This window comes from Hemibagrus wyckioides, linkage group LG10, assembly GCF_019097595.1.
Source record: "Hemibagrus wyckioides isolate EC202008001 linkage group LG10, SWU_Hwy_1.0, whole genome shotgun sequence".
In the NCBI taxonomy this organism is placed as follows: Eukaryota; Metazoa; Chordata; class Actinopteri; order Siluriformes; family Bagridae; genus Hemibagrus; species Hemibagrus wyckioides.
In genome coordinates this window covers 10,183,669-10,327,847 of record NC_080719.1, presented here as the reverse complement: position 1 = coordinate 10,327,847, position 144,179 = coordinate 10,183,669, and the positions used below count along the sequence as shown (strand labels likewise).

General features: G+C 37.4%; 3 protein-coding genes across 9 annotated transcripts; 2 read left to right on the top strand and 1 right to left on the bottom strand.

Annotated features, from left to right (window-relative positions):
• Positions 1 to 73,198: 73,198 nt before the first annotated feature.
• Positions 73,199 to 97,782, top strand: LOC131360954 (transmembrane channel-like protein 3). 3 transcript variants are annotated; one of them, XM_058401825.1, is made up of 23 exons: positions 73,199 to 73,413; positions 74,170 to 74,316; positions 76,198 to 76,273; positions 79,100 to 79,181; positions 79,464 to 79,570; positions 81,163 to 81,261; positions 81,364 to 81,506; positions 82,324 to 82,471; positions 83,651 to 83,694; positions 85,097 to 85,244; positions 86,346 to 86,455; positions 86,542 to 86,620; positions 87,164 to 87,439; positions 88,392 to 88,520; positions 88,615 to 88,682; positions 89,036 to 89,164; positions 91,763 to 91,873; positions 93,671 to 93,796; positions 93,944 to 94,022; positions 94,139 to 94,181; positions 94,691 to 94,916; positions 95,007 to 95,078; positions 95,931 to 97,782. In XM_058401825.1, exons 1-23 carry the CDS (start codon positions 73,298 to 73,300, stop codon positions 96,769 to 96,771), a joined length of 3,399 nt encoding a protein of 1,132 aa, XP_058257808.1. In that variant the 5' UTR covers positions 73,199 to 73,297; the 3' UTR covers positions 96,772 to 97,782. The 3 variants fall into 3 exon arrangements, with proteins under 3 accessions (XP_058257808.1, XP_058257807.1, XP_058257810.1); XM_058401824.1 differs by having other exon boundaries at positions 94,688 to 94,916; XM_058401827.1 differs by lacking the exon at positions 91,763 to 91,873 and having other exon boundaries at positions 94,688 to 94,916.
• Positions 97,783 to 98,883: 1,101 nt separating this feature from the next.
• stard5 (StAR-related lipid transfer (START) domain containing 5) lies at positions 98,884 to 108,905 on the top strand. The gene is made up of 6 exons (XM_058400782.1): positions 98,884 to 99,212; positions 99,345 to 99,394; positions 100,885 to 101,017; positions 101,321 to 101,438; positions 102,160 to 102,253; positions 103,391 to 108,905. Exons 1-6 carry the CDS (start codon positions 99,123 to 99,125, stop codon positions 103,533 to 103,535), a joined length of 630 nt encoding a protein of 209 aa, XP_058256765.1. The 5' UTR covers positions 98,884 to 99,122; the 3' UTR covers positions 103,536 to 108,905.
• A 2,298-nt stretch (positions 108,906 to 111,203) lies between these two features.
• il16 (interleukin 16) lies at positions 111,204 to 138,616 on the bottom strand. Of its 5 annotated transcripts, none has more exons than XM_058400777.1 (23): positions 138,421 to 138,611; positions 130,567 to 130,949; positions 128,720 to 128,850; positions 128,339 to 128,465; positions 127,582 to 127,683; positions 126,552 to 126,645; positions 126,176 to 126,324; positions 124,341 to 124,451; positions 124,123 to 124,237; positions 123,839 to 123,912; positions 122,833 to 123,046; positions 122,612 to 122,729; positions 122,347 to 122,479; positions 121,665 to 121,752; positions 120,826 to 121,331; positions 119,943 to 119,999; positions 119,571 to 119,670; positions 117,808 to 119,197; positions 117,170 to 117,356; positions 115,703 to 115,801; positions 114,999 to 115,230; positions 114,707 to 114,832; positions 111,204 to 113,701 (listed from the first exon to the last, which is right to left on the bottom strand). In XM_058400777.1, the coding sequence occupies exons 1-23, from the start codon at positions 138,431 to 138,433 to the stop codon at positions 113,535 to 113,537; spliced, it is 4,716 nt and encodes a 1,571-aa protein (XP_058256760.1). In that variant the 5' UTR covers positions 138,434 to 138,611; the 3' UTR covers positions 111,204 to 113,534. The 5 variants fall into 5 exon arrangements, with proteins under 5 accessions (XP_058256760.1, XP_058256759.1, XP_058256764.1 ...); XM_058400776.1 differs by having other exon boundaries at positions 114,707 to 114,835; positions 138,421 to 138,610; XM_058400781.1 differs by lacking the exon at positions 119,943 to 119,999 and having other exon boundaries at positions 138,421 to 138,610.
• Between the last annotated feature and the right edge of the window lie 5,563 nt (positions 138,617 to 144,179).

Sequence of the window (144,179 nt, the reverse complement as noted above, 5' to 3'; positions counted from 1 at the left end):
GGTCATGTTAGATCTTTGAGGACTATGACCACTGCTGGTGCAGAGGTGTCCCTGGGCAGGTGTTTCATATATTTCAGGACCATCTAATGCAGCCGAATCTCCACTGGAGAAATACAACATCACTTTGTTTTAATGATTCCTAATGAGTATTAATGTCCAGCAGTATTCTGGCTAACAAGAAAAGGATGTGAGTGTAAGCATTAAAATATCCATTTATTGTCCATTCAGAATGAATATAATGAATATCAGCTGCTAGAGAATGCCATCTGCGTCTGCTGTGTGCACAAATAAAGCACATGTGGACCAGACCAATAATGAGTGTATGACTTTTACTGCGGATGTGATGGTGTGTTTAATTGCGGATGTGATGGTGTATGTGTTTGGGAGCTTGGGAGACAATGGGAAGTGTGTGTGTGTGTATGTGTGTGTGAGAGAGAGAGAGAGAGAGAGAGTGACTGAGAGAAAGGAAGAAAAGCACCATTTACATTAATGACCCCTACTGGATGTGGGAGGAACAGCTGCAGTATCTCTCTCCCTCTAACTCTCTCTCTCTCAGCCTCCTCTTTCCATGATTTTTTTTTTTGCCACACTTCAATATATCCTCACTTCTTTCTTAGCTACTTTTGTTGATTTTTCCTTGTACCCCTTATTTCCTCTTCTCCTCCCTATTTTCCTTTGCCTCCCATTGGATCTCATCTTTTTTTTTCCTTTGTCAAACCCTTGGTGTCAAACCCTTCCTGGTTCATTATATCCTCATTCCTACCTAAGTTCCATTCGTCCTCAGCTTTTCCCAGTTCTTCTTCTCCTCCTCTTTATAGTTTCTTTGCTCCTTCATTTCTTAGTTTCTCTAAGTTCCTCTTCCAACTTCCAACCTTTCTGTCCTCTTCTATTCTCCACTTCCACTCCTGTTACCATTATTTCTCTTCATCCTCCTATCCTACCTAGTTTTCCTTGTTATAAACTCTTCCTTATTTCCTTTGTACTCTTCTCCATTCTGTTTTTGCTTCCTTAATTCACCTCCATTTAATTCTTTTTGTCTGCTTCCCTCTCCTTTGCCCCATTGGTTCTCTTCTCCCCCCTATTTTCCTTTGTCCTCCTTTCCTCTTCTCCCTAGTTCTCTTTGTCCTTTCCCCCCTCCTCTTGTCCTTATTTTCTCTTCTCCCTAGTTTTAATTTGTCCTCTTCTCCTCTCCTGTCTGTTTACTCTCACCATCCTACCTTGTTCTCCCTAGTATCTTTTCTCCTCTTTTCCTCTCTTGTGCCTCCTCTTTGTCTTCCTCTTCTCCCGAATTTCCTCTGTCCTCATGTCCTCTCCTTTTTTGGCACCTTAGGCTATGACAGTAATGCTATAGACTGAATGTGTAACCATGTATGTGTGTGTGGGTGGGTGGATAGTATGTGCATCTCATGTAGCCTGAATCTTGCTAAGGATCACTGAACCCAACATGACAGCTTTTTGCCTTTAAGCAGCAACAGTTTAATACACCCGCCACTTCATTTATCAGCATAAAGAAAGATAGAGAGAGATAAAGAACAAGAGAGACAGAGGGATAGTGCAAGAAAGAAGCAGTATTACAGACAGAGAAGACAAATACTCCCCTGATGAGGGGGGAGAGAATAAGGGTATGGTAGAAAGAAAGATACACAAAGATGTAGTGAGAGACGCAGAAAATACAGAATGAGAGAAATAAAACAAATGGATTTTCAGTGAAGTCCTGCACAGAAAGAAGGGAGGGGCAGCTATTGCGTTTCTCAAGGCCACAGATCTGCCTCTGCAGCAGCAGCAGCAGACAAAAGCACTCCTCCTTTTTGCCCTCCCTTGTTCTCCTCTGACAAACCTCTCAGCATCCTAATAGAGTGCAACTGGCAATTAATGACTCGCAGCATCGCGGAGACACCGTGCAGTGGGAGAATGAATTATTTCTGAATATCTTGTCTTGTCTTGCATTTCAAAGACTGTGATCAGCAGGTTGTTGGAACACAGCCCGTGGAGCCAGAAAGTGTGAGACAGGAAGCCACACTGCACCTCTGAGCTTTCTTTTCTTTTCTTTTTTTCATGACTCATATCTGTAAGTGATGCATGGAGGACTCAAGTGACAGCAATTGTCATAATCATCATCACAATACAGCAAATTCTTATTATATACTAATGTTAATTTATATGATGATAATAATGATGATCAGTAATTTTGTAACTTCAGATATATTCAAAAGCAAAACTAGCAATGTTTTACAAGTAGTGTTTCACTTCACCTAAAGTATTGTATTTAATTATAGTGACTTATACTGAGTTTTAAGAGTTTTAATTTTTTCATCAAAAACCCATCCGATCAGAGAAACTGTATAGGCTTAACACAGTGGTAGAAAGAGCACAAATCACTTGGGTAAAAGTAGCTACAATTCATTACCAGAAAAGTACTCACGTAGGAGTAACTACTCCTACTCTTCTACTGAAAAACTACTTGAGGAATTACTGAGGAAGGAGTTCACTGAAAATGAAGTTATCTATCCATATGAGCTATGTTGAAGTGAACAACACCTTATTAACAGTATATTAAGAATGGTAATGTTGGTTAGCTAACTCATGTTAATTTGTAAATGTCTCAAATTTAGCTATCTAGCAGACATGCCACCTACACATTATCTTTACTAGTTCACATCATTTCCAGATCATTATCACACTGTTTCCTTTGAGGCGTTTAAAATTGAAGATGCCTGATGAATTGGACCTAGGATGCTCGTCAGTCTTCGCTGTCTCAGACATTGCTGCTGACTAGAGAGTTTGATGTGCAGAGATTTGGTAGGAAACTGCTTTTTTTTTTTTTCAAAATCTGTAAAATAAAATGTACCATAGTTTAATATTATTAACAAGAAAAACCCTCTGAATTAAAATACTGTGTACTTAAAGAAAGTATCTTTAGATTGAACCATGTATTTCAGTACTTTAACTAGAGAACATGTAATTCATTACTTTTCACTCCTGGCTTAAAGTAATAGTTCAAATAATTATTATTAGCTAAATTATTAATCTTTGAGTTCTAGTGCAAACTAAAGAAGCAAAACTTGGACTGTATCAATCCATTTTCTGTGCCACTTAACCTACATGGGTTTGGAGAAAACATGGAGCTTATCCAAGGCTATTCAGGGCGGGTACTCTACTTACACCCTGGGGTGCCAGCCCATCACACGAAACAATTGTACACTACATACAATACAGAGATGCCAATCAATCCACAACACATGTCTGGGGGAGAAAACAAGTAGCCCGAGGAAACCCATGAAGCAAGGTGAGAACATTCAAACTCTGCACAACTCAAACCCACAACCCTGGAGGTGGACAAGCATGTTAGCCAATATGCCAATGTGCCCCTATCCTGGGACACTATGTATTGACTAACTGGTTAATTTACTACTGATCTTGCAATAAATATAGTTTGTAATGTACATTAATTCAATAAATAGGAAACCAGGCCACATATGGTTGCAACAAATGTAGTACTGAAAGGCCATCTTTGTCCTTTCCTCTGTCCAACACGGTCAATATTAGACTTAACACAAACACAAGTCTGTGTACACAGTCACATACACAGGCACAAGTGCAGCGTATCAGATGCACAAATTGCATTATCGTGTCCTAGAAAGCTAGAAGAGTATCCTCCCGAGCCCCAGATTGACTCATAATGTCTTAGCAACTGCCGTAACTGCATTGTTTCAGGCTAGATTGGGAAGTTAAAAGCATAAAGGACAAAGAAACAAAATTACACCAACCCACATGCTGCTTATACGTGCCAGTTTCAAATCAATCTCAGTCTGTGGAATCGTATCTGAGGTACTGCAAGGCTTTGGGACTGATGATAAAGAAAAGAGATTTTCTGGAAAACATCAAACATGAACAGTGAGGTTTGATGCCTTAATGTGATTGGCATTAATCATAAAGCTCTTTAAAAGTCAATCATTAAATGTCCTTAAGACTCAGCTTTCGAGGCTTTGTATGGTTAAAAAAAGCAGAAGTAAGGCAAGTCAATAAACTACATACATAATATCAATACTATATATTGTCATTTAATTTCTCTATTGCAATTAATGAACTCAAGCAGTGTTTAACAAATAATATAAAATGGATAAACATTCAAGGAGTCCTCTAGCATTTCTCTAGATTCTATTAGCATTTCCACCTAATTACTATTCAGTAGCATATTGTTGCAAACTATTTACTGAAAACAAATTTTTATATATCAGGACAGTGGTGGCTCTGTGGTTAAGGCTCTGAGCTATTGATCCAAGAACCATGTTCCCAGTATGAAGCCCTTTGGACAAGTCGCTTAACGCTTGTCTGCTCTTGCCCTGGCTTCTTTCTAAATTGGAAAATACTGTAAAAGAAATTTTGTTTTAGACAAGTCTGAAGGCATTTGTTCTCTAAGGTTTTGTGGTATCTATGTGCAAACCTCCATCTCTGAAAAGACCGATTTACACCTACTTTTCACTACAGTGTTTATGATTTAGCATCAAAGAGTTTTTGAAGAATGCTTACTGACCTCCCCAACAACTGGCCTTAGAGTTCTATTATGTGAATTTATGGATTAAATTCATGAGCAATTATTTTTGGTATGGAAGATGACTGGGAAATAGCCTGCAGTCAGCCATCTCTTTACTGTTTATGTGCAGCTTGTTTTTCTTAGTGGTTTGTGACTGACAGGGATAAACTGCAGTAAGCTGAATACTTGTGTGCATGTAAGGGATCTATGGCAAATTGCATTATTAGTGTGGATTAAAAGGAAAAACTAATAATCCAGTCATTTCAATCATAGCTAACTCGTCCAAGTTTCTCATCTCACACAGACTCAAACATTCATACAGTTGGTGTTTAGGACTGATCTCATTCCTGCATTTTTCCATTTTGCACAAAGTCCTACTGCTTGGCTAATAAGTCTAAAATGTTTGAATGTATTAATGCTGCCTTCATGTGCTATCAGAAATATAAAGATATGGACAATGGATATAAATATTATAAAACATGGACAATAGCAGGTTCGTTCATACATATTTCTTTTCACTTTTACTTGTCACCATAACACAAATTACTTACATACATCTAGCTTGCTGACGATAATGGTATTTACTTGGTGTAAAAATGTACAACATGCATAGAATGGTTGCTAATATACATAAACAAATATGAACTAAATGACAAACAATAACAATTAGATACATTTTATTAATCATTCAGTATAGACACTGTTCTCCTACATGTTGAAAGTTTAGGACTCTTCCCATCTCAGAAACTTGGGTACCAGAGTAATTACAGGGTCATTCATGTGCAACTTTCCAGTGGGAAACTCATGTTTACAATAATTCTGATAGCACATGAAATCAGCTTAATTTACTACCAGCTGTGAAACAGTGTTGTGGATGTAACGTGAATTTTCTCTGCTAAGGATACTGTGCCATTTTATATAAAGGGTAATAAAGGTCATTTTCACACTTCTACACTAGGTCATTTGCCCTGAGAGTTCAGTCAATCTAGTGAAGTGTGAACATATTTTTGAGCCCAAAGTGGTCCTGATCCTTGGCCCTCTTGTAAATAATGATCCAAGCCTCGCTTCCACTGAACCATGCTGCAGTCTGTATCAGGTGAGGAAGCTTTCTGTTTGCAGTGTTGCATTCTGAGTTATGTTACTTCCTATTTCATGTGGCATGATGGAGGGGAAAAGGCTAGGATGGAATGCATGGATGAACCTGATGCCTACTATTTTACAAACCGATGTCCACTAAAATGATAAATTATGTATAGAATGGCACAGTCGATCCATGCTGTATATATATACAGTATATATATATATATATATATGTACATGTATACATACATACATATGTTGTAGGCTGTAGATCTCTCTCTCTCTCTCTCTCTCTCTCTCTCTCTCTCTGTTTCTCTCTCTCTGAATATACCAAAAGTATTTCAGATATAAACTGAGTTTTTTGTACAGCATATTTATTCAAGGCATTGTGCAACTATATGAGATTTACCTCACTTGTCTTTTCTGCTCAATGCTCAAAATGTTCACTGGTGATGTTTCTTTTGAACGCTCTCCAGTCAATGTCCATGTTTCTTAAGCTTTGTTTAACTGTGATAGATCTAGACCAACGCAATATTCACAGCGGTGTGTGTGAGTAATGGCCCAGTGGTGAATGGTTGGCCTCCATTTGGGTATCGGTTTCTTTTTCTCTTGCTCTGTGTGTGTGTACATTCAGCAGTATCCCTAATGCTCACAACGTTTCACGGTCAGTTAGTCAGAGATCCCAGCCGCCCTGCTGGTTCAGAGCTTCATTTCCATGAGCAAACTTGCTACCTTTCATTGATTCAGCAATGTCTGGAAATAAACGTCTTTTATTTTTCTGCTGTCATCCCTCTCTTTCTTTTTCAAAACAGCAATTTCCAGGTCTCATCATCTCTAAAAGCACACTTACACACACTTCCTCTCTGTTTCTTGCTGTATTTGTGGCCAGTGCATTGCTTGCTTGGTGAAAGGCCAACTTATTATTTGTGACATTTGAAGTCTTGGAAATGTTGTATGTTATATTTGAGGGGTGAGTGTCTAAAATGGTGAGATTTACAGACCATTCTAAAAGCTTTTGCCATTTCAGCTTCTTTTGAAGGCTTCCATCGAATCTCAGAGAGCGTTCTTTGCATCACATAAATGCACTACACATTTCTCACATAGTGTCTCGCATAAAGAAACTATACATCTTCTCACTGTTTTTGCTATGTTTTGTCAAATAACAGAGGGAAATATACATTATATTATATTACATTATATTATATTGATATATTTTGTTTTTTTCCTGACTAATTCACATTGTCACATTAAGTCACATTGATTCACATTACTCTCCCAAAATGTACGCACTGCACACCAGTTGACTACTTACCACAAACAAAAGGCCAGACACATTCCAGAATAAATTAATAATTTCAATTGTTTCATTTTAATAAATATAACTGTTGTTTTTATCTGTCCGCTCTATTTTATTGTTGTCTTGTTTACATTTTTTGTGATTTCTGATGTCCCAAATATTTGGCCATATTATGTCAGGATTTTTGGCAGGCTGTGAACAAGTCCCAAGGCGGTATGTCTGTTCAGTTATTGAGTGCTCCACAACAAAGAGACAGAGCACAAATTTCATATGCGAATAGACAATTTATTACTTTGAAAGATGACATGCAGCTTTGGTTGATAGCAGAAAAAAAACAGCACAAACAAACTGTGGAAATCCAGGGAGTAGAAATCAGAAACTGGAAAGGCATGAAGTACAAAAAAATAAATTGGGGATAAAAAAGGAAGTAAAACAAGATGTAAACAGCATGCTTGTTGGACAGGAAGAAATGTCTGTTATTTAGAGCAATATTGTTGAGAATGTAAAGTCGTGGGGATCCTTGAGGATGCTTTAAGGACCATCCGTCTACAGTACATTTTCACATGCAATTTATATTTACATTTATGGTATTTGCCAGATGCTGTTATCCACAGAGACTTACAGTAGAGCTTTGAAGTGCCTATTAATAAATACGTCCTGATACTGGTTCACTGGGTCATAGACTAAGAATACCATGTCTTTAAAGTTTCTTGGGAGGCAATATAGCTAGAAGAAAATGTTTGTTTTAAAGATGTTGTTTGTAGACGGAGCTGTTCGGACATCTATAGGACGCTCATTCCACCACCAAGGTGTCGGAACAGGGAAGAGTCTTGAGACTTTACACCTTTCTTGTACCCTAAGAGATGGTAAGATGTCTTCACCCATTTCTTAGTTTCGCATCTTTATCCTGTCAGCCTATGTACACATGAAATGGAGGATTCATGTTTTTCCCACAGGAAGAATGTTCTGGTAAGCAAAGTAATATTTATAATAACATTTATAACACCCAATGTTTCAGGTGGTTTAAGAATGCTTAGACTGTGTTCGCTAAATTATTAAAATATAAAGAATTATACGTTGCACATCCAACCCTGAACCTTGACATTATCACACACTTAAATTGAAGACCTTTTTATTTACAAGGTCAGATTTGGAAAATTTTGGCTTCCTATCAGATATTTAGCTATAGCTGAGATTTCAGAGCTGTGTCATTTCGACTTGTTTGCTTTGGAAGATATAGCAATGTTGAATCATAAAACCTCAACAGTCTTTGGCCCAGACCTGGCTCATAAACAACTTGCTAGCCACAAAAAAAAAATGTCTCTGTACATCTGTTTATAAATTATTCTCAGCACTGTGGGAGCTTGCCTAGATTTAGCCCAAAGTGATTGCATGGTCATATGTTATGACTTTCTTTCAGTCTTACACGAATCAGCAAGTGGATTAGTTATTGCACGGAGGACAGATCTTTCCATGCTTTTCTTCAGAGAGCCGTAAACCTCATTTCCCCTCTTTATTACACTGCTCCGCACTGCTTAGTGAGGAGGACTCCACTGAATAAAAGCATTCACAGCAAAATTATGTACAGGAATATCTTAAATTCATGCTTATTTTCAGTTTTGAGGTACGTTAGCCTGCCAGTGATGGATCTCAGATGGATACATGATTGAATGAAAAATAGAACTTTGTATTCTTTTTAAAGACTTCATCTTTAATGTTTTATGACTTTTCTGGACATTGAGTCAGTCTGAAGGTCCAGATGCAAACCTACAGTCAGAACAAAAAAATTGTCACTGCATTGTGTTTTTCTTACAGGTTATCATGTACCATGGCCTTTGTGAGCTCAGCATACATGATTAGAGCCATCTCATTTGTCAGCTTGGCTTCTAGCCAAAGATCCATACAAACAAGATGTATTACTCTATGTATATTCTTTACCCCAATTCTGATGCATATTATTTTTTCTCTGCGTTGGCTTCTGGTCAGATTTAGAATTGAAAAACCATACACATGTATACTTATCTGATATGCTGAGGTGACAAAATCCATGCAGATTGCATAGATCTGAGGATCTTGGGTTGCTGCTTTCTGTCCCCAGGTCCAGATTAAAGCATGGAGGCGATCAAGCTTTTGGCATAATCAGCCTTAAGCTCAGGAATAACCTTCCAGTATCCATCCAAGATGCGTGATCTCTTTCAGATTTTAAATCTATACTGAGAACTCATTTATTTTTACTTAAGTTTAACTTGCCATGAAGTGTGTGTGTGTGTGTGTTTGTTATATCTGCTATTGTCTGGTAACTTGTGTGAAGCTTGTATTCTATTATTGTTTCATTATTTGTTTTGCTTACTCTTGTAGCACTTTGGTCAACCAAATATGGCAATGAGATTGATTGATTGATTGATTGATTGATTGATTGATTTGCATGTTGCTGTGATAAAATAGCATTTTTTTGCTCTAATTAATCAGTTTGCTCTAATTAACCAGTTAGGCCTCCTATATCATCTAACAAGGGAGGGTAAACACTATCACATGACATGCTACCTCAGACACACAAAGCCATCCATCCACATCTTTTCAAGCTGCTGCTTGTGCGGTGTCACCGGGCAACATAACCCACTCAGAGGAAATCACTATCCACCCCCTTGTACATGCATGAGCTCACAGAACACCCGCAATTGTCTAATGTTGCTGTGATTGACAGGAGAGACAGTACATCATCCCTCCCATCCAGAGAGCACTGCCAATTTTGCTCTCTTGGACTCGGCGGCTGCGGATGGCTACAGCATCACTAGGATTCTAACATGCAATCTCTGAACAATAGAACGACGTAAACACTTTTTTTTCTCCGCAATCCTCTACAGTGACTCTCCCTACAGCATTAAAAAGAGCTGGCTATTGCATCAGGAAGATACAATCACTCAGATGCTTGTTTTGTTCCTATCTGGCCCCATGCGCAATTCTGACCCCAGCAACTGATCCAGAATGTAGCTGCATGACTTATTTTCACCTTCCCCAAGTTCTGCCACACCACTTCATTCCTGAGCTCCCTTCACTGATATCGGTATGCTTTCCTACAAAGTCGAAAAATGGACCAGCATCCACCTACCTTAAGGCATTTATCACACTATGCTCTGCACCATTTTCCTTCCAATCCTCTTGCTCTGGCTGTCTAAACAGCTGTGTCTAAACAGCTGGGTCAATGACTGTCTTCAAATTAAGACTAAAAACCTGCCTCTTCACTAAGAATGCTCATTTCAATTAACTATTATTTAAAAAAATCATCCTTTTCTTGTGTTTTCTTTTCATACCTTTCATACCAACAGGTTTATTTAACTGAACATACTCTGACACAGTAAACTCGTATCATGTTATTAAGGAAACAAACTACAAAGCACGGGTAAGGTGATCTGCTAAGAGCTGTAAATGTAAATGTTTCAGTAAAAGTCTATATGAATTGTTTTTTTCTTTTCCTAATCATACTGGAGAAAGCTTTTAGCTGTTTGCCAGGTAAGTAAACCTTCTACCAAAACATGGAATAGCACATAAGTAAGAGTAAAAGCACTAAATTGGATTAGTAAGGAATATCACATAACCCATCATGCTGTTATACAAAAAATCCATATTGGGGTGGGTGTAATACATTACCAGTGTAAAGTAGATTACTTATGTATAAGAGCACAGCCTGAAGTGTACTATTCCACTTATACCACAGCAATATGCCTAAGGATTATAGGTTACAATTTATAATGAACAATGCAGCATACTTTAATGTTATGCAATATCTGAGACTAACAGCAAGTTGCTTCCTGTTAACACTGACATTATAGCAGCTATAAACAGTAGCAGGTTCATTTCCAGCATGTAAAAAACATACTGCTTGTCATTTATCTGAGAAATAGGAAATCTCCAACTACTCTGTTCTGAAAACTCTCCTGCCTCAGGAAATTTAGTGATCTCAAAGTGCTGACACTTGAGACACCGTCCGCAATTGGTAATTAAACATCTCTTGGAAAACACTTCTCCACATCAACAATAATAAATTTAGGTTTTTTTTGTTTTTTTTTTAAATATATATATATATACCTTATATATATACCTTAGATAAACTGTGTATATAATAATAGTTAAGATAAAATATCTTTTATATATTCTGGAACAGATAGAAATATGACCTCATGATTTACTTTACCACATAAAACTCATCACATATTGTAAGCTCAGCATATATCACCGGTACTACACATTTTAGATGCTCAGACAATCAGATACAGTAACAAAATATATTAAGAAACTCTTGGCATGCACCAATTTTTGTGTTTTCTTCATCCACTGAGGAATTTCATCTCAAAGAAATGGGAATACTCTGGGAATAACGTCTGCTGTTTCTATAACCTTTACATCAGAGTTGATTCTGTTATAAACCTGGCTGATGTCCAGCTGGCCAAATGTTGGACTCCAGAGTGAAAAAAGCAACATGTGGAGAGAACAAACCCTCTATTCATTCATCCTCAAGTCGCTGCTCTCCTTGTTACCATGCTTGCCTGTTTGATTTGATCTAAAGCCTGTTCTTGACAGAACCATTTCCTATTTATTTTTCCAGTCTGAGTGTGTTCTCAATCAAACGGCCATTTATCTGCTTTTCTTATTCAGGGATGCTATCCAGAGATTAAAAAATGTAAAAAAAAAAAAAAAAAAAAGGTGGGAGGAAGCATGCAAACCTTCATGCTTCTAATTATTATTATTAAATCCAATGAAGTTGAAGAGTTGATTTAAATGAAGATAATAATAAAACAGATGCTTTTAAACATTTGATACTAGCTACAATCTTTCCATCTACAAGATGAAAGAAATTTAAGAAAAGATGAAAATCACAAAGATGGAAATGAGCATGCGATACTCGTTACCAGCCCACAGGACACATAGTTGCTTATTACTTGGAGTTTGCACAGGAGAACAAGCAGGCACTCGGTTCATGCCGAGGCTCGTATGACTCACTGATATTGCCCTTTTAAAACAAACATTTGGCCAATTAGTTTTAGTGCTGTATAGACACCACAATCTGAGATGGCTGCATGCATAGGGCAGTGGCTTCACCTTTTTAACTCATTTTACTGGTTAGGAAAATATTTGTCATACTTGAAAAACACTTGTACAGGATGTCTTTGTATGCTTAAGCATTTCACTGGAACTAAGGAGTACAAACCTGTTTCTCCATGACAATGCTCATGCACACAATGTGAGCTTCATGAAAACATGTACATAACTCTGACCTCAACCCCAGTGGACACATTTGAGATAAACTGGAACACTGACTGCAGCACAGACCTCTTCACACAATACCAGTATTTGACCTTACTAATGCTAATGCTCTTGTGGCTCAATGAACACATCCTCAAAGCCATGTTCCAAAATCTTTTGGAAAGCACAGAAGAATCTTAATCATAAATAAAATTGTATCATTAAAATATTTGCTTACCCATGTTTCCAAAGTTCCCAGCTCAATAAATAAATAAATAAATAAATGAACAAACTACTACTACTACTACTAATAATAATTTGATATTAATAAATTGATATTAATAAATTGATATTAATATGTATAATATTGTATAAATTTATTATGAAAAAATACAGTTCATAATAACTCACACACACACACACACACACACTAAAATGGTATTGGTATTGTACCAATGGTAAATGGTATGGTATTGTACAGTATAAAATTATGTCATCTTGCATATAAGCACTTTAGATATTGGGTCAACATATGACTTTATCAAGACATAAGACATGCCTTAAAGGATAAGCCTTTGTTACCTTCTATTGCTTCAGTGTATCAGTTGTTTATCAGTTGTGTCTCCTCACAATGTAGAAATCAAGAGGAGACTGGCTGAACATTTCAGTATCAGTGAATGTATGATCCATTTTGAACATCAACTGCTTCCACATCCTACAGCCTCAGATACACTTTGCCTGGACAGCTAGTGAAGGACTTTCATCAGAAACATCCTTTTTCTCTAGAAATTCTGTGTACTAGTATCCACTACATTGCTGAAGTACACTGCAGCTACTTCCTGGATTCTGGTTCACATATATTCTAAGAAATGGAAAATTCTTGAGTGACTGCACTTATGTAAGCATTAGTTTGCCAAATGTAAACTTGAGTATTATTATAAGAGAAAACTTGTCCTATTACATTTCTCAGAAAAAAATGTATTTTGACCTTCAACATACTCATTTCTCAGCATACTCAACATACTCAGATTTTCATTTATCTTTTAGTAGAGTTGTGTGTAAATGTTTACCAAATTAAAAACTTCCATTAGATTTACAATAATTTCATCGACAGTGATTTTCTTTGTACAGATATGTGTTGGTAAACTTTAAAAGTGCAAAGCGAGTTCATGACATAACTGATTTACATTTAGTGATTTTATGGCAATAAAAATTGCAGTGTAACAGCACCTGAAAAGGTCAACATCGAAAGACAAATTACAGAAAGGGTAAAAAAGATCTGCACTCTACCCAGGTGTTAATGGACAACAAGCACATCACATAGGGAAAGTGCTAACACGCTGGATCTAAAGTGCTGCACAGCATTTAACTGAAATGTGATGACAAATTTATAAGATTTATAAGCCAGATTTCATCCTTCTAAGACAAATGCATGTCTGTCTTTTAACATCGAAGCCATACATCCATCAGCTGAGCCATTTGTCTACAGCTTATGGCTATGCACAGACAGACCGGCCTGTCCTCAGTTTATATGGCACTATTTGTTTTTAATGACTAGTTTTGTTTGTTTTGTTGAATTGGTTTGTGTTGGCGGACATTCAAGATCATTCGAGATTTACTTTAGTTAGTGTGTAAATTTATGATTCATAAATAAACAAGTTCATATCCAGCTTTATAAACCAGGCCCAATGACTGTATACTATATAGCAAGAGAATGGGCTCAGTTTATCATCCAATCATTTCAGTTTAGCATCCAAACAAGTTCACTGATGTAGAAAAAAATATCAAGAATCAAATGAAATTGAAAGTGATAACAGGTGCACTAGCGAGGCAACAAAAGGAATGGATTTACAGGAGATGGCCAAAGACCATTGTCCATCCTGACAATTTTGTCTTTAGTTTTGTGTATTGTTATAGTGCTTGTCACTTCTTCTAGCATGAGGTAGTACCTGCAACCCAGATTGCACAGGTAGTCCTGCTCTCCAGGATAGCACATCCATATGTGACATCCCCAGGAGGTTTGGTGTGTTTCTCAGTAGTTTTGAGAGCATTGTGGAGATCCCGATAGATGGGGTGTTACACAAGGAAAGTTGAACAGGGTCATAGCAGGGCAACAACCTAAAGGTAGGACCAGTATCTGCTCCTTTGTGTGAGGAGGAACAGGAGATGCACTACCAGAGCCTTACACTATGACCTTCAGCAGGCTACTGTTGTGCATGTTTCTGGCCAAACTGTCTCTCCACAAGAGTGGCATCAGGGCCGTACATCCTCTAGTAGGACATGTGCATACAATCCAGAATCATGTAGCTCAACTGGCTTTTGCCAGAGAACACCAGAATTAGCAGGTCTGCCAGTGCCACCACTGGTTCATCTTCATAGTTGAGGGCAGGTTTATAGTGAGCACATGTGACAGATGTGAAACAGTCCAGAGATGCCATGGGGAATGTTATGGTGCCTGGAACATGATGCACCATGACAGGTTTGGCAAAGGGCCAGTGATGGTTTGGGGAGGAATATCATTGGGGGGTTGCACAGACCTGATATCCTCAGAGACAGTGTCAGACCTTACTCTGGTGCAGTGGGTCCTGAGTTCCTCCTGGTGCATGACAATGCCTGGCCCTATGTGGCCAGAGTGTGTACGCAGTTTCCAGATGACTGAGGCATTAATACCATTGACTGGCCCTCACATTTTGCAGACATGAATCCATTTGAAAACCACTGGGATGTTATGTATCAGAGAATCTGAAGCTGTCAATTAGCACCACAGACTGTCCAGAAGCTCACTGATGCCCTGATCCAGGTCTGGGAGGAGATCACACTATACACACTACTGACTTACATTATGAGTTGTCATGATGAAATTCATGCAAGTTGGATCAGACTGTAGTTTCAGTGTTTTACTTTGATTTATGGTGTGATTTTTTAATCCAGCCTCAGTGGGTTGATGATTTTGGACCATTGTCACATCATTTTGATCTCAACAAATTACACAATGTATAAGTAAAGATTTTCAACTTCATTCTCTCAAATCCACTGTTTGATTTAAGTGCTCACTACAGGGTTCGTACGCTCATTTGCCAACCACCCTTATCCAGAGCGACGTAAGAAACTGCTTTGAACTCTCTATCAATGAATACATCAACAGGTTTACTAGGTCACAGACAAAGAGTAAGTATTCATTTTCAAATTAAAAATTTATGCTAGTTTAATTTCATCAGTTAAAAACATGCACTGTACTTTTTCAATACGTTTGAAATAAGTATTGAAAATACTGTTAATACATTAAAAACCTTTTTTTTTTTACTTTTAGTTGACAATGTTTTGTCTGGATAGCACCAATTTTAATCGAGTAAGACTCTGACACATCGTCTACACATTCACATTAGTAATTTCTCAGTAGTGTTTCCACTTCTGGACATTGTGCTTTGGAATTTGTTTTTTAGGCTCACTGCAGAGTCTGCAACAGGTTAACCATGCCTTTCCATTTAGCTTAGGAATTCATTAGGAAAAGTTTTTTCCTAATGAATGCTTTCAATAGTTTTATGAATAGGTTTTAAGGAGATACTCTTGGCTAAAATGTTTAGTACCACTTAGGATGATTCTTAGACATAAAAAATTTTGTGACAGTTACAGGGCTTTCTTGATTTGAGAATGATATTAAATGTATAGTCTCCACTAAACTACATCCGCTAAATCGTCGGTTCTGGTTGACATTCAGTCAAATCTATATATTTACAAATCTGTACAACTCAATCATTCTTTCATTCTGTTCTTTGGAGTTTTGCCATTCTTGCATTTTGCAGTTCTAAGTGTTATTTCCTGATTTTGTCTGTCTTGCTTTCTGTTTCTGATCTAGTTTCTCTGTATTGTTCTGTTCTTCTTTAACTTCTCCCTCTTTTGAGCATTATTCTGCCTTCCGATTCAGCTTGTTACTCAAGATTAAGTGTTCTCTTATCTCCACCTGCCCCCAAAATTCTGAAAGTGATGTGCAATGGAATGATGTGCAATAGAATAGCATCCTATACAGTTTGTCTTCCAGTCTCATGTTCCCATGATAGGCTTTAGATCCACTGTAACCCGGGCCAGGATAAAGGTAATATTGAACATGGATACATGAATGACCCACAGTAGCGCCAACACTTATTCATTAAAGAAATAAAAATAAAAGAGATGCCAATATTTTAGCATATACACTAGTGAGTACTATTCACTAGTTATAGACATGGAATTGTGGTATAAGAAAGCCTTATTGTTCCAGTAAGAAAATCTGGTCTGCTCTTGGGACTCGATACCACATTAGAGCTGGAATTTATATTACTGACCTTTACTTGCAACACAAGCATCAGCAAGGAGCACACTGTGCATTGGGCAAACCACACCATATCTTCTACTAATCCCAGTCTATCTGAATGACTCATAAGTGTAAAGTTTTCTTGCTGAAGGACTTTGTGGGGTCAACTACATATATGTGAATCATCTACCATTGAAGACGTTATAAATACTTCTTGTTTATCCCAGGGACAAGCAATGATAGCACGCTGCTCCTGTTTAGTACTTTACTCTCCATTACCACACACCACTGAGCCCTGTTTTCTCCAGCCTCCACTCCAAAAATTCAATCGCAAGCCTAACCATGTGTGACAGCATCTCACAATTTCCCAAATTCTCTCCTCTACCCTGATCTGTTTCTTCTTTATGTTGTCTCGAAACACTTCTGCTTTCTCTCAGAACCTCCAAAGAAAACACAGACCAATTACCCAGATGTCTTTACCCTGCTCGTCCCTCTCCTCCACTCAGGCCCATTCAACACATGAACAACAAAGTCATGCCAATTCAGACTTCAGGGGTCAAAGTGTGCACTCCCTGACCCCTCATCACCCTGGCTTTGCCTCAGTGGCTTTTGGTGAATAGCCCTTATTGAGAAGAGAGGCTCATAAATCTTGTGTCTGCAGCATGTAGGAAAGGCATTGTGGCATGGCAAGGGAGATGTCAGTGTAGAATGAGCGTCTCTTTTTTTTTCATTCATTTTTTTGGGTCATCCTTCTCACCCACAGTCTTTAAGCAGGTTTTTTGTGCAGGTCTGTAATGGGTCATGTGATCGTCATCCCAATCAGAACAGCACACACACGCCATTATTAAATGCAGAGGACACAGAGAGTTTAGAAAAGTGTGGAAAAGGGTGTGTTTGCGGTTTCTGATGTGCTCAGTCATGCGCACATGGACATCAATGGCATCCAAAGAGGTTAGATGGGCTTAAGCTGCTTTGTGGGCTTTTGGACATTTTTCTCAAGGATGACCAGTCACTGGGCATGGGTTAGGGTTAGGATCCTCTTAAGGGCTTAAAACATTTTCACAAGTGTCTCACTTAGATGGCCATAACCATCTGAACAGTAATACACTACAGTGAACAACTCTAATACACTATAATTAACATTGCAAAATGATGAACTTATATTTAATCAGTAAAGGTGTATTTTGAATTTAATCAAACACCAATTTATACATCGGTTCATTTACTTTGTTAAGGTTGCTTTGGTTTATTAATGATGAAGTATTGTTTAGCAATGTAAAATAACGCATTATATGATGTTAGTTTGGGGAACCAAATAGGAATCAATTATTTACTGTTTGTGCAACATAAAGAATTGATGTTTCTTCTCAGGCAGTAGGTCAAACTGTACACTGAGCTGTTTCCAGTTCAGAAAGGCTGCTGTCAGTCACAAATGATCATTTTTACCACTAAAGCACAGCCCTGTAGTAATTCATTCAAGTTTCCAGATTAAAATATTTAAGTTTCTAAATATAATCATCATCAGGTAGACATGAAAAATAGAAGTCTACTACAAAGTGAAGTAGACCGATGCAAATGAATTTAATTAAGTAAAATACAAACAAAATAAGCAAAAATCAAAACAACAAGCTTGGAACCATAATACTAAAACCACACCATGCAACACACAACAGAAGCTTAGCAACTAAACGACCAGAACTATGAACTTCAATAAGGATGTTAATCAATGGGAAACATACAACAGGCGAGTGCAATCAAGACGGCATGTGACACAGGCATGTGATCTGTCATGATGGGGCTGATGGGTAATGAAGTCCAGGGTTGCTCCTTTGACATACTGCTTTTTATCCACTGCATAGTAGAAATATATAGAGGCAGCTTCTAGTTCTTTTGTTTATATTTGGCAGATACTCTTATCCACAGCAACATATATTTATCTCAATTTAAAGTTGAGGTCATGGTTGAAGGAACTGTTTTTTCTCGTTTAAGACTTCTCTGTGGTGTTTTTCAACAAGTGCAGTTTAACTACAAAGAACAATGTTTAATATCTATAACACTTAAACTTAAAAAGAGCCGACGCACTGCCTTCCATTATTGTGATACTGACAGCTCATCCGTGCCAGTCCCACTGCCTTATGGGATAGCAAAGTGTCTGCTTGCTTTATACTACAGAACCTCATTGGAAGCAGAAGGTCTTTAGGGGATTTCTCATCTACACTTTCATCTATACACCTTTTGCAAGTGCCTTTACTCCCACACACACAAGGAACTAGGGTTAGGGGTGCTCATGTGTCCAGTTTGTCAATTACCAATTGTGTCATGGTGTGTGAAACTTTTTTAATTATGAATTCAAAATTATGTATGCATTTTTATATCTGTTACCTGATATGATTTGTGCATAAAATATGCTCCATGCTATAAAAAAATGTTGATAATGTTGATGCCATGGATGAAAAAACACCATGATAAAATCAAATTTTCCATATCACCCACCTATTCCATCCATTTATTCTAAATGTGTTTTCAGGGCAGTACAGATGAGGGATTCCTTCAGGGAGTATTAGTCTGGTTTCTCATGTTGATCCCAGCTCTAGCTGTGTCTCTGCTTCTCTTTCAGGAACAGGTGACCTACTCTCAGTGTGTGTGTGTGTGTGTATGTGTGTCTGGTTGCTGGTGACTTTTTCCTATAGTGACATTTGTGTAATGTCATGGTGATGGATGATGGGAAGGGCTCGATTACTCAACCATGAGGGCTGAGCCTCCTCACCACACTCTTATGGATTCCAGATCACCAGTCTTATAACACACTTTGCCTGACCAGAGATGTTTACCCTTAGAACCGCAGGGTGATGAGTAAATTCAAATTATTTTAATGTTATTGGATGTTTTCAATTCAATTCAGGTTTATTTGTATAGCTCATTTAACAAAAGAAATTGCCAGAAAACAGCTCTACATGAATCTGGATGTAGATTTAGGTTAGATTAGATTCAACTTTGTCATTACACATGTACAAGTACAAGGCAACGAAATGCAGAAATGCAAGGAAACGAGATTTAGCTCCATATTGACCAGAGGAAACATTTAAAAGGAAAAATTCCATGAGACAACATGGGGAAGAAACCTCAAGCGGAACCAGACACCTCTTCTAGGTGTCACTGTGTAGTGGGATTAAAAATCATTATGGTATACTGCAAATAATGACATCTTAGCAAATGAAATATAGTCAAATTTAGCTATTATTTTCTTTTACAACATTCCAGTAAATCAAATAAGATTATTTCTATAATATACGTTTCTAATTTTTGCCATTTATTTCTAGAAAGAAGAAAAATTATTTGCCAATAGGACCAGAAAATGTAAAGCATTAAAGAAGTATTGCATTTGTCCACTAGGTTTGTCCACTACGTTTTACTCTACTTAATAGAATAACATCGGGAGACACACTAGATTTCTCTGTCCCTGGATTGTCCGTAATTAGGAACTAGTCGCTGTCCTGATACTGAGTCTGTCTCCCATAATCTCAGTTCACTGTCCCCTTTGTGATAAAAAATAAGAGCCAAAGTGCATATTTAATTTGATTCTGTAATTATGCTAATAACTAAATTGTATAAATGTAGCACTTTCAGAATAAAGCGGATAGAGTAACCAAAGCTTTGCGGGGAAGTAATACTGAGGCCATTGTTGTGTGGTGTGTGTGCATGTCGGCGCATTCATTTGTATAAGTAGTGTGCTATGTTTGGAACAAAGTGGAATTGCAACAGTGTCATTCAGGTGAAATTGCGAGTCAGTGCAGGAGCTGACATGCATATATAAGACTCAGATTTATGATCTGAGAAGTAAAGCAATAAGTTTGCCATTTGGAATACTTAGTTTGATTTAGAAAAATAAAGCATTACCTACCATCTAGGTGTAATTACGACTTGAGGGGAGATTCATGTGCAACATTATATTTATGATTGCAGCATTAAGATTTCAACCTCTATATTAATGCTTATGACTGAAGCACAACTGTGAGTACTACAAAAAAAAAATTAAGGAAATAAAGTTTCCTTTCTTTGTGTTTTTCAACATTCCATTTCAAGAAATTATAACAGCAAACAATGTGACTATAAACCATCCATCCATCCATCCAGTTCTGTGCCATTTATCCAGCACAGGGTCACAGGGAATCTGGAGCCTATTTCCCAAGGGACTCTGGGGACAATGCGGCATGTCACCCTGGATGCAAACACCCTAGATGTAGTGCCAAACCATCGATGTGCACACATACTTACACAGCCTTTCACACACTACAGACAATTTAGAAATGCCAATCAGCCTTCAATGCATGTCTTTGTACTTGGGAGGAACTGGAGCACCTGGGGAAAACCCTTAAATCATAGGGAGAACATGCAAATGCTGGGAATTCTGGAGGTGTGAGGCAAACATGATTAACGAGTTTACGAGTAGTGAATTAATTTTGATATATTAATTACTCTAAAAAAGATTACTCTACAAAATTCAAGAACAATTCACCATCTTGCAGGAGCATATATATTTTTTGTAAGGTAACAGAAATTGCACATAAGCTGTGCATTATTAATTCAACTTTGTGACAGTACTCCAGCAAAGCCCATTTTAAAGCCCTTTTAAATCCAGTTGTCGATGTATAAAACATGCTTTTAGACTCTTGGAATTTAAAACACGCTTTGATAATCACCTGTTAGATAAATGTAGGTTTAGAAAATGCCAGGGAGTAAAGCTTGACATTCTGTGAATATTAGAAATGCTCAGTACAAGGACGTAGTCTGCATAAAACCAACTAATAACCATCCAACATTGATGTTTAATCCAAAGGAAATGTGCCTGAGGTCCTAAAAAGTTCCTGGATTTCTTTAGTTAGAATATACCTTATAGTGGTACTAACAGTATCTTTTCTTTTTTGTACTTTCTAAGTCTTGCATGTGGTTGTGCTGCACTTTGAAGCTATATTTTCAGTGTTTTCCTTTACCCCATTTCCCTGTTGCTGCCGTTTTTTGTTTTTTTTTATTATTATTAACATTATGGATTTGACGGTGATTACAACATCTGCTTGTGTTTTAACCTTGGCTTTGGTTTTGGAATAAATTTATGAGAAACAACTAAATAAAATGTCTTTGTAACGATGTCCAATTGACATTTACTCTCAAATGTTGCAGTTTATCAAACTATGACCTACTACTAGTTAAAAATCATCTTAACTGACACTGTGTATAAAGTGACTGTGTCTAGTTCAGAAACCTGATCATGTTCATCGTAAGCCTGAACCAAAAGTCCCATGTCTGGTCTACTGGACAGGGCAAAGCTGAGACAACATAAATATCCTCTGTTTGCCTGCCTGACACAGGATCCGCCCTGGGGAATGGTGGCCTGAACACACTCCGTCTTTTAGTTTGTTTCCTCTGGGGAACAAGCGAGAGGCGAGTGAATAAAGCTGCTTCGATGTCTCGGGGAGGACATGCTTGCTCAGCAGCAGCATGAGTGAGCTCACTTCCTCTCTAGCCATTGGTCAACATAAGAAGGCGAGCAAAAATAAACGCAGGAGTAGGCAGTTCATCACTGTGTACTTGAAATCTCTAAACCCTTTGCTTTGATTAAGACTGAACTGCCTCTGCTGCTAACTAGAAAATGTTAGCAAGCAGAAGGGCAAAAAACAGAATTGTACCACAAAATCTGAAGTCGATGGACGGATTTTACTTATTTATTTATTACAGATATATGAAAACAACAAGACAACATTCTTCTATAGCTGCTACTAAGGACCTTTTATTAACCATCCAAAAGACCTAGAGTCCCATCTAGTTGATTTCGATTGGCTTACAGCACCAGGGTTTATGCAAACAAATGCAGTTCTGTTGTGTCCTGCTTCCTTTTCCTATTCAAATTAAATTGTTTGGTCTGATGCTAGGGCTACATCTTTAAACACGGGGTATACCTACTGGTTCATAGAAAGATATACCTGTACACACTTTTAAAAACAGCTTTTCTAAAGTGAACTGTGTTCCCTGAATCACAGTTCAGGAGGTGATCAAACTGCTAAACTGACCCATGAGCAGCAAACTCAGCCTAAGGGCAGAGATGAAGTGCTGAATATCTGAACTGAAGAAGGAACTAATTAAATAACAAATTAAGTAAGTGCTGGGTACAGTACAGTGATATAATTGCTGTAGGGTTTCCACCACATAGCTCCAGGGTCCTGAGCAGCTCGGGTTACAGTCTGTATAGTGTTTCCCAAGAACATAGAAAGAACACGCAAGTTTCCTTCTAAAAACATTCCAATAGATTGACACTCCGTGCTAAATTGCCCTTAGATGTGAAAATGTGTGTGTGCGGTGTCCTGTGATGGACTGGTGTCTCATTCAGGGTGTAATGTAATGTTTTCCTGTGATAGATTCCAGATCCAGTGTGACCCCGACGAGGATAAAGTGGTTAATGAGATGAATGAAGAAATGAATTCATGGATATAGTACACAGATAAAACATGTATTAAATAATATTTACTCTGACATTATTATTCAATTGTAAACTCTGGAGCTATGGGTTTTCCATGTTTGGTTGATTTCTGTCATTTTTACATCTGCTTGCCAAACTTTAATCTCTATATTTCTGACCAATAACTGAAAGAAATTTATGAGTACACTTTCAGTACCAGCCCCTCCTACACATGCTTTAGCTAATGATTTTGTAACTGCTTTTTGGGTGGTTTCATTATGCACAGTGTCAAACAACCCAAGATATTTATTAAGCTAATAGCTCTGCTTTCTGGCATTACCTTTTTCCTAATCTTGATGGCCACAGACTTCCTTTTCAAGTCGTTTTTGTAAGCAAGTAATTATGTAATATTTGTGCTTATGTAATCTGGTCATTTTTTCATGTCCATTGCCAACATTAGAACATTAGAATAAAAACTGCTTAAATTACAGTCACCTTCATGAAGGTGATATTTGGACAGAGCATATATTTTATGCTATATATATTTATATATTTTATTTTGTCTTCTTCACTTTTAATGAAAAAAAAAGTTAAGAATGTAAAAAATGAGTGTACAACATGTAGTGCTTATTACTGGGGATGCCAGTTTGTCTAAGAGAGAGATAGAGTTTGTGTGTGTGTGTGTGTGTGTGTGGTGATTTCTTCCAGGGTTTCCAGTGGTGGTCTTTACAGCTGATTCCTGGCATAGGTCTGGATTGAGTTACTCTGAGCCATGCTAGGATGCTGACGGAGTCACCCAGCTTCCTTTCCGCTATCATCCCCGAGTAAGAGTTCACCATCTAATGGACTCATTTCTCCACCAAGCGGATCTAAGGCTCACTGCTAATTGCAGGTATTAGGTCAAGAACAAATCACTGTATGACCTCAAATCAGTCATGCACCCATTTTTTTTTATAGCTTGCCACATGCATGCAATTACCATATTCACATTTCCAACTGATTTGTTCTCATGTATTTTCCTACCCTGGCTTTTAAAAAAATTACCCTTGTTACAATTTTATTCACTTTATCATCATGCAAACCCTTTTGCTTGATATATGCAGTACTTACAATGGATTCCAACTGTTTGATTCAGAGGGTTTAAATAAGTCCATATGGCTTGTTGCAATGTATCGTTCTTAAAAGTTATTTATGACTTTTGTTTAGTTTATTCTTCCCCTAAAGAATAATTCCCCCCAATAGATTCTCTGATAAACGCAAAGGAGTTTTACATCTTCGCCTAACAAAAGAAAGAGAGAGAGATTTTTTATTTTTTTTTGCTCTATTTATGACCAATTATTACCAAGGAACAGTTTTGCTTCTGTATTAACAAGCATTTCAATCCCCACAATCCCTCACAAGCATAAGAGGTGCATTAGAAATACATCAACTCAAGCCTGCATGCTGCCTATTATTTTTCTTTGTTTCTCTGTTTTTTAAGTAAAGCATAAAATCCATAGAAATCACATTTCCTATACACCATACACTTTTAGTCATAATATACAAACATACCATAACTGCGCAACCTGCAAATGTGTAGAAACGTGTATACATATATATATATATATATATATATATATATATATATATATATATATAAGGAAACAGAAAGGGACTTGTAACATTTTGTGCAACATTCAGGTCAATCATATGGGGCATTTGGAGAAGAGGCATCCAAGCACTCCGCTTTACTAATCGAAGAGCAAATCATTATGCTTTCAAATAAATGTCAATTAAACAAATCCCATTAGTCCAGTGTTTGTCAGTTATGGTCTTGGAGTACCGATGTTATGGACATGTTGATGCTTGGTCTCCTCACCCGTGTTCAGGCTTGTTAATGGGCTGAGTTGTTGAATGCTACTATAATGTAGGGTAATAGTACTTCAGTATTGCGAAAAACAGATTTACATTATGCAATTCTACTTTATATTGTCTTTAAGATGAAGCTACAGCAAATTAGCAACATATTCATCTTTATTTGCAGTGCTCCCGAATTTCCCTTATATCTCTGAATATCCCTTGGTCATATAAACACCAACATGATAACATATCTGGCAAAATTAAGTTTTGAATATATTTTTTCATATTATGAACTGGGCGTCTATCATGGAAGATGGGGTGCCAACCCATCACCAAGCACAATCACATCACACATACTCACACACTCTGGACAATTCAGAGATGCCAGTCAGCCTGCAACGCATGCCTTTAGGCTGGAGGAGGAAACTGGAGTACCCAGAGGAAACACCTGAAGCAGAGGTGAACATGCAAACTCCTCACACATACAAGATGGAGGGGGGACCTTAACACCCAACTCTGGAGGTGCAGGACAAACATGCTAACCACAAAGCCACCGTGTCACCAGTTTCAAAGATACTCCTGTTTTATGTTCATTACTTTCATTACATAAAGATCATTACTTCCTAAAAAATCTTTTGTTTTGTGATTAATACTTTCCTAGTCTAGTACTGGAATCTTGTATCTGGGGTATTGCTTTACAGTAGTAGGTATCTTGGAATAAACATGGGTTGTCAGTGTATTTTTGGCTATTCATCTTCCTGTACACTAAAATAGTTGGAGTTTATTCAATTCAATTTGTAGAATTTATGCAGTTATGTGACAGGCACTTTAGATAGCTTAATCAGGCTGATTGAAAATGTGACTGCCTCTTTATAGAGCAAGGGTAGGCTCTATTAGTAAGTAATATCTATCATAGCTGCCCTCAGTGATGGTCTTCACTGATGACCCTGAGGCTGTCTGTTCTCATCTGCATCACTGAGGGTTGAACTTGGCTCAAACATGGAACGTGTCCTGCAAAAAGCTTCTGTGAGAAAACTCTTCATTCTTTATATTGAGCTGGTTTCCTGAGCTATTGTCAAGTACTGTCAAGATTCGGCTGGTGTGGTGTATATCGAACATTGTTATGCTGTGTACATTTGTCAATCATTTCACCACATCACCACTCACACTACCTGGTTAAAAAAGAAACAGGTTGACAGTCAGATCAATTCAAAGCTCTTGAGACATTTCATGAAAACATACACGTTCACAATCATGTCTTGTTTACTGCTCACACAGCTAAGATTTTTATTGTTCTGGAATTGTCTGAAAGCATTTTATATTTGCATATAAACATGCGTATATGCTATAAATTGTTGCTGGATATTTTCATTGGAATATACTGTTTAATTATCATATTTTCATTTTAACAAAGTGTGTTTTTTTTTCAGTAAAGACATAGGATATACTTAATTCCAATATATTATTAAACAGTAGTCTTTGTTGTGGTATTGTGGATTTGGCAAACCCACCTTTCATCACTTGTACACGTTCTAGCTTAATCCCAGAGGGACACAGTTAGCACATGTTAAATATTAGAGACACTTAATATGTCTTAGTATAACGAAGACAAATAGCCTTATGCCTTTGTGTGAAAGAATGTCTAGTAATTGAATCTGAAAGACAATATCGATCAATCTGAAATATCTCTGGTTTGATAGAAGTGTCAGCTTGTTAACATTCTTGACTAAAAAGTACTGTGTAAGCAAAAACTGGCACACAGTGCTGGAGTTTAGCCATTAGCTTTGTGATGGATGGATAGCTGAGCTGTGTGAGTGATTTTCAGCTTTAGTATTAGTATCAGACCTCAAATGAGTCACATCAGCTGGCATGGCAGCTGCTCCTGAACGGGTCAGTGGTGACTATGAAGTCTATTAACCAGATATTAAGCCTTCCTTTAGATAAGCAGTCAAAAAAAAAAAAAAAGGCTTGAGCTATCAGTTTGCAGTCGCCAGACTATTAGCATTACATCTTGGAGGAATGAACGCAAGGTCAGTGGAGGGCACGGGGCAGGCCTGAGAATTTGTCTGGCCTGTTTCCTGATGTGACTCTGGCACTGAGAAGCACGTCTGACATCCTAAATAAACATTTGAATTGCCCCAAGAGACCTTCCTTTTTTCTGTGCTTGTCCTAAACTCCCCCACTTTTCGTACATCTTTTTTTCCTTCCAATTCTCAGTCATCCTCACTCACGCTCTCTCTCTCTCTCTCTCTCCCCATGTCTCTCATCCTGCCATAAACTTAGGTCAGCAAACTGTTAAAGACGTTAAACTGATACCCCAGCTGCATGGAGAGAGCGTCTACATGTGGAGAAGGGAGAGGGAGACTGAGGTCCTGTTTGAAGTGGAGCTGGAACATCAAACCCTCCATTTAAAACAGGATGAACGGATAAAGGGCTGACTTAAGTTTTTCCAGCAGAAAGAGATGGATAGTGTTATGGCTTAAACATTTCTTACTGGGCTCGATTAAAGCCTCTGACACCGCTGAGAGCAGTTTGTAAAGAAAGTGTATTGACAATGAACCCCATACTGAACTAATCAATGAAGGTCAGCGAGTGTATGCATGTGTGTCTTTGTGTGTGTGTGCATGTGCTAGCAGGAGAGACTAAAAATCTATATAAAGGGCAAGGTGTTCTTTCTATCATTCTTAAAACAATTTCATATTTCATATTAGTGTTGTAAACTATGGTGGTCATGAACAGTGATGTCACAAGGGGAACTTTCTAGTGTTGTAAACTATGGTGGTCATGAACAGTGATGTCAGAAGGGGAACTTTCCTATGCCTGACTTTCTTTGAGCTCCAAGATAGTCAAATAATGGTATAAGTATGTTCAAGTAGAAATCTGGGCAAATATCTGGGCTCTTTAAATATGAACTTGTGTGTAATTGCTGAGTCTGAGTTCAGAACAGTACTACACTGCCCACAGTCTTAATCAGAAGCATATCTGCAGACATGAAAATAGGTCTGAATTGTGACTACACACATAAATTATGCACCTCACATATGTATTTCATATAGAGCATATACACACGGTCGTGTCAAAGCATTTTACACAAAATACGCTACCAAAAAAGGTATTGATAACTAACCATGAAAACTAAAAAAGTAAGATCAATCACTTTTTATCTACACTTTAAGGCCAAAAGTTTGTGAAAAACTGATCATTACACCCATATGAGGGCTTTTATTAAATTCACAGCATTTGTAGCAAATCAACTTGCAATTATCCAAACTAATGGATAAAACCTGTCACAACACGACAATTAAATCTTTTGCCAAGGTTAGATTGGAAAAAACTCATACAGAGCCTTGACTTCAATTCCACTGATCACCTTTGGGATGAACTGGAACAATGACTGAACCCCGACATCACTGTCTGACCTGACTAATGCTCTTTTGGCTGAATGAACACAAATCCCCACAGTCATATGCCAAAATATAGAAGACTGGAAAGCCTTCCCAGAAGAATGGAAGGAATTATAACAGCAAAGGGGGACAAATCTGGATGGAATGGACTGTTTCAAAAAGCACATCTCTGTAAGTGAATGTGTTTTCTAAAGGTACAATTTTAAGGCAAAATGAAAAATTGTACTAGAACTAGAACTAGAACTAGAACACAAAAGAGCATTGTGGGTCAGTGTATGTGATGTACATTCCTTTCAACTGCAGGCCAATAGTCTTAAATTATCAGTTATAGTTTTCATAGTATTTTAAAGAGGATTTTAAGATTAAAGTAAATTGTATTTATTTATTTTTCCATCCCTCTTTAGTAAAGCCTTCATTCTAGTCAGAAATAGATTTGTAGCAAGAGGCATGAGGTAGGAAAACATTGGTTAGGTATTTTATAGGTTATAGGTATGTGTACAAAAATCTTTGCAGTTTTTATTTTTTATTTCACATTTTTACCATGTGAAGATACTTACACTGTTGTTAGTCCTAAACATTGATTAAAAATAGAAAACAGAAATCACAGGTTAAAACACGCTAGCTGTATTTTTAATGAACACAATTATAATAAAAGATATAACTTAATTCTGAAAACATTACAAGACACAATTGTCGTTTTTCACTTTATATCCAATAACTTATGTAGGACTCTACAACTAAAAGCTCACTTCAAGTTTTTGATACTATTAGACTTCTTCTATGTCTTAAAGATTACATAAAATGTTTTCCCTAAAATATTACCAAAAATAGTAAAATACCTAATAAGAATAAGTCGAGATAGAGGAAATGGTTTGTGTAAGGTTAAAGGTTATAGAAGTCATGTTAAAATGCTACTGGAAGTTTGGCTTAATTACTATTTAACTTAATCTTATAAGGCTACATTTGGAAATATGTGAGGGAAATGTGCAGACCTTGGGTGGGACTCATTTCTCTTTCAGCCATGAGAAAACCACTTTGAGTTAATTGCTTCAGTGGAGCCTCCAGCTGTAAAAACAAGCTCAAAATGACCAACCATATGCTGTAAATTTGTGTCATTTGCTGTAAAGAGGAAAAGTATTATGCCATTTGCAGCTAAAGGAGAAAACAGTGAATTTGACCTAAAGTAAGTAACATGAAGGTGACTTGAGTCTTTATGTGAAAGCATTTGTTGCAGTGGAATATCTTTAACAGCTTTTTATCAAGTGTAATTATTTAGTTCAACACAAACAAGCAGAAATTCCATTTTCTAAGGACAAATGAATCAACCAATAGATTTGTTACCTACAGTAAATACACCAGCTGCACCTAACAAGTTGTAAGTGACTGTCATATTATTAGAGACTAGTCTGAAAAATCCAGCATTATATGAAAATGAAATGTTGCTTCCAACTTATGTACATTCTTGTTTGCTATAATATTGATAAACATACCGTAACATCATACGAAGGCGAATTAAGTCACAATTTCATATTCCAAAGTATGACAGATAGTTTGAATTTGGTAAAGACCATCTACCAAAGATGCCCCTGACTTCAAATGGCCAGAGTTGTTTTCCCAAAATCCCATAAAGCAACATATTTTGCTGCAGCCAGTGTCTTGTACGCATATGAAAGGCTGAGGCCAAGTGTATATAAAAAAAATAAGACAAAGATGTAATAATTATAACCTTAGTAGTACTTTATGTCTAGCTCCATTCCATATTGAACAATCCTAAATTCCAAAGCATGATACAAATATGTATGACAGAAGTGCTGCATGCTAGAAATCTTTGATGACTTTAGTCAAATTTGTGAAGCTCAAAACCTTCTGTTATTGATACTCAGGCAAACAAACCCAACTAATTCAGAAGGAAATAGACTCGAGGCCAAGCCAGTCTATGCTTATTCTAAGAACTCCAGGGTGTAGCTGCATAGATAATTCAAAACGGACTCAACATGCTTTGGTGTTTCATGTGCCCTTCTGGGATGTGGCATAGCTGACCGCCAGCCAAATGGGATGGAAGCCACAAAACCTTCAACCTCTCGGCATCTGCACGCAAAACCATAGTCTACCAAATCGTTGTCTGCCCTGCTCCTGATTGCAAACAAAACTCAAACACAAGCAGGGCGGCCAAGCATTAGTCACACACATTGAGCTTTCTGGGTACTGCAGGAGGATTAACTGATTACCATCACATACTGCTACAGGCCCAGTCAACATGGTGGTCTGTAATTGGTGTTCACATGAAGAATTTGTAAGAATTAAAATACGTTTTTAAGGAATTACAATTTAGCAAGCTACAAACCACTAACTTAAACTGTTCACATGGTTTCATGCTATTTGCCTCATATAAACTGTGGGAAATTAGGATTTTTAACTGAAGTTGTGTTAACATAAGAGATTTTAATAAAGATGAATGATGGCTCAAATTGAACAAACGCCTTCATGTGTACATCGAAATTTGAAATACAGAAAATCATAGCCAACTGGCTGAGCAAGATAATCAGTTTAATAATGTAATAAAAATGGCTCCCAAATGGTGCTGTGAAAAAACAAACAAACATTTGTCTTGCAGTTATGATATTACATATTTGAATTATTGTGATTTTATGGGCTTCTGGTTTCTGGTTGGTGGTGGATGGGGGTACTCTCTCTCTTGTGGATTAGACCAACAGTAATCAAAGGCACCCGGGAGGTCATGCATATTGAAGAGGGCAGTTGGCATGTTCTTCAAAATGTGTCAGCTGCCCTGTGAAAAGATGCAGCGGCATATATCTCAGTAGAAGCTTGTGTTAACTGGTAGCTGTTGTGTGATTGATGAGAAGTAGTTAGTGTGTAAGGAATGGCCAAATGGGGAAAAAATCGAATTTAATAATACTAATACTAATACTAATAATAATAATAATAATAATAATAATAATAATAATAATAATAATAATAATAATAATAATGTTATTGAGATTTAACCACTTAGTGGCTGGGTTAGTTCCCTGCCCTTGAATCAAGCTTGGGTTGTGGCAGTGAGAGCGCAAGATCCTCCTGCTGGACCACCAGGGTTAATGATAATAATATTAGCAACAAATGACAAATACATGCCAAGGAATAACAAAAATGTAATAATAATGGGGATGTAAATCTGGGTACTCTAAGGTGGTTTTCACACTCAGCACATTTCCTGTGGTCCAAGTCTAAGTGCGATTATTCCTAGAGCCCTGGCAGTATTAGACATATGGTTTCATACTCACTTGATTCTATCAAACCCCAGTGCATTCGCATTTATCTTATGTCAACAATAACACACATTGAGAACACAGTATGACTCAGCTTTTTTTTCTTTTTTTTTTTGCTAATATACAACTTCATTCTTTAGAGGTTTGGGCAGCTGTTCCTGTTTGTTTTCTTCTCCCCATATCCGAATATGGCACATCACCTCTTTGTGTCCCACAAATTTCCCTGCCATTCATGGTACCCATTTGTTGTGGAAACTAATGACATAGACATTGGCTAAAACACATGTGTATGTTGCTCTACATCCTGAAAAAGTGTGGACCAGAGTATGAGTTACACTCACATTCACGAGAATCACAGTGCAGTTCCAGAGCCATCCAATTCAGTCCTCATCCTACAGGTAGTCTTAGGTTCGCTTACCATACTTCACATTACAACTTTTCATGCAAACTGTGCCCTGTTTCAAATTTCACAATTGCCATTGTGAAAGCTCTGTAACACTTCTTGTTCTGAATCTAACAGGATATTCACATAAGTCCTGGGCATCAAAACACACACCAACATGGTTAGGACTTGAGGGAGGTTTAGCAGTCATTCAAAACCTTGCACATGTTACTAATATGACTGGTATTTGAACTTGGTTTTAAGGCTTTGACTAGTAACTCTATGTGTAGCCGAGCTCTCCAAAGTACTGGGACACATATTCATCATGGTATAAGTGCATCATCTTCACCAATCAAACTGATTGGTTAAGATTAGGGAAAGAGGTCACAAGGTGCACCAGTCATATGCTTTCTTAGTTGGTTGGTATTTTGGGATTTACCACAATTTGCGCACAAGCTTTCCACCAGGCTCAGATTACCATTATGTCTTTCTGAAGGAATTCTCTAATGCTTGGTTCTCTGCCTCATCAGTATTTCTGAACCTTGTCAAGTGCTATTTAATGCTCCATATGACAACTTCCATCTCTCATTAATTAGAATCCCTGCCTGTTTTGTCTTTTTCGTTTCTTCCCTTAAACCCAAAATCATCTCCACAGGAACCTTCTAGACGATTCACTTGGAATAGAACAGTGTGTTAGCTGCTGATATCCATAGATATATACGTAACTGGCTTTGTGACTGATGCTGTCTGCACACACTGCTGTGCCTTTATGATAAGTAATGTCTTTGACTATGTGTGTATGTGTGTGTCATGGGGTTTAGAGTGTCCTTACAACACACCGTTGACATAACACGTGGCACGCCAGCGGCATACTGGCGATATGGCCGGCGCCTTGCTTGTTAGAAGTCCGGCCAAACCCCTGAGGGGCCGAACGCCAGGAAATAAGAGACGCAAGCTGTTGCATCAGTGCGCTTACTTACCCATCATGGAAAATACATTTCCTTTTTTTTCCCCTCTCATCCTCTATGCAGCTTTTCATATACTTTCCATCATATTTAATCCACAGCCTCTTCGGCATGGCGGTGTGTTCATACAATATCTCCCTCTATTTCTCCTGATCCTAGGAGAATCAAAGATGCCAGAAAGCCAACACACATTGCTGTATGAGGTGTCTTGTCTGGTCTGAAAGACTCCTACTCTCCCGTAAACATCATTTACACACCATTAGTAATCCCACAGAATATATCGATGCAGGTTCATTATGCTCAGACTTGGAAACGTTCAAGCCTTGGTTCATATTTCGTTTACTGGTGTTGGTTTAACTAGTTGTGGGCTGTCAGAATTGATTTAGTTAAAGCTGAAATTTAATGAGAAGCTTTCTTGGAAAGGATGAACAAACCCGATCACAAAGAATTTGTAGGAGCTGGTGTAAGGTGGTGGCCTGCTTTTATATCTCATAACACAACACCACAAATATTAACTTATTTGGTTTGGAAAACCTGAATATTTTTTAAAACTTACCAGTAATATATTTTTAAGAACAGAGTAAATGCATGCAAATAAGCATTGGCTGGAAATAAAAAAAACACACACAGGGAGAAATATTTTAATGGAAAATATAAGAATGCAAAAAGGAATTTGCTTCTGCATAAGGTTCCTTTTCTGAGTTCATTCAGGTGAACTTTAATCCCAGGAATTCAAATGTTGGAAATATGAGACAATAGAAAACAAGAAGTTGATTGCCACTTCTTTCTTTTGTAGTCAGTATCATAGTGGATCTGTAGATGATCTTGGGAACACTGAGCACAAGGCAGGAATACATCCTACATGCCACATCAGGACACATACACACACAGTTCATACCTAAGAAGCAATTTATTGTGGTTAATGCATCTACTGGCATGTTTTTACGAGGTGGGTGGAAACCAGACAATCTGGAGGAAACCCCATATAGACACAATACTATAAACCCTACTAATTATTTAAAAACTTACCTATGCCTATTTTGCCTATTTATGACGTCCATCACATTCAAGAAGAAAATAGCAAGACTAGTTGTGACCACAGGATTCCTTTTCACCATTTATAAAATTTCTTCCTATTTGACAAATTTGCTCTTTCGGATGGCTCAATCCATGGCCTGCTTGTCCAAAGATCTGGTGAATATCTCTTGCTGTTGCTGTTACAGGTTGCTGAGGAGAGACTGATGTAACCAGTGCACCAAAATAACAGTGTCACCCAGATGCCACTCACATGTGAGGGATTTTATGCTCATTGGCACAGTACACAGGCAGTAAACTGAACAGAAATCAAATAAAGCTGTCACTTCTTCTAGCCAGTATTCTGCCATATCCACACACAGATTAGACAGAGAAATTGAGAGAGAAGAAAAAGAGATCACTTTAAGATCTGTAAGAAGGGCTCATTTGTGTCATGTTAGTAATTACTCCTCTAGATCATCCCCCAAACTCCACCTTCCCACTTCAGACACCAATTACTAACTGCAACCCCTCACGCTATACTGAAATTTATAGAACCTTAAGCAGCTTTACAAAAACATTATTCTATCCAGATTGAACATTTCATTTGATCTTTGTTTTTAGAATTCCTAATTTGATACACAATAAAAGATTTGATTTGTTCTGATTGGGTAAATGCAGAACAGGTGTGAGTGCTCCGTGAGCTTATGTGAAGAATGATGGGTAATGTAGTGAAGTGCTGATTTCTCCACAACCATGCCATTCATTTTCTTTAAGTCATTTTTTGAAGAGTAAACTGTAAATTTGGAGATAACATTTATATTGGAAATAAATGCAAAATGCTAGGGTCACAAATGAACAACAAATTGTAACTGTGTGTGAGAGAGCTTGTGAAGCAAAACATAATTCACTTTAGCATTGTCATTGCAAACTTTTACATCACAATCAATGACAATCACATCAGCCTGAAGGGAAAAGCCTGTTTTAATCAAACATAGCCCCCAAAACTTATAGGGAACTTTTTTGTGTTAAAATAAGCAATTGTCTGTAGTCCGTTTGTCTTATAAATGTCATTGACTTTAACTGAACTTAAAAATCTGAATTGAAAAATAGACTAGGACATTTTGATAGGCTTGATTCCCTTAATACCCAGTAGAGATCAAGATATGACACGTATTATGCATAAAATCTACCCAAACAACTGCCATGTCTTGTTTTTTTTTTGCAGTGGAAGTGGTGTTTGAATAAATAAATAAATAAATAAAATCCTGTTTGGCTAGTTAGCTAACCAAAACATTTATGCTTGTAGTTCTTGGTCAAGAAAGGCTTTAACTGAAAATATTGTCTACACTCCCAGGCAAATCCACGGTCACCTACACAAGCTCTTATCACAGACCCAGCACCGGTTCTCACCCAACGCCATCGTACAGGTAATCAGCCGAATTTGCTGTACTAGGTAATAAAGTTGTACTAGGTAATAAAGCAGCAAGACACTACTCTGATTTGTGAGTTATTTCAGGACTCAAAAGAAAAAAGAACTTTGAATTAGAGAAGAAACATTGGAGGATGGAGAGAAAGGGACCTCAGGAGTAAATAAAGTACAATGAAGAGAAAGAAAAGAAGCTCTGGTGTAAATAAAAACTGTTAATGAAAAAGAAAAGGAGCTCAGAATTAAGGAGAAAACAGTGTGATTTGGTTTCATAAATATTAGGGTCCTTTAAGTTAAGAGTGTCCCTTTATAATTTGATACCTTTAAGTTCGACCAGAGAAATGGCCATTTTGAGAGGTTTTACTTTTTGTGCTAAGACAAATGCTCTGCAGATCCCATACTGCTGAGCTGACCCTACATTGCACCATTACCCACATGCACACTGTTTTGTTGAGCTGGTTGGCGACCGGCGAGCACATCCCCGTCCACCATATTCTCATACTTGCTTCTCTTAATTGTATGTCATCCTTTCAGGGACAAACAACCGCATCTACCCTTAGGCCGCACGGAGCCCAGTAACATATACAGCGTTTAATGTCAAATACTGAAAATGTTAAAGATGTAAACAAATACCATGATTTACTAAAAACAGAATACTTTGTTTGACCTGTATCATATTGTGAACTTCCACAGCTTCATTGACTAGACAGCAGCTGGTCCTAATGAATGGAAGTCTTGAAAATGTTCATTTATTTAAGCTTTGAATTAAATATGATGGAAAAACAGGTTATACTGTAGACACTGTAATTCCAATGAATAGTATTGATGCGCTTTTTCTAATACATATTAACATAGGAAAACTAATTCACTGGGGATTGTGGCTCTCTACTATGATCTAAGGCCAATAAAAAACTGAGGGAAAATATGGTGTTGGTTAATAAAGAAACAACTGATAAGTTCAAGATTTCTGTTAAAAGACATTTGTGTTAAATGTATAGAAGCAGTTTCCAGTGTCAAAAGATTATTTTCCTACATAGTGATTTATTCCTTACCCACGTGACCGAGTTGCTTACACAGTTTAGAGACAAAAGCTCTGCAAATCTGTCAGGTATTAAAGAATGATTTAAGAATGATTATGCCTTTTCAGAACAGCCATCCTGGTCCCTGTATAGAACCTTTTCAAACTCAGCTTAGTGTTGACTATATACTGAGACAGGCTTTTGTAAGCCCTTCAGTAACATTTGAATTTAAATCCAGTGCTTTAACTTGTGCCAAGCCTAAGGCTTTAACTGAGCGCACTCCCACACACCACTGACACAGCTCATTCAGGGATTCTAGTTAAGGCTGCAAGAATCTCTTTTAGCCAGAGGCTAAAATGAAGCCACTTTTAAGTGCAGTCTATGGACTCAGTGTGCAGGGATCATTGGTGAAAAATGCACAACAGGTCAGAGTGTATAATGATTAGCAGGATCAGGTGGTTATTTGAATGGGTAGAGAAATAGCTTGGGAATAATTTTAATCTACCACTACATACAAATCTCTGTATTTACTGTAGTATTTTTCTGCTATATTTTGTTAAATTGTGTAATATTTTGTTATTTGATATATTTTTTGTTTTATTTTTGTACCCTAATTTGGGTTTTTTAGTATTTTTGTTATATTCCTTCCTATTTTATCTATTACCTGTGTTTGTGGATACTGCTGGAAGCCGTGAATTTCCCTTTGGGATGAATAAAGTATCTATCTATCTATCTATCTATCTATCTATCTATCTATCTATCTATCTATCTATCTATCTATCTATCTATCTATCTATCTATCTATCTATCTATCTATCTATCTATCTATCGTTACTAAGTGTATTCTCAGGGAATGTTTAATGTTGGTTAAATTAGGGAAAAAACTATACTCATAAGTGAAGTTTTAAAAATGTTTGGAAAATACTAAAAATACTGTCATTACAGACAGTTACAGCTACTCTTAAAACATACTTGAAGTGAAATCTCTTCCAAAGAGATCCAAGATTAAAATTCATTCTGAGCACTACTAAATATAATTGAACACCACTCAGTTATACTTAGTAATGCTAGTTTTAAAAGTAAACACACTCAGAATGCCTCTCTTAAAGTACACTTTAAATGCTACATGCTTTCAATAAAAAAAAACCCACACTGTGAAGTCATTTGTTTGAGAATTATCCATTTAAAAAGTTAGATTAGTTTTATACTATTAGATCAAATAAAACCAGTTCTTACAAACAGACTCAGACACTTGAACCGTATACTCTATACATTTTAAAACACATGGCTGTGATTATGTGGACTGGACTGGACCTGAAGCAATTATTAAGTTCGTTTATTCCCTTAACAGATTGCACTGCGGTTCCAAACCTTAAGGAATATTTCATTGTGCTGCAGAAGATTTACTACAGAAAGTGCTTTTCGGCTCCAAATTGTGCTTTATTAGGTTTCAGACTGCACTACAATGCTGTTTTCAAACCTAACTGCTGTGTCTAAATCTAAAAATCGTTTGAAAGGCTCTATTTTTATTTCTTGTTGTGTGTCATATTTTATGCAGACATCCTGTAAATGCAATCAGACTTGATTAACCCCTGTTAAATGTTCTTTCTATAAATTACTCTCGGTGCAGTTACACCAGTTCTACTGAACTATGTGTGTCTGGAAGTCAACGACTTTTTTTTTAGTTTAACAAGGCGTAAACACACTTGGCAGCTAAGTGACACAACTGATGAATTAGCAACACCTCCTGTCCTGTAAGTGATTCAGCATTCATGTTTGACTCGGCTTACATCAGAGAAGGAAGCACGGTGTTGAGCACAAATATATCCAGTTGGAAAAGCATTATTAGGTCTGCATCTTTCCTATTTTTCTAACAAACTTTCAGCATTCTTGTCAGGTGTGAGCTGGTGTCATAGAGAGTTAACTGGGCCTTGTGGTCCCTCTGACACACTTCTAGGCATTTCTGCTGACACCTGCACGCTAATTGGTGCTCTAATTGGTAGAGATACTGTTGGCAGATACGAGCCGACTGGATCTGAGGCATCTTCCCTTGGTGCCATGCAGCAGCTGTAATTAGGACCCTTCTTTATTAAATTCTTCTCTTTCTCTTTCTCTGGCTCTCCCGCAGGACTGACACAAGTCAATTCAGGTTGCTGATAAATATATATTACTTTCTGCTCTGTTTTCGTCTCATACATTTTCGCATTACTTATTACTTTTTTACTCAGATGTTGAGCATACTCAGTGGAAAAAAGAATAAGGGAATATTCATATTGTATTGATGAGGTCTGTAAACCTGTATCAAGTGTCAGGTTCAAAATGGGTTAAGAAAAACAAACATACAAACAAAACTCCTTTTTTATAAATGTTCAGTTGCTATTATATAAATAGTATCCATGCTAGATGTTTTATATTACTGTTGTATAGAATGTACTATACATATTTGTACTATATGCACTATACTATACATAGTGCTGTTAACAATGAAAATTGTCTCAAAGCAGCTTTACAGAAGTATAAAAACAGAAAAAAGTTACTATTTATCAACCCATGGCTGTATGTCAGTAGACTGTGAAGTTTGGGGTTCTTTTTTTCCCCTCTCACACAGATCTATTTTATCAAATCCATCATAGATAGGATGACTTCCTCCTAATATGGTGACAGATTATAGGCTACTATGCAGAAAAACTTTTTTTTGAATTTGAATTATAGCCAATCAGCAGTGGTCAACTGACCTTGAGGAGGACAATGTACATTTGGCCCATCCATAGTAGCCCAGTATGTTCACTACATGAACATACATAGTATGTTCACTTGCTAAGGTATACAACATATTACTAATTACTAATACTAATTAGGTTACTAATAAAAATACTATGGAGTGTGGCTTCTGCTGGTTGGAATCACACTGGGCCTTTCTGGATAAGACTGGACACTGTTATAGATTAAGTTCAGCCATTGCTGTGACACAAATGTTTAACTTTAACTGCAAGAATGTATAATATAAAAGAGAGTGTTTATGAAGGATAATTGTTGGTTTGTAAAATGCAAACTACTTGTTATGTTGCTAGCCAAGTCAGTTTGCCAGTTGCAGTAATGGTAGCTTTATGTTGTTTTTTTTCAGTAATTGATGACAGGAGCAAGAAAAAGGAAAGGCAAGCATTTTCATGCAGAGAGAGTGCTAACTAGTATATTTATCTCCAATAAAATATAACAATATAACTTGTGTCTGCAGTTTATGTAAGAATGAATGCATAAGATTTAACATTCAGCATCGTGACATTTTTAAATAAGTAGGTCACACTTCTTCAGTGTGGAGTAAGATTCTGACCCTACCTGATCCATTGAGAATTGTGGACAATATTGCTCACCTCTCATGATGTATGTGGCAGCCTGGAAAAACCCTTGACATAACTATATATAGTTCTGGAAAATACAGACTTTCTGAAATGTTTCTTTTCTCTTGCACATATCTACCCACTTTAGTCAATTTCTAGTGTTTTAAAATCTGGAGAAACGATTCTTGTCCAAACTCACTGAACGACTCCAACATACTATTCATTCTCCAACTAATTCATCCTTAATGATTTGCATAACAGTAACTTAATGTATTTATTGTTTATTTCAACACGTAATGATTAAAGCTGTTGCTTCGTTTCGGATAACAAACTTCTTATTTAGATATGAATAAGCCATGTGCAAGTGTCAAAATTTGGATTTTACTGAAAGACATGAACCCCTAAAATAAAGTGCTCCCAAAATCATATTTCTTTCTTTCTTTCTTTTAATTATTTCCTAAAATCAGTTCAAATCTCAGTTTCTAGATTACCTATATTCATGGAATTTTACTAATTAATTCCTATCTGTATATAAAAACTTGTTACAGAGAAATTTCTCAGGGCTGATAATGGTTTGATTAATAATAGATTTTATAATGTGTAATTGATGGATGTTTTTTTTTTCCACAACAGAACAAGTATTTTCTGAATTAAACTATATAGTCTGACTGTCATGTAAATGTCATGTAAACATTTTTCTCTGAAGACTAGCTTAAATTTTAATTAGCATGCATATTGAATTGAATGAAGCCTCACTTTCATAAATTAATTCAAATATGAAATAAATAATAATAATAATAGCATCGATTACAATAGCAATAATAATCAGCATCATCATAATCATTTTTCTAGCAATCCACTGGCAAAGACTGATTTGTGATATCTTTAAATAAAAAAAAGTGTCTTGTTTAATGGCACTGGTATAAGACTTATCTAAGACTTTGAGGTCTTACATAAGATTTTTGAAGTCCACTCCAAAATACCGTAACTGTTTCCTTAACCCAGAAATTGAACCACTGCCCTGCCACTGCAGTGTTATATATCATTTAATATTCTCTTCTCTGAAAATGTGAGGTTGTAAGCAGATACCATGATTTCCATGTTTTAATCCAAACAGCTCGTTGGATGGTTTGAAAATATGACCATTCATTACGGTATGTGAAATTCAGAGCCATACAACAGTTGGATTATTTCACTTAGAAGCCTTATTGCAGCTGTAGCTCACTCGTATCATTAGGAGGTTCTGCCAAATGCGTCACTTTGTTCTATTTTTCTCAAAATGGACATCCATTTCAGGGGCAATAGCTTTTTAAAAATGTTTTGCATGGATACTGCAGTGGCCGCTGGAGAGAAGTACAAATTGCGCTGCGTGTAGTCCATTTCCTACCGTGCCTTATTGATTGCACTGAGGAATGGCTGAGAGTTCTCCAGATAACAACATAGTCCTGGCAGTGCTAGTTTATTTGCCTGAGCAAAGCTATATAGAATACTTGCAACACATTTCTGCCTGTTGTTAGTTTTCCTATAATTGAGCACCTTTCAATTCCAGAAAGATGACATAATTCATTTTTTGGGATCATTGAGTCATTTGTTTAAAAATGATTCCATTGTAATGAATACTTAGAAAGAATTACTATAAATACTGCCATAAACGATTACCATGAAACGATTGTGTTGATAGCACCAGATGCTAGAGATTTGTGCTAGAGCCTTTACGAAGACTTCCCCTTGTTTTGAGAGACACAGATGTTGAATGGACTAAGCAGATATTTAAACTGCCTCGTAAACCTTTCAGCTGACAGCAGCCAATTAAGGCAGATAATGACAAAGTTTCTCAGTTGAATCGCAATAAGCCTTCATCCTAACACAAGCATTTCGTCCGCCTTTCATAAGCTCTAGTGTGCTTTAGACAGGGGAGGAACTACATTGCCTGAATTTCATTGCAGTAATCTTGTTCAGGGTTATGGTGGAACCAATCCAGAACCAATGAACACTGGGAATGAGGTAGGAGAATTCACCTAGTATGGGATGGAAGTCCATCTCCAGGCTTCATGGACACAAACCAAGAGGCAATTTAAAGTACACAATCCACCTCCCTGAATGTTTTTGGACTGTGGGAAAAAAAATACTTAATCCAAATGTGTTAATCATACATGTGGAAAACATGCAAAGCTTCACACAAACAGTAACCTAGTCTCAGGATCTAACCTGGGACCAGAGCTGTGAGGCAGCAACACTACCCACTGAGCTACTGTGCATCCCACTGAGCCATTTATGCAGACTAATTTACAAAATAATTACACTTCATGGTGTATGGGTCTGTATGAAATACTGTTGTCACAATTTGGCTGTTGCCATCACATTTTAAAAACAGAAATTAGGCAGGTATTCAGTGGAACAGTGGAAACGAACCATGTAGGACCAACACTGACCAGCTGTTATTGTATATGCATGATGGACCATTCTCAGCTCAGCCTTACAGGAGTATCTTAGTGGATATGGTGCCATTGGCTAGAAATCTCAGCAACTATGCTTTGTCTGACCAATATGAGAACTGTTAAGATGCTGTTAACATATCTGTGTCACTGGGATGTTGCAAATGGTTCTCAAAGCAAAGAATATCTGGTCAGATTGCTGACAATCTTGTCAAACTGTCAAATTAGCTAATAAACAGACGGGTAAAGTGTTTGTGAATCCACTGTAACCTACTGCATATACTGTAGTATTTGGTTAAAGAATGGAATTATTATTATTAGTAGTATAATTAGTAGTAGTAGTAGTATCACTATTATTATTATAGTTGGGTTATAAATTTGATTATAAATAGTTCCACTGTAGCAGTTCTTTCAGAATTCATCCATCCAGATTACTGACCTGTGTAGATGTGAAAACTACAATAATCTCCCTTTTCAAACACAACAATGTCAACAGGTTTTTGAATATCTTCCCTGTTACCTTCCGCAGGCTTGTGTGCATATTTCGTTGCACTATAAATATAATTATACCATATATTATAGGTATTATTATTATTATTATTACTGGATATTATTCAGGGCCTCATTCACACACCTGAAATTCACACTTCATATATACTTTTCACAGTTATATATATGATGCGTTACAAGACATTCTCTGTCTTCATTCTGAAAATATACTTTACTTCACACATAGGTCCACCTCGGCTCTGCAGGCTCCCTGTAGCACGGTTTCCTGCCTGCATGCAGGGTGAGCTAAATATTTCATGCCGCTTTTTTAACTGGGAATGTCGGCCATCACGTCCGCAAACTGACTACCACTCTTTGTTCACTGGCAGCCTCCTCATTTTCCGATGCTCTGAAATGGCCCGCAGTTGTGTTTTTCCTGGCAGGCCCTTTCCTCCTGTAATGTCTCTCAGTGGAAAGCACAATTCTCTCTGGGAGAAAGCGAGAGTAAGTAAGTGAGAGCAAAGTAAAGGCGGGCCTTTAATTTGTTTCTGCGGAATCTAATACTTTCTGGAGTTCCCGCAGCCGATGACACGCGGTCCTAATCGAAACCAGACCAGTGGTCTAACATCACCTCCTCAGCCACAGGGAGAGAAGGAAGTGAGTTTGCATGACCTGAGTCATCTCCTCTCTTTACTGAGCTCTCATCCCTCCATCCCGCCTCACCTTCTCCATTCCTCTCCTCCTTCTCTTTCTAAACATAAAGTCCTTGATATTTGCCCAAGGAAGTAAAGCGAATAGGAAAAAGTATTTATTGGCAAAAGGGCATTTAGGCACGGCATGTCTCTCCTGCAGTCGTAGAATTAAAAACAGATGAGGTTTTAAAAAAAAGATAGAAGGAAAGAGTGCTGAGCTGGATTAGAAGCAGGTACCGTGGATGTGAGCGGACGTTTCCTGTTTGCATTAATTCGCTAGATACATCCATTTTTTGGACAAAGACATGGTTTTTATTTTAAAATACAAAAGCATCAGTTCAGGATCAAGACATATCCAAATGTTCTTTCTTTTTTTTTTTTAAATATCTGGCATAAATGTTTATTAATAGTCTAGTCATATAGCCTATAACACCTGGCCTATGTCATATCTCATTGTGGCTGATTTTGAGCATTATGCTGTATATACTGTATCTTGCTCTGGGTAGCCAATCCTAGTTTTGCTCATCAGACCCTAAAAGTTCCATTAAATATTAATAAGCATGGGGAGACTTTGTGTTGATATGAGTGTGGTGGTGTAGGAAATGCACATCGTTAAATTTTAACATCTTCTTGGGTATATGTTTCCCTTGGTCATGTATTTCAGTCACAGGAAAATTCTAGCATTTTAAACTCCTCAAAGAAATATTGCAGAAAATTGCATTTGAAGATTCAGCTCCAGCATCACTTAACGAGTTCCCACATACCCATACATTTATAACCCAATCTACTTAATCAACATGGCAGCCAATTTTTCAAGAATTTAAAAAATTTGAAATATATTTACAATGGGAAATGAGGTCTCTCAACACCTGAGGTAAAATTCACTCGGTGCATTTAAACAGGAGCCTCATTATTGTCTCCTCAACTCTCAGTATTAATGATGATGATGATGTGATGGTGCAGGAACTTTGCCTGCATTTTCTGATTATGAACAGGATTGATTTGACTGTTGTCCATTTTGTTATGGCATGTAATTATCCAAAAATTAGCCAGAAATCATTATTTTCTCTAATTCTGAGAAAAGCGCTCTTGGCTAGCAAGCATCTTTTAGGCTGAATGACTGCATTAACCGCTGCATTTGTTAAATTGGCTCCTTATCTGATGTGATCTTTGCAGGCGGACAGCCAACAGAGGCAGCCTAAATAAAAACATTTCCAGGTCATTTTTGGTAAAATAGATTTTATATTACTGGCAGAAAAACTCAAAATCCAATTTTTCATCATTTGGCTGTTTACAAGAGTTCAGCTGCAGACATCCAAAAAAGTAATTCCCTGGATTTTCTAACATTATGCATCCACACAGCTTATCTGATTAACTTAGCCTTAATTAACTAGCTAGCCGTGTTACTCGGTGAACAATAGTTTAGTTCAGATTCAGCACCAGATAAATCCTTCCTTTACATCAGTCTATTCAGAATCCATCCTCTAGTAAGCTGATAAAGTAGTGAGCATGGAGTGTTAAACATTATAATGACTCTGAAGTCCCACATGCTGAGGTTTCTTTCAGGTTAAAATGCTGCCTGATTATACAGATACCTTCTGAAGGACATAAATAGTAAGGCAGCTGTCTAGAGAATGAAAACACTGATGGCATCTATAAAGCGAGATGATGATGATGACATGATATCAACTTAATGACCAGTCTAGGCGTGAAAATAATGCCCTCCGATGTAAAAAATAAAAATAAAAATCTGCCTTTTCAAATACATCAATGTCCAGGTTTTTGAATATCCTCCATATTATCTTCTGGTGTGTATGGATATTTTGCTGCACCATATATTATAGCAGTTAAATAGCTGGGTTGGAATTTGGTGATTTATAATCAACAGTCCAGGAAAACTGTTCATTAAGACTGACTTTCTTTATTTTTACTGCTTCTCATTATTTATAAGGGCCCGTTTCACTCCATTTCATCACACAGAGCTATGCACATACACACACACACACACACACAAGCATTTGTTTAATGTTTTTTTTGACAATTCAGCACACAGTTAATATATTGTGTGTGAAACATATAGAGTATATGAAGAGTAAAGAGTATAGATAGGAAATATTCTGCTACATAAAAAAATCTAGTATAAACAGCAGAAAAACTAAAAGTTAATATTTGGCATGACAACTCTTTGCTTTTATACTTCAACAGTTGTCCCTTTTTACTGACATACAAATATATTCTGTTTTTATGTAAAAATTCATTATGAAGGAAAGTGTGTTTTATGTTTAACTTAAAAAGATCATTAAACATTATGAGAGTAATCCAACACCATACAATGATGTTTGTGTACACAGCTGCATATGGCAAATTATATAAACGATTTAAAATGATGCACGTTCAATTCCTATTCTTTCTTATAGTGAATGATTGATATAGCGTTAATTTATACATTAACTAACAAGCACAAACTAACATGTACTTATAGCTGCTGTTATTTAAGCATGAATTCACATGACTCATGTTGTAGTTAAAAATAGATTTTCATTAGGTTTCATTTAGGTCATAGCTTTAACTTATTATTAGTTCACATTTAAGGAGGTGTTCATCCAGGTATTAGTGCATGATTATTCATGTATTGTTAATGTAAAGTGTAAATAATAAATATGCCAATGCTGACATGATACACTAATACATAATAACATGTTACAAAACATCCTCGAGTCAGGTGAAGAATCTTTTATTGTCATTTCAGACCATATATAGCTGATGTAGTACATAGTGAAATGAAACAGTTTTCCTCCAGGACTATGGTGCTACTTAAAATGCTGAGCCAGATAAAACAAAAGAAAACTGAGGATTAAGTGTGCACATTCTCTGTTAGGTAAGTGATATAGTTAGTGTTAACATGTACACATTGTACTGCAACCTTCACCCCTGACATTCAGTAATTCATTTTTTTTTACTTCTTATTCTACACAGGGCCTTGGGGAGCCTGGAGCCTGTCCTGGGGGACTCCGGGCAGAAGACAGGACACACACAGACACACCAATCAGCCTACAACACATGTCTGTGGGTACCTGGAGGAAATCCCTAAAGCAAATCCAGTAGGGCGCAGGTGGGAATTGAACCCCCAAGCCCTAGAGGTGCAAGGCAAATGTGCTAATCACTAAACCACCATGTCCCCCTACAATTAACATGTTCTTGTAAATGTCCACATATTCTGGAAGGCCCCTTCCTTCTGTAATTTCAGTGAGTAGCACAGGATTTTCTGAGGCAATCCATGATCTTGGGAAAGGAATCTGCCATCTTTAATACTGAAGTAATATTTTTAAAGTTAGCAACACAGTTTAGCCAAATCTCAAATGGTTTCCTATTCACTATAATGCCTCACACAGTGTAACATGACTGTGTTGTAAATCCCATGTAGTGCTCTATATGCACAAGAGAATATCATTAAAAATTCAGCCTCAGAAAAACAGCATTGTTCGATAATTTACTTACATAAAGGCTATATAAAATATTTCATGCCATTTTTTTCATATTTAAACTAAAACTAAAGCATAAAAAAATAAATTAAAATAAATTACGCTTCATATTCCATTAGTTTCGATAGCCCTAATGTGAGAACTTGGACAAAAAATGCACAATGTGAGATATATGTGTAAATATATGCATTGATCACTTTATTAGGAACCTCTGGAACATGCAGAGTCATGCAGTTATTTCAATAAAATTTATTTATTTGTATAGCTCTTTTAACAATGGATATTGTCTCAAATCAGCTTTAACCCTAACGTTTATCTCTAATGAGCAAGCCCAAGTCGACAGTGGCAAGAAAAACTCCCTGAGATGATATCGGGAAGAAACCTTAAGAGGATCCAGGGTGACACTGGACAGTAAATAATGTAAATGTAAATAATATCCTTTCTACAACAGTTTATAGTCACGAGGAATTGAACAACCAAGTGCTCCTGAGGAACTAATAGGTCACTTATCTGCATAAGTGTACAGGTGTTCCAAAGAAAGAGGATAATGTGCATATGGTAAACATATTAGCGCATTATTTCTTATATGGTTTGGAAATCTTGCACTGTTTAAGTGGCTTCAGTTATATGTTAGTATATATACAAGCATCAATATCCCAGTGGAGAAAGCAGTTATAGTCAGGTCAGGATCTTCTATTTCTTCCTTGAATCACTCTTTGCTTGTCTCCAGAGATATGCCTCTGTCAGCAAGGTGTTTAGTTCATCTCCAACCTGTTTTCCGAGTCTATCCATGTCGAGCGAGCGAGACGGGTCATCATTACCCATCTCACTGCGCATTATAGAGCACGATTCCATCAATCTGCACTTGTTTGTAAACAAGCCTTGCTTTTATTCACACTTTCCTTTTCTTCTGAATCCATTTGACTTCAATTGAACCTCTTTTTTCAATGTATTTTTCCCCAATTTGATCTTCAGGTCATGGATGCTATTTGCCTAGCTTTGAGGATCTGTGAAGTATTTAATGGCTAGCACCAAATTGCTACCCGAACAGTGATGCTAGCTAACAGGTCTATTGGTGAACATAGCCAGCATGTCATAAATTGCAGTTAATCTATTAGGAATGGGGAGGGAGTGGGAATTCATTGAGGCATCCTCTCAGATGATTTCGAGGGATTCGAAAATAGGGTGAAGGGATGCAAATGAGTTTCCGAGGAGGGAAAAGAGACAGCAGGGGGTCGGACGCCTGCTGCCTCCCCTGTAATTTCTCCTCTCTCCATTTCTCCAAGCCTGTTTGATGGAGTGCCAGCTCCAGCTTCGGTCTCCACTGTTATTTTCCAGCACGTGGACACAGTGATTTCAGACGAGACATTCTGAATACACTACTCCAATCAGATAGCCTGCCACACCTCCCCAGTTTCCCCTGCACTTTCTCCTCAAAGCTACTGCATTCTGCCACTCTGCGGAGGGGAAAATAAGGTTCTGTTCAAGCCGACATCCAATCGCGCCGCAGTCCCTGAGGCGGCGAGCGAGTGCAGTCTATGAATAATTGGAGGGATAATTGAATGTTATTAGATGGAGCACCAGAAGACCTGATTTGCTGCGGTTGGAGAGGGAGAGAGAGCCACGAAGGCCATTTCAGGTCAAGACACAAAGCATCTCACAGGACTTGTCTGTCCAAATATCACACATTTTGCTTGTCAACTGTTTTTTTTTTTTTTTTTCCATCAACACAAAAGCATGCACACTTTATGAACCCTATGTAGGAATAACAGGAATATGAATTTGATGAAGTGTGCCTTTAGACAGCTCACATTACAGGCACTGAATGTTGTTCCTATTTCACTTTTTCGGCATGCCTTGTAAGTCTATATTTCTCTAATTGGGAAGAATTTACGTTAAGATGCAGGTTTAACCAATTTTATATTGGATTATTCTATTATGCCAGACTAAATTTGACAAATTCTTGTTTTATCCTGGTTGTTAATGCTAACTGTTGGCTTGTTATTAAATAAACTAGCAAGTTATAGATCTTCATGAAATATAGCTTTAATGATAGCTAATTGTTTAAGGTATTAATTAAGCCAGTGTTACATTAAAAGCAATCAGTGCAGCAACTAATCTCTACCTAGAGAGCTAGCAAGCTTTACTCTGTTACTTGTGTGCAGTCCTTTTATAAGGTTTGCTACTTTGCTCACCACATCACCACCAAATGGGTTGAAGTGTCAAACCTGGAAGCTACAACAAATAATTGGACAACCCGAGCACTCACTGGAAACAAACCTTACCTATTTGTGCTCTTGCATTCATGGAATGTGTGACAGACCATGAACTCATCGCTTTTCTAATACCTTGTATTTGCTATTCCAAGATCTGAAGTCTATATAATATTGCCCTGCCATTAATAAGAATTTTGGATTTATCACCAAGGCCACTGTGAGAAGCAGGCGTCTAGACAACATTGTGCAGTCGGCACTGATGAGTAACAATGAGATCGAGCTTGGCTTCGGCTCAATTATCCCACTCTCCACCTCCATCAGTGTCCTCATGCGCTCTGTGGTGTGTACAGCGTGTGTAGGTGCTTGCTTTTCAGGGTGTGTATGTGTGTACTTGTAGTTATGAGTTGCTGAAGTGCTTCCCTGGCACTCTTTTTCTTCTTTGTCTGCACTCATGTTTTGTTCTGTTGACAGAGAGAGAGAGAGAGAGAGAGAGAGAGAGAGGGAGGGAGAGAGTGCAGAACCTTGGCAGCAGTATGAGTATGAATGCTGCATGAGAGCTGTCTGTCTGTGCTTATTAATGCTGTCTGTCTGCAATGATTCTCTCCTCTCAAGCCGAGCAGAATTACAAACAGCTACCACCTACTGTGAGCACGTACAGAACAGAAAGCCATTCACACACTCCAGAATCATTCTAACCGATTACGCTGCATGACGATGCCGCCACGGCCTGGGTGTTCCAGGATCAGCGGGTTTGCCATAAACAATGACTGGTGTATTGCCATCCCATCAAATCGAGCTCTTTTTAACCACAAGCACGGAATCAAGATTGGATCCTCAGACTTGTGTACGCCTTTTATCTGCGCACACACTACACGTGCCCTACTGTCTTGTCTGACACAGTCTGTGCTGCTCATTCAAACAGATTTTGCTTTTGAACACAAAATTAATTCCAAATGTTCTGAGCCTATTACAGAAAACAGAAATGTATCGTTCGACAGGAAATCTTTTGTCACCTCACTACAGAGTTACACAGAGTTTCAAGGGCCAGGAAAGAAAAACCCAGATGATGAAAGTGTGCGAGAAGGAAAAAAAAAGCATTCACAAGTTCCAAAACCCTGAGGTGGGAGACAAGGTGCTGTATGTAGTTCGAAGCGTGCACACACACACACACACACACACTTAAACATCCCTAGAATAATCTCAAATGGCTGGTTTTTAAGCTCCCGATAAAGCCCCTGTCTGGGCCATGATGAAACATTGTATTTAAGGTTTAAATTGTCTCAGGAAAAAAGGAAATTGTCTCTCAAAAAGCTCTGGGTAAATTGGTGGGTAAATTTTTGCTTTAATGGAAAAATCCACCAAGACTGACTGGCATATTAATCCTCAATGACATCTGAGATTTATTTTGTAATGACATAATGACTTTTTTGGTTAAAACTTCCTTCCACAACATGCTGTACTCTTTTGGAAACCAGTTCTCTATATTACCCACAATTCTGTTTGACTACCTGCTGCTAGTGGCAGTGGTGTGAATTATCCACTGCTTCATGGCTTTCTAAAGAGATGCAGCAGTGTTTTAGTCCTGTAATCTGTCTAGCTCTCTCACATCCTCATCTGTACACTGCCACATCATCTTACTGATGGCTAACTATCTGAGTCTCTGCTGTAACTCAATCCTGTATCTCCAATTTTCACACCTACTTGCTTATTAAACCACTTTTCAATAGGCTACTACTGTAAGTACAATACATATCCTTATATTCTATATAACTAAAGTAATTTACATTAATTTAAATATTTTAATACCCAAGGGCTCAGTTATATTTGTGTGACTGTAAAACACACAGATGTCTCTGTAAACAGAAAGACTGGGGAACCAGGGACCTTTCATTTCTGATTTACTCTCCATCTGTGTTTATTCTCTATACAATTCCATGTATGTTGTATCATATCTTAATTTGTTGAAATTTGTACTTAAAAGACCTGTTCACAAACAATGGGTGTGCGTTTCTCATTTAACAGCTATGCTGGTTTTTCTTTGGTGCTATAATCTGTCCTTGTAGGTTATGTTTTCTCTTTATTTGTAATGATGCAGTGTGGCATTAGCCAGCCTCCTAAGTCTATAGCTTTGCATCAGCTTCATTACACTCCAACCTCAAAAAGAAAGCGCCATCAATAATGCTCTTTCATGTTATAGGGTCCACTAAAGCATCACTTACTTCACCATAAACCAAAAGAACATCAGGAAACACACCGCCTGCTTTCCTGACGAGTCAGTAAACCCTCATTAGCCGTGTGTCTGGGAGATTAACAAGCTACAATTAATAGCCTTGGTTAATTTTCCCTGACAGAGTTAGTAAGTGATACTTCTTCAGCAGGAAAATAAAGACTTTACCTCGGACATCAAAAAGCTCATGTATTTTCTTTACTCAAAATGTTTAGACCCACAGCTGGCTAGCAAGTCTAATTTAGGTTTTTTCAATATGTGTAATCTGAACTTGTTCCAAGGGCCAATCAAGTGCTTGAGTTATTTGGTGCTTCAAAAAGTGCCCTATTTTTGGAGGGTCACTTATTACTTTCCTGCTGCATAATGCATGCCAGCTATTCATAATATGTTGCCTGGAAGTTATACAAATTGATTAGATTTAAACCATGTGTGTAGAGCGTTTGCGACTAATAATCTTTACAAATTAAAATAGGACTTTTCACAGGGACAGACTACTAAAGCCTGGATCATATCTGAATTTTTATGTAACATAACGCCTCTGGTGCAAAAGCAATAAGGCTGATTTTTCTGCATACTTAACCAGTTAGGAAGAGAACATGCATGCGTCAGCATTGATAACAAACACTGACCAAACTGGATTAATATGTTGAGTTTGTGGTTGTAAACAAGGCAATGATGGCAGATTAAAGCCATTATGAGCCAGAAGAGGCGGTCAAATAGGCCACTGCTGAACTAGACTGACACCTTGTGGAGTAGCTAGGTACTTGTTTACAAAAATGATAAGATACTTAATGATAATTGCATACTATACAAAGAAATTTAGTTTGTCAGCTATCAGCCAGAATAAGGAGGACATTAAAATACATCAAATGTGAACAGAATTTCAAGGATGTAGTTAAAAAGAATGAATGAATTAATAAATAACACTGTAAAATAAAAGCACATAAAAGTACTGCCTGGATTATTTTACTGTATATTGAAATGTGTATATATTACACAATAAAGACATTAGAGGCATAGTGTGCATGGTTTAAAGTGGGAAAAGTGAACTGTAGTGTATAAGTAGTCTTTTATCCTTAAAGGATGTAAAGGACTGGGGAGTTACTAGGGGGACTGGTTGCAGAGGTGATCACAGCTACAGTTTGGGGAAGAAGCTGCACTTCTATTCTGTTTGTGTGAGACTTATGTAATGACCCTGTACTTCTTTCCAGATGGTAAGGGGACAAACATTATGTTTCCTTGGTGGGTGGAGTCTAATGATGCTTCCTGCCTTTGTGTGGAGTCACGTAACATACACAGTATCCAGGTATAAATATAAATAATGTGAGTTAATACACTTCAGCATGTGAGGAACTATTCAACCAAAGTGAAAAGTTTCCTATCTGATGTTTTGTACTGAAACTATAAGGCTGTTTCTAAAATAAAACATACTTTTCAAACTCTGGCTACATACAATCCAGTTAAATGTGGAATCAATGCTTTTCTAGGACAGAAAGATAATTTCATTTACCCTAGATATTTCTGTGCTTCCACATACTTCCCACTATCCATTTCTCCATAATATCATTTATAAGCTTTAACATGGATTATCTCACATCTCATCTGTTTAAGTAAACTAGTTGCTCATATCTTCTAGAAAATGATCTTAAATATTTACAAGGCGAAAAAAGACCATCTTGAATGGATTAATAAATACTGGTCAAAACATTATAGTTTTAGTTTTAGCTTCAGTTTTATCAATAACATTTTTGTTTCCACTATGCACCTTTGGACAACACATAACTTATAATACTATCTTGCACTTCTGTATATTTCATCCCTACTCTCTCTCTCTCTCTCTCTCTCTCTCTCTCTTTGTATGTATATATGTATGACCATATATATCCCTTTTATAATAACTACTGCACCTCGGACATAGATCTTCCACTCCCCCAGTATATATATGACCCCCATAGGTGTATATCTATTTGTATTTTATTGTAAATATACCACCAAGTACTAAGTCTGATTAGAAGCTAACTGCATTTCATTGGTTTTGTACATGTACTTTGCACAATGACAATAAAGTTGAATCTGATTTAATAACTTGAGCTCTTCTGTTTAGGTTTTCACAATAGAAGATACTTGCAAGCGGATTATTCATGTGTGTGTCTACACTGTGTCTACATCAGCTCCATGTCTGCAATACGAGGCATGTGTATGGCAGTCCACTTCCAATCCAGGTCTTTCCCTGGAACATGTTCACTGAATAGGAGTGCCTCATTAATCTCATACTAAAAAGTTGAATTCTGGGGGGTTGAGTGTCCAACTGTTGCACAACCAAGATGCTGAGGAAAGGTTTGTAATAAGAAAGTCCCACAGTCTTTGGCATGCCCATGTCAAGCTTAGTACTTCTATTCATCCTGAGCATAGTGCTGCTGTGTGGGTGTGAGAGAGTGTGTCATATGTCACAGGTTTCCAGTCTTTTGCACAACCAAAAACAAAAAAAAGAAAAGAAGAAACATCTTCCTGAGTGTCTTGCTGAAACCTTAATGCCTTAACCTGGACAACATGTCTCTGATTGGTTTATCTTTTTCAAGGAATTAATTTCCCCAACTCACTGGACAAAATAAAGCTTCTCACCTCACTGACATTTGTAGGTGGCTGAATTTTCAGTATGGCCTCTGCTCATGTCTGGCCTTTTCCCTATCTGCGGATTGCCCTAGAAAGTGGACCTCACTCTTCAGCAAATCACAACATTTAGGGTTGTTTTTTTGTTTATTTTTTGCAGAACTGAATGTAGGTACATGCCATGCTTATTTTATGTTGTGCCCTAGACAAGCATATCATGACAGGCAATGTTTCATTTTTCTCACTCTTTTCTGACACTCATGACCCAAACTATTCCAATTTTTCCTCATAAGCTATTATTTTAGCAGTACTAGCACTTACAGTTTAGCACATACTTCCCACTATGCATTTCCACTTCACACATCATATATAGGCTGTAACACAGATTGTTGCACAGCGGTGAGATGTATAATGTGAGAAGACAAGCGCACAAGTCTGTTTGAGATAATGAACTCAAAATGTGAACATTTGGACTATTTAATGATGTAGGTTCAGTACAGTTTAATTTAATTCTGGTAACTTTAATCTGTTTCTTTAGTGGGTTCATCATGTGTATTTTTGTGTATAATATGATATCCATTCACTTTTTATTAGGAATAACTGTACGCCTGCTTGTTCATCTAGTTATCTAATCAGCCAATTAAAATCATGTAGATGCAGGTCATTAGCCAGTTCATGCTCACATGAAACATCAGAATGAAGAAAGTGTGATTTGTGTGACTTTGATTGTTCGATGATTTGGTTCCAGAAGAGCTGATTTGAGTATTTCAGAATTTGCTGATCTCCTGGGAATCTCACACACAACTCTGTGCCCAGGATAGCCTCAGAATCTTGTTCTTGGCTGACAGGTGTGTGTGTGTGTGTGTGTGTGTGTGCATATATATATCTAAGTTTAAATCCATCTTACACTTTTTAAACTTTTCAGGAAGGAGGTTGTAATGTGTCAATACATGGACTCTCCTGAGGCCTTAATAGATCGACATAGCCACCTACATGAAGACAGCAGACAGCAGGTTTGGACAGTCTGTCTAAAGCCATAGCTGTTTAGTGCAGTCTGCTGTGTCAACAACTTCCCTTAGGGGTTGCTGTAGAAAATCCCTCACACCACAATCAGCAGCTCTACTGCCCCATCCCCACATCCCTACCATGGCTGGCCTTGAAAACTGTTTTCCTTCCTCATCCAGGAGGAATTGACTTTTCCACCTCTGGTAATCCTAGTATTATCTTTGATTGACCTTTCTATCCAACTATATTATCTCCTTCAACAACACAGAAGGAATGTGGGTCCAGTTGTACTACTGCTTCAGAGAGCTTGACTTCAATGTCTGTGAGTGTTCTTGACTTACGCAGCTGCATCACTGTGATAGTGACATAATGATGTTGCTATAAAGAATTGCTATCCATTACCTCTTGTCTTCACTCTTGAACTGAAATGTGCCTGCATGTTCATGAAAATGGACATCTGAAGTGCATTCAGTCTGTTCCTTATCAGGGTTGATGGGCAGAAAAAACACCTTTAGCACCACATAAAGATACAAAATACATCACATAATACTACAAAATAATATCTACCCCATAAATATACTAATATCGGTTATTTGTTCAGCACCTTCTTCATTTTACAAGCATTAGTAAATGACATACTTAGACATGTGTTCAGATGATTCTCCATTTGACAACATTCTAGTCTATTCAAATTCATAAAGGATCATACACATAATGTAATGTGAAGTTTCTTCATAGAGAGAAAACAATTTCTTTATTAAAGAGTGAAGTGTGATTTCTATGGGTCCCAAATTGCTTTTATAGAATATCACAAAGGCAGCATGGTGGCTAAGTGGTTAGCACTGTTGCCTCACAGCAAGAAGGTCCTGGGTTCAAATCCTGGGGTCAAACTGGGGCCTTTCTGTGTGGAGTTTGCATGTTCTCCCTGTGCCTGCGTGGGGGTACTCCGGTTTCCTCCCACAGTCCAAAGACATGTACGTTAGGTTGATTGGTAATTCTAAATTGCCCATATATGTGTGTGTGTGGTTGTTTGTCTTTGTGTGGCCCTGCGATGGACTGGCAACCTGTCCAGGGTGTACCCCTGCCTCTCGCCCTATGTGTGCTGGGATAGGCTCCAGCAGACCCCCGTGACCCTAGGACTCCTAGGAATAAGTGGGTATAGACAATGAATGAATGAATATCACAAAAGCCAAGGACTCCTTACTGACAAACACATGGTATGTGCAGCAATTTGAGTAATTTATTGAGAAAAAAAACATATAGTTCTGCCCACAAAAATATTATAGACAGTACATCTAGAATGTTAGTTCCATTACCCCCACTCATAACCCTCCTACCATAGTGTGCTCATAATTTAATCTGAAATCTTCAGGCTGAGAATGCTTTCAATACCCTTAAACAAGCATTTCCCACTGCACTCATTCCAGATCCCTAAGTTACATTTGGGTTTAAAGTAGATGCTTCAGAGAGTTGGAGTAGTATTTTCTGAGCATAGTGGACCACTGTTTAAACTCTATCTAATTGCTTTTCTCACATTTAAACTCTCACTAGCAGAAAGAACTTACACCATAGGTAAGTAAACTGATCCAGAGAGAAACACTGTGATTGGCTCGAGGGATCTGAACAGCCTTTTGTCTTGTCTTGTAAATTGATCACCATAATTAGGAGTATCTTAAACTACCAAATGCTCAGGTGAGTCTGGTGGGCACTGATTTCCTCCTACTTCACCAAATCCTATTTCCTGAAAGAGGATTGGAGGTCTTCCACTCTTGAGAATGTTCTAGATCAGTCTGTTTGCTGATCACCTAAACTCTGGCCAATTAAATGTCCATTTGTTATCTTGTTCGTTTGTTTTGGTCACTTATTGGTCATTTCTTATTCTTTATAATTAAGACCCTACCCTTTCATCCAAATTATTGTGAATTCCAGACTTACTTCCTGGCATACTTCTAAGTATATAGTTCAAATGATTGTATATTGTATTATACAGTATCATAAAGAGTTCAGTTTATGCTCATGCCATCTGGCCTTACATCTGAAATGGTGCTTTGCATTTTTGGAAAATTTCACACACACACACACACACACAGGAATAGCTCTGTTATAGCTCTGCTTTGTAAAATAAATAAACCATGCTGGTGCCCTTTCATTCCATGGAGATCAAGTTAGACAAGTCATTTACACTACTGGAACTGAAGAATACCTCACAACAGAGTCTCTAATCTGAAGCTGCCTTTTACAGAAAATGGATCATTTTTGATGTTTTATTATCCAGACACACAGAGTGGTATTGTGCAACTGGAGTGAAGTGGCTATGTGAAAGCTTAAACAGTGTGACAAAGGGGGCACTTGTTTTAGAGTGGCTGAAGCTCTGACAGGGTCGAACCCTGGGTCATAACATTTAGAGCCTTAGAAGATTTGCTTTATGCCCAGACCATGTTGAATGTTATGTTATAATGGTGTTGTGCTTACTGTGGTTATAAGAAGTCTCCCTGTGAATGGCCTGCTGTTCTTGTATTCAGAATTTGATTATTTTTGTAGAGCTGAGTTCATGGATTGTGACACATTAACACTTTCCAATATAGAGTTTGAATGGAGGTCAATGCTAAGGGTAATTTAAGTAGGGAGTGTTTTAATATAAAACAAATCTGATGAAGATGTGGATATTTCAAATGTTTTTGTCATTTCCACTGTCAGTCAGTCACTAGCTTGACAGCCATCTTTACTGGCTTCTTAGCAACAGTTTTTGCCAACAGTTCTTACCATTTAAACACTCGTTCTCATTTAATCCCAGTTCATGTGGTATAAAATTTGACCTGCTGTCAAGCTCAGTTTATTTTGGCCAGTTATTTTTCTATCCATATGCACATTTATTTGTAAATGTTCTCAGGTTACGTTGTGATACACTGGATATACTGTTAATCTGTGAAAGCTACTGCTCATCATTTAACATTTAGGGCTAACGTTTATCTGCCGAAGTGTGACCGAGGCAAAAGGACAAGCAGATGTCATAGTTCTGGATCGTGATCATTTAAATAGCCTGAACTCAATAAGTTTGAATTTCTCCTGTTTGGTGTCTGTGTATCTTGTCAGTGATCATCCACACAACTGAACATAAAAATAAGCACAGAAGGGCAGAAATAAAGAATAACGTATGCAAACAAATGAAAGAATAAATGTGTCAGGTCAACTAGAAAGCTGGTTCCCCAGAATACACTGTGGCCTACAGACATGGCTGCCTCGGACAACGCTACCCAGCTGCTGACGCGTTCGCAATCGTCTGTTTCCAATCTCGCACGCAAACATAAAAAGGATTTGCACTCACAAACACATTGCGAAATAGCGCTCAGTTTGTGCTTTTGTCTCTTACGATTACCAAGCCTTGTGTTTCTGTGTGTGTTATTCTGGTTTTAATCCTGCTTCTTTCCCAGATTTTCCAAGCTTTGTCTATGCCCTGTTTGTGCCTCACCTGACCCATACCTGTTTATTCATGTTGATTTTCCCCTTCTTTTTTGAATTGTTTGCTGGCCTGTTTAATAAAATACCTGCTCAACTGCTCCTCTGTTTCTGTGACAAAAAGTAACGTAACCAGTGTCCAGTAGAAGTGTGAGCTGGTGGACACAAAAATGGACTATGAGATTTCCTAATTTTTCTTATTTTTGTGTGGAAAACATAACTCTGGAAATGGATGATCGAAATAAAGTTCAGAAAGACATAATACACGTGTAATTAAAGCAAGGGTCAAATACAGTGGAACATAATGTGTTTAACCAGAAGGAAAGTCCAAAAAAAAGCTAAGAAAAGGCAGGGCAAAGAGTTTAAACACAGGACAGGCAATCAGAACTAAACACAGTGAGGGATTTATATTTACATTTATGGCATCTGGCAAAGGCCCTTATCCAGAGTGACATACACAGGCACTGAGATTAACAAGTCTTTGCATCATGATAATACATTGTGTGTGCTTTATATACTTTACAAGCAGAAAGTAACCCAGAAGTGGTTAGCTCGATGTCTAGTATCCTGAGCTTATGTGACATTCTTACTATATCAGAAGAAAACGATACTGTAAAGGTCAAATTTCCCCAAGGTAAAAACAATATAAATGTACGCTCAAAGATAAGATTTTTAAACTTGGACTACATCCCAGAGATCCATGACATAAAGGCACATCCTTAAGGACCCCACTCCAGAGACAAGCATTTGTTCCTTCAAAAGTTATCTTATTTCTGAGGAAGTCACTCATGAACAGGGATCAAACATATAAGTCTTAAATTGAATATATGTTTTTGTAAATGGCTTGGTCTTGTTTTGGCATTTCATTTTAAATCTACTGATGCTGCTTAGTAGAAAGTACATTCCTTCAGACAGAATAAAACAAAACCACCATATTACTGAAGTGAGGTTGCCTGAAATGGACAGGAATATCCAATAACTCTGTCAGAATTACTGGATTGAATTGAAGTAATTTGGCTTGGCACATTGACATTTATCATCAACTACACAATTACAGCTGAATGAAATGCACAAACGTGTTCAAATAAAATGAAGTAAATCAGAATGGAATATTTATATTCAGCAGTGCATAGCAGATTCATACATGCTGGAGATTCAGAGGGTTGGTAGGGGGTCACTAATGTCAGAAAGAAGTACAAACTATTTTTATAGTTCAGGCAGCTGTGGCACCGAGCAATGTTCATACTTTTTTTTTGGAATACTTCCATAAAGAAAAAACAAAAAGTATAGCGTTTGTAGTGGACATGGACCTTCAAAAGACACATGTTTTAGTGAACAAATGCGCCTGAGGCACAGTCTTTTCACTCTTTCATCACATTCTCGACAAAAACCTGCTGGATTGCGATAGAATTCACAATCTGAGCACAGTACCTAATGTGATTAGCAAACACTAGTCACGTATTTGCTGCTGTGCTCTGAAGCCAGGCTAGCCTTGTTAAGGGATGAAGCCTCTGCTAGCATAGATACATTCATGCTCATATGACAGACTATAAGCTTGGGTTACACTCCACTTCAAACCCATTTAATGGAATGACACCATATTTAGAATTGTTTTCTTGATTTTGAAGAAATTAGGCCATGATATCATCCTTGAATTGTGTGTGTGTGTGTGTGTGATGTTAGCCAGGCAGATAATTTGCAAAGATAAAGTAACTCAGGCCAGCAGCAGTGATGCCGAAACTGAACAACATAATGTAATTCCCCAGACCTTATGTCAAATGAAAAAAATCTGTGCCATCTGTACTAAATCAGCACCAGACAACATACAGGGAGCAAACGTCTGGGGCAGCAGCAGCTTGCAGAAGAGTCCAACATAACGTGCAAGCAAACGAGACGGGTTCAGAGGAAGTTCACTTTCACATGAGGACTCTTTTGTGTCTGCCTGCTAAAAATGTGGTCAATTCCAAGTCTAATGCAACAGTGAGACTAATCAGCACTCAAAACAACGATCATCTCATCTCAAGTCCAACTCAGCTCACGCACATGCTAAAGTCTGTGGTACATTACTGAGTATCATTAAAATGCATTAATGGTGGAGAAGCTATGCAAGTTTGTTATCATGCCATGAATGTACTGCTGTGCTACATCATTAAATCATACATATTTAAAAATGCAGGGCCACATTTATGGTTAGTTAGTGATCAGTACAGTGGTGGCTTATTGTTAGCTTAGTAAAAGCAGAGGAGAGCCCTTAAGCATTCAGCCCAGCTGCACTGATCTGTCCTGTATTGATTGTAAATTAGTTCAGTCCAAAATGCTGCCATATTGTGGCCTCACCACCTGCAAGATTAACTGTGTTTGGAGTCTTTAGACCATTGCAATGACCTTTGAGAGCTTGAAATGTTACTTGAAAAGTGAGAGGAGTTAGTGTGTGAAATGAAAAACATATGGGCTAGATATAGTTTATAGCCTTACATACCCACACAGTGCAGTCTACAGTTCCAAGCTTCTCAGGAGTAGGCGATGATTGATTGAGAATCTCTTGATTAAGTTCCCAGTGGAGATAGTAAGCACTTGGACAGCGGTGGGGATACTCACCAGTCCCATGTTGAGGGCCACACACTTGGAGGTTTTCCCAACGGACAAGAGATTTGCTTCTATACCTGTCATGCCGGTAACCCTTCAGATACTGGAGGTGAGGAAAACATCTAAAGAAAAATAAAACACAGTCTAATTAACAGAGCCTGTTTCTTATTCAGTTGACACTGTCTGAATTACTGCAGCAAAAGCAGTTGCAATAATGTGAATGGGAAGAGTATATAGGGGTCATGGAAAAAGATATTCCCTGTTGAGTCTGGTTTCTCTCAAAGATTTTTCCTTATGTTGTTACCACCGTCACCTCTGGCTTGCTCATTTTGTACTGAGTAAGCCAGATTTCTGTGAAGCTGTCTTGTGATAGTGTCTATTGTTAAAAAGCATTGTACAATGTGAGTCTTGGCAAAGATGTGAACCAGTAGACACGCTTTTTACTCTTGACCAGCTTTGTATGGAGTCATGGGAGTATGCTAATCCAGTCTGCATGTGGATTTGGAGGAGGTGTATGACACGCACACACACACACTCACACACTTCCAACACTTATCCCAACAATCAACGTCTCTTCAAGGCTATGTTTTTGGAAGGTGGACAGAAACTGTACCTGGAGAAAACTTTTCAGACACAGGGAGAATTTTAACGTGGACAGGAAATGGAGTTCATTGTCAACACCCATGTCATGCAATGTACAGAGTGACTAGCTTGCTGAAATGTTGAGTTAAATGAAATGAAGTGTTAACACACTTGATTGTGAATAATAACAGGTGCCTCTGTGTGTAGCTCTATATTTCAGTAACTTCTGATGATTTGCTGGTCTTATTTATCCACTGTGTCAGTTTAAGCATCCCTATACCTTTTCTTAAATATTTGTTCCTTCACTATTGATATTATTTTTATAAGCTCTCAGTAGACACCTTGATCTGAACAAATGTAGGATACTTTCATTTAACATCTATATATCTGATCTATATCAGAACACCTGGTAAAGAAAAAAACATGAAAATGATTGAAAGTCCTGCCTTACCTGGATCTGTTTATTCCACTAGATGGCGGAGTTGCATCAGTGTGGACAAAAGCAGAAAAATCTCTGTTCATAGGTGTACAAAATTTAAAAACCCACGTTTAAGCTTTTAATCATAGTGCCAGATTTATTGACACGGTGTCATTCTTGATTAAATAACACCCTTAGCAGAGATAAAGATGGAGAACTGAAACTCATTTACAGTTTAGAAAATGGCTACTGCAAGGATAGGCATGGACATGAGTGCAGGTACTTAATACTCTTATTAAAACTTGGCAACTTTTTAAAGAAGAGATCCAAAAACGTAGTGAGTAAACATACACAGGTCATGCTTTGTATGAACTATATAAACCTGGGCAAGTAAGATGAAAAACTGTAAACAGATAAGGTCATGACATTGGCTATCATTCAAAAACAAAGGTACAGAGCGTAATGAGAGAGTGAACTGAATGTGCTCTTATACTGTCAGTGTGCCAGGATGTAATTGAATCCAGGTGTGTGTGTGTGTGTTATTAGTAATTGGGTAAATGTGAGAGTTTGGGTGTTGTTGTCCTCGGCAGTGTGGGCCATGCTGTGTAGTTGGATGCGCTTCCGGTGCTGTCATGTCATCCACACACTCAGTTTTAATATGTTATTTAAGATGAAAAGCTGTTTGGACCCATTCTTAAAATCAGACACTTTGGACAAAACATAAAAAATAAGACACTATGGAACCTGGTAGGGGCAGCATGGTGGCTTAGTGGTTCGCACTGTTGCCTCACAGCAAGAAGGTCCTGGGTTCAAACAGACAGGGACATTTCTGTGTGGAGTTTGCATGTTCTCCCCATGCCTGCATGGGTTTACTCTGGTTTCCTCCCACAGTCCAAAAACATGTACATCAGGTTGATTGGTAATTCTAAATTGCCCATGAGTGTGTGTGGTCTGTCTATATGTGTAGCTCTGCGATGGACTGGTGACCTGTCCAGGGTGTACCCCTGCCTTGTGCACTAGGATAGGATCCAGCAGACCCCCGTGACCCTAATTAGGAATAAAGCGGGTATAGACAATGGATGGATGGAACCTAGTAGCTGACAAAAATATGTAAATATCAATATTGTATTTTTAAATGATATAAAAGTTATATATATATATATATATATATATATATATATATATATATATATATATATATATATATATTTTTTTTTTTTTTGTTTTTGTGTGGTTTATTTAATACTTGCACATTGAATCAGTGTGTTTGTTTTGAACTAGGAGTAAGATTTGTCTTTTAAGGACCATGTCATCTCTTTAACTAGATACAGTTTGAAATTACTGTTTACAGCTATGAGATTTAAAACAAATGCAAATAATAAATGTAAATATAAATCTCTAAAAACAGATTTTGTGTAAATTGGTCCAAAGGTGCAGCATATGGGATAGACGCTTTCAGAGTTAACAGTGTTGTTAAACAGTTGATATTTAGTATTTATCCAACATAACTATTTAGAAACATTCTAGCTAGTTATGCTATGCTAATGTTAGCTTGCAAGGAGTCGTTCACTAGCTAGCTCCCAAAGTTGGCTGCTTAATAAGAATTTCATTAGAACATAAAAACCTCACTGTGGTTCATACCTTCTCTTGTGACTTCACTGAGCTCTTTTCACTTCACTGCATTTCATGGTCAGCAATACAAGCATTAGCAGATGACTGGTTTACTCTCTAAACATAATTTGACCACTTTGAGTACATTTCACTGGGAATCCTGGATGTTTACATTTGGTCTCATTTACATACAATCTGTATATTTTTTAATTTGTTAAACCAAGCAAACAAATATATCAGGACTTTACTTCAATTCTGTGCTTTTGTACAAGCTGAACATTTCCATATATTATAGTCACATTTTATTAATGCATAACAGCCAATGTGATTACAAGGCTGAATAATAAGATGGAAACATAAATCCATTTCATTAGTTGTGCCTGTGGTGGAATTTGAAAGTATGTCTTATTTATTCCTAGTAATTTAGACCTTTAGAGACTTTGACAATGTGTAATAAATTCTGTTTAATGGCATAAAAGTTTCGAAAACAAGAATCTGCTAACAGTGTAGTGCAAGTTGTTGAATAATACTACTCCAGATGTACATGGATAATATTGGAGAGAGGCAGGACTGCCTAGTAAAATGGACTGTAAATCAATGCATGTTCGTAACATCTGCTTTGTAGTAGACATCATGTCATTTATAATATGAACATAATTTTACAGTCATTTTACTCCATTGATCAATTCCCAGAACATATACAAACAGTTTAGCAAGTAGTTATACAAACATACGTTATAATTTGTGTCATGATTTTGGTATTGTATGGATCTAAAAGAATTTGGGTAGTATTGATTTAGTGAGCCCTCATATTGGTTCAGAGCTTTTGTTTGTACAAGCAACTGGAGCTGTTGCACAACCTAGCAAAACAACATTTGCAAATCATTGCCCTTCCAAGTTGGTGACCACAAGTAGTTCTTTACATAAGCAGGTATTTTGCAGGTCATTACACTTGCCATTGTATTTCTTTGTATCTATGAAGGATTTGGGATCATACAAGCAGTGGAGCTCCACAACGCTTTGACACTGTCCCACATGAAGAAAAGTACTCCAGTCCCTTGTAGATGTTCAGCACTTTTGTTATAGTGCAGTACTCCATGGACTTTCATCATGCAGCCTTTTTGTATACTTCATCCCGCTGCAATTTGTGATCAAACAAGTTCTTCTTTGAGATTTTGTGATGAAGCACTCAACTCTTCCAAAAGCACACAAACATAAATTAAATAGTTCTAATGTAATGCCTCGTCCAGACATTTCTTTCGGAAATCCACTAGAGGGCACATGCCCTTGAAGTTTGACTCACTTCTTCAGTTATTCCACTCATTTCTTGGTTGTTCCTCTTAAAAAACATATGGATGTTTCAATCATCTTGAAGCTTTACAGTTTGTTTGCTGTGCTTATGAGAGCTGGGGTGTGTTTTTTGGCTAGATAACCTATGAATGACCTTTTGCCAAGTCTTGTATTTGCCTAGAACTTTGTATTTGTTTAAACGTCTGATCTCTGGTATTTTGACCCTACCTTGTCTCTTTACATTTTGGATTGAGTTTTGGATTCATCTAATATCTGAAGATTTCCTGGGATTGACCCTAGCTGATCTTGACCTTGCTTTGTCTGTTAATAAAACTCTGCATGTGAATCCATATAATACCGGAGAGCCTTTTATTACAACAAGCATTTTTTTTTATTCCTTATCCTCACTGTTAAGTATATTAAACAATTATTATATCTCCCATGCACTTGTTTTTTGGTCAGTTGGTGGAAGCATCTGCTGAATTAATAATTGAAATGGAATGAGAAATAAACTGTGTATTTTGGAAAGCTAGCTTGAGGGCAATTTCATGCGAATGTCAACCACACTATAGTATAATAATGTGAGCACAGGAATCAAAGCACTCATAAATTGCCAACTTATCTTTTTTTTTAACTTCTTTTAGGAAAATGGTATAATTTCTCCATGAGACTTCAACCAGCTTTATACATGGAACACTAAACAGGAACTTTTTTATCATGCCCATACATTGTGTAAACAGTCATGGTACTCCTGAGAGACTTGAAATACCTGAAAGAGAAATACCAGGAAAATAGGCATCATGTAGATCCACCTACATGAACCAGTCCTGTAGGACATGAATTACATCTGACAACATTTGCACTGGGAGAAGGGGGCTGGGGGTCATTTAAGTACCTGTTCAAACCTTTTCTGAATTAAAAAAGGTAAATTGAGCAGAACCCTTTATTCTGAGCTTTAGGGCCTGCATTTTTGATTGCACTCTTCCCACAAGAGAAAGAGCATCTTGGGTCTCTTGTTGAGGACTGATTTGTTTGACACTGGTCCCCAAGAATCCTTGTGGCTGATCCTTGAGAAAGTGTCATTAGGTTGCTCTGATTTGATGTTGCTGGCCAGTGAGCACTGTTTTTTGGCTGTAAATCACCCCTCACACAGGGAGAATCACATCGGCAAAACACAGGGAAGGTCTTAAACCACGAAAAGATTCCCATCTTTTAGTGGTTTAAGACCTGCCCTGTGTTTTGCCGATGTGATTCTCACTGCAGGATGGATAACAAAGGAATGACTGGACATTTAGTGGGTGTTGAAATGTGGAATTGGGATGCAGTTACCTTAAAAGTATTGTGTAGTATTTGGTCATGCATCTTTTATGATTGTCAAGGCCATGGCTTTTTTTTTTGCTTATGTTTGGCTTCTGATTATGCATATCAGTTATTGACAGACAAGGTCATTTATGTTGATTAACAACTGGGCGTGTCCAGGATGTGTCCATTATGCATGCATGATGACATAATTGGCCTTTAGCAGTGACTTAAATAAGTATAAATATTGGCAGAATAAATCAATTGGCACTCGGTATGTAGTATCATTGGATTATTTTAATGCCGACCCAAATTCTAGTTTGCACATGCAGCTATCCAGCTGTCTCAAATGATTTTTCTCAGTTTCAGGACCACATCCTCTCTTAAAGCCAAGGTTATTTTAGAGAATTGCTGCAGACAGCCTCGCATTAACACAAAGACATTGTGGGAAATGAATTTCTAAGATTAGATAGCCTGTGTCAACAAAACCTACAGCTTAGAAGAAGAAGAAGAATTTCTCACTTGCCTATATATGTATATTAAAACACAAAAAATCTTTTCTTCACAAATTTCAGCTTGATATATAGTTGAGTACAGACCACAGTGTCAGCCATGATGGGAGCACCTGGCAGTTTTGTGTCTTCAACCTATTTATATTTATGACATTAGACAGAGACCCTTATCCAGAGTGACTTTTATCTCATTTTATACAACTGAGCAGTTGAGGGTTAAGGGCCTTGCATAGAGGCTCAGCAGTGGTCTAATATCTTAACCACTGAGTTACCACTGAACCCCTGACCTAGTAATCAGTAACCCAGAAGCTATTATAAATCAAGGGCACAAAATGCACATGCTGAGAGAGACCTCTTCATGATCATGACCTTATTATCACCCCAATTTGTGTGGTATTGATGCATCAGTCTTCAATCTGTAACTGCTTTTCTGTCTCATCATTTATTGCCTATTGTATGCCTAACCACCAATACCATAGGATCTTGGTATCTCCTTTGGTGTCTTGTGTATTTTTCATAATTGGTTAAGGTTGTGGTTGGTGAAGAGGTGGGTGGAATCAATTGTTAAAATCTCCAAAGGTGAGACTTTATAACTTGACTACATCAGAAGGTCACTTTTGAGAAGCCTGCTCCACCATGGGTTTATATAGTAGTTTGGTGGACTGCATGAGTTTAAAAAATGCTTTTGTGTGCATTTTAACATTGATTATGCAGTGTACTATTTTAATGATGTTGTTAATGGTTTCATTATAAATTTCTCTGGAGCCCTTCCTAATAGCTGTGGATATGGAGTAAAACCCTACTCCATGGTCCTTATTCTCGAAGGCTTTAATGTCTTTGTCTTGTCCTTTAGCTGCGAATCCGCTTTATTGCAAAGTAGATAAAACCATGCTATTGGATTTACAGAGGGGTGTACAATCTCCTGGTACTCGGCCACTGGGTCTTTCACAGCTTTGTGATTCAATTTAGCTCAGCTTGATTGTGTCTCAGAGTTATAGTGCAGGCTCTGATCTCCACTCTTGAGTCAGGGCTCCCAGAGTAACCATAAAGATTATGATGATATTCTCTAGAGCACTACTAACAGGAACTGAAGGATCATTAGGTGTGACTTTGGACAAAAAGGAGAGTTTCCTCTAAATTTTGATTTTAAGAAATGCATTTTAATTCACATGATTATGTCCCAAATCATTTATTTGACTACATACTGAAATTTCACAAGGCTATTATTGTATGACGTTATTTTAATGCCCTTTTGTGTGTACCTTTATAGCTGTTCTAACCTTTCTTTAGACCTGTGATAAACTCTGGTCTCCATTGGGGATTCACACAACATTTAAGCACTTTTGTCCTTTAACTATTTGAATGTCATGAAAGGCATATCCATCCATCAATTCATCCATTTTCTGAAAAACTTATCCTACATAGGGTCATAGGGAAGCTGGTGACTATCCCAGGGGACTCTGGGCACAATGGAGGGGACCCTCTGAATGTGCCCTGTGATGAACTGGCACCCCAATCATCCCCACACCCATAATTTAGAGATGCTGGTCAGACTTCCACACATGTCTTTGGACTAAGGAGGAAACCAGAGTACAGTAAACTGCACCAATGCAGAGTAGAGTCCCCCCAACCCAGATATGCGATGCAAATGTACTAAAAAAAAAATCATCCAAAATGCGAGTATTGTTGATTAAAAAACATATTATATTCATGTAGAAGCTTGTTTGCCTTTCAACGTTTATTAGTAATGGCTCAATGGTTAAGGGTTAAGCACTATGAAATCAATATCTTCAGACAACCAGAGAAGTCCTTGAGCAGCTCAATTTTGACTGCTCAATTTAATTATAAGTCGCTTAGGCTTAAACCTTATTGCTATTGAACCCACTAAGGTCAAAGATGGCCATGTTTGAAAGCAATGCTGAGTGTGGACTAAGTGAGCTAGTTAATGTTTTAAAGGTTAGATTAACTGGATTGGTCTGCACTTTAGGGGTAGCTGGGTCCTAACTAGCTAGAATAACCTGTTTAATAGCCTGATTCTTGTTATTTGTTACAAGAAGTGTATATATCAGTAAGAAATTGCTCACAATGTGAATTTACATTCTGTGCACTGAGCAACATTTCTACCCAATTTCTACATTGTCATAGGTTGAGCATATACAAGGCTGCATGAAAATTTCACAAGATGTCTTTACTTAGTTATTTTTAATTCTGTTTATGTATTAAATCTGCTTGTGGTACAGTAGTGCAGAAGGTATTATTGTAGCTTCACAGCTCTGGGGTATTCTGGGTCAGTCCTGAGCTCTGAGTTTTGCATATTCTCCTCACGTGGGTCTATGTAGGTGTCCTCTGTGTCCACTGATTCCCAAAACTTATATCCAGGTGGATTGACTACTCTAAATTTCTTCTAAGTTTGAATGAGTGCGTGAATGTGTGTATGTGGTGCCTATGGACTTGTGTCTCATTCAGGGTGTATTCCTGAATCATGCCTGCCAGTGAGCTTGGGACTGACCATCACAGTCTTGACAAGGATGAAGCAGTCACTGAAGATAAGTTAATAAATAAAAATATTAAATCTGCTTCATGTTAAAAAATATTATTATTACAAAATCCAAAATAATATGTGCCAAACAATCATTTTTGGAATCCATCCTGCATCCATTTAATTAACCTGACCTGTAAAGTCGTCAGAACAGCGGCACGAATTTCGTAAGTGCTAGCTCCGGGGACATAAGACTGAAGGGACATTAGGCTGGAAAAAAATCTTTTAAAGCAACTGGTACATCACTGCATATTGATCCATTGTGCTAAACAGGTTTGATTGATTTGTCTTTTTTATTAAATTAGCTACTACACTGTGACCTGATATCTGAGATGTCTTTTGGACCTCAAGGGATACTAGATCACAGGTGAGACAACAAAATGGGCCAATAGATGTGAATTTGATATGATAAAAGGTATACTTTAGAGGGCATTTTTAGATTGTCAGTAAATGCTACTTACATTTGTTTGTTTGTGTGTGTGTGTGTGTGTGTGTGTGCGTGTGTGGTAAGATAATTGACTGCATACTGCCCATTCCCATAAGTGTTTTCCCAATGGACTGATTAAATTTTTTTTTTTCACATTTTAAAATGAAAGGTATTGTGAAATTTTCTGTGTTGCTGATTTGCAAATGAATTGAATTATACAAAGTTTTTGAGATTATCTTGGTGTTTTCTGTTACAATAACAGATGTTCTTCTGGGCTGTTGTAGTGCCCTACTGTTTCTATCCTGTTTTACTTTTCTGCTGCCTCTCAACAACCATTCTACCTCACTCTCATATTAAACAATGTATAATTAATAAATCGTATTATACTTGTATATAATATATGACAAGATTGAGTATTGTAGACACTTTTCGGCAAAAGTAGCACTGTACCACCTGTTTCTCCATGACACTTTGTTCTGCTTTCTTTTCCTCAGTCATTTGGAATTCTTATATGTTGAGTGTATGCTGCCATGATACACACATGATCCATATGATAATTATGGCTATTCCCATTTAACCCTAACCTAACCCAGCTATTAAAAACATTCTGTACATATATCAACCTTCCCCCAGTTGTATTCATATAGCTGATCTTTCTTATTTCCCCTATTCAAACCTTTACAGTGTCTTCAATATTTATGACAATTCGTAACACTTATGCCAACCTCATGCTCTTGAGTGTCTTTCCTTTAAAATGTTAATTACTTATCGAATGGATTCTAATGCTAGAAAGATTAAGCTGTTTGGATGATTGTTGGCCATAATTAAACCATTTTAAGCTTTTCAGATTTGACTGGAATAGGTTTATAAATGCTTTTCACTATCTCTCTCTCTCTCTGTCTCTCTCTCACAAGGTTTCAGCCTTGTGTTCCTAATCCACCACTACCCTGACTTCTGCTAGTGCAGGTTCTGTGAGAACTTACTGAAACATAGTACAGAATTAATATCTAGATGATACACAAAAAGCGCTGAAAAAGAAATATGAAACACCGGAAAATTTTGATAACTTGTGATTGTAGTCTTCTTTATGTAGAACAGAACAGACAAAGCCATCAGAGACCACTAAGCTTTATGTTATCAAAGTAAGATATAATCTAGCAAATAATTGAACTGAACAATTCAGGCAAGAAGACTTTTAAATAGACAGTGTAAAAAAATATTGATGGTGGAAATAAGACAAAAAGATAACCAAACTACCACCATAGTGAGAAACATCTATAGAACATCACAATTGATGAACTACTGTGAATAACGCAAGACTGGAATAAAATTTTCTTCTAGAATCCATGCAGCTGTAATTATCATTCATGAAATTCAAGCAGCATTTTCCATAGTAAACAGCATCTTGACATCATGAACTCTGACATCAGAAAATTTTGACTTCAGTAGTCAGGACAGCTGCAAGAAGAGATCATTAAACCAGATACATTAGAGAAGGAGAGTAACAAAACTGAGCTGGACTCTCAAACAGATGACCAGAATTGCATAATCCTGATTTTCTCACCTCTAGGCTCCTCATTAAAATTGTGCATACTTTTTTTTATGAAACTCCTTTACAGCCTGCAGGATCACTAATTCACAAACTATTATAGGGATACTCTAAATTATGCAGTGCATATTCCAGCCATCAGGAAAGATTACTCAAAGCTTTTTAATTAAATTCTCCAGCCATCAAGGCAACATGTTTGTCCAACCGTTCTGGAAGATGCATCTCAGAAGACCCTCGTAGCTGAATTCAGCTCATCTCAATATCATTTTGCATAATTTTGCTCTGTGGACCTGTGGGCTCTGATTTATTTAATCAGAGAGCACAATGAAAGAATCACATATGGCAGATTACCATATTATCCGAGCGTGTGCGTTTTCTTTTCCAAAAGGGAGGTATTAACTCTCACTTCTTTGTACAATATCCATGGTAATATCTGATATTTTCAGTGCACCCTCTGGCCCATTTATGTAGACCAGTCACATTCAACCATGTGTCCCTGCTTAAAATTCCAATCACATATACAATAGGGGACACTAAAATTGATACTGTAACACAATGGGAGTGAACACAACAATTTGGTGTTGGGTTAGTTAAGGTTTAGATGTGTATTTATGGCAAAATGCCAAAAGTAGCAAAGTATGCTTGAGAAAAAGGGAAACCTACAGTGTACTGTATGACCCATAGATGCCAAATCTATGTAGCTATGTAAGGAATAATTTATGAAATGTCGTGGTGTTTTAGAAAAATAATCAATGAAGTAGTAGTGTGATATGGCCTGATTTTTGAATGTCTCCTTACAGAAAGCTTCATCGCATCAACAAGTGTTTTATTTGTTTTTTAATTCATTTAAAATCATCCTTAGTTTATGTGTAGACAAATAAGTAATTACATTTCATTAGACACATATGTAATTTCGTTTTATGGTAGTTGTACTCATGTTCATGTTCATGCACACATGATTCGAAGAGGCTTTGGCTGAATATGCATCGGGGTTATGTCACATGACACGTCTTGGCCTAAATTTGTGGAAAATAAGCTGTACATGTGAAAAATATCAAGCTCTTTCGAATATCGGGGAGTTTTGCTTGATTCATTTTTTTTTTTTTTTTTTTGGAAAATTGCGCAATCCTTGTATGATATTTTAATGTATTAGAAGTATTAATATAAACCTGTCATTTGAATTATAGCCAGCACTATTGACAAGACTGTGGTATTGAAAAGTATTCAATACTGTCTAACCAATCTGATTTAAGAGCTCAACAAGCTATTAGCAAGTCTGTATAATCCTTCCAATTGCATCCAGCATACAAATGCATAAGTTACTTAAAAAGATTTGAAAAGTGTTGATTTCGCTCTGGTGTAAATGATTGGAAATGAAAATGCACAGTGTATGAGAGCTTTCAAGTCCAAATAAACACCTTCCAACCAGCTGTCGGTGGAAATGAATTTCTGACATGACAGAAAAAGTAATTGGACGTCACATAGCATGATGCAATTTCCCCCATAGTTTGAGTCATGCAGTGTGAGAAGCAGTGAAATAAACATTTCACTCATCATATAACATAAGCTCGGGTTTATTCTAGAGCCAGTAAAAATGAAAAAGAACCTGTGGGTGGAGCCGGGATGCCATATATGGACAGAAATGAGGAAGCAGTAAGAGTTGTTAGTTGGATTGGATTGTGTTGTGTGTCAAAAAGAGTGATTTATTTCACATGTACAGGAAGAGCACTAATTTGTGTATGCTAAATGACATGGAAAATAAATGTAAACTTCTCCTTGAGCAATCCTGTATTGTCAGCAGGGCTTGACTTTCCAAATAAATAGATTAGCAACATTAATAACCCTAGCAGACATTTTTTGTGCTTCACATCCCATGCCAAAACCACAAATTCATAAGGTCACATTAAATTAGATACAGTGTAAATAAAATGAAATAAAAGAGAGCTCAAAATGTTTCTAGCATTATGTGAATTATGTGGGTCACCTTGAACCCAAGTGTTTTGACAGAGAATAATGCTTCTATTAATTGTTCCAAACTAAGTGTACATCTCTTACTGAAGTGGACTAGAGCATTGCTAGCCCTTTAAGAGCTTGAGCCGGCTGTGATTGGAGCAGCTGTGTGAGGTTAAACACGGCGAGGGGCTCAGAGCAGCCGTTCAGTGCTGGATCCAGTCAGACAGGTTGCACCTGTACTGTACAGATGTTCCAAACTCACACACTCACACACTCACACACTCATACACACACATTCAAATACACAGCACACCCTGATAGACTTAAACACACACTCGCTCAGATGGAAAGTTTGACTCTGGAGCCATGAGTGTGGTGAGAGAAACAACATCACTGACCCAACCACTGACATCCTCCAAACGGCACAAGAGTGTGAGAAAGAGCTCCAGGAAGATCTACACCCCTTACCAGGACAATCCAGTGTAAGTCTGAATTTTTCACTCGCAGCACTTAAATACTCTCAGTATTTATTTTGATAATGACATAATTTATATTTATTATATTTTTAGGAGCAGTTCTCAGACTAAGCCATACTGTGAAAAGTATTTTCACACTTTTGCTTTAATTGTAGTTCATGCAATTACAGTACATGCATTCAATACGCAAGCATTTAGTATTATACTGTATTTATTGAATTTATTTACTGTATTTATTCGTTTTTTTTTCATGCCAATTGTTGCCTTACATTCAGTCAGCACAGAACTGACTACATTTCTTTAGTATATTTCTTCAGTAAGTGTAAATATAAATGTATCTTTAAATGTCATTATCATTTTTAACCACTTGCCTTGATCACTTATTGTCTACCTTCATTTTTTAATCAAAGACTTGATGAAAACCAATGGCCATAAATGTTTTCTGTTATTCTGAAGTCTGTAGTATACCTACAGCCTATATATATATATATATATATATATATATATATATATATATATATATATATATATATATATATATATAATAATTTAAAGCTTATATCTATAAAATAGCTTATAGCTTTAATCTCTTAGGTACATGTCTTGACTTGAGGTTAAAGTCTATCTATTTAAGCAACTGATTTTAATTATTATATTATTTTATATTATTGAAATTATTATAACCAACTATAATTATTATATCATTTAAAAAATATTCCACTCTGTCCAATCAAACTTCTGATGCAAACCATTGTGCTCCAGTTCCTCGGATGATGAAGATAAGGATGCAGAGCGGGTGGACAGTAATGATCCTGAGGAAATGTTCCAGAATATTCAGTACCAGAAGGAAATCATCGCCAACATCCGAACACGACCGTGGCCAATGAGACGCAAGCTCAAAGTCTTAAAGTGAGTCAGTGCTGATATTAACCCCTCGAATACCAAAATCAGATTTTATCAGATCAAGATTACATTCCTTACTACATACCTTTCTGATTAGTTTCAATTTGGATTTACTGAATAATTCGTCGTTAATGAAATTCCTTCCTTTAGAAGGAATAAGTGAATCTGCGAGTTTAATGGGGTACAACCCTGCAATTCGTCCATATATATATATATATATATATATATATATATTTACTCTAGTAGAGTCATTCATTCATTCATTCATTCATTCATTCATTCATTCATTCATTTATCAGTTCATTCATCTACAGCAATCACTTTCTAGTCAGGGACATGATTGATTCTGAGCCTATCCAGGAACACTAAGCTAGAGACAGGAATACACTCTGCTTGAAACATCAGTCCATCACAGGGCACCAAGCACACACACAACCACTCAATTTCCATCCTGCTAATCCTGCACACGGTCAGACTGACAATGGAGACTGACAATGAAGTAAATAAGTCTTTATGGAATCCTAAAGTAGAGTTCGTATTATTTTAACTGAGAGGTGTTGTGTAAATAGGATTTTACTATATGTCATGCATAATCTTCTCATAATGTAACATTATACAGAATCTTGAATGGATGGATGGATAGATGGATAGAATAAAGCTAGAATCATTAACTGTTCAAAGAATCCTTGAAGATTTTTTTCATTGTTGCATTGTATAGAATTTTATAAGCTAAAATGTAAATAGGCTCACAATAATATTTACAATATACCCAGGCTGTATTGCCACTAACAGATGTTGGCTAATTAAGATTATATTACACTTGAATGGTAAATTATTCACGATTCTTTTATTTAAAAAAAAAAAAACAATTACGACATGATAACATAATGGCAAGAAGTCTCCATAATTTATAACATGTGAAGTCAAGAGTGCTTTTATGTGCTACTGAACTGATGCTAATGGAGAGCAAATATAGCTTTATTTATGGTATGGCGCATGGAAAATAATCTAACTTGAGTAATTATTTCATTATCCCATCTCTGGCTTTCTCATTTATCCGAGGTCATATGTTCGGTAGAAGACATCATCTTATGCTTAACTGGATTTGATTGATTGAGGTCTCTCGAGGGCCAGGGACACTTACCTTTGGAGACACACAACTCGTACACTGTACACACAGACAGGCTAAAAACAGCATTCAGCAACATTGTTAACTCCAGCTTATAATTGATTATGTGTTGCGTTCATGCTGCTTACTATGTGATGACCATCTTACTCTCTACGTTGTTTGATGCCCCTTTGTAAATTATCCGGATAAGATATCTGAGATTTTATTTCCTTTCAAGGTCCATGATCTTCAGAGCCGGCAGTAATGCATAAAGCTCCTGACTGGCCAGCTTACACTGTAACTCATCTGTGAGATGACAACTTTATAGCCATCTGTAAGAAAACGAGTGTTTTGTGTACCATATCAGTCGCATATATACTTCAAAAAATCCAAGACTCGGTAAATATATCAATAATCCATTCTTGGCCTGCAGATTTGTCGGCAAAACTCTCACAGACCAGATTGCATCGTAGTGTAATACAGTATACAGTAAGTATCTGAGAAAAAAAAAGAGGCAAGATGTGGTTTTTACAGGTTTTAGTCCATAAAACTTCCATTCTGGGGAAAACCCAGCTAAAAGCATGGTTCATATCCTAGAGGAATGCCTACAGCAGTGAAACGTCCTGTGAAGCATTAAAGCTCTGTATTAATGGCTTCATCAGAGCCGAGCACAGCAGTAATTCACTGCTACGATCACAGGGAGGAATAATGTGTTATGGGCCAGACTGCTGATCCTGGCTATCTGCATATGTGTGTGTGTGTGTGTGTGTGTGTTTCAGGCAGGCCAGGGAGATTGTGCTGAAGTATGAAGGTAGGCTGACGAGGACACGAGGATACCAGGCTGCAGGCGCAGACGTATGTTTTTCTTTCTGAAATTTATGAAGCTTATTTCAAAAGTTAGGACTTCTCTCAACTTGCCAGTTAAAATAACTGGCAGTCATCATAGAATTCTACCCTTTGGCACTTAAAGTATTGTTAAATCTCAATGTATAAAGCTTTTTTTTCTATATACTTTCCTCAAATGAACTTAGCCAAGGCGTGTTTAGTGTCTGATGTGTTTCTTATTTGTGCACTGGAGCTGCAAGGCTTTCACACAAGTTTAAATTATTTTTGGGTTCCTTTTAGGTTTGGTTTCAGAATGCAGATTTGTTTATATTATATTTGGCTACAGGGTGCCAAAACCTTTTGCTGCCACACAGCTCCAGGATCTATGGGTCTATCCTGAGCTCATATCTTTGAAAAATTCCAAAATGAGTAAATGGCAGAGTAGCAAGTACTCACAGCAACTTAAAGAAACATTCCAGCGTAGCCATAAATAATAAAATGTCCCTGTTCTCAAAGTGAGAATGAATACAGAGAAGCAGCATTTGAGCTGAACTTTCAGAGCTCAGTCCTTCAGCTTGTAGTGATTGGAGAGCAGTTCAAATCAGGCAGAGTGAATAAGCTGGACGCTTACCCTGCAGTTGCTCAGCTCTGTGCTTTTGGATTCAACACTTGGGAGTCGCTTTTGGTGAAAGCATCTAGCAAGGGTTTAAACTTAAATATTGTCTATATGTTTGTTATGGAATGTCTATGTTCAGGTCCTTCATTTTTTTCCTGACTGTCTCCTTTTCTGTGCTACTCTCTCGTTCCTTCACTCTCCCCAGACGCTGCGTTCAGATTTACAGCTTGTTGTTACGGCTCGATTTAATTAAAATGCTCCAGTGGCATTCGGCAAGGCTGCCTGAGTGGCATTAAAATTAATTGACTTTTTAGCAAGTGGATTTGATGACAAATGACTAATTATGGAAATGGCACAGTGGAATATTGAAATCGGAAATATTACACATTTGCTTTGACAATGTTTGCTTTCGCTCATCTCATGTCACGGTCATATTACAGATTTAAAAGCCTGTCTAACTGAAAGCACTATGAATTCCATTATTGTAGGAATTGGACAGAAAAAATATTAAAAGTTTACAGTTTCACCTGAGATAAAATGCTTATGTAGGTAACAAGTATTGGAAGTTCTATCTGCCAGTTTCACACTTGCTGATTGGTATGCATGAATTGTCAAACATAGTATAAACATAAAAATAGTTTGTCATAGTGTATGATAAATAATGCACTTATTTGCATTAAGTGTAATACTGTGTTCTCTTTCTGTTGATAGGCTTCTACAGGTGGTCTACATACAAATCTTAATCATTTAAGCCTACACATATTTTGCCCAGTTTAGTGATCGATTTTAATGGGAACAGCTGCACAAACATTTCAGCTTTAAGCTTTTATCAAATTGCTCTTCACTTTTAAAGGCTGTAAGGCTCAACATGACATGCTTAACATGATATTAGTTTGAAGGCAATAGAACACAAAAACAAAAAAAAAAAACAAAAAAAAACAAAGAGTTAAAGCAAACCCATCATTTAACACTATTTACCAGTACACTGGGGCTGGAAAATGTGTTATACGACATTTTCAATCAGTATAAACAAATGAATGATTTTTTATCAGAGCAAGTCTAAATAAAATTAGCTTATAGTGTGAGATGTGTGTTTTTCCCTCTGTTGGGATAACCTTACACAGAATTTTAATCGTTGAAGACAACACTTTCAAATTTGGGGCATCTCAGAGAGCAGACATGGGTATGATATGATGAAGATATAAACATTTGTGTGAAAAAAAATGAATCATCTTTGTTTTGTTTTTTAATCTTTCATATGAATTTGTTGCTCCTGGTAGGCTAGCTAAACCAGAAACAGTACTTCTTTCAAAAGCAACAAATTCTTAATGCACTCAATATCTATTTTCATATGAGCCATTAAACACCACTGTATAGTGTGACATGACAAAGACATTTAATGCTGAACAAATTCCATTTTCTGGCCTCTAAAAAAGGTTTTATTTACTTCATTTAACATGACATGTCATGTTCAAGAATAGGAATGATAAAAAGAAATAAATGGGGAATGTTAAATTCCGTCCTTCTTATTCCAAGTGAACTGTATTTAAAAGATAATGGACACATAGTAATGTTAATGGAAACATAGAAAGAATGCCTTTAGAAGGAAGTTTTCCAAAGTGTAAATGTAAGATCATAAAGGTGATCATTACTGTATGCCAAGTTAAATCACACACACAAAAATATATCACTGACAGGAAAAACATTTGAACATACCTAATTTTGGCATGCAGGACAACTTCTACATGGAAAACAGGCTTGCATATGAATGTTCATATTTTGTTTTACAACCTAAGATATAATTTATCTGAAAATCTGTACAGCCCTCACTAAAACATCACTTTTTTTTTCCTCCTTCACTATTATGACCCAGAGTTTTAAAGTAGAATTATAAGTTAGAAGCAACTGAGATGGTAATAAATCACAAATTAAATTCTGTGTGAAATAATATTGTACGCTATTTCTATACACTTTCTATCTATACTCTGTTGTATGAATAATTGCAAAATTGAAATGAATTTCTTCATGCACAAATGGTGTTACTGAGAAAACCAATGATTTTTGGGGTGTTTTTTGTAATGATGTATGCACGAAGTTTGGATTATAATTTGTAGCCTGTAAACTAACCCTTATCTGTTAGTTAAAATTGCTTGGTAGGTCCAGTACACAACTAAAGATTCAGAAAATAAGCATATCTGGGCTGATTGTAAGAGATTTATTTGCACTTGCTCATTTCACAGCTATTAAAGAAGCTTTCAAGAGTTCTCTACAACATCCTTGTTTTATTCATCCCATGGGAAGTGAGGATTAAAAAGATTGAAAGTAAGAAAAGAAATCACCCCATATTTGAACATATGAATTTTATTATATAGTATAATCCATAATTCTATATTTTTAAAAGGTTACTTTCTTGATCTTTGTGATATGTAGTCGACATACATGCAATCAGACCATATAGTACTATTGTTTGCTCTTCTATTTGGTTATTTCAAGATTAGGACATGTATTTTTCTTGATAGCACAAAAATAAATCCTCATCTCGAGATACTGGTCTCTCTGAACTCAGTAATGTTTAGGATATTTAGTATTTTACCATGTTTGCAGGTCACTTTGGATCCGGTGTCGCCTCATATTTTATTTTCCTACGGTGGCTATTTGGGATTAACATCGTCCTCACAATTATGACTGGAGCCTTTATTGTCCTTCCTGAGGTTTGTTTTGTCCTAAAAAATCTGTCACCATTGATCTTTGTTATAGGGCTATAAAATGTTTAATACACATACACTGATCAGCCATAACCTTATGACCACCTGCCTTATATTGTGTGGGCCACACCTTTGCTGCTGAAACAGCCCTGACCCATTGAGGCATGGACTCGACCAGATCCCTGAAGGTGTGCTGTGGTATCTGGCATTAAGATGTTAGCAGCAGATCCTTTAGGTCCTGTAAGTTGCAAGGTGGGGCCTCCATGGATCAGACTTGTTTGTTCAGCACATCCCACAGATGCTCAGTTGGATTGAGATCTGGGGAATTTTGAGGCCAAGACAACACCTCAAACTATTCCTGAAACATGGCACGGCACATTATCCTGCTGAAAGAGGCCACAGCCATCAGGGAATACCATTTTCATGAAAGGGTGTACATGGTCTGCAACAATGCTTAGGTAGGTGGTACGTGTCAAAGTAACATCCACATCGATGGCAGGACCCAAGGATACCCAGCAGAACACTGGCCAAAGCATGACACTGCCTACGTCGGCTTCTATGGTCTTCTTCCCATAGTGCATCCTGGTGCAATGTGTTCCCCAGGTTAACAACGCACACACACCTGGACATCCACGTGATCAGGCCACCTTCTTCCATTGCTCCGTAGTCCAGTTCTAATGCTTACATTCCCATTGTTGGTGCTTTCGGCAGTGGTCAGCATGGGCACCCTGACTGGTCTGCAGCTATGCAGCCCCATACGCAACAAACTGTGATGCACTATGTGTTCTGACACCTTTCTATCAGAACCAGCATCAACTTCTTCAGCAATTTGAGCAACAGTAGCTCGTCTGTTGGATCGGAACACACGGGCCAGCCTTCGCTCCCCACATCCATTAATGAGCCTTGGTCACCCATGACCCTGTCACCGGTTCACCACTGTTCCTTCCTCGGACCACTTTTGATAGATACTGACCACTGCAGACTGGGAACACCCCACAAGAGCAGTTTTGGAGATGCTCTGATCCAGATGTCTAGTCATCACAATTTGGCCCTTGTCAAACCTTCGCTTGCCCATTTTTCCTGCTTCTAACCCATCAACTTTAAGAACAAAATGTTCACTTGCTGCCTAATATATCCCACCCACTAATAGGTGCCATGATCAGGAGATAATCAGTGTTATTCACTTCACCTGTCATAATGTTATGCCTGATCGGTGAATATGAAAAATAACATAAAATGAATACCATGTATTAGTATATATTATGATCCTAGTTTTTTGTATACAGCTACACTATACTTACTGATGTTTTACAGATTAGTTCCTTATATTATATATAACAGGATAATTTAGCTTTTTTAGTCAAAAATGTATGACATCAATATGACAAAATGCATTATATGTGTCTTCAAAGTTTCCCTCTCTGCACTTGACCCTTAATATAACCTCACATGTCATGCTTTGTTTTGTCAGTAAAAAGAGGCCAGATTTATATTGCTTCCTGACACAGGGATACAAAGCAATTTCCCTGCTCAAGTATCAGCCTCCATCACTCATCCTGTACCCCCCCCCCCCATTTTATGTGTCATCTCTCCATTAGCTCCTCGCCGGTGCTCCTTTTGGCACCACACGCAGCAAAACCATCCCAAAGGACCAAATCGCTTCAGCTCAGGACCTTGACACCATCTGGTCACTCGGGGCAAGATCTTTATACACTGACCATTTGTAGATTGTCTGAAATTTATAAGTACAGTACTCAGCTTTGGACTGCTTTGTTGTGAAATTTGTTCTCCTTTTTTAGGGTTACCTGCAGTATTCTGTGCTTTTCTATGGCTATTATGGAAACGTGCGTAAGATTGGCAGCGCCGGATATCGCCTGCCCTTGGCCTACTTTCTTGTTGGGATGGCTGTTTTTGCCTACAGCTTCATCACTCTCTTAAGAAAGTAATCATTACAGGTCTGCTTGTAATCAGTGATAGATGCAATAATAATTAAGGAATAAAACGTGTATTAGAGGTGAGGTGTTCTATTAAAATAATTAATGATGTAGTGGCATGATGTGGCTTGAGGAGTTATTGTTACTGCCTTAAATTGGATTATTTTCAATTAACAGCATGTGCTGAACTGTTTTATTATTCTCATACCACTGACGCCTGATGACAACTACATTACAAAAATGTATATTTAATACATTTTGAAAATGTGTTAATGAATGAAGCATTGTACGTATACTTTTAATTAGTAGTTACATATAATGTTGTTAAAAATCTCCTTAGTTTGTCTCGTGTATCATTAAATTCAACCTGCAACGTCAAACTGTGTTACAGTAGCTATGTATAATCTCCTTTAGAGCAAATTAGCTTAAATACAATGGATATTTAAAAGAAAAATGTATGTCTACACACCCCTGTTAAAATTACAAATAAATATTATTATTAATAGAAAAAAAGGAAATGCTGAAACAGAGGTGTTTAGACTGTTTTTGTCCATTGTAAGCAATGAACAAATGTAGTCCAAGAAAAAGACTCAGAATGAAGAGATACAGTAAAGATTTGACCTTTAATTCTCTAATTGTCTTACATTCTAAAACAAACAATTAGTAGTGGAACATATTTACCTGAAAGCTGTCTAAAACAATGCATGAATATAGAAAATCAAGCTAAATATATAATTTAGCAGTGCTGCACACAGAATGATCACATATTATTTTAACATCATTCTATTAGTGTTATACTGGGGTGAATGTATTTCTTTTCTACAGAATGGCAAAAAACTCACGGTTGAGTTTATCCAGTGCGTCCAGTGAGAACTACACCTTCTGCTGGCGAATCTTCTGTGCCTGGGACTACCTGATCGGCAATCCCGAGGCTGCTGAGAGCAAAGGAGCAGCAATAGTCAATAACATCAGGGTGAGTATATGCCATAACCCATGACACAGACATCTTGATCTGCATGATTTGGTTCCCAATGTTCCACTACATTTCTTTTATTACATCATAATCTACCCAGGAATTTTATGTTCTCTCGTACCAGTGATAATTTCCATATGGAGAGCCTGTCAGTATTACTGATTATGGGTGTTAAGGGTATGCATTAGTCTCAGTATTTATAATATTACTGCAAAGCAGTGTACATTGGGCTGAAAATTAGAAAGCAGCCATGACTGAATCTTTTGAGGGTATGATCTTTAAGAAGTAGTTCCATTAAAGGGGGTGTGGCCATTATGCCATAAATTTTCTTTCCAAATACTAATCAACTAGCATATCATAAACATAAATGTAAACAGTGGTAGACATGAAGATAATCAGAGTTGTACACAGACCTTGCTTAAAGTAGTGGTTAATGGGTCTGTCCATATTGTTGGACAGCAACATGGCTGCACTGACCGATGAAAATAAGAAGCATTTTTAATAAATATTCTCATAAATCTCTAATAATATCTAACCTCAAGCCAAGTCAAACATACATTTGTAGATTTTATTTGGCTTTAATAAACATGGGCAGAAAATGAAATATGGAAACATTTACAACTTTTGGTAGACACCATTTTCCGGAGTGACTTACCTTTAATTTATTTATACAGACCGAGCAGTTCAGGGTTAAGGGCCTTTCCGAAGGGTCCGGCAGTGGTATTTTGGTTGTCCTGGGACTTAAACTCACATCCTTTCAATCTGTAGTACAACATTTTAACCACTGAGCTACCACTCCCTCATTTGAGATGGGAGGATGTGGGCGGGGCTTTCAAAGTGTCATTTAAGACAGAAAGTGGTAGCTCATTGATGGACTACTGACAGAAAGGTTGTGACTTTGAATCCCAGGACCACTAAGCTGACACTGCTGGGCCCTTGAATAAGGCCCTTAACCCTCAGTTGCTGAGTTGTATAAATTAGATAAATGTAAGTTGCTATGGATCAGGGTATCTGCCAAATGCCTACACAAATTGTGTAAAGTCTGGCAGGTCTGGGTAGATCTACACCCCATCACCATGACTAAACTAAAATATTTACTCACCTGTAGATGTGTTTGTTATGGTGTCTATGGTGCTTCTCAGTTTGTACTGATATGCGCTTCAATATCTTATTTTGAAGGAGGCCATTGTGGAAGAGCAAGAGAAGAAGAAGGAGACTAGCCTGTGGGTGGTTTTACCAACCTTTTCAAGCTTTCTTTGACCACCTGTATCATTTACTGTATCAAATTGCTTCTCAAACCCAATTTCTCTGCCTGTGCTGCAAATCCAGCTCTGCTCCTTCCTCTCATTTCAGTGAGGGTCACTCGAGTGTTTGTAATGTTTGCTTTCAAGGAAGGGAAATGATCAGTATCAGTGGGTGAATTAGGGTGATAGTGTTGTTCTTAGCGTAGAGTGCAGAGCTCTGATTTACTCACTCTGTCCACATCGACTGCAATCGCAGCACAAAACCTCCCACCGTATTTCATACACACAGCTTTTACTGCAGCAGATGACTGCTCCTAAATCACCATCAGAGCTGCTCATATATTAAAGTGGATTGCTCAGCTGTGTGTCTACATACACACTTAGACACCCACAGCAAATTAACAAAAACAAGCAAATAAACACACCCCAAAATTGACACTGTGCTGTGCCATTTTTTGTATTAGACCTTTCAAAGTTTTGTTGATTCAGTATACAGTTTAAATTCAAAAGGCTAAAAGAATTACTTTTTAGAAAAACACCAAACATGTAAAGTCATATACTTGCCAATAGACCATTTGGGAAACCAACAAGGTGAAACACAAATACAGTTAGATGGATGGATGGATGGATGGATGGATGGATGAATAGGATAAATAAAAACAGATGAATGAGTGGATAGGAGGTAGAAGGATTGAAGGTAGAGATGGGTGAATGGAAGAAAAGATGAAAAGAGAAATGGTTGGAGCAAGTGATTGGTAAATGTAAGTTGGGTGCATTGATGGATGTGAGTCAGAGGGATGGATGGATGGATGGAAAGGTGGATAAATAGATGAGTGAATGGATGGATGGTAGAATGTCTGAAGGGAGAGATGAGAGATGGGTGTATGGGTGCATTGATGGGTGAGAGAGAGAGAGAGAGAGAGAGAGAGAGAGAGAGAGAAGGAAAGAGAGACAGAGAGGGATGGACGGACGGATGGGTGGATGGACCTATACACAATTATAATTAGCATCAGCACTGCATCCCAGCTTCATTTTAGATTCTAGAATGTAACAAACCCAAAAACATTAAGTATAATAAAATATTATTCAGTTCCTTGATTTAGAAAGATCTTCCTCATCAATCAATCTCCATATATTTGTCCCTGTTATACGATTTATCATGCAATTAAATTTTATTTTGCAACCGACATCCTCATACTGAGATCAATGAGGGTTAGTATCTAGTCAAGAGGAAACTATTTAATCAAGACTTCTTCTTACGTAAGCCTGTGATACGGATTATTTACTTGAAATTTAATTACAATTTAACTGCCTGTATTAGTGAAATTCTATCTACGCATATGAATGAGATGGATTTTTTTTTTCGGATCTTCCCATGCAGAGCAGTTTTGATCAGTTTGCGGATTCTGGCCAACATCCTGGTCCTGCTCTCACTGGCAGGCAGCATCTACATCATCTACTTTGTTGTGGACCGCTCACAGAAGCTGGAGCAGCAGAAAGCAGAGCTAACCCTGTGGGAAAAGAATGAGGTCTTGCTGAAATTTGATGGTCTTTGTGTTTCAAAGTGAACTGGTAAATTAATGGAGTTACCCATAAGTCGCATTTTGTAGGTCGATAGATGTTTTGTTTGTTTTTTGTTTTTGTTTTTTTGCAAACATATTTAGCAAATGTATGGAAAAAATCGAAGGAATATACAAGTTTCAGTATAATACAAGGATTTCTCTGACAGCTAAAGTAAATAATTTGGTAATAATAATAATAATAATAATGAACATATCTACAGTATAATGTTATACTGCAATCATAAAGCATTGTAAACATTGTTTTATGTAATCAATTATAAAAAATTACACTACACTTTTTAGAAATGTGTATTATGATTTAATAGCATCTAGCTTTATAACCTGTGTTTGTAACACATTACCATAAACTCAACCCAGCGTATCCTTGTGCTTCATCATAGTTAGAAATTCTTCAGAATATAAAACCATTTATTTGTTTAACATTTGTATCACTTATAGATTACAAACAGAAGTAATAAGATATTACAATTAGGTTATAATATAATGCCAGTTAATGAACATTAAGTTCATAATGCATCATAGCTCTTGCTGTAAAATGTAGCATATTTTCATAAGTAATGATAAGATATTAAAATGCCTTATAAAATGATATATTATGAATATGTTCACAGGTCATTAAACATTTGGCCTCCATAGAAAGTGTTGTTCTAAAATATTAAAAAATGGAAAGTCGGAAATCTAGGAAAAACACTCAGTGTTTACATTTTAAATGTCAATAAATTAATAGTAAATTATTAGGTTGTGCATGTGGTGTATGGTATTACAAAAGTTATAAATCATATGAATAAATTATTAAGGGACTATATAAAGCACATTATTATAGCTATTATAATCACAGTTACAATGATTTTGTACTGTATGATTTTTTTCCCCTTGACATTTCACAGCAATACTGTTTATATATATATATATATATATATATATATATATTCATCCAAAATTAATTTAATTAAAATAAATTAATATTCAGATGATTAGCCATGATGTAAAAAGATTAAGGGCTTGCCTGTGTATGTTATATTACAGTGTGTCCTCTCTGTGTGCTAGGTGAGTGTAGTGGTGTCCCTCATTACTATGATCGCTCCCTCTGCCTTTGAGCTGGTGGCCCAGTTGGAGATGTATCACCCAAGAACCAGCCTTCGTTTCCAACTTGCCAGGTCTGATAAGATTACGATGTGCAATAGTTTAAAACAAAATGTTGGCTTTTCTAATGACCTGATTTCCCATTCTGGGTTTGAATTAGAGTGCTGGTGTTGTATCTTGGAAACCTCTATAGTCTGATAATTGCCCTGTTGGACAAAGTGAATAGCATGAGCTCTGAGGTAAGTAACGTTTCTGAATTATTCTCTAATTCTTAAAGAGACAAATGTCTAACCTTCCTGTCTAATTCCAGCATACTTAAAGACATATACTAATGGCTGAAACGAACTACATGAAGAAAATGTACAGGTTGCTTGCATTATTTCTGAAATCCAAATCAGCTGACAAAAGGCATAATCACAAAGGCTGTGGTCAATAGGCAAACAAGGCAATGTAGCCAAAATTGTCAGAAATGGATAGCTGAGCTGTATGCAAGTGCAGATTTTTAATATTTTTTTTTAATAAAACACAGAAATATAACCAAAACAAGAATATAAGCATGAACATGATGAACAACAAACAAAGACCAAACTCTAACATGGGTGCCACAAATCAAAAGCTACACAATGTGTGCTGTACAAAATGTGACTTATATGTGATGAGGTGTGTGGGATGATCATGTGACATGCTGTGGTTGATGCGTAGTGAAGTTCAGCACCATTATTGGCACTACCATGACAAATTAGTTCAATACAAGATTTCATTTAATTCCATTTTTGTCTCAGATTCCAGGAAACTGGTCTGACTCCACATCATACCTGGCCACCATTTCCCAGCCTGCAGAGACCAACCTGTCCACCATCGTCCCCGAAATCACTGAAGGAAGGAATAGCACTTTCACCATGGCTGTAATGGACCTGAACCGCACCACCATCAATGTCAAGCACAGTTTTGTGTCTGGACCATCAGCACCAGTCCTTGCCGGAACGAACCAAACCATACTATATGAATACAATGGTAAATCCCAGCAGGATCAGTGCTGGGAGACCTATGTTGGGCAGGTGAGATATAACCACTTTTAAGTGTTAAGTCATGTTTAGAATCTAACATAGAAGGCTGTTTTGTTGTTAAAGTTGTAAAACATAATACCTGCATGTGCATGAAGTATAAAAACTATATTAGAAGAGGTAACCAAAATCAGATGCAGAGCTGCTACTATTAAAATCAATTATACAATGTTATCCTTTAAAGAGATTTTAGTGCCAGTCAATCTTAGAACACCTTTTACAATACATTTGTACGCAACTAATGCTAGAAACAAAGTAGATAAAAATATAGTAGCACACTAATGTTGAGCTAAAGCCACAATTCCGGCAAAGGTTTCTGGAAATTCTGTAAAAGTGTGTATTTGCCCTCATAACTCCACTGATGCCAAAATGTTGGAAAGGCAGGGCAAATATAACCACCCAAAATAGACACCAGGCCAATCTCAGTTTGCCTATGGTGTCAAAACTATTAGAATTCTTTTTGCTGTGGATTCACATTGTATGAACCACAATTTTTTAAATACACAACACTAATAACCTAACAATTTATACTAGCGGTGAAGCTAACAAGCACTTATCAGCTCCTGTAGTAGCTCAGACTTTAAGCTAACCAATGTCATTAGTTTGCTCAAAAGCCTTCATAAATATGGCATTAATGCTGACAGAGGAAGAAAAATGAAAATGTAATGTCCTGTAGTAATTGTTTTCCTCTGGACGGCAATGAAATGACTATGGATTGAATACATGAATGCATGGATTGAATCGTCGGGCCAGACAGTTACTTAATGAAACTATCAGTAGGCAGAGACAGAGCACATCAATTCTCCATGATGCAATCCATAGTGCTGATTTAATAGTCTTCATCGAGGAGCTTTTCTAAGATTTCTAAGAGGAGTAGTGTTACACAACGGGGGGACAGCGCCCAGTTAGGTAGAGCAAATGTGTCTCCTGCTTATTTGGTTTACAGGAAATGTTGAAGCTCTCGATCATTGACATGATCTTCACCGTGGCTAGCATTTTGCTGATCGATTTTATCCGGGGCCTGGTGGTTCGATACCTGAGTGACTGCTGCTGCTGGGATTTGGAGAGCAAATTTGTGAGAGAGATTTAATTTCAAAACTTACTTCATATAAGTTGTTTTCTTATGCCATGCATATGTTAAAAAAATTTCATGTGTACTTCTTTCACAGCCTGAATATGGTGAATTCAAGATAGCTGAAAACGTCCTACATCTAATATATAACCAGGGAATGATATGGTATGTAAGAGTGATAATGAACTTATTATTTACTTGTTATAAAATGCAACTGTAATAGTCGTGTTATTGTTTACTAAAACCACATATAAAGTTTTTATCACTTAATGACTTTTCCATCATGTTCAGCATCATAGTACATTGCCGCATCGTAATTCCGTGCCCTCTAAACTCTGTTTCGCTCGATTTCATTTTACCTACAGTCCTCGCAAGGACACACTGTGCTCCATTGGCCCTCAGATTTGTAATCTGTTAATAATGGCTTGCTTTTGGCTGGGATCAGTATCAGCAGCTCTGGCAATGTAAAAGCATTCCAACAGCTTATATAAATCTTTGTCATCTTCCTTACTCTGTAGGATGGGGGCCTTCTTCTCACCCTGCCTGCCTGCATTCAATGTACTAAAGCTTATCGGACTCATGTACCTGAGAAGCTGGGCTGTACTCACCTGTAACGTTCCTCATCAGCAGGTCTTCCGGGCTTCCAGGTCAGAAGGTGGCATTAAATATTAGTATTTAATATGTGGGGTTTATAGAAACAGATGGTTTTTTTTAATCTAGAGAAGATATTAGAACAACTTATAGCAATATACAGTGGGGTACATTACTGGGTATTGGGAATAAGGCTACTGGGTTTACATTATATGTAAATCTATAAAAATTTATAAATGTGAGAGCATTTCCATATAAGGCACCTCACATACAACATAAGCCTAGCAACCGTATTCACAAAAACCTAAAATTGCCATTGTATGTGATGTTTCTTATAAATAAATGCTCTCACATCTAAACATTTTTTGCAGATTTACATAACGTGCTTTCACATTTATTGGATTATCCCTCACAAACATAAATCTCCCACTTTCACATGAAATTCTCTCACATTCACATAAAATTCTCTTGCATTTTTCTGTCTGCCTTCATATAAAATTCTCTTACCTATAAATGCATCTGCTTTTACTTCTATTCCAGTATTGTATAACAGTTTTAATTATAACATCTACATTCAATATTCAAATATAGTTTCCTACCTTTCATTAGTTTTCACCCTTAAATTTATGTAGAATTCTCTCACATACACACGAATGCTTTCACATTGACACTAAATGCTCTCACATTCACACTAAATGCTCTCACATCCACATAAAATGTTCTGCCTTTCACATAAACAGCTCTTGCAAATGCAAAAATATGTCATTTATTTACCTTCACATTCACATAAAATGCTCTCACATTTACCACAATACCTCTCACATTCACATGAAAAGCTCTCTCTCTCTCTCTCTCTCTCTCTTTATCTCTCACTCTCTCTCTCTCTCTCTCTCTCTCTCTCTCTCACACACACTCACACACACACACATTACCTCTTACAAATACAGTACAAGATTCTCATCTTCAATTTCATGCTAAATCACGTTCACATTAAATGCTTTCACATAATAATTCATATAACTGCACACATGAACTCAGGTGAACACGACATCATGTAAATAATGTCTGATAAATAATCACATGTTCTCAGGAGTTTGTGAAAATAATGTAATCAATGTGAAAACAATCACGTGTTTGGGTTGTAAGAATAAAAACGTACTGCATGTGAGGATTTTGGGAGAGATTTATTGTGAATCTGAGAGTGATATTACAGCCTGAAAATCTATTTTATGTGAATATTGAAAGCATTTGTGTGTACCTGAGATCATTTTATCCCAAGCCTAGTGTATATGAGAGGTAAAATGGTGAAGTTTAGAGCATACTATGGGAATTGAAGATGAAAAATGAATGAATGTGATGGTGAAACAGCATCACCAGCACCTTATACTGTAGATATTGACTTCACATAGTTTGGAAAACATTTTTTTTAAAACAAGAAATGTGTGTTTCTATATTTTAGGTGGGAGGATGGCAGTCTGGATAGCTATATTATATACACTTGCTGAAATCCCCCCTTTTTTACAGGCTGTATAAATCTGTGAAGCAGTGAACCTTCATTCACTTTGTGAGTCAGCGAGAGCGTTCTCTATATTTTAGGGTCTCTGACTAAATAAAATTAATTTAGCGTGAAACACGACTTTATCAGGAGCCATTTAGATCAAAGACCAGTAAGTCTCAATGATCCAGTTTAGATTCATTTTTCTCTTTTTCTTGCTTTCTCTTTTGGCTCTGGAGTGCAGCTGAGCTTTGCATACCTCCATCCTTCGCTTTTGCTTTCTTGATCTGATTTATTTAATGACCGTGTTGTCATAGTCTGTTACAAGCTTATCAGTCAGTCACAGATGTGAGGAAGGAATCATCTCTTTCACCCACCATCTATCTTCTGACATTGGGTTCTTTCATAATGCCATGAAACCCTGAATGCAGTGAAATGATTGTGGCTCATGAAGCAATACAATATTTCAAGTAGGGAAAAAAAACAATTGGATCCACTCGAGTATTTCATAACAGGTGTGCATTTTTAAGATATTCACGAAAGGTCACGGAAAATCTTGTTATTTACAGTTCTAGCCTGTTTAGATTTCTGAATTATTGAATAACCCCTTGCCACATGGATACAGAAACCACTTAAAAAAAATCAGCTATCATTAAAAATAAAACAGTGGAATTATGTGAAGCAGTTTCACAGCATGGGCTGTGAAAGACATGTTTGTGATTTGCTTTGCTAGGGGAATATTCAGCTGTGAATTTGCTTTTCAGGCTTTTAAACAAGCAGAAAACAAAAGGAAGATTTTATATTTCTATGTTGAAAAATAGGACAACAAGCACAGGATAAAACATGATGTGAATCACTGTATAAAGTATTTTCTTTCAATGTCTACAGCATAGGGCTAGTTCGTAGATTTATTCATGTACTAAAATGTTTTGTGTCCACATCTGAGCAGGAAAGTTCTTGGTTTGATGCTTTCCTTTTATTTCAATAAAAATAAAAGTGTACATTTTTTCAGTCCAACCACTATCATTGATCATGTATGGTTTTCTCAAGCCATCCTGTACACCAAGGTGAATGGTAAATTGTTTGTCTGCCTACTTGATTTTATTGCTAGCAATGTTGACACCTATGAAATGTCTTTTTTTCCCCTTTTAATTCCCAGATCTAATAATTTCTACCTGGCCATGCTCCTTTTCATGCTCTTCCTCTGCATGCTACCAACTATCTTTGCGATTGTGAGGTATAGACCGTCGCAGCACTGCGGACCTTTTAGGTAAATGAGTCAGACTTATAAACCTCCATCTGAAGCGAAATATGTGTGTGTGTGTGTGTGTGTGTGTGTGTGCAAACCGTTAAAGCCACTTTCATTAAGCCCTCCTGCTTAATCTTTGCCAGCAGCTGCATACAACCTCACCGTATTCAAAGTGATCTTTATCAGGAGAAAAGATTTCATAGAAAGTTAATTTCCCTGCAGTCACTCTATGTGTACTGTACTGAATCGAAAGCTGCATTTGTGGAGTTAGGGTTCTAATGTGCAGGAATATTTCATCTAAACATGAAACTGTTACAGCTGTCATTTCGCCCATTTCATCAAGGCTTGTTTGGTGTCTGTAACTAGCATGTTATTTATAAAAGAAACTTATAGCCACCATTTTAGCATTATCAGCATTATCACCGGCTTCAAATCACCATATGTGATTTGTGACCCTGTTCTGACTCTGATCTATAAAAATGGACAATGGACATCTTGAAGCTAAAATCGGTTTCTTCCTGATTCTATCTAACCAATGTCTGTTTATTGTTAGCTTCACACCCCTCAAGGTAAATCTAATGAAACAAATTTTGTAAACGGTCTTGGTTGATTGATTACGTTTAGTGGATGGATATTTTCTATAAATCCAATATTTATTTATTTATTTATTTATTTATTTATTTATTTATTTATTTATTTATTTATTTATTTATTTATTTATCTAAACAATTTAAGTTTGTTCCTAACATACAATTTACAACATACAACATACAACAAACGCCTAGTTTAATCACTACAATACATTCAATAGTTGCATAACCCAAGCTATGTTATGTACCATACTTTAACAAATACCAGAAATGATGTATTATATCCAATAAATCCTAGAACCTACCACTGGTCAGATTCAGAAGAATAGTCATTGACCACCTATTCTTTGCCACTGGAGGTGGATGAACTCAATTCGAATTCAAATTAATTCAAATTAAAATGAAATCTTTTAATGGTTTTCACATTTGGCTCGCATCTCTGGGTTGGGAGTTTACATGTTCTACCCCATGCTTCAGGTATTTCCTCCCCAATCCAAAGACATGCGCCGTAAGCTGATTGGCATCTCTAAATTGACTGTAGTGTATGAACTGGTGTGTGAGTGTGTGTTGTGCTATTTGATGGATTGGCACCCTGTCCATGTACCCAGAATGTCCCTGGGATAGACTTCAGGTTCCCTGCAATCCTGTGTAGGGTAAGTGGTACAGAAATTAGATCAATGGATTTCTTTCCTATTTCTTTCTTTTTTTTTTTGTAAAGAAACCATCATCGAGCTTACATTGATCCTACAAGTATAGGACTTTATGTATGAACCACTTTATATTTCATTTGTACATAAGTGATTCAGTGTTTTAAAGAATGGGCCTTTTACTTTTACTTTTTCTAAAGAATGTGATAATTGTATAAGCTGCCATGCTGATGAGCCGGCTAATAAAATCTCCAGACAAGCCATTTGTTTTAATTTCTACAGTTACTATATTGTTACTTTTTTACAGCCTTGTAGTGGCCTTTTTTTTTTTCTTGTGATATCAAATCTTGTTTATAGTTTATAGTTTCTTAGCTTTATGTTTTAACTTTGGAAGCAGTCATATTAATAGACTAGTAGACTACTCAAGGTCATGTGCTATGGCGAATAGCATTGTGGCTGAGGTGATCTATGGTACTCACTGAGGTACTAACAATTCTACTGAGTAAACAACAATGTAACGTGGGTGAATATCTCCTAACTAAATTTTAAAATTTTTAAAATTTTCTGATCTACCTCTGTAGTGGTCAAGAGAAGATCTACGACATCATCTCCGAGACAATAGAGAAGGACTTCCCTGCTTGGTTTAGTAGGGTGATGAGTTATGTCACAAGTCCTGTGGTGGTTCTGCCAGCTCTCTTGCTTCTCTTGTAAGTCATGCTAACACTTATCCAAGCTCAATTACCTCAGGGAAATAAATAAACTCAACAGATGATAAAATCTCTTGCTTTGTTTATCATTTACTCCTCCAAAGCTGCTGTTATCAGTGTGGTTTTTCAATATCGTATTGTTTCCAGCATGCTGATCTACTATCTGCAGTCCATTGCCAGGTCTCTCAAGTTCACCAACAACCAGCTACGAATGCAGCTTCAGACAGTGAGTCATTCATCAATAAAAGGCTAAGATTGAAATCTAAACAAAGAAAAAAATCATTGCATGTTTTGATAGTTTTAGAATGTATGAAATGTGATTTTGATATTTCATTGCTTCAGGAACGCACAGATGACAAGAAGAAAGTGTTTCATTTGGCTGCAGGTAAAAGAACCAAAGTAATATTGATATTTTCCCTCAATCATCTGATTTTAAAACTGATTATATAACCATATTATACGCTCTACTTTATTATGTATATAATGTAAGTATAGTGTGGTGACATGGCGGTGTTGTGGGTAGCATCTCCACCAAACAGAGGTGTTTCTTCAGGATGTATTTCTGTCTCGTGTCCAGTGTTCCGGACCCACTGCAATCATGACCAGGATAAAACATTTACTGTAGATGAATGAATGAACATTAGTAATGATGATATAAGTATCATTACTTAATATACTTTTGTGTATTCTTGAGTTTATATGTCATATTAACAGATGCATGATTAATGGTAAATGGTACATAAGTGGGTCATTACCTATACAGAAAGTTTACAAATGAAATTAACAATCAGAAAGCCTGACTGCATGGAGAAGTTGTGTAGAGAGAGTGATTATTCATTAACATAATGCACATTATGTACTCCTTTGTGAATTCACTGGGTGTGTTCTAAGTAGCACGTCTCCAGCCACCTGAGGGTGGTGAGCAAAAACCTGAGCAGGAGAGTGACATCACCAGTATGGAGTCACCAGCGCGGTCTGCTTCGCCTCCACGTCGCAATGGTAGCGTCAACAAAATCCTTTCGCCTGGCCGTCACAGCAACAGCATCCGCACGATTGCTCAGTCAGCCTCTCGGCCTGAAGACAGGAGTCCATCCATCCTTGTGAGACCCAAGCCTAGCAGGTCTGTCCTAATGACCATTCCTCTTCTCTGGCCCTTCAGCACTCGATACATTTTCCCATAAACCTCCCACTTCCATCTCTGCTTGTGCAGTGCTTACAGAGTATTCAGCAGCCCCTCCGTTCCACAGAGGGAGATTCAAAGGGTGGAGTACATCCCCATCAGGTTTGGCTTTCTTTTAAAGGTTCACAAAAAAACATATTGGCCTTGAATACATCCATTTAAAAATGTGTTGTTGCTCATGAACATCTCTGAGGGAGACAAATTCATAATCATTAGAAGGCTTCATAGCAGGGCCAGTCATTTATTTTGTCATCATTTAAAGCATTTAAACATCTTCCATCATGCTGACAGCTTTGCAGCATAAAAGCTTGAGTCCACAATTTCATTTTCATTCACCAAAGTGATAAAAAAGATAGAGTTGTTTGGGTCACCAGTGTATGTTTTAAATGGAGAGTTTGGCGAAATGACAATTTACAGTTTCTCCATTAACACAAAAGTAGCAAATGACATTTGCTTGTTGTGATTTGCACTGGAAATACTTGAATTATGTAGCTAACGAGTAATAGAAGTATAGCTCACTATAATCTTTGTAAATATGTGCCTTAAACTTGCTATTGTGATAGGACACAGTAAAAAAACAGCTATTTGCAGCCATCTTGGATAACCAGAAGCACATATTTGTGCAATTTGTCATTATACACCCTCTGAAAATTTGAAGATGGATCTGCATAATTTACAAAATCATTCATTTACAAGTAATGGATAGATAAAGGGATGGGCTATTGATCCCCAATAGGAGTTCTGGCAAAAAATGTGATTATGGGGCCTATTTATGTTTCTCATGCGATATCTCCAATGTAATACTAAAGAAGCAAATGTTGGACACACAACATGTTTGTTTATTAAGCATCTAGGTTCTAAAGAGAAGCCATGATTCATGGATCTTGAAGAGTATAGGAGATTCAGCTAATTTATACCACAACATTATGTTACTAAAATCCATTTGTTTCTCAGGCATCCAGCCTATCAAGGCCGCTCTAAATCATACCACCACATGGCCTATAATCCTTCTGTGCGTTTCTCTGAGAGTGTCCATTCAGACCCGGTGTTCAGGAAGAGCCTCAGGCCCATGCACCCAGAGCCTGGTATTGTCACAGCACAGAGCTACCTGGGCCGGCGTGCTCACACCACCCGGTACGTCATCCTAAACGAGCATGAACCACGCAAGAAGGTTATGCGTTCCACCATGCGTCTGCCGAGGCACTATCGTGTGGTGGATGAGCCAACTGAGATCGTGGAGCTTTACCCTCGTAATGTGAAGTGCTACATTCCCCGAAGTCAGCAGCCCCACCTCAGTGAAGAAGAGGAGGAAGATGAAGCTAACGATGGTGGAAAGCGAGGGTCTTTAGGGCATTCACATCGGCCTAAGTCACTCTCTGATCTCCATCAGAGATCACCAGCACGCTTTTACATTGGCGAAACTCTGGACAGCCGTCTAGCACGAAGAGTGTATGGAGAGGAAGAAGAAGATGATTATCTCGAGTGGGAGGAGGAAGGCCCTCGTAGCCGCACACGGACGAGTATGAAAGTCACGGAAACACCACACAGGCATGGAGAACCTCACGTCAAGCCTAAGAACAAACGCAAAGGGGAGCCGTCACTGACAGAGTCGGATTCGGCCTCGCTGGAGTCCAGCAGTGACCAACAGAACAGCAGCACTGACCAGTACATCCAAGTCATCCACAACAAAGAGAAATACCTAAAACACAACACTAAAGTGACTAAAAAGAAGTCGAAAACCAGTGCTGAACTGAACATGACTGGATCAAAAGATCTTGTGTGCTCAAATGTTTGACTACAAATATTGCGTATATTATAACAACACTGAAAATTCCAGTAGTTGTGTTTTAAAGCACATAGGTAAGGTACACGTAGGTAAGACTACAGCAAGCAAAATGTAAATGTAAAATATAATTTATTCCCTATATGATATTATAAAGTGATATTAAGAGCATATATACAGTATGTAATCAATAGACTAATCAGAACTGAATCTTCCTGTTGCTTAAATGTGCTAATTCCTATGAAAGACACAAATTATTTTCCAGAAATGTTTTTCAGATCACAGATAATTCAAAATGTTTGATTGCAATATACATGCTGGATAACGGTAAATGTTGATCTTTTCTTCTTTATGATAGAAGAACTACATACTTTGTAAATTAGATAGAATGAAAAATCTAAACTTGAGAAATACCCATGCCTATTATACGCTTATTTACACTTTTTTCTAAATTAGGTAGTATGGCATTCAAGTAAGGACAACTTTGTGGCCATATTTATTGAACTTTTTCACATTTTGGACCAATATTGAATAGCATCTAGGCATTTTGTTTTCATCTACAGCTCAAATCGTGCTTTAAACTCCTGCTGGTCTTCCTTCAAATCTGCATTTTGCTGATGTGAACAAAATAGGAAACTATGATGCAACAATTCTCAAGGGTGCATGAGTTTAGAAGCTGAGCAGAGAGACAAAATGGGGTCACCAACTTGATGCTTCATTACTCAGTCAAAACCTTTTGCAAATGCAAGGCGCTGACCAGTGAAACTGTGAAACCAGGTTTCATGAAAAATGTGTATGAATTCTAATAAACATGGGTAATGTAGGTGGATTCAGTTGCTAAACAAATGAAGTCATAAAAACATCCTGATGCTAACCTTGCAGATTGTTTCATTACAAATTTTTAACTGTACGACCATGCTGGCGAATAAAACTGAGTAATTTTGTCAGTCCCGGTAACAAATTGCTCAAGATTATTTCTTAATGTATATAAATTTATGATTTTGAAAATAAAGTGTTTTTAGAAAGCTCTATCTGATGTGGCTATATCTGCTGAAACTGAGTCAAATGACAATTGTTTAATGACCAATTACTCACTTATTATTTATATATATATATATATATATATATATATATATATATATATATATATATATATATATATATATATATATATATATATTTTTTTTTTTCTTCTTCTTCTTCTTCTTAAATTAAAGTCCCAGGTTGCCATCTATCAGTTTAGTTTACACCATGTGACCTAATGTTGGACCAAAGACAAAAATCACTCAAGATATATTTACGGTTTCAGAGGTCCTAGAACTTCTGATAAATACCTGTCTGAAATTATTTTTTTTCTAAGACTAAGATTAAGGATCTTCTGGGCACTAAACCAACAGCTAAATTTAGAAATGGAAAAATAAAAATAAAACAAAAATCAGGTGAGGTCTACAACATGTTTAGTCAGTCCCCCCAGGATTTCACAATTTTGTGGTTGCAGAAATGAACACATAATTAAGCGAAATCCACAATATTTTCCAGGTCCAAAATGACTGTAGATTTTCTACAAGCAGCGTTCTGTGAAATCATTGAGGGACTGTTTAGTGTTCATATTCAGTAATAAATATACCATAAATAATAACACCACACAAAGCAACAAATACAGACAGCAAGGCAGACAAGCAGGAAAATCCAGAAGAGGAAGAACAACCCTATGACATATGATGAAGATCTACTGATAGGGCAAGCTTTGGGAAGGGGAGTCTACGTTAAAAAATAAATAAATAAATAAAAGGTGAATGGATCTCAAGTTCTAGAAAGTGCAAGACAATATTCTACAATGAAAACTCCATGTCTGTGTCACATAAAATGACAGCCACCATCATATTTGTAACATTAACTGTGTGAAAGAAGCTGGGATTAATGGATTTTACTGGACTGCATGCTTTGTACAGGGTATAATACAGGAATATTTCATAGCCAACATTTTTGGGATTAAACTTTCAAAATATGATAACTGCTTAATGTTTAATTAAGTTAATTTTCCCGGTACACGAGGTCTGTCTACAAATTCCCAGCCCGATTAGCACCGCGCATGCGCGTCCTTTCGACGCATGCGCAGTACATGTAGGTTCCCACTTGACTGGACAGAAGCGAATGAATGGGTCTTTAGCTTTTCCTTTATTTTAATGGATGATTTACGGGTTTTATAGGTGTTATAAGTGTCAGTTTGTGCTTTTATGGCAAGCTTTAGCGAGGCGACTGTAAATAATATTTATATCTATCGTTATTAGCTCGCTCAGCCAATGAAAAAAGGCCACGGTTAATTTGTGCAGCATTTAGGGCAATAAAAAAAGAATCACGGTATGGATTATGAAGAAAAGGCCAATTCTGTTGCTGATCGTCTTTTAAGCTACAGGAAAGATGAGTCCGGCTGGAAAATCTGTAAGAAAACGGTCAGTACTGATCCCCCCCCCCTCCTTTTTGTTGTATTTACAGTACAGTTTTGCAAAAGCATTTACAGTTCAATGAAAAGCCAGAGACAGTGAATTGTTGTGTTTATACATCGCTGTGTGTTTTCTGTGTAGAATGATGTTGTTGTTTATTGGCGACCTTCATCTGAATTCCCTGGAAACGTGTAAGTAAAACACACGACATGAGATAAGACAGATTATAACACACTTCATTACACGATAACACAAGTAATGATTGCTATGCCTGCCTCGGAGGTTCACGCGCTCCATCAGCATGACTGCATCTGCAGAGATATAATATTTATACATTATTATTATAAATCATATAAATCATTGCCTGTAATAAAATTATGAACGATCATGAAAGTTACAACAGTTACGAGCTCAAGTTCAGTGCATCAGTGTTTTCCTTTTACAGTGTTACGACTCTTTAAAGTGTATGGGAAAGGTGGCACGGTTGTAGCATATATTTGTTTTTGTATATTATAGGCTTTTTTTTTGCTTTAATGCATACATTTCCTTCTTTCGCTCATACTGTTGGTAAGTACTGTACGATTACATTTTTATTTTCACTGAAACCGAAAGGAGACATAACAATTCTCAGTACTCTTTGAGGTAGCTTGAAAGTAGGATGTCGATTATTCACATTCAGAGATGTGCATAATGGTTGATAACACAGCTGATTGGTAATGCACAGCTCATAATGGCATAATTTGTGTGTGTGCGTGTGGCAGTTGGGCAATATGATGATCTATCTAATCGAATGATGTCATTATACATTTATACCAGATATCATGGACATATTATACGTGATATATATTTTGGGACAACCCTCGAAATCATTGAATTCACGTGTTGTTTTTTCAGGGGTTGGCCTTGGCCACTTAGTTGCAGTGAAAGGAACTCAGCATACCAAGGCATTTTGGACAATTTCATGCTCCTGTTCCAACATGACTGCACACCAGTGTGGTTCATAAAGACAGGGATGAGCAAGTTTGGTGTGAACAAACTTCACAGAGTCCTGACCTCAACCTGACAGGACATGTTGGAACAGGAAGGGGCCATCCCCAAACTGTTCCCACAAAGATGGGGGCATGAAATTGTGCAAAATGTTTTGGTATGCTGAAGCATTAAGAGTTTCTTTCACTGGAACTAAGTGGCCAAGGCCAACCCCTCAAAAACAACACCACCTGAATTCAATGATTTGGAGGGGTGTCCGAAAACTTTTTAAAGTTTAAAATAAAGCTTAAAAAAATAACATACCACCCCAGTGACTAGGAAAGGTGTGGTTTGTATTAAGATGATGTGATTACAATACTGAGTAAACAGGTTCCCAATCCTAATTACAACCCTTAGTTGGTAAAAAACTGGTGAAAAATAAGATGAGGTTTGCTCATGTTTCACTTCACATTTGACTGAATGATGGAACAATGCTCTCAAACAACTGAGCAGGTTGTTTTTCCATATAGATGACAATTCAAATCTTTACATCTCTTATTGTTAACAACAAACAAAGGCAAAGGTTTATTATTTATGGTTTATTATATGTTGGTCATTCTTCATACTTCAGGAGTCAATATGCAAATTGTGGCTCTCAGATTAACTAAGTGTTTATATTGTCTCATTTTCTCTATTTCTATTTCTCTATTTGCAGATATAAGGGAGAGGGGATAGTCAATGGCAGCCCACAAAAAGTCTGGGAGTGTTTAAAACCAGATCCAAATGGGCTTCGTCTCAAATGGGACAACAATGTGAAGAAGTTTGAGCTGCTGGAACAAGTTTCTACAGTAGGTTTTGTGCCAGCTATTGACTTCACCCTCATGAGTTCTAGTGTCTAGCCGTTTAGGCGGGCTCCTGTGTACACCAAATCTCTCAGCAATTACTATCACACTAAACGAAACACACATACTAAATTGTCACTGTAGCTGTGATTTAAGTATACTAATGATTTAATAGATAAAGCATCTTCACTTGAGGCATCACATATATGAAGGTGCAAATAAATGTACTGTACACTTTTGTTTTCTGTTATATAAGGCCCAGGAGTTTTCATCCATGTCTAACTGATATTTCTGATATTCTTCTCTTAGGACATCACGGTATGCAGAACTGTTACTCCCTCTGCTGCTATGGGTGTTATATCCCCACGAGACTTTGTAGATGTTATTTTAGTCAAGCAATATGAAGACGGCACGATTACATCAAACGGTAACAGTTATCCTTTTTTATCCTTTTATTCAGTTGTGCATCTCTGTTTCTTGATGCAATATAATTTTCACATATATGATGGAAAAATATAAATATACATTTAAGGAGCTAATACAGTACCATTTAAAGCTGGTTTAATCAGAAAACCACTGAGTCTTTACTGAGACTGACAGGAACAAAGCCGATCCTCCTTCACTGATACTGACAGAAAGGCCACACCTCCTTTGCTGGAACTGAGAGGAACAAAGCCCCAAGCCCTTCAGGGAACTGACATACAATATTAATGGGACTGACAGATTAAGAGGCCACACCTCCTTCAGTTGGGACTGACAAATAAAGAGGACATACTTCCTTCTCTAAGACTAACAGACACAAAGCCACACCCCTTCAGTGGGACTGACAAATAAATAGGACATACTTCCTTCACTGAGACTGACCAACACAAAGCCACACCTCCTTCACTGGGACAAAGGGCATGCCTTATTTACTGGGATGGATAAATATAGAGGCCACACCTCCTTTAGTTGGAGTGAATGATACTAAGGCTACTATCTCTCTACTATCTCTGACTAGCACAGAAGCCATGCCAATTTTTCCATATTGTTGTCTTCACACTTACCATGCAGTCCTGCAGTGAATATTTGCTTTTTGGTTTACAGTCTGATCTGTAAAGAGAGATTATTAAAAATTCTTCCTGTATTGTGTTTTTATGTCATTGCAGCAACTCATGTGAGCCATCCAACATGTCCTCCTCAGCCTGGCTACGTACGCGGCTTTAATCATCCATGCGGCTGCATCTGTGTGCCTGTACCAGGGTAAGCTATGAAGGGAGCTGAATTTCAGAAACCTTATTTTCCAGTAGCAGCAACAGAAACAATTCATTTCCAGCAAAAGGAGGCAGATGGCAGCAAAGAGCTATTATTGCTTTTGGCGTTTCAAGTCCATTACAAATCTGAGCTCAGTTGCAGTAATACTGAGTTCAGATTTATTGATCCAGCTGACACTTTTGTCTAAAGCAATTTACAGTGGGATAGAATTCAATCTGGCTGTAAGTAAGATCAGGAAAATAATGCATGGATAAATTTCCATTTCAACTGGCCAAAAACAAATGCAAGATAATTTTAAAAAGAGCACACTCAGCAAGTCACAGAATAAAACAGATCTAACACAAGGGGAAAGGGTAACCCTGCACTGACATGCATGATGATGTTGCAGCTAGAATGACTGAATGGCAACAATGGTTCCTCTCAATTTCTAAAACAATAATGATCATTTATCATGTAGCTACAAATAAGACAGGTTGTTATGTTTTATGAGACAGTTTGATGTAGAAAGAATGAACACATTATTTTGTCCAGTTCAGTCATTCAGTTTCCACTGACAAGCCATGCCCATTTGTTAAAAGTCTGCAAAATATGTGAAAAGTTTTAACACCTCTTTTTGGCAGACGACTTTATCCAGAGCGAATTACATTTTTATCTCATTTTATACAACTGAGAGTTAAGGGCCTTGCTCAAGGGCCCAGCAGTGGCAGCTTGGTGGACCTGGGATTCAAACTCACAACCTTCCAATGAGTAGTCCATCCCCTTAACCATTAAGCGACCACATCCATTTTGGCCCAATGAGCTGCCTTCAGCTACATAAAAAGTGTTTTTTCAAGGACACTGAAATACTTTGATGGATTTGTGTCTAGACAACCTCCAGCGGACAACGTCTGGATTACATTACTGCATAATTTATACCTATAAACATTGTGCTCATATACAGGAAATAACACAATGAAGACGGCGATACTTATTATAAAGCAATAATAATTTAGAGTAACACTTGAGCATAGGCTATAATAAATATCATTAAGATTCTATGATACTGTACTTTGAAATACAGTACAACTTTATTGTATTATTATTATTAATGTTAATTTTTTTTTTCTGTTCATCTGTGGCTCACAGGGAAGCAGGTAAAACCCAGCTCATCAGCTTCTTCCAGACGGATCTTGGAGGTCTGCTTCCTCGTTCCGTCGTGGATTCGTTCTTCCCCGGCAATATGACTGAGTTTTACACGAACCTCACTAAAGCTGTTAAATCCCTCAAATAGCACTAAAGGCACTTTCTCTAGAATGTCCAGTTCCATAAGTGTTCAACAAAAAGGGATTTTCTGATCCTCTATGTGTTTCCCAGTGAGCACCAACTGACCATTATTGATTCTGACAAATTGAAGTAAGCCCTGGCTCAGGCCTTGATCTGACCTCGAAAGAATATGTCCTGTTTAGTCCATTTTAATATTGATCTCTTGCATGTGTGACCAAAAGAGCTGTATTTTCCGAAATCATTCATTTGAGCTGAAAAGTCTTCTAAACATTGTTGTGCTCACTGGGTTCACATTTAGTTGTCATAGTTTTAAAAAAAAAAAAAATAATAATAATCTAATATATTTTCAAAAGGTTTTCAGAAGAGAAAAGTAACAGCTGCTTAGAAATGACAGCAAAATCACACACAAAATCATAACCTTCACTGATCGTACAATGCGGTTAACTGTCTTAAACTATTTGGAACTGGAAAGAAGCTAAGCAACAGACAGGCTAAGCAGACGAACAGGGAGTGCCTGGTTACATATTCCAAACCTTTTTACGTTACATTTTTTTCCAAATACTTAAAAAGATATAATAAGGGAAGTGATCACTTATTTTTTTTTATGTTTTTCAAAAATAGTTCAAATTTGGTAATATATACTTTGCATTACTGTCTATCTAGCCAGCATTTTATTTTATTTTATTTTTTTTAGTCTCATGATTTATACATCTAATCTTAATCAAAGTTTTTGAAAATAACTTCTAATAATTTCTCCCTAAAACCTCACAGCTCCACAGATTCCCCGTATTACTGTAGTTGGCCATGCTTGACTCAAGTGGTACTTATTTTATTCCTCTTGCTTGTAATGCTCAAGTGAGAATTTTTAGTAGTCTTTTATTCAAAAGGTCAGAGCAATTTCAGTTTTGTTTTCATTTTTGGGGCTGAGTGCAGCACAGCTGTGGTGGAGGAAATGAAGCAAATTCCAGCATGAGCATAAGTGTCTTAAAAATCTCACTTTACATGCAAACTGGGATTGTGGGTAATAATAGAATTACACACATGGCACGAGCTAAAGAAGCTAAGCAGTGAGGTTCACTGGTCGTAAATGACTTCATCATATTATAAAAGCATTGCAGAGAAAAAGTAATAACAACAAATTGCTTAAATTGCCATTTATAGATAAAAGCACAAACGTGGCACAAGCAGGAAACAGCACAAATATCAAATCACCAGCATTCTCAACAGCATGCTGGTCTACCTATTACTACATAAATATTCACATTTCAGAGAGCTTAACCTACTTGGGAACAAGTTAAAGTCATTGTGCTTATCTGTGAATAGGATGCTGAAAACATATTAAGGTTACAAAGTGAGTGAAAATTCCAAGATACTATACTGCTAATAGAAACTAGACTACTAATAAGAAATCTGATATTGATCCAGACATTTGCATCACTATGAATGTCCCAGATCACATACTTATGCACTTTGTAGCATAGATAGCATGAGCAAAATTCCAACAAGAAGAATTGCACTTAAAGTACTCTGATGATCTACCGATTCAAATCAGAAAAATATTTTTTGTATCTTTGCTTGCGTAGTAGAAAAGAGATGGGGCTACCAGGCGCTGATGCTGGATGAGAAAACTTTCAAGATGGCCGACAATCCTTCTGTGGACAAGACATCTTACAAATGTCTATTACGTTTGCCCACACTGTGTGATTTATTTTCCAACATTTTAAAAATTCAGCGTTTTCTGGTAAAGCTAGCAGCATCGTGTTTGACGTCATTTGGGTTCCAAGTTCCATTTGAGACGTTACTCTCCTTATAAAATTTATACACTGGACATCAGAGAACATAGTGCACAGTATATAGTGTAAATGCATAGTGTATAATATGTCATTTGGGACACAGCTATTGTACCTGGTCAAGGCTTGTTAGGTTTTCCTCCATGGAAGAGGTTTCAAGACAGACTTGGCTTCTTTGGAATAATATGACTTGTTCGTTTTGATTAGCTGAGGGAACAGTTGTTTGTAGCTGCTACAACAAAAGTTTCGCACACATTTCATAAGATTAACCTCATAGAGAAAGTAGGACATTGTTATTGAATTAATTTGAAAACTGACTTAAGAGAAATGAAACATTTATGAAGTGAAGTGCTGTTATAGGAAAAAAAAACAGTTTAGTGCTTATTAGGCCACATCACACCATGACACTTGACTATTTTCCTATAGGAGTACATCACACTATGTTTTATTTCTTATGATTAGCTATCAAAGGCAAAGTTCCCTATCATAAACTGAGGAAGAAAGCCTGTTTCTTTATAAGAGTTACTTTTCTATTCTGTACTTTTGAAAATAACAAAAGTCTTGGTATAAAATAAGGAGGCACCAGTTTGATGCTGAGTATCGATGTCAGACTGAAGATGTCCTGAATCATTGGACTGGAATCAGATCCCATTTGCTATTCTACAATCTTAAAACGTTAGGATCTGATGTTTGAAACATTCCAGAAACGTGTGACGTCACCTGACACAAACACAAATCTTGCACATGTGCGTGCCTGTGAAATATTGCATCGCTTACCAACAGAAGCTCACAGAGTCGATATGATTTCTGTGAGGATGACACTCGTCATGAGGTTGTCATCATTAGCTGAAAGAACTTGAAGCTAACAGGGTGTCGCAACAGCTACACTTTTTAAACACCTTTTACTATGTACATAGTCACTATGGGAGCAGTAATGAGATAGCAGCTCTGATATGGGGGAAAAAAAACGGGATGTGTGAATCCCTGGTACAAAACCATTTTTTTTACTTCTACAGAGAAAATAGTGCAATATGACAATTTTTATGCAATTATTAGACCCCAAGTGTGTTTCTGCAGGTTGGATTCAAGCATGAGACTGTCAGATGGAGAGACATTTTAGGAGATGTAAGAAATTGATTTCTTCAAGTTTCAGTTGTCAAATGCAGTTGTTAAATTTTTTACTAATTATTAGCATTCTAGGTATAAGAGAATGTTTATGTAATGCGCATATCTTTAAAGTTGCTTTTCTTTAACATAATTTATTTGACCAATTAAGGTTATCTGTGAAATCTCACCGATAAAGTGTCAGGTTGCTATGTAACATTATAACAGCCATAACATTAACATAACCACTGACAGGTGAAGCGAATAACATTGATCATCTGGTTTCACTGGCATCTGTCATGGAGTGGGATATTATGAACAGTCAGTTATCAAAGTCAATGTGTTGGAAGCAGGAAAAATGGATAAGGATCTTTGACCGGGACCAAATTGTGATGGCTAGATGACTGGGTCAGAGCATCTTCAAAACAGCTGATCTTGTGGGTTATTCCCTATATGCAGTGGTTAGTACCTACCAAATGTGGTCCAAGGAAGGACAACCAGTGAACTAGCAACAGACTAGCACCCTGGGGTCATTGTCTGAAAGAAGAGCTTCTGTAGCACAATTTGCTGAAAACGTTAATGCTAGTAATGATAGAAAGGTGTAAACACACACAATGCATGCAATGCAATTTGCAGCAAATGAGTCTGATGCATCGAGGTCCTACTAATTTACAGGACTCAAAGAATCTTCTGCTAATGTATTGGTACCAGATATCACAGCACACCTTCAGAGGTCTTGTGGAGTCCATGCCTCAACGGGTCAGATATTTTAGTGCACAATATTAGGCAGGTGGTTTTAATGTTATGGCTCGTTCATGTATATACACACTGGACATTATCACACACATCCATAAAATCTGATGTGCCATAAAACTTGAATCCAGCCAACGTATGAAGTCCAGCATAGCTTGGTTAGCTCTACAGAACACTAACCCGTGCTCGACTCCAAACATGCAGTCACACAAATGGGGTCAAAACGGCTACTCGTTAGTTTTTAGAAAACATACTCTGAACACCTCATATTTTAATTTAGTACTGGCCAATTCCAGTTTTTCAGTTACTTTTATATTCCTTCTGAACTGATTACCTCAATTTTCAATCGTGTCTGACATTCCTGTTCCCTGGCTTTAATGCTAGTTGTACCCCGTATGTGCCTGCTGTATTTTTTTGGTGTCTGCATGCCTAGTCATATTGAACGAGTGGAAAGAAAATGACATGCAAATGAGTTACAGCTGAAACATTTTCTGTAGGTGTTACTGGCTTTATTCGTATTTTATAAGAACGGGAATCTTGTACAGAGATAATAAAGGGAGGATTAACATGATTCCCAAACATTACACTGTAAAGATCTAAAGGCAACATACACAATAGTCAGGAATTACACTGTGATGTTTACATACTGTTGGAAAGCTTGAAACTTGATGGAAAGTTGCACAAAGGGACTAAATGCTGTTTGTGGGTGTATTCTGCTGCAAAGTGCATGTGTGTATGTGTGTGTGTGTGTGTGTGTGTTTCTCTGTTTCGTGTCTTTAGTGTTCCATTCAAGAAGCATGACTGTGTGTTGCTCATTGATGTTAATTATCCTGAATGCATGTCCATTGGCTAGAAACGTGTTTGTTGGTCATTTGAATGAGGCATTATCTCCAGTGCCTGAATCATTTAAAATTATGGATATTTTAATTTTGGGGTTGGGAATAGAACAATTTTATGTTTTTTTTTTCTGAACATGTGAAAATAATATTTTAAAATATATGAATGAATATACTTATGTTTAGTAATTTGAGTAATTTTACATTTAACTACTGCTGGAATCAGTGTCTCAGCTGCTGCTGCTACTGATGATGATGGTGATTATTATTATTATTATTATTAGTCAGAATTACACAATTTTCCTTAGCCCAAATGTACTCAAACAGCCAAACAATGTTTGATGTCTGATATTTCCTAATTTAATTTTATGTAATTAAATTTTTTATTTAAATTTTATAATCTAATGTACTTTATCTTGCTCCAAATGTCTTACCACAACTATATTGTCTTACAGTAATATTCCATAACTTCATACACTTGCTCTAGATTTTTTGAGCTAAATATTCCTAAATCATTGTCAGTTGAATTAAAGGAAGATTTTTAAAGATATGATTTTACTTAACTGCCCCTGAGGCTCTGAACTGCTGATCAGAAGATCCTGGGATCTTCATATCATGGAACTGCCTAAACTCCAATGCAATTCTCTTATTCCTGTTCAGCTCTATGTTTAGACTAGACTTTGGATAAAAGCTTCAACCAAATGAATAAACATCAGTGATTATTCCAGATTTGATTTCTTCAGTATTCTTTAAAGTCTTTGTTGAATAGATGTTGGAATGAGACAAAATGCCTTTACTGTACTGTTTGCCTAAATACAAAACAGAGCCCTTTATGTAATCCCACACAATGTATTCCACCAGCTTCCAATGAATAAACGATGACCTTCTAGACCATTGGCATCTGTTGACTTGTTTGTCTCTTGTCAGCAAGACCAGTCGGTGTGGTCGACTCTGAAGTGATTACTCCTACACAAAACAATGCTCAGGGCAGCCATTTGTAAGGACTCTCAAAATAGAGGGGTCAAAAAAAGTAGTTTCTTTAAAGTGCCTTGAAGGGGCCAACTGATGGAAACTCCATAGGCTCCACAGATTGATTACTTTAAATGATCTGGCAGGAATGATGGAGGTAACATTTATCTACTTATTACAGGAACCATACAGCACCATTTGTGCTTCCTATTTCCTAATGGAGTCAAGACCTTTATGTCTGTAATCATGTCATGTCCCTTCTAGCAAATGCAGTAAATAGGAAAGCTGCAGTTCCTGCTAGAGCTGCTTGCTGTACTTACATCTTTTATATCTGCCATTTGTTTCTTGGAGTAATTTGTAGTGTTGTGATCAAGACCACCTTATCTGCGATCAAGGCAGAGACCATAGCCAGTGGAAACTGAGTCACAAACCAAGACCAAAGCCAGTGGAGAGTCAAGACCAAAGCCAGTGGAGTCAGAGTCAAGACCAAGACCAAAGCCAGTGGTGTGAGAGTCAAGACCAAGACCAAACCCAGTGGAGTGAGAGTCAAGACCAAGACCAAAGCCAGTAATGTGAGAGTCAAGACCAAGACCAAACCTAGTGGAGTGAGAGTCAAGACCAAGACCAAACCTAGTGGAGTGAGAGTCAAGACCAAGACCAAAGCCAGTAATGGGAGAGTCAAGACCAAGACCAAACCCAGTGGAGTGAGAGTCAAGACCAAGACCAAAGCCAGTAATGTGAGAGTCAAGACCAAGACCAAACCCAGTGGAGTGAGAGTCAAGACCAAGACCAAAGCCAGTAATGTGAGAGTCAAGACCAAGACCAAACCCAGTGGAGTGAGAGTCAAGACCAAGACCAAACCCAGTGGAGTGAGAGTCAAGACCAAGACCAAACCCAGTGGAGTGAGAGTCAAGACCAAGACTAAAGCCAGTGGTGTGAGAGTCAAGACCAACACCAAACCCAGTGGAGTGAGAGTCAAGACCAAGACCAAAGCCAGTAATGTGAGAGTCAAGACCAAACCCAGTGGAGTGAGAGTCAAGACCAAGACCAAAGCCAGTAATGTGAGAGTCAAGACCAAGACCAAACCCAGTGGAGTGAGAGTCAAGACCAAGACCAAAGCCAGTAATGTGAGAGTCAAGACCAAGACCAAACCCAGTGGAGTGAGAGTCAAGACCAAGACCAAAGCCAGTAATGTGAGAGTCAAGACCAAACCCAGTGGAGTGAGAGTCAAGACCAAGACCAAACCCAGTGGAGTGAGAGTCAAGACCAAGACCAAAGCCAGTGGTGTGAGAGTCAAGACCAAGACCAAACTCAGTGGAGTCAGAGTCAAGACCAAGACCAAAACCAGTAATGTGAGAGTCAAGACCAAGACCAAACCCAGTGGAGTGAGAGTCAAGACCAAAGCCAGTAATGTGAGAGTCAAGACCAAGACCAAACCCAGTGGAGTGAGAGTCAAGACCAAGACCAAACCCAGTGGAGTGAGAGTCAAGACCAAGACCAAACCCAGTGGAGTGAGAGTCAAGACCAAGACCAAAGCCAGTGGAGTGAGAGTCAAGACCAAGACCAAACTCAGTGGAGTCAGAGTCAAGACCAAGACCAAAGCCAGTGGAGTCAGAGTCAAGACCAAGACCAAAGCCAGTGATGTGAGAGTCAAGACCAAGACCAAAGCCAGTGATGTGAGAGTCAGACGTGGAGCACTTCTCCATTATCTTAAATCATATGATGCATATATTAACTGGTGATTTTTATATACAAACGCTCTACCTATTTTATTTAAGTGGCAAGAAAGCAGGGGTGTTTTGGAAAAAAAAAACCCAGAAAGTCTTAGTAGCCTAAAGAATTTATGCTCTAAAAACATTTTTGAGCATTGGAGCGAAAGTTTGATATGCGGATATGCAACATATGAACTTTGATATTTATCGTCTTGCTTTGTTGTAGGGTTTTTTTTGTTGTTAAAACACAGACTTCAAGCCATTTGTTTGCAGCAAAAAGGGGTGATGTGGATAGTCCATTTGTTGGTCCTTTTAAAACAGACTTTCAGTTACTGCCAACTTTTCAGCTAATTATCTAAAAGTGAATAAACAAGCTATATATAGAGATTTTATAAGAGTTGTCATTGAAGAGCAGATGTTGGCAAAACAAAAAACAAAGTCATAATCACTTCATAATGCACAACAGCCAGTATTAATCAGAATCATTTTAAACCACCAAACCGATGAAATGTTTGTAGTTAATTACTTTATTAGGGTATTTCTGGGGGGCAAAAAAGAAATACAGTAATGATTTTAAACAATATAAACAGCGCTTTCTGATATATTAGTCGCTTATTCTGTACAAAAACAAAAAAAATTAACAGCATCTTTTCTAAATGTGAACGTTTCATTTCAATTATATTAAAATTGGATGTTTCTTTTGAGAACTTAAATAAATAAAATGACAATTATTGTAATAAGGCAATGAAGCCTATTTGGTCATAAAATATCGAATGCAAAGGCAGGCCATAAAAATGTCTTCTATCTTTGGTTCTTGCAAGCATATCTGAAAACATTACATTATGGTGAGTTCAAAATCTATTCCATTAAGAATCTGGTCAAATACTCTAGTTTAGTTTCCATAGAAATTTTTTTTTGTATATATCTTACTGTACAGTGTTTGTGCAAATCTTAACAAAACAGGCAAACTTGAATACAGTCAAGTTCCCGGGAATCCCTGACCATGTTTGTACAACCGTACAAAGGCAAGATTTCTGTGCATCGACAAACAAAGAAACGTCAATCTGTTACGATGTTTTCACATGGCTAACCTTCTGAAAATTTATTTACATATATTTTATTAAATAATTAACACCAGTAAGAGCTTGTGAATTATTTGAATAGACAAAAAGAGCCTATGGCTAAATATCAAACTTGACTCATAATCTCAGCTTTGGACAAATTCATGTAGACATGCCGTTTTTCTATAGACTGTTTTCTAAATCTAGGATTAGGCCAGTTATCAAAACAAAATAAAAATAAATGATATGGCATTTCTTAAAACTTGAAGGATGCACATAGTAAATTTATATATTTATTTAATATTCCTCTTTTTTTTTCTCCTGTAGTTCAGTAAGCACAGTTCTATATGGCTTATTTTACATGGATATATTGGCATCCATTAGAAAATGCATTGATAGGCTTTGCTGGTTTATTGTAGGCATGGTTGATACTCTCTTATTGGTAAACTGGTTATGCTGGAGTAGCCGATGTCCATCAGCCCAGTATTCTCAGTGTTCTCAATTAAAAGCGCTGAGTGTCTGATGAAAAGCAGAGATTGTAGCCGAACCAATCCCTCCAGGATTTCATAATTTTGCAATTGCAGAAATTAATGCAACTCCATGATATTCAGAGGAGCTCACAATTTTTTACAATTACCACAGATTTTCTGCATATTCGGGCTGTTGTGTGACATCATCACAGACGCACATTCAGCTAAAGCCCATGTGTACAGCTCTCAAAGTAACTACATAAGTGTCTTCACTGGTAGTATTTTTAAAGAAGGATCTTGAATTCAAGTAGTTTTCTGCAAATCAAGCACAAAAATCTCAAAGATTTTTGAATAACTCTGCAGTAACAATCACAAAATGTCTAAATCCTGGAAGGACTACCTAACAAAACACATTAACGATAGGAAAACACAATGCTGTTAATTCATCAATGTTGAGTTCGGTCAAATCTAGAAATTCAATATTTTATGAACACAATTTTAGCAACCTGAAAAATGCTTAATTTGCAGTTAAACAAAATTAATATCAGTAATTCTAGCATATATATTAAACGGATTAGTATGGTTTGGGTTTAGTGTCAAAACGTAAGTCTTTGGGGGATGGGCTGTTCAAAAATACTTGATAATTGTGCTAAATAGCTAATATTTAAAAATAAAAACGGGGCTGTGTGATAAAGGTTAAGACTGATAACATTTCTGTGAATCACACTTACAGTCAAGAAACCTGACAGTGTGATGCACTGAATATGAAAATAAGCTCATTACACTTGACCACCAACTTCCTGTATTGTTTATGCTGTTTCATTAAAGTAACTGTCTGCAACAGTCACTAAGTGCATTCAGATGTAAAAAAAACAAAACAAAAAAACATCCAAGCAAGTATTGTGTATATATAATTGTATTTTGTAAAACCGTTCTACTATGTCCTTGACATTACAACAAAACAAGATTATTAAAACTATTTGTAGACATGTTTACTCGTTAATCATTCTTTTTAGTATTGGCAGATAATTGTGCATCTTTCTCAAAATAAGTGCTTCAAATGAGCAAAATTATTTGCCAATAAAGAGGGAAATTCAACAAATAAATCTAGAACTAGATTTAATAATCTTGTAATGGGTTTACTGTAATATTATAATAGTAATCAATAATAATCCCAATCAAGATAAACATAATCCTAATATTAAAACTGCTTGCGAAGACCTGCATAAGTGTGATTTTCCACTAAAGACTGTGTTTCCTAAAATACAGTCCTTTCACACTTTTCAAGCTATCTGGTTGTACTTTCTGAATTTAGCTCTGTTCAGCTTTCTTTCTCCTCACGATGGCTGTGAATAATCCATCAGGAAGACCTTTGAGGACAGTCAAAGCATCGAGACGTGAAAGGCCTTGTGTTGAGGAGCCCTGGACCTGCAGAAGCTCGTCACCAACCTGTAGTCCCTTCTGCTCTGCTGTACTGCCTAGTAACACACAGAGACATACTCATTACAGCAGTGTTACAGCAAAGTGAGTTTTGAAAGAATACTTTGGGCAACAAAGATAACGACTTATTTCCTCCTGATGTATTGTCTTATGCAAAAATGATCTATTATACTCACACCCACACACCCACACACACATTTTTAAATGTATAAAAATTCACACCAGACACACAGCATAACTTTCTGCATCCACCACTGTACAGCACTCTTCACATATCACCCTCACATGTGCATCACCTTTAACAGTTCTGAAAAGCTGCTCAAAATCGACACCGATCTGCTACTCCTGCTGCATCAAATTCACACTCTCGTCTAAAAACAATTCACAAACATGTCTGGTCTCACTATTAGTTTGATAAAACGATAAAGGCTGGTAGGGGAAAGAGATGGGAGACTAAGGCATATATATATATGTGAATGAAATAATTGTATTTTTTTTCTATACATTTTTGATATTAGGAAAATAAATAAATAAATAAATTTCATACAACTGGATGTACTGTTAGCCATTCTTTTACATAAAAATGTCCTATAGAATAGATGTGTTTGAAAAAAAAATATTATTTTGATTACGTGCTTCAAGGCCTCACAAAAATGGGGGTGTGTCCTGTCCAAAAATTGATTTTGACACCAGTGATCTAGGCTAAAGTAAAGAATTTTGAAAGAAAGAACATGCATTTTTGCCATGTGGCTCAGTTATATTCAAGATGGCCCCTTCTTACTGACTTGATTTTCTCAAAAATACAAACATGTACATACATGTTGTCCACATATTATTGTATGACAATTTGTGCTGGATGTAGTATAATGAGATTTTGGAATTAACATGTTATAAGTAACTGACATAAGAATAAAATGTCAGGGCATGTCACATCATCTCACAGATCCAAAAATACTCCAAAGAGTTAAAAACTTAATTATGATGTATATAAATGCTGATAAATTTATATGTATAAATTAAATGTATAAACTGAATGGATGTACCTGTGTAGATTCTGTTGATGACCAAAGGTTTGTCTCCATGAATAGAGCCTTTTCCTCCCTCCAGCCCAAAACCCACTCCACCTGCATTTTTCTCCAACTCTAGACTCAGGACATCTCCACTTTCATCTTCTGAAGGAGAAATATACTTCACTTGGCCTTGATGTCATACAGTTTAATAACAATTAGACTGAATATCACTGAGAGGATGCTATATAGTCCTTTAAATAGGCTGATTGTTTAAATAAAAAAGGACAGCAAACACTGTAGTTAATTGTGTGTAGTTCCATGGTACCTGTGAAGCTCTGCTCTGTACTGGTGGTGCTGGCATCTGTGCTACTCTCTGCATTTTTATTCTTGCACACTACTACCACTGCCTGCTTCATTTCACGCGCCTGCCGGAGTGCTGCTGTAGCATCGCTGTGCTTCACGTTCTTCAGCGTCTGTCCGTTGATAGACAGCACCTCGTCTCCTTTCTCGATGGTGCCCTCCGAAGCAGCTAAGCCTTCAGGAAAGATTCTGTGAACCTGGAAAATGTGCAAAAAATCTTAGAGATGCACAGATGATAGGAATGAATTTCTAACCATGAAAATTAGCAAAGTATGACAAGTCTGGGGCCAGAAGCATGTATTATGAACTTCAAGCAGCACTGAGGACTAATAAGTGCTGTTTTCAAATGTACTTAGCTTTCACGGATTGATGGAACTAAAAGTGAACTGGGTTGGTCAGTTTCCAAAAGTTATCTGATTAGATCTTCTGAAATTGGATTACATGCAGGCCCTGATGTAGCCTGCAAGATAGATTTAGAAATTGAATCCAATCCAGAAAAGAAGTGGATAACTTTTAAAACATGGGTGTAGTCAAATCTGGGTAGTTTGTTTTAATAAGACCCCAATTAGCTATCAGAGTTACCATTATTTAAAGTGAACCATATGGCTGGGTGGAGACGATTAGCTGTTCTGTAGTGGATACTAGCATGCATGTAATGGTCTTACTTACTGTAGTTGCTTTGTTCTGATCGATACCACCAGCAATACTGAAACCCAAGCCAACTCCCTCCTCCTTGTGCAGAATCACTACATGGATGTCTTCCAGTTGCTGCATAAGAGTAATGGCAAATCTGTCAGCAAGTATATTCAAGCCATTTAAACCTATGAGGTCCAAATGACTTAAAGGTGGTGTGCTACTGCCCAGGTAATTTAGTGCTCCTGTTGTAATGCATTTGCCAGATGGGGTTGTATATGGTGTGCTAGAGAACGATTAGCATTCAGGAAAAGATCTCACTTTTATCACTGTGTAAACAACAGCTACGTCTATGAACATTTCCAGATACTTCGTAGCTAATCTGACAGTTTTTTTTTTAACTTAATTACAAGGCTGCAAGGATAAAAGCTGAAGATAACCCTTATCACTTTTCTTTCTTCTATTTTATTTTTTAAATACTGCTGCTATGTCAGAGGTTTGGTATGTCAAAAAATTTTCATGTGGTTCATTAAATTCAGGAAGTTATCAATCATGTTAGGGAAACATGGGTAATTGCTCTAAAACAGCTACTAAATTGTGCACAGATATACACCCTCAACAAAAGAAATGCCTACAGGCATTCAGCATAGCCAAGAGCTCCTTTGGGAAAACAGGGATCACTGTCAAAGTGTAGAAGCTGCACTTTACTAAAGGCAATGAAAGGGAGGGTGGAGAAATGATACACTAAGAGAGGCTTGAAAGCGTGAAGAGTATGCCTCCTCTGCTACTAAGGGATCTTGATATAATGACAACTATTTTATGTGCCCTGCGTTAGCAATTAATGGTCTACCATTTCTGACTGCTGTTAATGTGTTTGCCTCTTGCACTAACGCAGGCTCTTTACAGATAAGGGCTGACTTTGCTATAGATCTCAGTATGCTGATAATTATATTGGCGCTGGATTATATTGCACTCCCAAGTATTAATGCTATGATATTGCAGCGCTTATCCTTATCCTGCAATTCACTTCAGCGTTATTTTTCAACCCCTTAGATTATCTCTCAGATTGAGGTTGAGTGATATGAAGGGAAATAAAACATAATTGGACATACTGTTATAGGGGGAAAAAACAGCACTAGGTTGTGATGCTGTTGTTTATTTTCCAATACAGGCATATCCCAAAGTGTTTTATTCCTCTTATAACTCATCAGCTTGCCAATTAACAACAATTTATTTATGAATGTTTTCTCTATTATGAAGAATTTTCTGTTCACTGCCTGAAAATAGCTTAACCACTACGTGGTACAGAGCACTGACACCGGAAGCTCCTTCCAAAAATACTTTGTTTTCACAGAAACAGAGATCTTGTCAACCGCTATGCCCACCACTATGTAAAACAGAAGTTATGAAGCATATGCATGAGATATACAGAGATAGATGAAATCTAGAACATTCAAAAGCTTGCAGCTTGTATAAGTAACATTTCATTGTTGTATAAGTCACCTTTAGGGTGTCCTCATCAAGATCCTTGACCTCCTGGATTAGCCGCTGAATCTCCTGAGGTGGAAATGCTGAGATCACTGACTGGGCACACACTGCTGAGGGTGTGGTGAGAGGTCGCTCAGATGCAGAGTCAGTCTTCTCACTGTCTTCTCCTCTCTCAATAGTACGCTCTCTCAGCTCAGCCAGGCTGGGAGCCAAATGAAAAACAGATTCAGTAAGAGGTTGCCCTGAACTGCTGATCTGATGCCTGCTTTCAACCAGGTGTCTACTTTAGTCAGAAGTTTGAAGCCCATTTAATGTTTCAATTTGTACATTTCAAAGCATTCTTTTAAAGATTTCACTTGCCTGCTTCAAGATAAAGTTGTGTTTCTATATTGGAGCAATTGGTAAGTGCTTGCATGTTGTAATCGTTTTAGAGAACAAGAACTCCAGATAAAAGTGTCTATAGCACTTCAGTCTACAGTGGTCAAAAATCATTTCCTCTTCTAAGTTTACCTCAGACAGTTACATTATCATGCATCTAGTGCACAGGATTAAAGAATTTTTAAAAGTAAACTGTGAAATCAAAGATATCTTGTCTTAAAAAGACAACAGCTTCCTTTGACTAGTTTATGGGAATACTTGAAAGCAAACCATACCTTACAGAGAAGCCCTTCTCAGTGCTGTCTGGTGTCGATGAGAGTAATGGCTCAGACGAAGAATTGTCCTCCTCTGTGGGGTTATTGTGAGGGGATCCAGATGGCACACTCCATGGGTTACCAAGTTTTAGGCATGGGGACTGAGGAAGGGATTGCATGGAACGCATCAAGGCATGGGACACCTGGTTGCTGAAAGACAGGATGATCTCAAGGGTTTCCCCTTCCAGACCACCTTGGCCATGGGCATCTGACAAAGAGGAAGTGTTCAGCGGTAGACTTCTGGTTCTTAAACTTGCATTGTGACTGCTGTGACCCTCCACTGAAGATAGCTTTTGTGAAGGAGGATCTTTAGAACTGCTGGACCTTCTAGGGAAATGATCAAGAGTGGATGAGTCTTCCTGAGCAGGGCTTGTTTCCACATCATCTTTCTGAGCAGGACTTGTTTCCTCTTCATCTTTCTGAGTGAGACTTGTTTCCTCTTCATCTTTCTGAGTGAGACTTGTTTCCTCTTCATCTTTCTGAGTGAGACTTGTTTCCTCTTCATCTTTCTGAGTGAGACTTGTTTCCTCTTCATCTTTCTGAGCAAGAATGGTTTCCTTCTCATCCTCCAAAGAAGAAGGAATCTCTACCGGAGGGTTGTTGGTATCCCCTGTCAGCTTTGTGGCAACAGTTGTTTTATCTTTTTCTGAGCTCTCAGTTTGGATATCTGTTTTGTTAGACGTTGTTTGTTCTTCTTCAGAAAATGCTTCAGTGATGGTGGCTGGATTTATCACTGAAGAAGGTTTGTCACTGTCCTGGGTGTTAATCGCAGTGGTTCTACTTTTCCATGTGTTGCTGGTCTCTACAGGCTGTGCTTTCTCAGACCTAGCTGGACTTTTTTCCGTCTGAGGAAGAGATGAAGTTGGAGTCAGTCTTCTGCTTGTTTTTTCTGCTCCATCAGTGTTAGAAAAGGTCTCAAATGAGCTGAGCTTTTGCTTGAAAGATAGATTTGCTGCTGATGAAGTGGCCCTCAGACTAACTCCAAAGGTCCTTCCAGTATCTTGACTTTTTGATTGATTTTTAAAGGCCTCAGCTGGCGACCGCCCAGACTTAATACTTCTAAGACTTTGGCGTACCCAAGCAGGTTTTGGAGCCACCGGAGGCCCCTTTTTAACACCAGCCGTTTCCTCTGGCTTTGAGCTAGAGATGGGGTCTGTGGTCTCTGAGACAGTGCCATTTATCTCATTATTCCCATTATGGTCACTCATGATTTTTCGATGGTTCAGGCGCTTTTCAAGACTGTCTGTTAGTCTCACCCAAGGGTCAACTTGCTGTTCAGAGTTCACACAGTCCTGACGTCTCAGACTGGTTCTCCTAGTTGGACTGCACTGCTGGTTGGAAGACTGAGATTCTGAAATGCCAGTCATTTATACAGATTAACGCTATTAGTGCCCATTCAACAAAATATCTATGCTACATAACACACAGATATATAAAGCACCTCACAATGCACAAAGCTCCAATGTGTGCAGTGACTATTTTCTTGCAATAGAAATATGACATTTACTTCAGGAAGGTACAGTCTGTTATAGAATAGAAACTAATAAGGAAAATAATTGGAAAACTTTACTAAAGGATGTGTCTCAATAATGAATCTCACGTTCAATGTTTGACTAGAAATAGCCAAATCTATACAGTATATTTGTTATCTCAATAGATCAACTATAAAATGATAAAGAAATAGCCAATCAAAGTAAACAACAATAATCAAATTGACAGCATACCTCTGTGTTGTCTGGACTCCTTATGTACGTTTTCAGCTGTATATGCAGCAAAAGGTTCGGTGTGTGCTGCTTTAGCTTCTTCTGAACGCTCATCCGCTTCCTGTCACACAAACAGGAAACGGTTGGTTTATTGCAACTTTTTTTTTATAGACTCTAGAAAGGTGTAGAAACATATCCGGTGGTATTATTTCCACATGCACCACTGATGCAGACATGGACAACCCAACCACACACACTGCAGAAGCATGCCCTATACCAAGCAGCAAGACAAGGGACAACATAACAACTTTCACATTTTCTGTACAATTTGGCGTCATCCTCGTGCACCGTATTCACTAGAGCAGAAAGAGGAAGTAGTAAAATGCCACATACTTTCTTAAACAGAAGCCTTGAGATCTTTCTCAAAGCCTTGTATATATTGCAGAACAACTAGAAGCATGTGGAGAGAGGAAGAACAAGACAATGAGTGGTTGGCTTAATGATAATTTAAGTCACTAGTAATGGGTTATACCTTCAGTGCTACTTATTACTTCCTTCATGTGGGGCAGGGTAGATTCACTGCATGTTGTGGTTTTTATAAAGCAGGAAATGTGTTGGTTAAGTATGAATCATTTACAGAACTGAAAACTAAAAAATTTATGTAATTAGCAAATCAAGAGCAAACAAATTCAGCAACACTAAATCTGTTCAATTGGGTTGGCTGATAGATTTGAACACACTAAAGCCAAGAATTTCAAATATTGGCAAGGTAAATCACAGAATAATGTAGACTAGTATGTTTAAATAATGTGCAGTATGTTATGTAAATGCAAAGAACATTAAATGAATAAATATAACTGATCTAAAGTTCAGTTATTTTAGAACTCAGCTATAAAACCTTTCATTGCTTTTATCCTCTCAATGCTGAAAGATGCTTGCAGGCAAGTTGATCACACCTACTCTGACTGAACTACCATTTATGGAAGTTTACTTGTCCCGATTTGCCACATCTTCCTCTTTGGTAATGTTAAGTCTGATGCAGAAGTACACGACACAAAACATGCAGTTAACAGTCTATGATAGTGTCAAATAAAGAACTTTTAGATAGAGTTGAAGTTCATAAAGTTTTAATATTAAAAAAATAATAATTAAAAGTGTCTGTTGAGTTTATCTGCAAGCAAAAGTTCAGAGAATGTTATGATTTGTTACAAAAATGTTGACCATTCCAGGTTGTGTTTGGCTATGCAATGTAAGAGATGTAAATTAAATGTCTTACTTGGCAGCTTTGTGAAGGCAACGGATCTTCCTCTTTCACTGGTGAACCACCGCTAGAGCCACTTGAGTCGGTTAGTGACTCTTCATTGGTGACACCCTGCCGTCTACAGTATCTACGTGGCAGAGAACGAGGCCTTCCCTTAAAACCTCTCGTCCTGCCAAAACCTGCATCTAACCTCTCATGACTGACAAAGTTCATTTGAGAGTTGTAGGGCACATTGTAGTCGTCATTTGCATATGAAATCGGGGACGGCCTCCTGCTGGGCAGAACCTCACAGTTAGCTGTTATGGAGGCATCCATGCTATGTACTCGAGTGACGTTTTGGTGTTGAGGGATGGGTAGCATGTTGGCATTGGTTAGAGCACTGCGCTGGCTGTATGCACCCTCGCTGCAGGAACGGATCATGGGTTTCTGGGCTCTCCTGCAGCTCATCTGGCTCTGGCTTCGCTCCATACAGCGTTCACACTTTGTCCTGTTGTGTGAACATGGCTCCGTCCTCCTCAGACCTGAGGTTAGACTTAAGATTAGATTTCAAAATGCATCATGACCTACCAGTTTAACCACTTATACCAGACAGTTTAAGTGCGCTGCATAAATATGGGTCAGTCCATCTAAGACCTGAGGTAAGATGTAGGTTAGTGCTCAGACTGCATTAAAGCCTGAACGTTAAATAACCGACACCAGTCTCTTAAGTGCTGCTGAACAAATTATGTATCCAAATTGATTTACTGTGTTTCTTATTTCATTAGAGGCTGGAGATTTTTTTAAACCATGATGCATTTTTAGATAAAAATGTGTATAATCATAGCCTATGCTTAGCCATGCTGAATCACACTTACCCTCCATACTCCAGTGACTCTTGTCTCTCTTCAGTTTGCTGTTCTCTACTGCCTGTGCAATGGCCTCATTCAGCTGCTGTTCAGAAACCTGGACACAAAAAAACATACAAAATGGCTTTAAAATCGAATTTGTTATAGTTTATTTGAGATGAAAAATCAATCAGTACATTAACAGGAATGTTGACATCAATCAACATTACAAGAGATACACCAGAGGTTTTTTCTAATGGCCCCATATGAAGTCCCTGGGCAGGTCTAAATTAAATACAGCAGAGCAACACACAAAGCATGTAATCATTTACGGGAATACAGGACATAAAACTAATTAATGGAATAACACCAGTCCATTTCTAATTCCATCATTGTAAGAAAATGTGGAAAGTACATTAAGCAAAAATAATGTAAAGAAATAATGAGACTGCAGCCATGTCAGTGTACAGACAGTGTAAGTTACAGAGCACTGCAGTGTGATAATACACTAGCTCACACTGTGTTTGTTCAGATGTGCAAGCATACAATCTTTAGTCTAATGTATTCTATAGGTATAACTCTTGGCCTATTCAAATCAGTATTGAGAGCAGATAGGTACATATGATATACCATATATGATATATAGAACCATTTACAGCTGTGTATGAAAAGCTTTACAGGTAAATATTACTCATTAGCTGCCAAAACCTACTTTAGGGTCAGGGTGACGACTGATGATAAGCTGAATCGGCCCAGGGTTGCACTGACTCAGAACTGTGTACACATCATTGAGTGTCATGTTGCAAACCACAGTGTCATTAATCTCCACAATCTCATCTCCACATCTGAAAAACACATTAAATGAGACCAGAAGACTGGCATTTGACATACATTCTAGGTGTCATTCTAGAGACTTATTAGTATTATCATGTGTTCATTTAATGCAAGTTTATAAGTTCTCCAAATGTTCTCTGTACCTCAAGCGGCCATCCATGTGTGCCACTGAACCTGGAGACAGTGTGTGAATGTAGATTCCAGGACCACCTTCAGCAGATGGAACACAGCACAACCCAATACCAAGGCCCACACCAACTTCTACACACAAAAAAAACCACACACACTGTCATCCAAACAGCTATGTAATTCCTATTTGTGTAAAAGTTTGTAAATATCCTTTGTTCTAACACCCACTACTGACCCTTCTGAAGGGTGATTTCCATCATGATGCGGTCTCTTGGCTTGGCGTGAGTGCCCAAGTTGGGGAAATCAGCCAGCTCATCACTGGCCCTGCTGATACCTGCAGTGGAGCTCAGAGACTTGGAGCGGCATAGCTGGGCCACCTGAGTTTGACTGCCAACGACAGCACCCAACCTGGTCCTTACCACCAGCGTCAGCAGTCCTTTCTTCACTTGCTTCAGAAACCACAGAGAGCAATAGGGAGGAAAATGGATTTGAACAATGATGGATACATGGACAAATGGATAGATGGATGTATGTGAACTGTGGTTCAATTGGTGGTTCAAAATGCTTAGCACGGAAAATTTAGAGTAGCCTGGTAAAAGCATAGATGAATGAACAGATGAATAGAAAGACAGGCAGATTGATAGATGGATGGATGGATGCATAGAAAGTGTAGATGGATAGAATTACAGATGCATGATGTGGTTTGTGTTACCTTCAGTGTTATTCTAATATATTCTAGAGCCACCATTCATATCCATAAAAGGCTGCAGGTATTCATTTCAGCCAAATAAGATAACTAATGACCAAGACTGATTACCTAGTGGAATCAGGCATGGTTGTTGATTGGCTAAAGTGTAAAACTGCAGGAAAGAGTTAGAGTAGCATGGACACCAATTCACCACAGGACAGCATGCACACACACCTTCACACATATGTCAATTTAGCATGTGTGTAAGGATGGATGGATAAATGAATGAATGAACAAATGAATATATGTACAGTATGTGATTTCAAATTTTATGTAGCTTCTAATGTTGTTTGAATGTTCAGGAAATTAACATGATGAAAGGATAGCTGCATGGATGGATGGATGAGTGGATAGATGTTAAGATTAGTGTACAAAACTTGGTTCCAAAAGGCTGCATAAAGACTGAAGTGCTAAATACCAAACTAATCCAAATGATTAAGAATATTGTTACCATGCAAATTAATATAGGAATGAAGGCTGGTGAAGAGCTCACTTTAAACTTCTGTAAAGCATCTTCATGTGTAAGACCATGCAGAGACTCTCCATTCAGCTCCAGAATCTCATCTCCTGCAAACAAGAAAAACAATTACAGAGCTATTGGAGGTTCTTTTGAAACATGTACATGAGTAATACTATTCCTTCTAACAGTGTTTATCTATTAATTAATAATAATTGATGGCTATAGATGTATGCTTATTGACATTGAAGTTACTAGCTTAAATGCGTCAGTGAAAGCATGGGTCAATGAATGTTTGAAGTGTTTTAATTGATCTGTACCTTCATGCAGTCGTCCATCTGCTGCAGCTGCTCCACCAGGAAAAATGGTCTTTACATAGATTCCCATTGGACCGTAAATGCTGTCCCTGCCTCCCACTATACTGAAACCTAGGCCCTAGAAGAAATGGTGCATATATCAAACAAGCATTTGGATTAAGGTTTGGCTCATATTGTAGAAAATAATTTGGCAGCATGGAAAAGATAGGAGTACAGATTACCTTGCCAGGTGCCTTCATTAAGACTATATTACAGATGATGAAGGCCTGGACACTGCTGCTGGAATGGACCAGATGTGCTGAACTGAGTGAGCGAGAAGGTCTTGGTACAGCCTTTCAAAAATCATAAATAAATAAATAAATCAACATCCAATCATACCAGCATAACAAATGATGGAAAAAAAGCAGAACTTTTTTATCACTCATCAGTTGGTGTGAACTCCAATCAATAATATACAGCACGATTTAGCCATATACCAATGTATAATGGCACAAAGCTGCTGGAGTAAACATGTTAGCATGGAATTGTAAATAGATGGAAGATGCTATTGCAGACCATCCCACAGTGATCAGAGTCGGTTGTTCTCTTGTTGGAATGCAAAAATCTGACAATAGCTTGCAGTTATTCAAAATCAGACTCTTGTCAAAGCAGTGATCAGAACACAACAGAAAGAGTCAGACACCCAAAGAAGGAAAACATAGCAAGCAAAACAGCATTGTTATCAACTGTGTGCCAAGAGTATCAGAAAGGCTCTGAAAGATCATCAGTAAACATCACATTCTGGTGTAATTCAAAACACAAGCGGAGCACTACATTATTAAACAGTGTAGTGAAACACATTGTGTAGTCTGAGCCTTCTTATGCAAAAGAAAAAAACCAAATAGGCTGCAGAACAATCAGTGCATTACCACAACAATAATGAAGGTATTGTTTTAGCACAGGGGACATGGTGGCTTAGTGTTTAGCACATTTTCCTCACACCTCCAGGGTTGATGGTTTGATTCCCATCTCCACCCTGTGTGTGAGGAGTTTACTTGTTCTCCCCATGCTTTGGGGTTTTCTCCTCACAAAGCCATGTGTTGTTGGCATCTCTAAATTGTCTATGTGCAGTTGTGCACTGTGATGAGTTGGCACACTGTCTAGGGTGTTTCCTGCCTTGTGCAATGTCCCCTGCGATAGACTCTAGGTTCTCTATGAATAAGTGGTACAGAAATGGGGGATGAATGTTTTAACATATCACATTCCAACAACTGATTTACTGTAATGATTTCCAGTTTAATTGGGTGAAATCAAGTTACTAGATAGCTACACTAGATAAATAGCAATTGATTCTCATTCTAAGCAAACTTGTATTTTTGCCTGGTATGTTGGTTTTGCTCAGAAAGTCAAATGTGTGGACTAAATAATCAGGGAACACAGCCTACTAGCTGCTGAGATGTTCTATGGTTAGATTACTTGTATGATATTCATATTAAGTGGAGCAGTACAATGATATCTACCTGTTGGACTACAGGTCATGGGCATCAGGTAATTTATTGTAAATACAATTTTGCAGCATTTATTGGTCATGGCAAAGCTGATAATCTAAGATGATTACCAGGATAACACAAAACACTTTATGTTCCAAGACAAAACAGCAAATTCAACAGTGTAGGATGCATCATTCCTCCTACACCTTGTGGGCAAAGGATGCTTGAAGGCCTTAATGAATCCATAATAAACAGAGAAAACAACTGCAAGGAGGCTATCTATATCAGAAACCATCACTGGACAGAGAAAAAAAAAAATTGTGACACCACGTCATCTACTCCCTGGCTGTTATGACATGTATTAAAATTCACACTGTGACACAGTGGGTAGCGCTGTCAGCTCACACCTCCAAGCTCTCTGGTTTGATCCTGAGCTTGACTTACTGTCTTTGCTGAGTTTTGCATGTTCCTTTCATGTGAGGGGTTGTATCAAGCTTAATACTGAGATAAATGATTTTTTATCATTTCTACCTGAACACTAAATATGGATTAACATCTAAGAGCATGGTATAATCTCACTGTCGTACCTGCTGAATGCTGGGAGGAAACTCCAGTTGTTGAGAAAGAGACTTTCTGTTTCCGTAAATGCCAGTGGCAGTGTGAACCTGACAGGGAAACAGCTCGGGTGTCTTCATAATGATGGCATCCAAATCTCCAATCCAGTATGGGTGTACACCTGACAGAAGATGGAGAGAGCATTTAAATAAAGTCACATCACATGATTGGGGAAGAGCTATAGAGGCAACGCCACAAATAAAATGGGCAAAACTAACACAGAGATGACTGTGGCTTACTGTAAAAAGGCCTAATGTCTATATAAATATATAAAACATTTTGTACGTTAATTATTTTATGCATGCCGTGTGTGTGTGTGTGTGTGTGTGTGTGTGTGTGTGTTATTACTTGTAGAGTTTGAACGATTCCTCTTGCAGGTGGTCTCTTCAGTATCTTCTGTTTCACAGCTTTTATTAGCCTCTGTTACTTCTATAATGGGCTTCTTCACACACACACACACACACACATTTACACCAGTTGCAATTAAAACCCATTTATAAAAAAGAATACTCTCATTAAATAAGACAGAAAATGCAAAATATGGTCAGTAGTTGTGGCACCTGAACATCAAACACATATAACTTGTTCTTCCCCAGACTGATACCACTATGTTATATAGAATGTCTTTGTATGTTGTAGCAGAACTAAAGGGCCCAAACATGTTCCAACATGACATTGCCCCGATGCACAAAAAGAGGTTTGCTTTAGTTAGTGTGAAACATCTCTAGCAGCCCACATCAACCCCATCATCAAAAGGGATGAACTGGAACACCAACTGCACACACTGCTCGACCTCACTAAAGCTGTTTTGAAGGGACCAGCTCTGTGTTAATATTTACGGTTTTACTATGGTTTTGGATGCCACAATTTTGGAATGGACACATGAGTGTGATGGTCAAGTATTCACAACTTTTTGTCAGGGAAAAACTATCATAAATTATCTGGTGTAAGACGTCAGCTTTAATATGCCTTTGACACAGATTGTACATCTCTGGAATTGTAATTAGGGGTGGAACACAGTTCATCCAAACTACATTCCCTGAATAGGTTTTGCTGATGGTGATAGATAGGGCTGGCACACCAAAATCTTACATGAAATGAAAATTTAAACATACATGTTTAAATGGGGTGTTATCTGTTGACTGTGAAGTAAGAGCAGATTATTTATCATTTATAATTTTCATACTGTAATAGGGGAGGCGTCATCCATAAAGAGACCACTTCCATCAGGATAAAACGTGAGTAAAATGTCAGATAGAATTTAAATTGTCTCCTTTAATTTGTACATACAACAGTGACATATTTATTCCATATAGTAACATACAGTATATACTGTGAGTCAATAGAATATATTGCAGGATAGAGAAGTGTTGCTTACCTTTAAGTTAACATTGTTTCCAACTACGTCTTTCCTGTAGATCACAGAATCTGCTGAATTACTGTTAAGATGTAGCTCACTGTTTTCACATGAGCTGAAAACCTTTAGGAAAAAGCAGAGAAATTTGTATTAATATGAATTTCAACTGACAACAGATTTAGAGTTTTTTCCTAATCATAAACACATCACTAGTGTATACTAAGTTTCAATAATGGCACTCTTTTCTGTGATTTGTAAAAATGAACAGTACCAGCTCAACTTAAAAAAAATAACATAAATAAAAGTCTTCATCCCACCCCAGCTGGACTAAACTGACTGTTATGTATCTTCAACAAAATATCAGGAATAAAGTCAAAGTTGTGCCTGTTCAGCTAGCCTAGTTTCTTCAAAGATGTGTTTGTTAGCTTGCTAACAAAGTCTCCTCACACACTGCTTTTATTCAAGCTTAGTAAATGCTGATGTTTATCTAACCCATCTGATTCATTTTTTTAATAGTCAAACAGCAGATTATTTGAGGCCAAGAATCTTTTTATATATATATATACAATGACAACAGAGGTTTTGTTAGAGGCAAAATCTCTTGCACATTAGCAATTAGTTGAGCAATGAATGGGATCTCCTTCAGTAGCAGATCATGATGCTGTGATATGGTTGAAATGTCATACTGATAAATGACTAGCTTTTCCTGCTACACTCTTGAAAAAGGGCATATTGTTGTAATCTTAATATGGGAGAAGTTGCGAATCTAGTGGCTTACCTCTGCACTAGTTGTCCTGGGTTCAGTTCTCATGGCTGGTTGTTTCTCTGATTCGAGTTTTGTGTGGCCATTTACAACCTGCCCATTAAATGGGGCCAGCCTCTCACCATAGTGGATGTAAGTGTCCCTAGAGAGTGAGAAAAGAGCACATAATGTCCATTAGACCTCTTGTATTTATGTGAGTGCATACGTGTGTGTCTGTGTGTGTTTGTGTGTGAGCCTGTGGGCCTTTGTATTTGCGCGTGTGTGTCTGTTTGTGTGTGTGTGTGTGTGTGTGTGTGTGTGTATTTACACAAACCATTAAACAGCATCCCCCAAACGCACATAACAGACAAGAATGCTAGGCTGATGATCAGATTATATCGGGTTTTTTTTAACTACCTGTGTAATTGGCCTCCATTTCGAACAGTGACTATATTGTCACCAGGCTGGAGGTCGTTATCGGCCACTTGAGGTCCGAGCGGCCCGCACTCCTCCCTGGTGGCAATGCACATTCTCCAGAAACTGCTTTCCTGCCGCAATACAAGCCACATGAAAACTCAAACAAGGGTGCTACTATGCTCTATCATACAGAAACCAATCCCCTTCCCCAACACTTTGACATGTGTGAAATACATCTGTAATAGCTTTGTTTTTATTACAGCATGAACCACAAGCCTGAGCATTTATTATAGCACTTACAATGAGGCCACATGATAATGAACTCTGCACAGAGGAAAGCGAGCTAGAGGGTCACATTATTGCTGCGGTTGCATAAAATTTAATACAACTGCAGAGTCTTTCATTCAGTTCTCATAAAAAGTACAATAAAATAGTTTTCGATGCATTTAGACAAAAAGTAGGTAGCACACGTTCTAAATTAATTATAACCGCAGTGTCTCTGGACCCTTTCTGCTCCACTGTAAAAAATACTGGATTTAAAAAAAAGGATTGCACTTTCTTCACCAGCCAGTGGTCCAATACCAAATGTATTTGATATTTGCACAAGAGTCATATAAACAGGACCTTTTAGCTGTTCAGTCTTGGCTGAAGGTTGGCTGTGCATTTGCATTGACTGTGGCGTAGTGTAGAACAGCCTATGATCATTTTAACCTGTATGGTTCTGTCTATATCAATGTTTATGTTTATTCCTGTTGTCCCAATGTTGTACATGTTTTTAATTTTGGTTTATATGCCATTTTTATAGATCACTTTAGTCAACGTTTTGTTTTCATGTGCGTCATAAATCAGATTTACTTAATTAATTACTGTTAATTAACAGTTCATTAATTAGTGGTTAGTTGATTGGTTATGCACAATGCATCGAATAACTAGTTCCAATATTAACATAAAAGTATATGTACGTGCGTGTTTATATAAATATACATACACACATACAGTCACAACTGGTTGAAATTGAAATGTCTTGTTCACTTTATTTTAAGGCACATATTTAAATGCTCATTAGCCTTTGTTGACTGTTTCTTTGTAGTATTCTGTCAAGTGAAAAATGTAAATTCTGTTCACTCCTGTTTGTAAACGTACTTATTTTTATATGTCTAATTTAAAAAAAAAAAAAATGCCTTCTCTGACCACAGTGTTGTTGTAGAGTATCAGCAAGCCAGCATTAAGGGTCTTTGGGACTAGGATTGCCTATGCCCTCCATGACATCACCTGAATGTCTTATGAGACTTGCACAAGTTCTCTATTCCCTACAGACTATAACAAGTCCTCTTTTGTGTAGGTCTAATGGGTAAGAGCTTCCACAAGCCTCAAACACACAAACCATGTGATTGTGATTCACTGAGCTTAAAAAAAAAGCTATGCACTTTTTCTTAATATAAATATGTATATAAACAAGGTTAATTAATAATGGCATTCTGGAAAGCGCTCTGAAGAGACTAATCAAAACAATTCTGCTACACAATCTAGATCAATAGAGACTAATTATAATAATTAAGAGATTCTTTTTTATTAGAATCCATCACCTTAATGAGATTCATCAGATTTTAATATAATTGATTAGATGCTGCAGTGCCTAATGATGAGTTTCATGCATTTTTAATGCACTACAACTGTAATGTTTACTTCTGGCCATGAACTGGCACAACATTGCTGTAAACATTCATGCAAGAGATGATTGTGATATGAGTGTTGCTCAGTTTTAAAATGAATTTCTAATCAACCAGTACAATCTTATGAGCTGAAGTTTGACCAAAAGCTGCAGCACAAGAAATTTATGGTCCTACCTTAATGGAAAAGGACCTTCTTAAGTTCTTTTTGGGATCCTCACTCCACTTTGATCCCTGTAGGCTAACACTCCTGCTGAAATTCATTTCCATATGTCCAGCCTTGGCCTCCAGAGGGTCTCCTTGGTACCCTTCTTTCCAGTTCTTGTATCCGTACCTCTCTTCAGGGCTAGCGGTGTCATCGCTGCTCCTGGAGCTGCAGATAAGTAGAGATCGAGAGATGATGGCCAGTTTTTTGGAGCGCTGTCCAGGATTGGTCCTTTCCATCCTCCTGTTTCTTCTCCCATTTAGCCTCTGCTGTGTCTGAGTGGCTCTCAGAGGCATGATGGCCGCTGAGGGAGGCTCTCTCCCACTCCAGACAGCTGCTAATGGAGGGGGCCGCTCTGCAAAGAGAGAGAGAGAGAGAGAGAGAGAGAGAGAGGGGAAGAGAGCAGGAACGAGAAAGCAATTAGAAAATTCAGTTAGTAGTCCTGTCCTAGCGTCCTCTTCTATCCAGAGTGTTCTCTGGAAGCAAGGAGGCTATAGGAAAAGATAAAAGCACTTTTCTTTTCTCCAACATATTCGGGGGAAAAAAAAGGAAAGTGTCGAAGTGCATCTTGCCTCATGACTCTAGCCTGACTGGAAAATATGAATGTTTGAACTCAGATTTACTGTGCACTGGAAGCTGATGCATGACATTGTTTAGAGAATAGAGACTTAAAAGGCTTATCTGGAGCACATATTCTCATAAATATTATGAATGTTTGTGCCACATCAGCTCCTATTTTATACTTTCCCGTAAACTTTTCTTCATCTCTTGTTTTGCTTAGAATTGTATTACAGAAGTAAATTTTTAAACAGTTTTGTAACAAATGCAACCGTTTAGTTGGGTTTTTTTAGCGATTAAAACTGAATCATTACATAACGCGAGCCTAACTACTGTGCATATCATAGAAAATGAAACTTGTGTTTGTTTACCACCACAAGAAACATTACAGGGACCCAGGTATATTGCAGGTAACCTGGAACTTTCTACCTGATAATTCAATGGCAATTTTAGGCCCTGGACCATATTTTCAGGAGACCTTTTTAGTTCTCTGGAGTCTACCAAAATATTTACTTACATTTGCAATAGGTTCTTTGACTTTTTTTGACTCTCCTGTGCAATTGGGAACAAAAGACATGAACCTGTTTAGAAATGGTCTATTTTTTATAGTGTTTGTTTGGATCATGTTAGATGATCTATACATAGATGACCTTATTGTAATTCCAAAATTCAGCTTGTAAATCCTGTTAATGTTTTTGTTTAATGTGTAATTACCATGCAGACAATTTACATTTCCTGAAAGCTCCAACTTTTGCAGTGTGTGGCATCATACTACAAAACATAATATGGGTATATTCCTTCCTCAAACCCAGTGTTCCAGAGATGATCAATGTCTCCAGATCTGCAGCAACCAGACCAGGATAATGCGGTTACTAAAAATGAATTAAAGAATGAATGATGCCAGCAAGCCTAGTACTTTAATAATGATTCTTAATTGCCATCCCATTGACAAAGACTTCCAGCCTGTTATCTCAATCATGTAAACCAGAGGCATATCAAGCACCAGGCAATAATGATCTTCAGGGATTCGGCGCAGTATAGGGACAACCAGTAAACAAAACTGACATTTGTTACTTGATAGCTCATGTCCTTATGTGTTGTTCTTAGCTTTGCAAATGGGATCTTTAAAGTGAACGTTGGGAACTGACTCAATTTTATCCGTTTTATGTAGATGGCGGCAACACTGTAACACTTGCAGTTTAGTTTAAGTGCTTCCTTGGAACCTATCTAAGTAGAACCACTTAGTTTTTGATGAGCTGTTTGTTAGGATGACAGCTGAGACACACGCTTGACATCTGCCTCTAAGCTGTGTATATGAAGCAGTATGATAGTGAGGATCCTCTGCACTGCTTCTTGTTGATGTACACAGATGTATACAACAAAATGTATTAGGATAGAGCAGTTTAAATATGTTTTGCAAAGCACAAGGCTTAAAAGTACCCAATTACTTCTTGCCATGTTTCCCTTCCCCAACATCTGCCTTGTGTTTGTTGAAGAGAATGTGTATGCAAGCTTTGCCCAAGATTAACCTCACACATTTCACATAAAAATAGGAGAGAGTCTAGATTGAAATATCACCGGTTATTCATAATTTATACTGTATATTGCTTACACATGGCTAGCATTAATGTAATTTAGAATGAATTCCGGTTCCCTAGGGCTTTAAAGATAGTCAGGAGTGCATGATAAGGTAACTACATATTTATCAGATCTTTGCCTAATAGGGCTAACTTTGAATTTTTTTTTCTGAAAGTAAAAGTTCTTCTTCCAAAATGATCTAAAAGCAACAGAGTGAAAGATGTTAAAATATGGATGAGCTGACTACTAACTGTCATAGTGCTTAGTGTATAAATCTTTGCATTGTCTACGCTGCAATAGAAACATCTGTGGAGATACACAGCTCTGAATAGAATCCCCAGATTGCCATTCGCGAATGACTTCCAGGATAATGTTAGTTGAATGAGTGTGCAGTATGTAAAAACAACAATGAGGACTTTATACTTATTTTCCGTTTTATTTTTCGCTGTGCAGGACCTGTTCTCTGAAGGTCAAAGCTTTATGTAGGTCATGCATTATAAATGACTCTCAGTATGTGCTTTTTGCAGATCTATATGAGACACTAATGGTGGTAAATATATGGTATAATATAAGGCGGCATCACCTTACTGAAGCCACATTACTTGGGGAACTGGGCAGCCAGAGTGACAGCAGCCTTGTGGTCAATTTGAATATTACTATTTGCCAATGAGAGATGTGCATGTATTAAAAGAAGTTTGAATCTTCACAGTATTTTTGTTCTGGGAAAAAATTGTCAAGAAAAAGCAACAAAATCTGAACATATCTGACTGGTTAAAATTTGACGCGTTAAAAAAAAAATAGCCCATAAGTCCAGAAAAGGTGATTAGTCAATTAGTTCATTACTATTCTGAATTACAGGTTGACTAGATGGGGTCACGGTGGCTCAGTGGGTAAAGTTTGCCACACAGAGTTTGTATATTTTCACTGAGCTTCAAGGGTTATCTCTGGGTACTCCAGTTTCCTCCCCTATTCAAAGGCACACAGTGTACATTGATTAGCATCTCTAAGATTCAGAAAATAATCGGCTAAAGCTTGGTGTCTTAAATTTTTTTTTGTACAGAAGCTAAGAGACTAGGTGGCACGGTGGCTTAGTGGTTAGCACGTTCGCCTCACACCTCCAATGTACTGGGTTTGAGTCTTGCTCCCGCTCACTGTGCGTGTGTGTGTGGCATTTGCATGTTCTCCCTGTGCTTGGTGGGTTTCCTCTGGGTGCTCTGGTTTCCTCCCACAGTCCAAATGAAAGAAAAGCTACGAGACTAATATAGCTAACAAGCAAGGAGGCATAAAGCTACTGATTTAGCATGTCTATGAAAAAAAAACAACTTACACTGAAGGTTTGACTAAACAATATAATTTGTGCATAAACAGTTATTTCAGATATTCATATATATATATATATGAATTAACATATTTTCACTTTTTCTAATTACTATATTAACTATATATATGTTAATATAGTAACACAGGGTTCTTAGGGTATAAAATACCATCTATAAGCATTTTTGTTAAGACATATTGCAATAGTTGGGAGAAGGAAAGGGGGATTATGGATTGGATAGTGTCCATACTAGGTGATGACAAAAAGCTGTATTATATTGCACTCAGAAATATGTGTGAACTTGTCTGCCATGCAAAAAGTGATTCAAAATCATATTCAGGTCCTGACAGGTTGAATACCTTTAGTGTATATGGTAAATTATGTAAGTTATGTATGTATTTTTAATGTCTTTTTTTTTTTTAGGTTTCTTCAATTCGAACCTTAACATGAGTGCTAGATGATATATTCATCAGAATTATCTTTGTCACTGTTTAAAGCTGACATGTGAATCCACTGTAGGTCCACTTCACCTTCTTTCTATCTTTTCTGTAGTCATAGTGTGCTGTGTACTAAGAACCCGAATTGTTAGCTCACAAATTCCATATTCACTCTGTATAGTTTATGTAGAAGATTGAAATAGATGACTCTATGTTTTAACTTTATTACAGTAGCGGGATGACTGTGTGTTTCTTTTGAAATAGTCTGACTATGATGTTGATGTAATGGCACACAGCTGTAATACACGCTGAGTCACAAAGTAAAGCAGTGAAGGGGAGAGAGAGAGAGAGAGAGAGAGAGAGAGAGAGAGAGAGAGAGAGAGAGAGAGAGAGAGAGAGAGGAGAGCAAAAAACACAAAGATGAAGAGAGTGAGGGCTAAGAATCAGGAAAGAGGTCTAGACATTACTGATTTTGAATATGAACACACACACACTTTTCTAGAGTACACTGTTTTTCATTAAGTATGTTCAGAATCAGTTTGTTTACCATTTCTCCCTTTCCCCAAATTATATATACATAAATATACACATTCACACACACACACACACACACAGATATATAGATAGACAGACAGACAGGCAGGCAGGCAGGCAGGCAGGCACGTAGGTAGGCAGGTAGGTAGGCAGGTAGGTAGGCAGGTAGGTAGGTAGATAGATAGATAGATAGATAGATAGATAGATAGATAGATAGATAGATAGATAGATAGATAGATAGATAGATAGATAGATAGATAGATAGATAGATAGATAGATAGATAGATAGATATCTAAGAAAACCCTGCATTTTTTGTGCGCAGCAATAACACTACTCAAAATGTATGAATAGCATGTTATTGAGTTCACTTAGGGGGCTAAAGACACGTCAATTTGCTAACTCATTTAAATCCTTCTCTATTATAATACACTTGGGCTAAAAGCATTTACCAAATGAGTAAACGTAAAGCTGACCCAGCAATTTCTGAGCTAAGTTAAACAAGTATTAATGTTTGTTTTTTTTTCCGTCAAATTTGTTTTATATTATTTGTGTAACCTACTGGAATCAAAATTGTATTGTGCCTAGGTATTTGAAATGTTGGAACATATTTCTTTCCACATATTTTCTCAGTGCCTGTGGCTTTTAATAAATAGTTTAATTATTGAACATGACATGGCCACCAAGGTTGCTTATTGACACAGTTTGAGTTATAGCAAACTAGTTTTTTTCCACTACAGAAGTATTTCTTTATTTACTTTCCCCCAGTTATAGCCAACTCAGTGAAGACTGTATCCCCTTATTGTGCCCTGATTTATAACCAGAGCTCCAGAAGGACCTCATGGAGTATGTCATAGGAAAGGCCATGCTTTAGTGTGCATATTATATGTGCTAATATACATGACATATATAATCCTAGGCATAATGAAACATTCTGAATGTTGGATTAAATGCCTGAGTAAGTAAAACCTTTTGAAAGATGACTGGCATCAGGTCAAAATATTTATTGCATAATTGAAAGCCCAAAAAAGAGGATTACTCTTGGTTTCATGGGAATATGAATATAAGACAATATAATATATACATAAGTGATTCCAAGCCATCTGTTGGCCATTAAAAATATATATTTTATTTTTCATTTTCCACAGACATTTAGCCAAATGGGTGAATACCATATTTTATGTGAATGGTTTTCCAGAAAGACAATTTTTTTATTTGTCAGCCAAGTAAATGGTGAATATTTGTTATATGTGTGTGATGGGTACAATCCATTTTTCTTATATGTAATCTATCTTATCTGCAATCCTGTGCATACTTAAAGAGACAGATCTCAGTGTCTGTACGGAAACCTAATTTATTAGCATCTCAGTGCTTTATTTGTACTTTAGATTTATATTGCAGCACAAAGTATTAGTCGTGTTTATTACTGGATATATAATAGACTTTTTGTTTGTGACAGAGTGACGTGTTTTCTAATACACCAGAAGGAGTGTACACTCCTACACGGCAGTACATGCATCTGTCTTTGCTCCATCTTATTAAGATAAAAATCATATAATAAGTATCAGGAACTCATTGTGTAACCTGCCCCACAAACATAAATACTCCGGGATGTGACGCCTCTCTTACGTGCTGTTTTTCAATAGTGACAAGCATTCATCTGTTAAAATGGGTGGAGCTTGAATTCAAACATATTCTTATGGACATCAGATACTACTATACTAATAGAGAACACCAGTAAGGAATAGAGTCTATATGTCTATAGAGGAATATGTCTATCATTAGCAAGCTAGTTAGTGTACCAATAAGTATGAAACAAATTCTGTAAGATCTAATGCTTGTTGTAGAGTTAATTAGAATCACAACCAGAGGTCAACACACAGGCAGACAAACATTTGTTAGTGACAAGCATCCTCAGATAAACCCCTGGAAATGGAAAATGTGAAGTGCAGGACTCAAGAGATTCACTCAATAACTTCATGCAACTACTTTATCCTGGTTCCTAACCCAGGAACACATGGTGTGAGGTGAGAATACACCCTAGATAGGATGCCATCACAGGGAACAATGAATGAACAAATTCACCCAATTTATCTAACCCAAATTCCCTTATAAAGAACTAGACACCCAGGAAAAACCCCAAACAGATATAAGAAGAACATGCACATGCACAAACTCTGCACACACAGTAACCTGACCTCAGGATCTAACCAGAAAGCCAGGAACTGTGAGGAGAGAAGACCACTCACTGGACTGTTGTGCTGATTAAAAAAGATATACAGGAGGATGAACTGTTCAAACTAAACCAGGGATAACAAGAAACAGGTTAACACAATCAGAAAAACAAACCAATGACCTGATGGGGGCAGAGACAGGAGTATAGCAGAAACCAAAACAAACATGATGTGAAGGGGAGTAATCATGACCTTCAGCTAGATAATATTAGAACAGTGCTGCGTTCAGTTAGCTGTCAGGTATAACTAATGGTACTAATTTGCTATAATTAGCAGTATTTGGTGTTAGCAGTATCAGTTTTTTAAAGAACAGCAGTATATCAAGTATATCAGAATATTTTATACTCCAAGAATATCAGTCTATTTTCTCTGTGTACTTGTTCCACAGATTTCCTTAGCAGATGCTACGGCAAAATATATATTGTTTACAAATGACAGTGGCCTTGGTTTCCATTAAATATCTAATCTATTAATGGTTAGTTATTATTTAATTAAAAAGTGCTGCTTGTAATTTGTAATTTGTTTCGAGATCTATCAGAGTATTTCAAAAATAGTTTAGTTCCATTGTTGCCATGTAATGAATTTCACTAGTTTAGATATTTCTGACCCCTCAGCTGCTCTGTTTCTCTAAAAGGTGGCTCACAGGTGTTCACAGTTTCAACAGAGGGGGTAGGTTTAGACTGGAAGTAGAGGAAATCCCAAAATTACAGATTGCTCCTTTAAGTTGTTAAATATCAATGGTCTATTTGTCAGTGCTGTCTGGATATACAGTGAGTCTCAGTACTACGTATCAGTGCTTTCCTTACGGACAGAATCACTGTGCAGAATTACACATGCAAATATTACAGACATCCAATGATTCACCATTAAATCACGGTTTAATATGACAAGGTCATCTTCAGGGATGAGACCGCCAGATTCCCACTTTAACTTTATTAAAAAAATAAATGTGCATAGAATCAGTCAAATGACTTAAACACACTGCATTACACTGTGAGATCAGCCTATTTAGCAAACAAAAAAAATACCATTATTAGCTTATAAACTATCACCAGTCCAACATCAGCCTGTTCCCAGACTACACATCTGCCTCGAGACAGGATTTAATGAATGTTTTCTTTTTCCTTTGGGTTTCCTATTTTGTTGTAAAAGAGAGCACAAATACTCACCGATGCTGAGCATCTGTTCATACGAAAATGTCCAGGTGGAGGAGAATTATCTGTTCCTTAAATGGCTTTTACGGAATTCATCCATTCAGAAGAGTCAAGAAGGAGCAGTGGGTTTCTTCGTGCTGGGCGATAAAAGGTGCACTGTGAAACAAGTTTTCCCTTCTCTCCTTTTCTCTCTGGATTCTCTCTCTCTCTCTCTCTCTCTCTCTCTGTCTCTCTCTCTCTCATCTGAGACTGGGCACAGTTACACACCCATCCATACTCCCGCCCTCCAAAGCAGCCAGCTGAACACAAGAGTCCTCTCACGGAGCAGAGTGGCCATCAAAACACATGTACACAGAGAGAGAGAGAGAGAGAGTTTCCTTCATGGACGCTGACCTCACACCTACTCTGCTGCACACTGCTTCAGTCTTTCCTCCTGAACGAACACACACACACACACACACACACAGCAGCGACTGTATGAACTTTCACCGCTCACTTCCAATAAACACCACATCTGCATGTCTTCACAGAAAAGCAATTATATAAAACTTTACAGAACCGAAGTCAAGAAGAGATTCTACGCAGTTGTCTGGTTTTTACTACGGCAGCATCAGACATCTAAACAGCTGAGCTACCCGACCACACCCACTGAAATGTATGATATGTATGATTACTATGCTTTGTTATGGGTGCTGGTGTGTTCGTGGTACTCTTTAAATAACATCGGTCCAATAATCCCTCATGGTAGCTGCATATTTTATTACTATATATCAAAAAAACAAAAAATGTTAACAATGGTAACTTAAAACCTTAATGTTATTGTAGTTTATGAGTTTAGGGGTAACACGGTGGTGCCTCAGGTAGCTTTGTTAGCTCCTGGATCCCTGGGGTCAATCTTGATTACTGTCTAGACATGAGCTTCACATGTTCTCATGTCCTTGTGGATTTCTTCCTGGTTCACCAGTTTCCTCCCTGTATCTAGAAACATGCTGGTAGATACACTGACTATGCTAAATTGCCACTAAGTGTGAATGAGTGAATGTATGTGCGTGTCTATGTGTGTGTGTGGTCCCCTTCGATGTACTGGTGTCCCATATGGGCCTAGCAGAAGAAGCATACAAGAGACAGACACAAAAACTTTGGATTAAAATATTGTGTACATTAATGCAAATAAATCGCATTCATCATGTATTTAGGCCTAGGATGGGTTTGTACCATGTCCAGGGTGTCTGTCTCACAAGAACTCCTGTTTTTGGATTATTTGGATTATGAACTTGCCTACTGATTTGGATTTGTTTGCCAGTGTTTGAATTTCCTCCAGTTTTGTTGTGTCCATGTTCAGCATTGGATTTCATGAGTGTTTCTATTTTTTCCTAGCATACTGGGGGTAATATATTTGAAATGTTCCAAAAAAAAACCTAAAATGCTTTTTTGTTTGTGTTTTTTTTCTTCACAAATGTTTCTATCTTCAAAGTAAATAGTGATATCAAACCCATTTCTGCTCTTGGCGATGTACCAAACGCTTCCTCATAATCATGTCAACTGTCAGTGTCCTGACTAATTTTATATCAGACTCCTGGCGATAAAATAATTGTTTATACTGATTGAAAATGTCAGATAAGTCGATTACATTCTTCCAGTGAAATAGAATACCAGTGTACCGGTTCTTCTCTTTTTCTTCTTTCGGCTTTTCCTTTCAGGGGTCGCCACAGCAAATCATCTCGCTCCATCTATCCCTATCTTCTGCATCTTTAACACTTGCACCCACTAGCTTCATATCCTCATTTATTACATCCGTATCCAACATTCTCCTACCAATATACTCACTCTCCCTCCTCTGAACATATCCAAACCATCTTAATCTGGCCTCCCTAACTTCCCTAAAAGAACCTCAACATCTTCAGCTCTGCTACCTCCAGCACTAACTCCTGTCAGTAACACTGTCTCTAAACCATACAGCATAGCCGGTCTCACCACTGTCTTGTACACCTTCCCCTTGATTCTCGCTGATATTTTTCTATCACACTAATGTACCGGTTAAAAAGGGTTAATAAACTTTGTATCTGCATTATTTGTATCCCTTATTTGCTGAGACACACCCAAAACAATCAACATTTTGGGCAAAGATAATAGTGAATAAATGAGAATTTTTGCCAATAAATTCCACATTCTTTTAAAATGAGATCACAGAGTGAACTGTGAGTTCAAATCTCAAGAGTGCTAGAAATGCCTCTGTTGGACTCATAAACCTTAACCTCTTAGCTGTAAGCTCAGATTGGAATCTGCTGACCATCCTTCCCCTACTCTAGTCCATTAAAGTAGCTTTACAATCCATAAACTGTGTATTTGTCACATTCGGATTTTGAATTTGATTCTTACCAGGATTTTCCTGGTTGACCCAGTGCTTTCGTCTAATGTGTGAGGATTTCACTGTGGGAGTGTGTATAAAGAGCTCTCTGTTCGCTCAGTCTGTGGTGATGCGGTGTGCGAGTGTTTGTGTTAAAGTGGACGCAAGCTGGCCTGAGTCTGGATTGAAAAAAAAAAGGCCTGGAAGGGAATTTCTCTCCTGATTAACCCCAGACACACACATACACTCACTCGCATGCACACTGTTGCCCTGAATGCAGCCAGTGTGAAAAACTCACAGGAATCACGTGGTGGACAGGAATGCCTAAACAAACACAGTACACAGACGGGACTGAACCATGTACACACACATACACACTGCAGCCTGTTAGTAACGTAGATTTGATCAAGAAGGGTCTTTTGCAACCTTCATTTAGCAGATGAAGAGAATTTCCTTCTCACCATTAGCTTGGTGCTTAAAGTGGTTTTTACTGGGGCAATAAGGCTTACTACTGGATAAAATACAGACTTATTCAGCTGTTTGATGTTCATACAAAAAAATAAATCTATTTCTTAACTAAACAATGATGTTTTGAATGTTTATTGTGTTTATGTGTGTAGCAGTTTAAGCATAAATCTAAAGAAGAATTGGTGTGCATTTCATTTCTTGCTTTTTTTTACAATGAGTGCACAGAGGTGGATCTATACCTTGTGTTTAAACTTATACACTCGCATGGCTCCATCTGCTGGTTAAAAATAACCTTACATTTTATTAGATATTCATTTTTTGCTCAGTAGGAACCACTCGATGTTACACGTGTTCGAACTGCACGATTGCAGAAAGAGGATGTCATTTCGGGTAGGCAAATAATTCTAAAAGTGAAAGTGAATATTTTCAAATGAACATTTTACATTTACTTTTAAAAAATAATGTAAAACAAAGATATTAATGACGACTGAAAAAAATATACATATTGAAAAAATATATACACTACCAGTCAAAAGTTTGGACACACCTTTTAATTCAATGTTTTTTGTTTAGGGATTTATTTTCTACATTCTAGAACAATACTGGAGATTTCAAAACTATGAAATAACACACATGGACTTAAGTAATCCATATGTAATGACAACAAAAAACAGTCAGTTGTTATTTTAAGACACGAAGGTCAGGTGTTCTGGAATAGTTCTTGTCAAGTGCATTTGCAAAACCCATCAAGCACCATGATGAAACTGGCTCACATGAAGACCATCCCAGTAAAGCAAGACCAAAACTTACCTCTGCTGCAGAGGAGAAGTTCATTTAGAGTTACCAGCCTCAGAAATCACCAATTAACAGCACCTCAGATTAGAGCCGTTATGAAGGCTTTACAGAGCATCAGTAGCAGACATATCTCAATATCAACTGTTCAAAGGACATTATTGTGTATTTCGGCCGCCTTCAGCATTGAAGAAATAAACATGTGTCCAAACCTTTGACTGGTAATATATATATATATATATATATATATATATATATATATATATATATATATATATATATATATCAAATCAAATTATAAAGGCATGTGGATAGACATTTAATCCACTGTGTTAGTAAGGGAGTACTACAACTAAAACTGAAGGTAAACTATGCATCAATGAATCTCAAAAAAAAATCCCCAGATGAAATCTAAGTAGAACTAAACTGAAAGAGAAAATGACAGGGGAAAAGTGCATTGAAGGATCAAAATCGTCCAACATTTATGCAAACTCTTGACTGTGGATGATTTTTTTTAAATTATTATTTACTTTTAGGAATAACATGCAAAACAAAGATTTTCTTTCCCAAGATATTAAAAAATATTATTAGATTTTATTTTGCAGTAAATGAGATGAATATCAGATTGTAAAAAAAATCTGAAAAGTGAAAGAACTACAGTGAAAAGTGGGGAAAAAACTGTTAACACAACTGTTGGACAATTTGTCAGCACAATTTGCCAATGTAGTAACTAAGTAAAGACACCAAAAGATTTCATTTTTAAATGAGCAAACAGACAAAGCTGATCTGAGTAGTGAGTTATTTGGCATTAATAGTGTGTGTGTAGCACGCTGACTCCAGGCCTAATGTTCAGTCACATGTGTTTGGGTGTGTCTTGTGAGTGCTTTTGTTAATATCTAGTATGTGATTTACTTTCTTCTGCTGTGCATCATCCCCTCTGACCCTAACCCTCGAAGGATGGGATATGTGAAGAAAAAATTTCACTGTGCAGTAATGTGTGTGTGACAAATAAAGGCTACTTAACATTATAGTATATGGTTTCCACTATCAGGTGCCACCCAGAAGAAGATGGGTTCCCTATTGATTTAGTTCCCATCAAGATTTCTTCCTCATACCATCTGAAGATTGTAAGGATTTTCCTTGCCACTGTCTCATCTGGCATGCTCAGTCAGGATCTAGATCTTTATCTGGATTTCTGCACTAGACAAATAAAACTGAATTGAAATTGTGTACTGAGGAGGCATGTTGCTTCAAAAGGGAGAGTTGCCACCTCATGGTCCCAGAGGTCGATGTTGAGCTTGGTTTCTTCTTCTGAGGTTTCACATGTTTCTTCCTGTGAGTGTGTGTGTGTGTGTAAGTGAGAGACAGAGAGAGAGAGAGAGAGAGAGAGTGCCTTGCCTCCAGTGTTCCAGGGACAGGCTCAGTATCCATAGAATGAATTAAATTCCATAAAGCACCACATTATACAGTGTCCAAACAGTGACACACAGGTACACCCATAATGCGTGTTCATTGTAGATGATTTGACAGAGTAATAGTGAAACCTTTGATGTGTTTTGTTATTTCTTTTGGCCTATAGTGTGTGTAATTTGAGACATGCCTATAATGGCAGTGACATGTTTGTCATGGGGTTCATGTGGCCTGTACAGTGTGTGAATTTTAGGTGTGTGAGGCATCTGTTATGGCCTACAGTCAATATAAGTGTGAGAGGTGCAAATGATGGCCATTATATAGAGAATATCTATCTAGCTACCTATTATCACTACCTATATATGAAACACAGCTATGTTCACAGCGAGTTGAGGAAGCTTAGACATCTGTGATGATTTTGTGGCTTGTATGCTGAATAAAGCGTGTGGTTTGGGACACATCCACAAGGGACTAATACTGAGACATCTGTAATATGGGTTATATGGCCTAGAGAGTGCATAGGCTGTGTAGATTGATACAAGGCCCTAGTGGACTGATGATGGTGTGGTGTAAAAGTTTATGTAGTGTACATAGTGAATTGAGGTTTGGGACACATCCACACTAGAGTGTTGATGATTTTATATAGTGATGAGAAGAAGAGAAGAGAAGAGAAGAGAAGAGAAGAGAAGAGAAGAGAAGAGAAGAGAAGAGAAGAGAAGAGAAGAGAAGAGAAGAGAAGAGAAGAGAAGAGAAGAGA

Bases quoted from the DNA above. Each gene is read 5' to 3' on its own strand.
- stard5 (XM_058400782.1), top strand. From the start codon at position 99,123: ATGGATTATGAAGAAAAGGCCAATTCTGTTGCTGATCGTCTTTTAAGC. The intron at 99,213-99,344 runs GTCAGTACTGAT...TTTTCTGTGTAG, and splicing joins GGAAAATCTGTAAGAAAACG to AATGATGTTGTTGTTTATTG. The intron at 101,439-102,159 runs GTAACAGTTATC...ATGTCATTGCAG, and splicing joins CGGCACGATTACATCAAACG to CAACTCATGTGAGCCATCCA.
- il16 (XM_058400776.1), bottom strand. The intron at 128,851-130,566 runs GTAGGACCATAA...GTATTGCGGCAG, and splicing joins GAAGGTCCTTTTCCATTAAG to GAAAGCAGTTTCTGGAGAAT. The intron at 115,231-115,702 runs GTAAGTAAGACC...CACATTTTCCAG, and splicing joins ATCAGAACAAAGCAACTACA to GTTCACAGAATCTTTCCTGA.
- LOC131360954 (XM_058401824.1), top strand. From the start codon at position 73,298: ATGAGTGTGGTGAGAGAAACAACATCACTGACCCAACCACTGACATCC. The intron at 74,317-76,197 runs GTGAGTCAGTGC...TGTGTGTTTCAG, and splicing joins CGCAAGCTCAAAGTCTTAAA to GCAGGCCAGGGAGATTGTGC. The intron at 95,079-95,930 runs GTTTGGCTTTCT...TTTGTTTCTCAG, and splicing joins GTGGAGTACATCCCCATCAG to GCATCCAGCCTATCAAGGCC.